Source organism: Oncorhynchus keta, chromosome 9, assembly GCF_023373465.1.
Source record: "Oncorhynchus keta strain PuntledgeMale-10-30-2019 chromosome 9, Oket_V2, whole genome shotgun sequence".
Taxonomy (NCBI): Eukaryota; Metazoa; Chordata; class Actinopteri; order Salmoniformes; family Salmonidae; genus Oncorhynchus; species Oncorhynchus keta.
This window is the reverse complement of record NC_068429.1, coordinates 43,345,965-43,490,143: the sequence shown is the minus strand read 5'-3', so window position 1 is coordinate 43,490,143 and position 144,179 is coordinate 43,345,965. Positions and strand designations below refer to the sequence as shown.

General features: G+C 43.5%; 4 protein-coding genes, 1 long non-coding RNA gene and 1 pseudogene across 17 annotated transcripts in view; 4 read left to right on the top strand and 2 right to left on the bottom strand.

Moving 5' to 3' along the window:
• Nucleotides 1–53,006, bottom strand: part of itga1 (integrin, alpha 1) — a 67,489-nt gene extending 14,483 nt beyond the window's left edge. The window contains exons 1-17 of one of the 2 annotated variants that reach the window (XM_035776715.2): nt 52,658–53,006; nt 18,049–18,169; nt 13,781–13,893; nt 12,358–12,446; nt 11,509–11,623; nt 10,150–10,277; nt 9,088–9,236; nt 8,789–8,939; nt 8,115–8,289; nt 7,704–7,777; nt 4,820–4,964; nt 3,564–3,706; nt 2,947–3,090; nt 2,405–2,665; nt 1,983–2,113; nt 684–859; nt 287–432 (exon numbers count right to left, since the gene is read on the bottom strand). In XM_035776715.2, coding sequence (XP_035632608.1) covers nt 287–432; nt 684–859; nt 1,983–2,113; nt 2,405–2,665; nt 2,947–3,090; nt 3,564–3,706; nt 4,820–4,964; nt 7,704–7,777; nt 8,115–8,289; nt 8,789–8,939; nt 9,088–9,236; nt 10,150–10,277; nt 11,509–11,623; nt 12,358–12,446; nt 13,781–13,893; nt 18,049–18,169; nt 52,658–52,700 — 2,304 coding nt within the window. In that variant the 5' untranslated portion in view covers nt 52,701–53,006. The remainder of the gene's footprint in view (nt 1–286; nt 433–683; nt 860–1,982; nt 2,114–2,404; nt 2,666–2,946; nt 3,091–3,563; nt 3,707–4,819; nt 4,965–7,703; nt 7,778–8,114; nt 8,290–8,788; nt 8,940–9,087; nt 9,237–10,149; nt 10,278–11,508; nt 11,624–12,357; nt 12,447–13,780; nt 13,894–18,048; nt 18,170–52,657) is intronic. The other variant, XM_035776716.2, reaches the window with a different exon arrangement.
• A 20,398-nt stretch (nt 53,007–73,404) lies between these two features.
• On the top strand, nt 73,405–88,310 carry golph3b (golgi phosphoprotein 3b). Its single transcript, XM_035776713.1, has 4 exons — nt 73,405–73,820; nt 74,349–74,480; nt 85,842–85,956; nt 86,237–88,310. Exons 1-4 carry the CDS (start codon nt 73,617–73,619, stop codon nt 86,659–86,661), a joined length of 876 nt encoding a protein of 291 aa, XP_035632606.1. The 5' UTR covers nt 73,405–73,616; the 3' UTR covers nt 86,662–88,310.
• Nucleotides 88,311–92,376: 4,066 nt separating this feature from the next.
• LOC118387894 (activated RNA polymerase II transcriptional coactivator p15-like) lies at nt 92,377–108,069 on the top strand. Its single transcript, XM_035776712.2, has 5 exons — nt 92,377–92,585; nt 94,047–94,128; nt 96,850–96,978; nt 107,202–107,310; nt 107,688–108,069. Exons 2-5 carry the CDS (start codon nt 94,048–94,050, stop codon nt 107,765–107,767), a joined length of 399 nt encoding a protein of 132 aa, XP_035632605.1. The 5' UTR covers nt 92,377–92,585; nt 94,047; the 3' UTR covers nt 107,768–108,069.
• A 920-nt stretch (nt 108,070–108,989) lies between these two features.
• Nucleotides 108,990–126,536, top strand: LOC118387892 (proline-serine-threonine phosphatase-interacting protein 2-like). Of its 4 annotated transcripts, none has more exons than XM_035776710.2 (15): nt 108,990–109,151; nt 110,070–110,170; nt 116,827–116,901; nt 117,698–117,732; nt 117,868–117,974; nt 118,246–118,308; nt 121,357–121,455; nt 122,688–122,733; nt 122,865–122,944; nt 123,819–123,917; nt 124,109–124,205; nt 124,458–124,542; nt 124,638–124,669; nt 124,862–124,903; nt 125,046–126,536. In XM_035776710.2, exons 1-14 carry the CDS (start codon nt 109,119–109,121, stop codon nt 124,894–124,896), a joined length of 987 nt encoding a protein of 328 aa, XP_035632603.1. In that variant the 5' UTR covers nt 108,990–109,118; the 3' UTR covers nt 124,897–124,903; nt 125,046–126,536. The 4 variants fall into 4 exon arrangements, with proteins under 4 accessions (XP_035632603.1, XP_035632602.1, XP_052381906.1 ...); XM_035776709.2 differs by having other exon boundaries at nt 124,638–124,674; XM_035776711.2 differs by having other exon boundaries at nt 109,015–109,151; nt 110,075–110,170; nt 124,638–124,674.
• LOC127931862 (uncharacterized) lies at nt 112,509–116,320 on the top strand. Of its 9 annotated transcripts, none has more exons than XR_008143364.1 (4): nt 112,509–113,577; nt 113,641–113,892; nt 114,208–114,361; nt 114,425–116,320. It is a non-coding gene; the product is annotated as an uncharacterized LOC127931862 (long non-coding RNA). The 9 variants fall into 9 exon arrangements; XR_008143359.1 differs by having other exon boundaries at nt 112,510–113,577; nt 113,641–113,920; nt 114,236–114,361; XR_008143363.1 differs by having other exon boundaries at nt 112,511–113,577; nt 113,641–113,920; nt 114,299–114,396; nt 114,460–116,320.
• A 6,006-nt stretch (nt 126,537–132,542) lies between the features above and the next one.
• On the bottom strand, nt 132,543–142,735 carry LOC118387949 (ATP-dependent RNA helicase DHX29-like; annotated as a pseudogene).
• Between the last annotated feature and the right edge of the window lie 1,444 nt (nt 142,736–144,179).

Genomic DNA, 144,179 nt, shown 5'->3' with positions numbered 1-144,179 from the left:
GTTCTGGAACCAGGCTGATTACGGTAAGGCACTTGTCGTTCACTGCGCTTTATCTGACGGCATCAGAATTACAAACTGAAGCCCATTTCCCCTCTCTAGTTCAAAATCTGCAGCCAGTAACCCATTTAGCAATGTTCTACTAAACTATGTAAGAAAAGGTGTTTTTCTATGGGGCTGTTATCTTTCTCTGTTGTCTTTCTCTCTCCATCTCCCCCCAGACTCCCTTCTGCATCTCTCTCTCTCTCTCTCCATGTGGACCAGGCTGGGTGAGGAAGGATTTACTTGCCTTCATGGCAAATAAATGCTCCACACACAGATTGTCTATGATCTTGGCGGTGGCCTGGGCCTTCCTCTCACTTTTCTCGTCTATGTTGACAAACGCAGCCCTCGACTTCGCCCTCAGAGAGTCCAGCGTCAGGCTGTACTTAATGGCTGAAACACAACAAACACCAGTCATGATTAGGGTTGCAAAACTCCAGCAACTTTCCCAAAATGCCTAGTTTTTCTATAAATCCTGGTTAGGGTTAGCTACAGCAACCTCAAAATGAAAGCTTTCTATTTGACTCCTTTTTACTGTTCTTATCGAGAGTCCGCTTTAATTCGCTGCATATGATTGAAGGAGGTTTACACTGTGAACATGTAAACATACTGTATGAAAGGAAAGGGGTTGATCAGACTCTCACCTGTGCCCGAGTTAGTGTCGTCCTTCTCAGACTTGACGCTGTAGCTAAAGCAGACCCTGGTCTTCACACACGCAGTTTCCCTCCCGCCCAACATGCAGCCTTTAGAGGGCTGCTGTAGGTTGATCTTGCTCGGGTCAAAGGTCATGTTGGCATAAAGCTCAGCAACATCCTTGGACCTGGATGACAAACACCAGATTTATGCAGCGTTCAAAAAACAACTGGGAACTCGGGAAACATAATGACGTCAGTGATCTTCAGGTCGGAAAGTCAGAGCTCTAGAAAGAGGCCCGAGTTCCTGACTTGGAATTCCGAGTTGGATGACCGGTCAAATCGATTTATCCCAGTCGGGGGCACATTTTTCTCCTAGTTCCCAGTGGTTTTAAACGCACTGAAGTTGGAGATCTCCCAGTTCCCAGTTGTTTTGAACACGGCATTAGCACATGGAACTGGCACATTCAAGTTGCAAAAGTGAATGACCTGTGAATTAAACTGAATTAATACACGTTTCCAAAAAAGGAAAACTGCTTCCATTCCTTTTAAGTAACCCCCAAATAGAAAATATGAAGCACATTATTCATGTCTTCCATGAAAAGAGGTTTGCGACCGCGCTCTAAACCACATCGCGGGCCCATGGCAGCTCTACAAAGGAATCCATTATGACGGAGGTCACTGGTTTCCGTGGCGTAACTGAGTTCTACAGCTGCAGTATCAAACTGTTAGCGCCACAGTTAGCGTCCACTGCCATGGACGCTCTGGAATTAGGGCGTGACTCTCCAACAGTCTACAGCCCCGCTCTGTTAAGCAGAGGTCCAAGAGCCCAGGAGGAAGAGCTGCCAAATCATGTTTTAAAATCTTTGCCTGCTGGGATTTGGAGTTTTTCACACAGCCCTGGTCAACCCCGGTCAGCTAGGCTCGTTCCAGCAGAAACTGAGTGGGTGTGAGGGATCCCTGGATGGGGGCCCTGTGGTGTGTAGAGAGCTCAACTCTGTTATATGAGATGGGAGGAAAGGAGTGAAGAGGGTTCAGCTCCATGAACTCTATGAGGAGAGGAGGGCCAGGGGGTTTGAACATAGAGAGGAGGGGGTTGTTGGTTCAAATCCCGAGAGGGACACAGCTGTGTAAACCAGAGTGACAGTCTTTGATAGATGAGCTAAAGATATAATAATACAGTTGTGTGAGATATGAGGCTACTGCTATTACTAATAGTTCAAGTGGAGTGCTAGAGTGAGTGTGTGTGTGTTCCTGCTTACATGCGCGGCATGAATTTTATGTATTGACTCTAAACGCAGAGGTACTCACCAAAACAGAGAAGCGCCTCCCAGACCTCCGATGGTAACGTCTATGATTCCATCTCCGTTCAGGTCCATGACTCCATGGATTGACTGGCCAAAGAACTTAGTCTTCACCCCGTCTCCAGGACCTGGGATACGCTGAAACCACACCAGCACACACACATTCAGAGGTCGAACAGGAATACTTCTACGGTATCTACTGTAACTGCATATCTACTGCAGAGTGTCTATCCACAAACCCCTATCCCACACATTGATTACAGATGAGGACCAGTGGTGGCTGGTGGAGGGAGAAATCTGAGGATATGGTTCACATGTGTTCCATTCATTCCATTCCTGCCATTAGAATGTGACCGGCCTTTGACTTCTGGTGACACCAGACTCCACAGACGGGGAACAGCCTGACCACCTGGCCTTTTCTTTCTTCACCTGGACGTATTTCTCCTTGATCGTCTTCTTGGCTCCGTGGTAGATGTAGACGGCTCCTCTGTGGTCATTCTCGAACGGTGCCCCGATGGCCACGTCCCGGTTTCCGTCCAGGTCCAGGTCGCTGACCTCGGCGATGGCGGTGCCGAAACGGGCGCCACACGGGTCATTCTTGCGAACGTTGGTGCAGCCATGGGAGTGGGCCGAGGTACAACACGTCTGGTTGTCCGGCTTCAGCGTGGCCTGGTGCTCAAACATGCCCTTCTGGTGGTGTAGGGTGATGGAGAGAGAGAGAGAGAGAGAGAAAGAAAGAAGGAAGGAAGCAAAGGGGGGGGGAGACAAATGTTTGAGCATCATCAGACCCTTGTTCTAATCCAATGCCATCTTTTTTTCTAATGAGACTTTGTATTGTATCAGACAAACATCCCCGAGGTCTGATCTCCAACTAGATAGTTACATTCACTTATTAACCTTCACGGAAATGCATTTTTCATTGAACTTAATTTACGATGACAGGTCAAAGACACACACAGTGCACCACACACCTCATTGAGTTTGAAGACGTACACCTGTCCCTGTTCCTCCCTCTCTGGGCCCATGTACATAGGAGCTCCCACCAGCAGGATGTCTGTGTATGAGTCCTGGTCAACATCCACCGTCTGGAGAACGCTGCCAAAGTAGGAGCCAATCTACAAGGAGACAGACAGGATCCATAGAACGGGCGTGGAACTTCTAATCCTGGATTATATAGTCCATGGGTCAAACTACATTATAACCACTCAACCGTAAGTCCAAATACATGCTTTAATATAAACCTTTCCTTAGCCTCTTCTCGATTCCATGCTCAAAATGAAGTAGAAATACTGCGTGATCTAATGCCTCGACATAAGTGAACTCTTGTGAATTCCAGAGTACATTATTTTCCGCTCACTTTGCAGTATCTCATTTCTATCTAATGCATACCAAAGATGTCCTAAAACTATTTCTTGTTGCATTGGTAAAAAAAAAAAGTATAGTTCTCTTCCCACACCCGCTGTGTCTAACCACATTAACCCATGCGTTTGACAAAGCAAGTACAGTAATTAACGTAAAGATGCTGCTTGTAACGCATCGTGATGACGGTGGTGGAAGATTGATGACGGATGGTTTGAGGATTGGTCACCTGCTCTCCTTTCAGCACTTGTGTGACTGTGATGTGTTGCCCATCCAGTTTGTACACGATGACTCTGCCTGTGTGGTTGTGCCGCGGTGCCCCCGTGATATATAATACACCATTAGGGGTTGATGCCGACTGCACATCATAACCTGCATGGTGGGCAGACACACACACACACACACACACACACACACACACACACACACACACACACACACACACACACACACACACACACACACACACACACACACACACACACACACACACACACACACACAAGGACACAGAGTCTCTATTAGAGGGTTATTTGAGTACATTGGTCTCCTGGCATTAGTTTAGTTTAGTCTCATTGTTAAGAGGAAGCAGTAAAACACCAGAGAACAGAGAGGAGTGTGTGTGTGTGTGTGTGCGCGCGTGTGCCTGCATGAGTGTGTGTGTGTGTGGTTCGTTTTTCTGAAGAACACTATACCACAGACAGTTGATATGTCAGACACACACAGTGTTTGTGTTCGCCCGGTCTGAGGCGAACAGCCACCCAGATTGTTCTCCGTGACACCTTTTTTAAATAACATTATTCTTTAATCCCACACAGCGTCTTCCCTACAGCCCGTAAAAGGTAGTAAGAGATGTAGGCCACTGTAAGCCCCGCGGGTCTGTTATTTCAGTTGGAGTATAAGCATATCTGCGTCCCAAATGGCACCCAATTCCCTACATAGTGCACTACTCTTAACTAGAGCCCTACGGGCCCTGGTCAAAAAAGAACTGCAGTATAGAGGGAATAGGGTACCAGTTGGGACGTAGACCATGTTTCTGTCTACTGTAGAGTAATGGGGCTGGTAGTCCACCATGCTACCCTGGGCTGTTTATACAGGAGCTGGAAGGCACTAAGGACTGTCCAGTTTCCAAAGTGTCAGTACAGGTTGTTATTGTACAGGTTGTCATTGTACCGTAATCTAAATAAGAAGCTGTTCTTCTTAACTGTTCAATTCAAATATATATATATATATATATTTCCCTTGAGGGAATGCCATGAGTGGAGTGGCTCATATAAAACAGTAGGTCTAGACTTACACATAGATAACTACAGCAACAGAGGACAGGGCAGGAATTCAACGTCATAAAACAACCATGTATGGTTAAATAAAGGTTTAAAAAGGTAAATAAATACAGTGTCATCCATGTGGGTGGTTTGTCTGGTCGGGTCTGGACTTTACCCACGTAACCCCACCAGGCTGTGTGTGTGTGTCGTTTGTACTTACCCACATACCCCGCCAGGCTCTCCTTCCTCTCGTCCAGGGGGTCATGGAAGTCTGCGTTTAGGGGAACCATGGTACCCTGGTCTGTGTGCATCACTACTGTCCCGTTCCACTCATACGCTCCCACTGCTCCCAGCATCACACCCTCCTATGAATGAATGAATGAATGAATGAATGAATGAATTTATTTAACAACTATAAAATACATTTCCCTCAGCCATGTGAGTACAACAATATGTACAGTATCTGTCTTCTCAATCATTCTGTTTTTCCAAACCTACACACCTGTGACAGACATAATTTTGTATTAAGGACTATACTAACGTGTATTTACAAAGCCCTTTTTTACATCAGCAGATGTCACAAGGAGCTCATAGAGAAACCCTGCCTAAAACCCCAAATAGCAAGAAATGCTGATGTAGAAGCACGGTGGCTAGTGGGAAACTCCCTAGAAAGGCAGGAACCTAGGAAGAAACCTCGAGAGGAACCAGGCTCTGAGGGGTGGCCAGTCCTCTTCTGGCTGTGCCAAGTAGAGATTAGAAGAGTACGTGGCCATTAAGGCCAGATGGTTCTTCAAGATGTTCAAACGTTCACTGACAAGCAGTAGGGTCAAATAATAATCACAGTGGTTGTAGAGGGTGCAACGGGTCAGCACCTCAGGAGTGAATGTCAGTTGGCTTTTCATAGCCGAGCATTCAGAGGTCTAGACAGCAGGTGCGGTAGAGAGGGAGGGAGAGAGAGGGCCGAAAAAAAGCAGGTCCGGTCAAGAGCACATTGTTCCTAATGCAACAATGCACACATAAAAAAATTAAAGAGTCAGATGAGACAACAGCTCGTAGAGATACTAGAAAGCTAATCTGCTGTCTTTGTAATGTCGTCTTCTGTGACAGCATGGGCAGTGACATTAAGGGCCTCCATCCAACTCTTTGGGACATTATGCTACAGCACAGGAAACAGGAAGAGACCCCCCCCCAGGAAGTGGAAATGCTCATTTGAGTGAAGGCTGAACAGACCAGTGACCACAGTGAGAAAGACCACTGTCACAATGCAGGCAAGTCAACTAAGAACAGATTCATATTCGCAACGACGATATCAAGTCTGAATGCAATACAGTGTCATGTAGCCATTTCCCCCACAGAACCCCGTTTCATGAATACAGGAAGACAGGACAGGGTAAAGTATTTCACAAGATGGAACTGGGTCGTTCCACGAAATAAGTGCCTTTTGGGTCCATTTGTTTTAATATGGTGAAACTATTCCTTAAAAAAAATGTTTTTCAAAAGAAACAGTGAACATCTAATAGTCAATTCAGTAAAAGCAGGTGAGCTGGTGTTTTGTGGTGGAAAACTGAGCGGGTTGAAAAGAACATGTCAACCCTGTTGTCCATAGATAAACAGGCTACGAATGTTTTAACGATCACGTTTTTTGTTGTTGTGAAGCTTGCATTCAATTGTCACCCTCTGTTGCCCACAAAACGCGTCCATGAGCACTGTCACAATGGGATTTTTGGCTGATTTAAGAACAAATTGTCAATCATTTTACAGTCAACCTTGTTACTTTATTTGGCAGTTAACATGCACTTACTATAGTCATTGTTATGTTATTTTACCTTTTGAGATGGAAAACATGCTTTTTATTAAGTTGAACATGTGTTCTTTATGACAGAATGAAAAAATGAGGTGAAACCAAAAGTTTAGGTAGAACCTTTTTGTTTCCAGGTAGAACCCTTTCCACCAAAAAGGGTTCTCCTATGGGGAGAACCGAATAACCCGTTTGGAACCCTTTTTTTGTAAGAGCGTAGTGCATGTTCACTCCAACTCATCGACAGAGGGGAAATGCCTGATGAATGCACATAAGGTTTGGGAGAAGAAAAAAAAAAGTGTTTTGTTTGTTCAAAGTGAACATCCTCTCACGGAAAAGGCATCTCTTGTTAGTTCTCCTCTCCCCCACAGGACAGATATCTCTGGGCTGAGAGGGGAGAGGAAAGAGAGGACAGAGGGTCCCCTCTTTAGTTGGATCATGGTGAAGAACCAGCACAGGGATAGACAAGACGGTGAATGAAAGATCTCACTGGCCACACACACCGGTCGAATCAATATCGTTTCCCACGTCATTTCCAAGAAATTCGTTTAAATGGAATAACGTTGGACTAACGTGGAATAGACGTCGAAGTGATGTCTGTGCCAAGTGAATAACGCAACACCCACCGTCGTTCTGTACTGTATCTGACTGGGGCCAATCAGCGGGCAGTCACACATTCACAAACGGGATATCCTAGAAACCGATCCCCGTGGCAATATGCTGCACCCTTTAGCCCAGTGGGCTAGGACAGTGGGAGTACACTATTAAAAGAGAGTATTTTGAAACATAAAACATTTGATAGATTTACGCAATTAGTTGCCCTTGGGTGTTGGGAAAGCCTAGTTGCATAATAATATAATATAATATGCCATTTAGCAGACGCTTTTATCCAAAGCGACTTACAGTCATGTGTGCATACATTCTACGTATGGGTGGTCCCGGGAATCGAACCCACTACCCTGGCGTTACAAGCGCCATGCTCTACCAACTGAGCTACAGAAGGACCACATATCGCATATTTTCCAACTGTTTCTTTTAACAGTATAGGATAGTGGAAAGCAGGGGTAGAAGGAGTTTAGTTGGAAAGGGGAAAGGGGAAATGAAAGCAGGGGTGTATTTATTACAAAAACCGTTTCAGAACCAAACAGAAGCAAGCAGAGCAAAACAAGAGTCTCTATTGGACAAATGTATGTAGGTCCCTCCTCCCTTCAGTTTGACTCCGTTTAAGAAACGTTTTGCAACAGAATCGGCGTAATGAATACGTCCCAGGAGTAGAAGGAAACAACAGTAGGCAATGTGGACTCACCTTAGAGGTGTGGGCACTAAATCCTGCCTGGGACATCTCCATCTCAAACGACGAGGTGTAGTTACCTGACGTTGCTGTGGAAAACACATTCACATTGATCCATTACTATACGATCACATTACGATACGATCACTCTCACTGATCCATTTTCATTGGAACTGTCTGCGGACTGTTTTTAATGTCGTTATATTGTTTCTAAATTGTACGACTGTGTGGCTGTTTGGATGATAACTCACTTCCCCCTTGGGCATGAATAAAACACAATCTCATCTCTCTTTATTTCACTACGTAGAGAAGAACTCGAGCACAGCTCCGGTAGAAGAACCCGCCCTTGGCCACCGTTGTCGCTGAGATCAAAGTAGCACAAAGCATGTCGTCGCGATTTAACTAGAAGAAAGTAGCTCAGCCTACCTTCCAAGGCAAAGATCCTGCTTCCCAGAGCGTCTACGATGGTGAGCAAGGCAAACTCGTCGGACACATTGAAGAAGTGATCTCCCACAGGATCGCTGGAGATGTTCTTGATCTCCTCAATGAACTTTTTCACTTCAGTGATGCTTCTGTTGTTCCTGTTGTAATCACCAAGCACCTGAAGGGAAACAAATAGTGTCGTTTTTTTTTATTTGATTTATTTAACTAACCGTTATTTATACAGGCAAGTCAACTAAGAACAGATTCGTATTCGCAACGACGATATCAAGTCTGAAAAACAGTCCTCTATATACAGAATGTGGTCCATGTAGGGAACAGGATTTGAACCCATAACTCTTGGCCTGCCTGGGCTGGAAGATTCCCAGTTGCAGACTCCTAGTTGGAGGATTCCCATACTGGTTATTCTCTCCTGATTCATAGAAGCCTCTTACCAGGATTTCTGGAAAATCTGAGAATTCTTGGAAAGTTTCCGGGATTTTGCAACCCTCATACCAAACCATCTAAACTACGTGAGAGACGGTGTGTTTATTTGAGGTCTGTTAGGGCTGTGACTGTGATCTTGTCCTGACGAAAAGGTATGTTACAGCTTTTACTGTGGTGAGGCTATTTGAGGTATTAATATTGAGGTATCATGGTTTTGATGGTCTTATACTCACTGCAATACCGAACCTCTCAATGTCGTCTTTCTCGCAGTCTGCGGTGACATTTTTGAGGTTATGAGAGTCATGTGACTCTCCGTCCGTCACGATTATCATGACCTTCTTGACCCCGGGCCGCGCCCCTCGCTCCACTGTGAAGGCCTCTTTCCTGAAAATCATAAATCATTTTTAACTCACTTCACACATTGTACAAGAAATAGACACACTTAACTGAGTGGAACAGTAAATTCAACTGAACTCAATTAAATTAAGTACATTTTATGTAAATTGAGCAGGACCAGACTCTTGTACTGCACCTTGCCGTGTCGATACCCAGGAAGGTCATGGTCCTGACACCCTGTTGCTGTTCAAGATTCATCACTTTTCCCAGCAGGGATAGAGTGTTATTAAACTGGCTGAGGTTCACATTGTGAATGACTTGCTCTCCATACGACACAATGCCCACCTGGAACAAAAAGGCGGGATTCAGACAGACCGACACTCACTCGAACGTACAAATTCGCCCTCATCTCACTCGCCCTCTTCCCTTTAACCTCCTTTACCCTCATCTCACTCTCTGCCCTTCTCTCCAGTTCCCTCTTTTCTAACTGTCCCATCCCGTGGCACATTCCAACACTCCCAACACTCCCAACACTCCCTCCCAACACTTCCAACACTTCCAACACTTCCAACACTTCCAACACTTCCAACACTCCGAGACAGCCTGGTAAAGTAGGCTAAGTGGTTTGGTCTGGTGAGTCTAGTGTGATGTCATTCTCTTTATATAGCACGCATGGGTACTTATCCAGCTATGGAATATGGGATCTATAAAGGGAGAACTTTGTAGGACAATATTTTCCAGTGCAGCACAGAGGAAAACTGTAATTTCACCATTAAGCTAAACCACTGTGAACCAGCTCCTCTCCAGAGGCAGGGGTATTCTAAAAAGGACTCCCCATTCACATAAAACCCATTTTTATTTTTTATTTTTAAGTAACCTTTATTTAACACATAATGCCCTTGGACTTTTAAACTAATAACAGTATGAGTGATGATTTAACAGTGGTTCTGAGACTGTAATGAATAGATGATCATCGTGTATGCATGTATCTCAAAGGCAAGGCAACAAAGTATTATTATTATATTGTGCTGTTACATAATTAAAAGACAGCGAATTGCAATTGATTGCTGCTGGCATCTTTCTATTCCGTGTCCCTCCTCTTTTCTCTATCCATCGCTCCCTTCTGTCCCTCTCTCAGTCGTGTCCCAGAGTTGATACTGTGTTTTTAACGGGTCCTTCTACGGGGTTCTTCGAAAGGTACCGTCATCTAAAGTGTTACCCATTTTTTCCCCTCTAGTATACAGAAAGGAGAAATCACCTGGGACAGTTTCGGTCCAATTTCGATATTTTTCAGAAACTTGACCAGGAACTCAATGATGCTGTTCCATGGCCATATACTATTGGAGCCGTCAAGCACCATGACAATGTCAAGCTCCTTGGCACACTCTGGAATACAAGAGGGATTCAAATAATGTGGCCGTTATGATCTGTGTAACACAACCAATATATCACATACTACACGCAATGTAGAATTTAGTTGGGGAAACAGACATGTGTTTTGTACGTCAATGTTTAAACTGTTAAAACCGCAGTTGCCAACAGTTTATATACAATAAATGCATTAAACAGTTGCTTTGTGCAGTGGAGAGAGGTGACGAGAGGGAGAACACTACAATACCCAGAAGCTCTCCCATCTAAAGTAGTCCCTCTTGAGTCTTGTAAAAAAAAAAGGCCTCGTTCCAATATCCACACTACCACAGTATACTACTGAGAATGAAGCAGAGGACATGCATTCTATTGGACATGCATTCTAAGTGGTACAGTATGCCAGAATGGATATCCGAACACAGCCACAGACTACACGATAATGTGCTGAGAATGCATGTCTAATACAGTGTCTGAGAGTGAGACTACACAGAGGTGGAAAGCTGTATCTCATCTATACTGAGGTTTAATAGTCCACACCAGGGTTTCCCCAACTGGTGGCCTTGCGGGGTGATTTTACTTGGCTCCCCAAAGTTTTCTGACCAAATTTTTGTTCTTCTTGTTGGACATAAAATATCATAAAAACACCAGCAAATCAGCTCCAAGTGATTGTACTTCTGGAAATCTGTTCCAAAGTACCCCCCTGCATAATAGAGAGACATACTGTAATGGGATCGTATACAAGGTTTGAAATGATTATGTTTTAGTCAAATATTATATCTGTTTGGGCTTCTTGCTGTCAATGTGCAGTGTTAAGACAGCGATGACAAGTCTCTCTCAAAATCTGTCCTAACTTGGGCATGCATGGCAGCAAGAGACTGGAGAGTAGTTTACACTCAGTGGAATGCTCTTATGTACACAAGCGATGTTTCTCTCTGGGCCACGTGGCTCGAGGGGTTTCGTTGGTTAGGGGGTGAAGAGAGGAATGGGTTGGGGGGGTGTAGAGAGAGAAAGCTCTGCTCTGGTCTGTCTGGAGTAGGATGTAAAAAGAACACCAAGGTGAGGGATCATGCAGCACTGGTCTGACTGTAGTTCTCGGTGTGTGTGTGTGTGTGTGTGTGTGTGTGTGTGTGTGTGTGTGTGTGTGTGTGTGTGTGTGTGTACCTGGTGTGTGTGTGTGTGTGTGTGTGTGTGTGTGTGTGTGTGTGTGTGTGTGTGTGTGTGTGTGTGTGTGTGTGTTGTTGTCCTGTACCTTGCACGGCCGGGGCGATGGAGTTGAGTACCTGGAAGGTTGAGCTGACGTTGGTACATACCCCAGAGATGTACGTCTGCTGACCACACATGTAGCCGTACTGGGGACCACAAGCCTGGACGAAAATAGTACACACACACACACGAGCGCGCGCGCGCGTCACGGCAGAATCTGAAATAAGGTCATTAGGACATTCCCCCTGAAACGTCTTGAAGAAGCAGCGCTAACGTTAGCTCATCATGAGACCATGAACGCTACACACACATGCTCACTGGGTTAACCTGGACTCGGAGTAACTGACTCTCTGAAGTACAGTTTCTGATAGGCTAGGACTCTCTAGTCAACAGTCCTTATATGAGCAGTGAGGTACAAGCCCAGTGAAGTGGCAGAGGGGGAAAGTTCTGGTCAGATCCGGGCTTTGTAATGTATATCTTATGTCATCATTATAAATACTCAGACCCATTCTTCTAGACAGAGACACACAGAGAGACAGAGACAGAGAGACAGAGACAGAGACAGAGACAGAGACAGAGACAGAGACAGAGACAGAGACAGAGACAGAGAGAGAGAGAGAGAGAGAGAGAGAGAGAGAGAGAGAGCCACAGGAGGTTGGTGGCACCTTAATTGGGGAGGACGGGCTTGTGGTAATGGCTGGAGTAAGTGGAATGGCGGCGAATACATCAAACCCATTCCATTCGATCGTTTCCAGCCATTATTATGAGCCGTCCTCCCCTCAGCAGCCTCCACTGGCGTGGGTGTGTGATATATATGTCAGCTCTAGTAATAGTAACAACCGTACTGCCTCTTGCAGTCCAGGGCTGACATCTAGATTTCCACATGGCCTCTTACCAGAAAGCCTCCTTGAGGGTTGGTAACCAGCGTCGTTCCCATGGTCATGTTATCCTTGACTTCGTGTAAGTTAGGAATTGTTGTGTTTTCTGGGAAAATATGAAATAAATAAATAAAGTCAGTGAAAAAAAGAATGAGTCCTTGAAGAGAAAGAACAGCTGGTCAAATTCCTCTGTCCATTTTCCCATAGGCAGAAAGTCAGACGACCCTTCCAGAACCATGGAACTCTCCGGACCTCACTTTTAACGATGTGCACTACTGAAATGTAGCTATTTTATTTACCTCAGATAATTATGCATAGGCTATGGGCTATTTCTACCGTCTTTACCGGTAAAAGCAAACACGCACCTTTAGTTTTCCAGCATAAATACTGCAGCGTAGCTAGCAGCGTGTGCTGAATTTGTCCTGTGTGGTTGTAAGATAATGGCTCTAGCTACACCGGGGTTGTGGGTTCAATTCCGACTGGGGGTCACAAATACTCAAATGTATGTGAATACACTGTTGTAAGTCTCTTTGGCTAAAAAGGGTCTGCTAAATGGCATTCCATGTTTAATTCAAACGTGCTCTCTGTCTAGAAGCATTTTTCAAAGACGTCTTGTGGGGAATCATGCAGGCTAATCTCATAATGTCCTCTCTCTGTACTCATAATTCACGTCACGTCCAGTGACCGCAGAACAACGCACGGCCCAGTCAAGCTGTAGCATAATACAGTCATTGTCAGGCTCACACTGTATATGACCAGATTGTAATGGTGGACAAATATTCTTAGAATTCTACCGGATAACATTACAAAAGATAAACTGTATATTAAAAAAAAAATACATGAACAATAGGTATAAACATCAAAATTACTTGACAAAACAACAGATAATGTCAACAAAATGTGTTGCAGAATTTGAATACATCCCCAAAAATGAATTGATTTTTGTTCCACTAAATTGATTTAGTAATCCTAATTCATCTCAACCCTGCCTTTTGGGAGTGAGTCAGTATCAGGGTTGGGGGTGAATTCCATTTCAATTCAGTCAATTCGGGTTCACTTCCTTAAATCGACTTCATTGAAATGGAATTGACCCCCAACCCTGTGCAGTATCGAGCCATCAGAAGCCCCGAGGGATGGTGAACGACGCGCATGCAGCAGAGGCGGCATGCGGGTTATCTGGTTAGCATGATATAATTATGAGTGAATGAGATGAGACATTCAAATCCTGTTTATGTGGTGTCTTCCTGTGCTGCTGCTTTGGCTCACGTCCTGTACAGCACACAAGGCAGGGAGTCCCAGACCAGCACACTGGACGATGCGAGGCTGTGTCTTTGGTTGCTAAAACCTCAACTCAGACGCAGCTAATAGAGGGAGTATCAATAGCAATCCCATGCAACGCACATATGCAAACACATACACACACTGTAAACGAGGGCTCACCAGGCAGCTCCAGTTTGATACATTTAGGGTTTGGTCCTCGATCCACAGGGCATTTGTAGACATCTCCAGTCCGTTTGGCTGGCTGGCCGGCCAATGGAGAACCGATAAGTACCCTTTAAAGACAGAAACAGGGGAAGAGGTTAGTATTCCATACCCACCCAGCATAAACATAAAAGCAACAACTAGAGTTCCTCTCAACGACCTAGCGTTGGGTTTTGTGTTTTCCCACGAAAAAGGCAATTTAAATGTATTACAAAATTGATCTAAAATGCTTGTTGTGCAGTGGAAAGTACACAATTTAGCACTTTACCCCTACTATGTTTACTCGTCATAACATTGTTTATGTATTTCTGAGCGAGTAACTCATGCTTTTACATCGGAGTACAGCTTGTTAGCTGGGCTCTGTTGTTGTGAGTGTAATCTCTGTGGTCCAGTGCTGGTTCTCTCTCACCCGAAATCTTGTGGGTATGATATAACGCTAAGCTGAGCTAGTTATCTGCTAGCACGTAAACAGTTTGCCTAATTAACATTCCACTCTCCTAATGACCGCTGATCAACTAAAGAGGGTGCCACCAGCGGGAACACAATCAGTCATCATCTCAAAGCTCACAGCTAAGTGACACACTGCACAGAGAACAGACATCTGTGCCTGATCCACACTGGGCCTGGCTCACTTTCAGCGACAGCACTCACTCTAAATGAGAGCCTTCAATCGGGGGCCGTGCCATCTGTGATTGATAACTCACCTCACATCTACAGTAACCCAGGTTAAGTGACACAGGCATCGAGACACAATCTCTCTCTCCCTTTGTCTCCAATCGAGGTTTCTGTGAACTACCAACCCAAATAAAGGCTCTGTTCCAATATCCACACATACATACTACTAGCATACTTTTCTTAGAATGAAGCTATGATATAGCCATGCATTCTAAGGTATGCTAGTATGTATAATGGAAGGATCATATTTTCATCAATCGTATACATAGGTATCTGGTTAATATAATTGAACTGGAACTATCAGGTCTTTCTTTACATTATCACTGTGTGAAATTGACAGTGTGAAAATGCCTTAAAGTGGTACGCCAGTATGGATATCGGAACATATAGCCCTCGTCACTCGTTACACAATGGTATCTGTGTATAAGTGAGAGTAATTGGGCCTATCTACACGAGAAAGCTGTGGGATCGTTCATCATCACAGTTGCTCCTGCTGATTGGGAAGGACTAAATCACCGTAACTGATCCCATATGAGCTTAACAAGCCCATTCCAGCTGAATGTATGGGGATAGTGAGCTAGTTAGTTAGGGGCCAGGGTCACACTGTAAGGGACTCCAGTAGAGAACTATACAGACCGGCTGTCTCTCTGTCTGAGGTGGACTGTTCATTTCTCTAAATGAGGCAGATGTAGTTTACTAGCATGTAACAAAAAAGGGGGATAGTGAGCTAGTTATTTAGGGGCAGGGATCACAATGTTTGAGCCTCTAGTGGCGTAGTGTAGGGACCGGCTGTCTCTCTGTCTGTGGGGGACTGTACCTTTCTCTAAAGGGAGGCAGACTGAGTTAACTAGCATGTAAAAATGTGCTCCTTCATAAAATTAAGAGAGGGCCCACAGACACGTGGTTTCACAGTGCCTTTACTGGCAGACTGGGTGCATACTCTGGTGGGTTGTTTCCACTTAACAGAGGGGGGGGGGGGCTCTGTCTTTATGAGACAGACGGTGTTAAGCTGCAGGCCTAACTGATACACTTGGAGGGATGGAGGGAGGGAGAGAGGGACTCTTTATTTGAGCCAGTGTCTTGACCACAGGACTACACTCTTAGAAAAAAAAGGTGCTAAGTAGAACCATACAGGGTTCTTCAGTTTGTCCCCATTGGGGAACCCTTTTTGGTGCTGGGTAGAACCCTTTGCAGAGGGTTCGACATAGAACCATCTATGTAGGGATCTTCAAAGAACAGCCTGTATATAGTTTTACCTAGAACCCTCTATGAAGGGTTTTGCAGAGAACCAGTTTAACATCTAAAGTTTCTTCCAAGAACCGTCTATGAAGGGTCCTACCAAGAACCCTTTTATCTTTGGAGGGTTCTTCCTAGAAACCTCTATGAATGGTTCCACCAGCCTTATTAGTCTAATTAGTATTATTATTATTATTATTATTACATTATTCTTTTCAATTATGTTCTGATTGAATCTTCAGTTTTTGTTGGAAAGGAATATATTGAACAAAAATATAAACGCAATATGCAACAATTTCAAATATTTTACAGAGTTACAGTTCATGTAAGGAAATCAGTCAATTGAAATGAATTAATTAGGCCCTAATCTATGGATTTCACATGCCTGGGCAGGGGCGTAGCTTGGGTTTTAATACATACAGGAATACTCTACAGTTTAATCAGCTATCCGGTGAAGAAGCCAGATGTGGAGGTCCTGAGCTGGCATGGTTACACATGGTCGTACTGCCAAGTTCTCTAAAACGACATTGGAGGCGGCTTATGATAGAGAAATTAACTTTCAATTCTCTGGCAACCGCTCTGGTGGACATTCCTGCAGTCAGCATGCCAATTGCACGCGCCCGCAAAACTTGTGTGACAAAACTGCACATTTTAGAGTGGCCTTTTATTGTCTGCAGCACAAGGTGCACCTGTGTAGTGATCATGCTGTTTAATCAGCTTCTTGATATGCCACACCTGTCAGGTCGATGGATTATCTTGCCAATTGAGAAATGCTCATTAACAGGAATGTAAACAAATTTGTACAAAAACATTTGAGAGAAATAAGCTTTTTGTGTGTATGGAACATTTCTGGGAAATTGTATTTCAGCTCATGAAATCATGCGACCAACACTTTACATGTTGCGTTTATATTTTTGTTTAGTATAGCTAGCTAAATCAGCCATTAACCACGCCATCAGAAGCTAGATAGAAGGCCTCCGGCATTCCACTGTATTAGGGCAGAACTTTGGAGTGGCAGTGGAATCAACCAATCACTCTGTTTATCAAGCATGGGTAGATGCAGCCCAATATGGCGACAGGAGTATGAGCGGGTTTGTCCGAAGGAGTGGGTGTATGGAAAGCAAATCAGCTAATTGAGCAGATTTGTTGCCGCTCAGGAACGTTTTGAGTGGCTGATTGGCCTGCAAGACGAGTCGATAACCCGGCGACCAGTGCGCCGGTCTGCCTGCCGAATTGAAGTGCTTTCTGCTGAGTATCACGGTAGTAGTAGTTGTACATTTCGATTGGGAAATGCTTAGACTAATGGTTGTGTTTTTGTAGGCTACCATAGGTTGTGTAAGCAATGTGGTTATGGTTGTTGGTAGCATTATCAGTGTTGGTCCCTTATTAATAGTGAGCGTGCAACTTTCAAACAACCACCCCACCCCCACTCTTCCCTACCAGCGAACCAAGGAAATTATGACGAGCGCGAGAAGGGTTTAGGATGTTTTTCAACGAAAGTAAAGAACAGTAATGTTACGAGTAATGTTGCGCTTCGCAGGTTAATAGGCGATAAGATAATGTTTCGCGAAAGGAGCGTACATACGGTATTTGGCCTGGCGAAGTGGTTTTATATGCTGATTGAATGGAAGCTGTTTAAGCTGTATGATTTACTCTGCTCGTCTCGAGGAGAAATGACGAGTACAAATTGTCCGAGACCGAGTCAAGGTCGAGTAAAAATGTATCCGAAACTCGAGACCCAAGTATTATATGGTTCTATGCAGAACCCTTCTTGACTTCCAAAGAATATTCAAAAGAACCCTTCCTTCCAAAAACGGTTCTTGTGTAAAGGGTTCTAGATAAAACCATGTGCCTTACATAACTTTTTTTTTTGTGATTTTGGTAAAGATGTTTGAAAATAGTAGAAACAGTCAACGTTACAGGGAGGGACCCACGAGTCATGTAATGCAGTCAGTATTTTAAGATATCTCAATGTTGAAGTTGTCTTGTTAACGGGAAACCAAACTACTGTCAATTCCATTTAAATTCCAGACAATTCAGAAAGTAAACTATTCCAATTTGAAATGCTACTAATTGAAGAGAATTGGAATTTGAATACCATTAAAAGTCCAAAAATGGATGTAGCAACTGATAGCCCCTTAAATACTTTGAGCATTTCATTGAGCCTGCCTGGAGTGCCAGATGGGCAGAGTTAGCTTTTTACACCTTTGGGACTATTCCATTGGTTCCATCCATGGAACCAAACTAAATCAAGGGCAGCTTAAGTATTTCAAAGAAAACTATCACTATGTGGAGCATTTCATGAGTTGACTCACCATTTCCCTTCACTGTTCTCAAACTGCTGGACTGAGTATCCAAACATGTCCTCCAGCGAACCATGGAAATTCAGCCCATTCTTGTCATCCACGTTAAAGGAGAACACACACGGTAGCAACGCTGCAAGAAAATGTAACTTGTTACTACAGAGCAATCAAACATGTTTCATTGGAGAAAAGAGCTATAAGCTTTTAACAAGTATAATGTTATTATACTTTTGTGTAAAACAAAATATTTGCAGTATCAATGAACTTCATATTTACAGAGAAATTATTGGCAAGCAGAAAAAGAAGATATGCATAAATAGTTATACAATATGTTTCAGGAAACAAACAAGAAGCAATAAAAAGCCAGTTGCACAAATACAAACTGTTTACTTTCCCAACTTTTTTTTTTTTTTACTTTTGTTTTATAAAACGTGTTCCATGGGTTTATCAAAACATTTTCTAAACTCGTTTTTTCTGGTATATTGTTGCTATGGCGATACAAATGTAATGTTTGTCATGCAAATAAAGCATTGTGCATTGAATTGTTTAGAATACAAAAGGTGCTAGGGATGGGAGTCAAATATGGAAATCATAACCCTGTCTACTGTACAGAGAGTGCCCTTCCAGTGTCAAAAGAAGCCAGAGAAATGTCATCATAAGAGAATTATGTCTGTCAGAGACCCCCTCCACCTCCATTGACATCTGACTTTCTAGGACCCTCCTTACTCAACCCTGGATGTCGAAGCCAGTTCCACTGCATTTTCCCCCCATTGGGACCGATTTAGAACAAGGACACCATGTGGGTGCAATTAACAGGTAGAACAGAAAACCAGCAGGATCTGGAGCTCGTAGGGCACGAGTTGAATACCCGTTGCTCTAGCACAATGACTTCTTCTCCAGACCTCCATCCTCAGTATGCTACTGAGCTCCTGAACTAAAATACATAGTCGCTAAATATCTAAATGCAGTCCTCGACGACATATCTCATTGCCTTTTCATTTTTTTGTGAATATCACAGTGTCACGTTGGTTCCTCTCCTTGTTCGGCGGTCGACGTCACCGGCCTTCTAGCCATCACCGATCCATTTTTCTTGTTCCATTTGTTTTGTCTTGTCTTCACTCACCTGGTTTCAACTCCCTAATTACATGTTGTATATTTTCCCTCTGTTTCCCCCCCATGTCCTTGCCGGGAATTGTTTATTGTAAGTATGTGTGCTTTCTGTGACTGGTGCGAGACGGATCTTGTGCCCATGTGTTTTGTTATTTTTGTATGCCGGTAGTGATGTACATTAAACGGCTCCGGCTATTTACCAAGTTCTGCTCTCCTGCGTTTGACTTCCCTGCCACCAGTTACGCACCCTTGACACAGAGTATTGTATTAAATTCCCGGATTCGTGAGGGAGACTTTAGGATTAGCAGCTCACTGCAACGTGGGCCAAGAAACAGGTTAGTAGGGGTGACGAAACACGAAGACCAAACACAGTAACTCACAGAGGACACTTGTCCTCTAATGAGTATGATTGAACATCCCACAGCCAAACATCCCAATAACATACTGTAGTAGCCTACAGTATATGGAGATCAGCTGTGGGAGTTCATATTCACTTTATACTACGCTTGGGGTTAGACACAGACCCATGCAGGAAGCCTTCCCAGCAAACCCGGGAACATTCCCTGGACATTAATTGAAATTCCCATTACGTTCTAGTTAGGCTTTTATCTATCATTCAAATAATGTTTTTCATAAATGTTTTTTCTTCTTCCAGAAAGCGTTTCAAATGAAATATTCTTGGAAAGTTCTCCTAGCGTTCACTAATGTTGTGCACAACGTCTGTAACAACCACCACAGAACATTTCCCTATGGTTCTTATTAGGTTTCCAGCTAATGTAATAACACAATGTCCGAGTAATGGTTTTAGAACATACTGCCACAAAAGAAAATGTGGGAGCAATAGAAATGGTTCTGAGAAAACATTACAGCAATGTTCTCCTAATGTTCCCACAACCTTGAAATATTCCGTGAATCTTTAAGGAACAGACCAAATGTGTTCTGGGAACGTTCTTGCAACATCAGGTGAACGTTTTATACAAACATTATATAATCACCAGCACAACTGGACAGTTTTTATGTTATTAGAACTTTTTGGGGCAACCTAATGAATGTTCTGGGAACATTCACAGAACCCATTTTGGTTTGCTGGGTTAGTCCATGATGTATTTGTAACAGACAAACTGAAGCAAACAGAGGGAACAGTGTACTGTACAGCACTCTACTCTAGTGTGTGTCGCAGAGCAGACATGGTTAATATGAATGGTTCATGTGCAACCAGTTAGCCACAGGCCTTCCTTACAAAGCTCACGGTATGTACTGTAAGTGTTCCCATTCCCAGGCCACTCTCCAGTTCCAGTGCTTCATCTACTTTGGTGGCGCACATTCTGTCCAACAGGCCTTTTATAGAGGCCTCTTAATTAAACATATTAAGTGGTCTGTCCACTGCAGCCACTCAGACACCATGGCCCTTCCTCCAAAACGAGTCATTCTCGTTGCACCAGCTCTTCTCTTTCCTGAGTGTGAATGCTCCCAACTCCCTGAGACCAAACGATACGTGGTTGCTCATCAGTCTCCCTTTTTCTTTGCATCATCACCACCACCACCTCTGTCCTGAGTTTGAGGGGTTATCTTAGGAAGCAACTTTGTTTGAGAACGAGCTGTACTCTGTCCTGAGTCTATCCTGTCTTTGCATCACCTCTGTGAATACAGTACATCCCTATGACACGACTGGACACGTTTGGTCTTATAATCAGGCTCCGTTTTCTTGGCATCACCTCTGTCCCAGTCTCACAAAACCAGACTTCCTCCCTTACTGTAGCTCGGAAGCAAGTCGGTTCCGTACGCAATTAGCCTGGGGACGAGGAGAACAGTTTGAATGGCCCTGCCTGTAGTCATCATGGATGTGGATGTTCATCAGTCTCTGTTTTGCTAGAGAGCTGTTCTTTGCACCACCCCTGTCTGACCTGAATGCCCCTGTGAACATCCGCACAGACATTATGGCTGGTCATCATCGGTCTCTGTTGTCTTTGGGAGCAGACGTTTTATTTGGGGGGTATGAGATGATTTGGGAGCTGGATACACATGATGAGCTTCCTCTGCAATTTCCGATGTGGCTTGTAAACAACAGACTTTGGTGGCATCCCAAATGACACCCTATTCCCTACATGGTGCCCTACTTTTGAACAGGGCCCATAGGACTCTAGTCAAAAGTATTTCACTACATAGGGAATATGGTGCCATTTGGGATGCCACTAAAGTCTGTTGTTTACAAGCTACATCGGAGACTGCAGAGGAAGCTCATCATGTGTATCTAGCTCCCAAATCGTCGGCCAAAGACGGCCAAAAGGCACAGATATACCCTGAAGTGGCTCCCAGAATAACCAATCTCATATCCATCGTCTCTGGACACTGAGCACAGGATGGAGGAGTAAGTCATTTACACATCCCATAATCAAATAAGACACGGTGTTGCAGGTTACACGGTGATAGGGCCTAACAGCCTAGTGCCACCCCCAAGCTCACAAACAGATCTTAACCAAATGAAAGACGTGTGGTGGGTAACATGGTGGATCACATTTGAGGACATTTGTGGACAACAATGCTCTTGATTGAGTAAAAGCTTTAAAAGGTAGAAGACACGCAGGCTGGGACGTAACTTCTTAAGAGGCCCCTGAAGTCCGGGCCTCGGTCATTTTTTTTTATTTTTAAATTTGTAATTTTTATTTTATTTTAATTTTTTGCATTTTCCAATTAAGAACATTCAAAACAAAAGTGAAAAGATATTAGACAACGATAGGACAAAGTGACAGTAACAGATGAACGTAACAAAAAGAAATTATAATTATAGTTATATAAACAAACATACAATAATAAAAAATAAAAAAATAAAAAAAAATAACGAGACATTGGATCACCTGCCGTAGGCTACATATTATACATTACGTGTGAAACATTATGTGAGGATTATATATACATGAGATGTGGGGGGAGATTCTCCATTATAGTCAATAAAAGGTTGCCAAATTCTGTAAAATGTCTTTAACTTATTCCTCAAGCAGTAAGTGATTTTCTCCAAAGGGATACAACTATTAACTTCCGAAAGCCACATTGCAACTGGGCCTCGGTCATTTTAAAATAAACAAATGTTGTATGTTGTACACAATAAAGAAAGTCAATTACTGGTCAACGTCTAAATAATTCTCCCAGGTTGGATCAAAGCTCAGAACGCTTATACTCTTGATCTGACCGAGTTCTAATCGCGCCTGCCTCTTTGCGAATAATTGGAATCATGAAAAGTGGTTTGTTCGTTATGTTCGCCTGCGTCCCCCAGATTTACCTTTTTACAAGCACATTCAAATGGCTAACTCCGCCCTCTCGCGACACAGGCCGAGGACCTGAGACGTGAAACGAACTACCCCAGCTCGGAGTCGGCTCAAGTAGACAACTAGAGACGCTGTTGACAGTGTGTTTGCGAGATGCCATCCCATGATCTTGACTTGTCTACCAGCATAGGTTAGTACAGTGGTTCCCAAACGTGGGGTCGGGGCCCCATGTGTCGTCCCGTAAGAAAACCTATACTAATCTTATCAAACAAGTTAGCAATGAAAAAAAAACATGTTTCAATATGAAAAGCTTTCCCCTATAGGCCTACATTAAAATGCATTCAAAATGCAAAAAAATACATTTATAAACATTGTTCGTCTTACCTCGATCGCCCACTGGAATTTATAGTTTGCCCATTACCCACCTTTTTTACCACTACATCACTGATATTAATACAGAATTGTAAGTAATACTCTAACATTTCACGTGAATGTGATAATACAATCATCTGTGTGCGGAGCTTGATTAGTAATGCCTAGGAATACAAATGTGAGCGCTGTGATTTGAGAAAAGAGCTGATGATTTTATGTAATTTTATCATTACAACTGACTGAACCGCTACAGCTAATAGGCAATGCATTTGTAGATCGACTGAGGTGAATTTTTGCTCGTTTTTGATGTTCTCCAAATATCATTTGTACGTTTTTTGATTTATTGTTTAGTAATAAAGTAAAGGAGCTTCAACTTTGTTTAATTATGAGAGGGAAATAACACCAAAGAGTGCCTTCCGATTTAAATAAAGTTATTAAACTTGTGCAAAGCTGTACACATTGATTTAACTATGTGAATGCTATATTTACAGATATCATGGCACCGCCAACAACTGCTGCTGAGTTGAAATTCTGAAACAAGTGCCAGTGGGTTAACTGCCTTGTTGGTCCAAACTTCAAACATGCTTTTAAATAATAGTGTTGGCCAACATACTGAGTTGTTAATTCTGAAACATGGTAAAAAATGTCAATCAGTACGTCCAACTCTCTAACCACTATGCTCGCTGAGTATTCAGACCCAGTTTTGCCAATCAGCAATCTACACACAATAACCCATAATGACAAAGTGAAAGTTTTTAGAAGTTTTTGCAAATGTATTAAATAAAATAAACAGAAATACCTTATTTACGTAAGTATTCAGACCCTTTGCTATGAGACTCGAAATTGAGCTCAGGTTTCCATTGATCATCCTTGAGATGTTTCTACAACTTGAATGGTGTCCACTTGTGGTAAATTCAATTGATTGGACAAGGACAGCCTGATTGTGTTGAGCAAAAACCAAGCCATGAGATCAGGATTGTGTTGAGGCACAGATCTGGGAAAGGGTACCAAAACATTTCTGCAGCATTGAAGATAATCAAGAACACAGTGGCCTCCATCATTCATAAATGGAAGAAGTTGACCAAAGAACCTGATGTTCTTTGACAGCTCTGACAGAGCTCCAGAATTGCTCTTGGACATGGGAGAACCTTCCAGAAGGACAACCATCTCTGCAGCAATCAGGCCTTTATGGTAGAGTGGCCAGCCACTCCTCCGTGAAAGGCACATGACAGCCCGCTTGGAATTTGCCAAAAGGCACCTAAAAACTCAGACCATGAGACCAAGATTCTCTGGTCTGAGGAAACCAAGATTGAGCTTTTTGGCCTGAATGCCAAGCATCACGTCTGGAGGAAACTTGGGAACATCCCTACGGTGAAGCATGGTGGTGGCAGCACCATGCTGTGGGGATGTTTTTCATAGGCAGGGACTGGGAGACTAGTCGGGATTGAGGCAAAGATGAACGAAGCAAAGTACAGAAAGATCATTAATGAAAACTCTCAGGACCTCAGACTGGGGCGAAGGTTCACCTTCCAACAGGACAACAACCCTAAGCACACAGCCAAGACAACGCAAGAGTGGCTTCGGGACAACTAAATGTCATTGAGTGGCCCAGCCAGAGCCCGGACTTGAAACCCGATCGAACATCTCTGGAGAGACCTGAAAATAGCTGCGCAGCAACCCTCCCCATTCACACTGACAGAGCTTGAGAGGATCTGCAGAGAAGAATTTGAGAAACTCCCCAAATACAGGTGTGCCAAGCTTGTAGTGTCATACCCAAGAAGACTAGATGCTGTAATCGCTGCCAAATGTGCTTCAACAAAGTACTGAGTAAAGGGTCTGAATACTTATGTAAATGTGATTTCAGTTTTTTATTTGTAATACATTTGTAAATATTTCTGTATAATGTTTTTGCTTTGTCATTATGGGGTATTGTGTGTACTGTAGATTGATGTAGAAATACATTTTAAATTAATTTTTGAGTAAGGCCGTAACGTACCAACATGTGGAAAAAGTCAAGAGGGTGGGGGGCCATGTTATAACTGATCCTATATCAGCATCAGACATTTGACCCTCCCAGGTAGCTCTCTCTGGTCACCAAATCAGTTCAGGCTAGCGATGAGGTGTGCCTTGATAATTGGATAAAACTTATTCTAAATCAGTCATCTGGCAGAGGTGCTGCTGGTCCACTCCAACATATGGAGCAGTCAAACTTTTCAATGTCTGGCATTCCACCCTCCGAAGCAGATAACGGTCACTAAACTCAGTTCAGGCTAAGAAAGACTGATGTGATAAAAACTGATACTAAATCAGTTGGCTCGTGTTTGACCCATCCGACCAGTGGGAAAGGATTCAGATACGTCAGCAGCACACTGCTCTGCTCTCTAATGAGATGGATTCCGTCTCGGCCGGACTCTGTTCCATTTGTTGGCACGGAGTGGCTTCAACCTCTGCTGCGGTCACTTCCGTACGTTGTCAGCAATTCATCTATTTGCTTAGTCACTGTTTGATGGTTATGTAATTAAGCTACAAAGTCATCTCTACTCATAGATGTGGCTATTTATCTATAGGCCCTCGTCAATCTCTAAGTAAAGTAATTGGATGTGTGTGTAGGTTGTACTATCCGTTTTAATATACAATGAAGACTGCGCTGAGTAAACATAAGCTCACTCCTGTGGGTCAAGTCAAGTGTTGGCTGGAATGTGTGTAGGCAGAGGATGCTGTACATTAAACATGGACAACAATGGAATCCATACCGTAACATAATGCCTCAAATGAATGTCAATTGAAACCTCTCCGATTGACTTCATTCATTCAATTGGGACTATTCCCATTCATTCACTGTGTGTGGATGTAAATGTATATCGAGTCCACAGAGATGCCTGCCATGTCCGATTCCATATTGGAACTGGAACGTCCAGATGTATTCCTTGGAGCGCTGATTTTTATTGGCCCGGAACAAGGAATAGGAATACAAGTCGCCGCCCACGGAATGACATAATACTCCCTGCCGGTTGTCAAGGCTTTCATCCCAGAATCCCCCCTCCAATCAGGGGGACCGGGGTCGACACCAAACTCCCCATCCATCCCCAATTATGTTCTATCACACACCCACACCCTATTCCAAACCCACATCCAAAAATTCACAACAGATGCATGCTCAAAAAGTGCTGATCAGCGGAGCTAACTTAAAGCACACAGCTGGGCCCTAGGCAGTCTAAAGGGAGCAGTGCTTGAATAGACATTTCACGGAGAGACTAAAAATACATCCCCCTCGTGATGTTACAGGGTTCACATCCTCTATCTCCCCATAGGCAACCTAAAGCAAATAGTCATGAGTGTAATTTGAGAGAGTCAGTGGGCAGCAAGGTTTGTGAGTAAACGGTCCATGGTCCACAATAAACTGTCAACGGCGAATTGATTTATAAACCAGACCCATGCTGTAGCAGATCGTCCCGTATGTGGTGCCAATGTGTAGATGATAGAACAATATACTGCATAAGCTTTGTTATCTCTGCGTGTACAATGTTGCAGTGGGCTTATCAAGGTTTTGGCGGACAACATGGGATGAGGAAAGAGAAGAACAGTTATCATGTCTGCGTGGCGATGGCAGATGAAGGGGATTACATGTAATAAACAATATCTAACTAACGTGCTTGTTCGTTATCCTTTTATTGAATGATATAGTAACGTTTTACAAGCCGTTTTTTTATTTCATACCTTGCCCATTTTTATGGAACGTTTCATAAGCCTCAGAGCAATAACAACCCACTTGGGATGCACTAAGCTGTTTCCTTTTCCTGCTAGACTGAAATACGTTGTAATGATCTGTACAACACACTGCATGATGCTCTGTTCTACACAGTAACACTGCTAAGTACAGCATATAGACAGACAATGGGATGAATTCTCTCAGACGAGAGTGTATCAGAAGGCATTGGATGTCCAGCTTCTGCCCTGATACTCGATATGGAAATGTCAGGGCTTTCTCACATGAGAGAGAGAGGAGAGAGGGAGAGAGAACCCCCAAATCCTCCTGGGCTAACAGGAATCTTTCACAGCAGCCCTGATCTCGGCTCAGGACATTATCCAGCTCACTTCCCAACGCTGAAATTGGATTGGAAACGGATGTGCCGAAGGAGAATGAGAAGATACACACACACACACACACACACAAAACGCCACTTGGGATGCACTACGTAAGACTTTCAAACAGGTCAACATTCACAAGGCCGCAGGGCCAGACGGATTACCAGGACTTGTACTCCGAGCATGCGCTGACCAACTGGGAAGTGTCTTCACTGACATTTTCAAACTGTCCCGGACTGAGTCTGTAATACCAGCCTGTTTCAAGCAGACCACCACAGTCCCTCTGCACCAAGAGCACTAAGGTAACCTCTCTGAATGACTACTGACCCGTCTGTAGCCATGAAGTGCTTTGAAAGACTGGTCAAGGCCCACATCAACACCATCATAACAGAAACCCTAGACCCACTCCATTTTGCATACCACACAAACAGATCCACAGATGATGCAATCTCCATTGCACTCCACACCGCCCTTTCCCACCTGGACAAAAGGAACACCTATGTGAGAATACTATTCATTGACTACAGCTCAGAGTTCAACACCATAGTGCCCTCAAAGCTCATCACTAAGCTAAGGACCCTGGGACTAAACACCTTCCTCCGCAACTGGATCCTGGACTTTCTGACGGTCCACCCCCAAGTGGTAAGGGGACGTAACAACACAGCCGCCATGCTGATCCTCAACACGGAGACCCCTCAGGGGTGCGTGCTCAGTCCCCTCCTGTACTCACTGTCCACTCATGACTGCATGGCCAGGCATGACTCCAAAACCATTATTAAGTTTACCGATGACACAACAGTGGTAGGCCTGATCAACTCCAACAATGAGACAGCCTATAGGGAGGAGGTCAGAGACCTGGCCTTGTGGTCCCAGAATAAGAACTTTTCCCCCAACGCGATCAAAACAAAAGGAGATGATTGTAGGCTACAGGAAAAGGAGGACCGAGCACACCACCATTCTCATTGACAGTTTACACACTGATTTGGTGAGTGAGTTTAATAGGAAGTGCATTGGAGATGGTACCCACTGTGACTATTAAAACCTACCCTAACCAGAAACAGTGGATAGATGGCGGCATTCACGTAAAACTGAAAGCGCGAACCACCGCATTTAACCTTGGAAAGATGATTGGGAATATGGCTGAATATAAACAGTGTAGCTATTCCCTCCACAAGGCAATCAAACAAGCGAAATGTCGGTATAGAGATATAGTGTAGTCGCTATTCAACGACTCAGACACGAGACCTATGTGGCAGGGTCTGCAGGCAATTACAGACTACAAAAAGAAAACCAGCCATGTCACGGCCACAGACATCTTGCTTCCAGACAAACTAAACACCTTCTTTGCCCGCTTTGAGGATACCAAGGGCCCCTCCTCTCCTTCTCCGTGGCAGACGTGAGTAAGACATTTAAACACCATATTTTGCAAATAAATTCATAAAAAATCCTACAATGTGATTTTCTGGATTTTCTTTTCTCATTTTGTCTGGCATAGTTTAAGTGTACCTATGATGAAAATTACAGGCCTCTCTCATCTTTTTAAGTGTGAGAACTTGCACAATTGGTGGCTGACTAAATACTTTTTTTGCCCCACTGTATATCCATACACGCATGCATATATATACACATATATACATACACATACTTATATAGACATACATACTTTTTAAAGAATATACCTTTATTATTATTCCCCGCAAACCTTTCCGCCGATCCCCCAATTGGAGTAAACTAATAAACACTTCTGCTTCTACCTTCAATCCATACATACTCATCTCTTCAGTGGGTCATATGATTGAGTGTAGTCTGGCCCAGGAGTGTGAAGGTGAACGGAAAGGCTCTAGAGCAACGAACCGCCCTTGCTGTCTCTGCCTGGCCGGTTCCCCTCTTTCCGCTGGGATTCTCTGCCTCTAACCCTATTACAGGGGCTGAGTCACTGGCTTACTAGGGCTCTTTCATACCGTCCCTAGGAGGGGTGTGTCACTTGAATGGGTTGAGTCACTGATGTGATCTTCCTGTCTGGCTTGGCACCCCCCCCTTGGGTTGTGCCTTGGCGGAGAACTTTGTGGGCTATACTCGGCCTTGTCTCAGGATGGTAAGTTGGTGGTTGAAGATATCCCTCTAGTGGTGTGGGGGCTGTGCTTTGGCAAAGTGGGTGGGGTTATATCCTTCCTGTTTGGCCCTGTCCGGGGGTGTCCTCGGATGGAGCCACAGTGTCTCCTGACCCCTCCTGTCTCTGCCTCCAGTATTTATGCTGCAGTAGTTTATGTGTCGGGGGGCTAGGGTCAGTTTGTTATATCTGGTGTACTTCTCCTGTCCTATCCGGTGTCCTGTGTGAATTTAAGTATGCTCTCTCTAATTCTCTCTTTCTCTCTTTCTTTCTCTCTCTCGGAGGACCTGAGCCCTAGGACCATGCCTCAGGACTACCTGACATGATGACTCCTTGCTGTCCCCAGTCCACCTGGCTGTGCTGCTGCTCCATTTTCAACTGTTCTGCCTGTGATTATTATTATTTGACCATGCTGGTCATTTATGAACATTTGAACATCTTGGCCATGTTCTGTTACAATCTCCACCCGGTACAGCCAGAAGAAGACTGGCCACCCCACATAGCCTGGTTCCTCTCTAGGTTTCTTCCTAGGTTTTGGCCTTTCTAGGGAGTTGTTCCTAGCCACTGTGCTTCTACACCTGCATTGCTTGATATCAGCTGATGTACGAAGGGCTATATAAATACATTTGATTTGATTTGATTTACCAACATATTCCATCGCTCCCTATCCCAGTCTGCTGTCCCCACATGCTACAAGATGGCCACCATTGTTCCTGTACCGAAGAAGGAAAAGATAACTGAACTAAATTACTATTGCCCCGTAGCACTAACTTCTGTCATCATGAAGTGCTTTGAGAGACGAGTCAAGGATCATATCACCTCCACCTTACCTGCCACCCTAGACCCACTTCAGTTTGCATACTGCCCCAACAGGTCCACAGACGATGCACAATGCCCTATCCCATCTGGACAAGAGGAATACCTACAGTATGTAAGAATGCCGTTCATTGTCTACAGCTCAGCATTCACCACCATAGTACCCTCCAAGCTCATCATTAAGCTTGAGGCTCTGGGTCTCAATCCCGCCCTGTGCCCTGGACTTTCTGATGGGCCGCCCCCAGGTGGCCAGGTGGTGAAGGCAGGAAACAACATCTCCACTTCGATGATCCTCAACAATGGGGCCCCACAAGGGTGCGTGCTCAGACCCCTCCTGTACTCCCTGTTCACCCATGACTGCGTGGCCTTGCACGCCTCCAACTCTATCATCAAGTTTGCAGATGACACAACAGTAGTGGGCTTGATTACCAACAACGACGAGACAGCCTACAGGGAGGAGGTGAGGACACTCGGAATGTGGTGTCAGGAAAATAACCTCTCACTCAACGTCAACAAAGGAGATGATCGTGGACTTCAGGAAACAGCAGAGGGAGCAACCCCTCTATCCACTTTGACGGGACAGCAGTGGAGAAGGTGAAACGTTTTAAGTTCCTCGGCGTACACATCACGAACAAACTGAAAAAGTGACTGTTCCACTGGATGTTATAAGGTGAATGCACCAATTTGTAAGTCGCTCTGGATAAGAGCGTCTGCTAAATGACTTAAATGTAATGTAAATGTAAAATGTAAAAAAGTCCACCCACAGAGACAGTGTGGTGAAGAAGGCGCTGTTCCAACCTCAGGAGGCTAAAGAAATTTAGCTTGTCACCTAAAGCCATCACAAACTTTTACAGATGCACAATTGAGAGCATCCTATAGGGCTTTATCACCGCCTGGTATGGCAATTACACCGCCCTCAACCGCAAGGCTCTCCAGAGGGTGGTGCGGTCTGCACAACGCATCACCGGGGGCAAACGACCTGCCCTCCAGGACACCTACAGCACCCGATGTCACAGGAAGGCCAAAAAGATAACCAAGGACAACAAACACCTGAGCGAGCCACTGCCTTTTCACCCCGCTACCATCCAGAAGGCGAGGTCAGCACAGGTGCATCAAAGCTGGGACAGAGACTGAAAAACAGCTTCAAGGCCATCAGAGTGTTAAACAGGCATCACTAACACAGAGAGGCTGCTGCCTAAATACAGACTCGAATCATTGGCCACTAAAATAAATGGATCACTAGTCACTTTAAATACTGCCACTTTAATAATGTTTACATATCTTACATTACTCATCTCATATGTATATACTGTATTTTATACCATCTATTGTATCTGGCCTATTCTGCCCGGTCATTGCTCACCCATATATTTACATGTGTATATTCTTATTCCGTCCCTATAGATTTGTGTGTATTAGGTAGTTGTTGTTGAATTGATTACTTAGATATTAGATATTACTGCACTGTCGGAGACTAGAAGCACCAGAATTTCGCAACACTCGCATTAGCATCTGCTAACCATGTGTATGTGACCAATCAAATTTGATTTGATTTGACAGGCTGTAGTGGACCAAGTTGAGAGCTTCAAGTTCCTTGGCGTCCACATCACCAACAGGAGACTGAAAAGATTTGGCACGGGTCCTCAGATCCTCAAAAGGTTCTACATCTGCACCATCGAGAGCATCCTGACTGGTTGCATCACTGCCTGGTATGGCAACTGCTTGGCCTCCAACCGCAAGACACTACAGAGGGTAGTGCATTTGGCCCAGTACATCACTGGAGTCAAGCTTCTATACCAGGCGGTGTCAGAGGAAGGCCCTAAAAAGACTCCAGCCACCCTAGTCATAGACTGCTCTCTCTGCTACCGCACGGCAAGCGGTACCGGAGCGCCAAGTCTAGATCCAAAATGCTTCTTAACAGCTTCTACCCTCAAGCCATATAAGACTCCTGAACAGCTAATCAAATGGATACCTAGACTATTTGCATTGCTACCCCCTCACCCGCCCCTTCTTTTACACTGCTGCTACCCTCTGTCTACTATCTATGCATAGTCACTTTAATAACTCTACCTACATGTACATATTACCTAAATTTTCCTGACTAACCACGCATGTTGTCCTTAAGAAAAACATCAAGCATCCATTGCTTGTTACCCTCCTGGCCTAGATCAGAAGAACATTTAGTGGGGAAATAAGCATGTCTTGGAGGAGAACAACATGGCAATACAGTGGAGAGCATTGCGTGTTGCCCTGCTATAGCTGAGGATTGTGGTTAATGTGAACGAGCTGCCCCGTGCAGCCTGCACATCATCTCAGTGTGACGCCAGGGTGATGGATGGGCCCTAACCTAGCCTGCTGGGGGGGTGAGAGGATATAGGGTCTGGTCTGATCACTGCTCTGGTGCAGTCTGATGCACAGATGATGCTAGGCTGAAGCACACACAGAAACACACGGCCGGATGCACAAAACGGATGCACAAAACATGCGTGCACCCACACACTTTGTCACCACTCAGGGGTCTTGAAAATCTGCTGACTACTGCTGATCCTGACATGTGTGTGTGTGTGTGTGTGTGTGTGTGTGTGTGTGTGTGTGTGTGTGTGTGTGTGTGTGTGTGTGTGTGTGTGTGTGTGTGTGTGTGTGTGTGTGTGTGTGTGTGTGTGTGTGTGTGTGTGTGTGTGTGTGTGTGTGTGTGTGTGTGTGTGTGCGTGTGTGCGTGCAATGGTGGGGTGTTGATATGACATGTGGAACACCAGAGAAAATACCATGGACTGTGTTCTCTGTTTTCAAAGCATTGTGTTACAAAGGATTACTTAGTTTAACACCATCAAGAGGCACACCAGAACAATTTTCCATAACCAAATAATTACATTTCCATCAGAAGATTCCATAAGAATTCCATAAATACCACATGAAAACGACAAACACATTTGTTTTGCCCAGTATCCACCAGCCTATGTGTTGCCTTTTGAAGAGCTCGACTTTCCTCTGCACTGAGCTGCTTATTTGTGAACCTAATGGCCCTCGCTGCTAACTGGTGTCTGGCCTCTCTTTAGCCTCTCTTTAGCCTCTCTTTTCCCCACTGTTGTAGTTCATGTTGTTGTGCTAAAGTGAAGATAATGTAATCTACCTCCATCCACCTACTTCCTCGTTCCTCCTTCACCTCCTCCTCCCACCATCCTCCTCCCTCTTCTCACCCCAACAACCCTAGATCTCCTGCCCACCCCTTCCCCTCTCTCTCTCGCCCCACTTCCCCTCTGCTCCTTCCTGATGCCCCACAACAACTGCACACGGCACACTGTCAGGTCACATGACGGAAAAATACTCTCCACTAAAGTTACTCATACCCATTGCAGACAGAAGATGTGGTATATTATGTGTAAAAAAAAAATGTAAGGCAATGTTTATATACAGCAAATTCTCCAGTGGTAAATCAAAACTGATGGTGTTAAATTAACTCTGTGCTTAGTGCTGATGCTGTTACACTTTGTCAGTGTTAGGGCATTAACACTTTGTGTTATGCAGTACGTCATACAGCCTTTTTAACACTAGGAAGAGTATGTAGCTTGCACCAATGATCATATAGTATTTTTAAAGTTATTTTGTTTTTTTAAACAAAATCATGTTTTTCGTGATTGGATGATATTTGAAGGAAACCTGTTGCTTCTCCATTGATAAAGTTTGATCATAAAGTTACTGGTCCCCTACCCCATGTCACACACTTGGATTCATTATTAAGGGCTTGTAAAGTAATCATTTCACTGCCTGTTGCATTCGGCGCACGTTTCAAATACAATTTGATTGGATTATTAAGGAGACAAGGCGACATCACTTTCACACTCATTTTGTGTATGAGTCCGTGTGTGAAAGGGATATCAGAAACCTCTGCAGAATAAATCATCATCCTGCAATTATTGAAGTGAACGGAACAGAACGGTCATCTCTCAGAAAACCTCAACAGGTACAGCTTTAACATCTGGGACCTTGGGGTCGCTAGATGAGCTGACCCCGAAATGTGCCGTCACACCTGCTCCAGCCCCACCAGAGAGTCCCGGCTGTTATTGAAAACATTTTAATGGGCGAAACTCGGCTTTATTCCCTATTATGTTTCATTAGATGGGGATTATTCCAACACAACACACCAGGAAGCTCAAACGCTACTGCCAGGAAGTAACATGTTTTTCTCTCCCTCAAAACAAACCAGGGCTGTACGACAGGGCCAATCAAATAGAAATCATTGTTTTCTTGGTCAAGTTGAACACAGAGGCAAACCACATGATCTGATACAAATAAAATAAAAATATGAAAATATGTAAATAATTATTTTAATATGTTGGTAACCCCGGTGGTGGGAAAAAGTACCGAATTGTCATTCTTGAATAATAAAACCGTCCTTATATTAAGCAAACCAGACGGCACAATTTTAATTTTTTAAAATTTTATTTACGGATAACACATAATTTACAAACAAAGCATTTGTGTTTACTGAGTCTACCAGATCAAAAGCAGTGGGGATGACAAGGGAAGTTCTCTTGATAAGTGCGTGCATTTAATCATTTCCTGTCCCTCTAAGCATTCAAAATGTAACAAGTAAGTACTTTTGGGTGTAAGGGAAAATGTATGGAGTAAAAAGTACATTATTTTCTTTAGGAATGTAGTGAAGTAAAAGTAGTCAAAAATATAAATAGCAAAGTAAAATACAGATACCCTAAAAAACTACTTAAGTAGTATTTTACATATTTACTTAAGTACTTTACACCACTGGGTAACCAGTTGTATAAAAGTGATAATGCTCTCGAAGCCGGCGTTTGGAGGATATATTGGCATCTGCTCGCTGTGTGTGTGTGTGTGTGTGTGTGTGTGTGTGTGTGTGTGTGTGTGTGTGTGTGTGTGTGTGTGTGTGTGTGTGTGTGTGTGTGTGTGTGTGGTTCATGTCAAACTTATGTGGATGTGGGTTTGTCAGATTGTTTGAAGTGGGTGAACCATGTGAATTGTGCCATAGTGTGTATTTATGTGAATTCCAGACAGACATTTCCTTCATTGCTGGGTTTGCGAAGCCCTTGTGACTACAGTACAGTGAAGTCAGATGATAATGTCTTCACATGGCCTTGGTCTGCACGCACTATCCATCTCTGAGGAACTTGAGTCTGCATGTCCAAGAGCCGTCTGCACTGAACAAAAATTTAAACACAACATGCAACAATTTCAAAGATTTTTACTGAGTTACAGTTCATATAAGGAAATCAAGGACTTATTCCTTGATTTCATGTGACTGGGAATACAGACATGCATCTGTTGTTCACAGATACCTTAATAAAAAAGGTAGAGTGTAGATCAGAAAACCAGTCAGTATCTGATGTGACCACAATGTGCCTCATGCAGCGCGACATCTCCTTCGCAGAGTTGATCAGGCTGTTAATTGTGGCTTGTGGAATGTTGTCCCACTCCTCTTCAATGGCTGTGAAAAGTCGCTGGATATTGCCAGGAACTGGAACATGCTGTCGTACACGCGTAGATCCAGAGCATCCCAAACATGCTCAATGGATGACATGTCTGGTAAGTATGCAGGCCATGGAAGAAATGGGACATTTTCAGCTTCCAGGAATTGTGTAGAGATCCTTGCGACATGGGGTCGTGCATTATCCTCCTGAAACATGAGGTGATGGCGGTGGATGAAAGAGACGACAATGGGCCTCGGGATCTCTTCACGGTATCTCTGTGCATTCAATTTGCCATTGATAAAATGCAATTGTGTTCGTTGTTACGATGCCAAACTGCAGTCAGGTGAAGACAACCCTGCAGGTGAAGAAGTCGGATGTGGGGGTCCTGGGCTGGTGTGGATACACATGGTCTGCGGTTGTGAGGCCGGTTGGAAATACTGCCAATTTCTCTAAAATGACATTGGTAGAAAAGTTAACATTCAATTTTCTGGCAAAAGCACTGGTGGACATTCCTGCAGTCAGCATGCCCATTGCTTGCTCCCTCAAAACTTGAGACATCTGTGGCATTGTGTTGTGTGACAAAACTGCACATTTTAGAGTGGCCTTTTATTGCCCCCAGCACAAGGTTCACTTGGGTAATGATCATGATGTTTAATCCTCTTCTTGATATGCCACATGTGTCAGGTGGATGGATTATCTTGACAAAAGATAAAATGCTCACTAACTGGGATGTAAACAAATCTGTGCACAACATTTTATGCAACATTTTTGTGCAAATGGAACATTTCTGGGATCTTTTAATTCAGCTCATGAAACATGATGTACACTTCACATGATGTGTTTATATTTTTGGTCAGTATATATCCAAAGCCGAGGGGCGATGCGTTCTATGGAAAATAATGAACGCCGAGATGTTCCACGGCACGCTAGCGGAGCTGAGATTAGGAGCACACTCTTAAAGGGAGTGCTCCTAATCACAGCTTGTTACCTGTATAAAAGACACCTGTCCACAGAAGCAATCAATCAATCAGATTCCAAACTCTGCACCATGGCCAAGACCAAAGAGCTCTCCAAGGATGTCAGGGACAAGATTGTAGACCTACACAAGGCTGGAATGCGCTACAAGACCATCACCAAGCAGCTTGGTGAGAAGGTGACAACAGTTGGTGCGATTTTTCGTAAATGGAAGAAACACAAAAGAACTGTCAATCTCCCTCGGCCTGGGGCTCCATGCAAGATCTCATCTCGTGGAGTTGCAATTATCATGAGAACGGTGAGGAATCAACCCAGAACTACACGGGAGGATCTTGTCAATGATCTCAAGGCAGCTGGGACAATAGTCATCAAGAAAACAATTGGTAACACACTACGCCGTGAAGGACTGAAATCCTGCAGAGCCTGCAAGGTCCCCCTGCTCAAGAGAGCACATATACATGCCGATCTGAAGTTTGCCAATGAACATCTGAATGATTCAGAGGACAACTGGGTGAAAGTGTTATGGTCAGATGAGACCAAAATGGAGCTCTTTGGCATCAACTCAACTCGCCGTGTTTGGAGGAGGAGGAATGCTGCCTATGACCCCAAGAACACCATCCCCACCGTCAAACATGGAGGTGGAAACATTATGCTTTGTGGGTGTTTTTCTGCAAAGGGGATAGGACAACTTCACCGCATCAAAGGGCCGATGGACGGGGCCATGTATCGTCAAATCTTGGGTGAGAACCTCCTTCCCTCAGCCAGGGCATTGAAAATGGGCCGTGGATGGGTATTCCAGCATGACAATGATCCAAAACACACGGCCAAGGCAACAAAGGAGTGGCTCAAGAAGAAGCACATTAAGGTCCTGGAGTGGCCTAGCCAGTCTTCAGACCTTAATCCCATAGAAAATCTGTGGAGGAAGCTGAAGGTTCGAGTTGCCAAACGTCAGCCTCGAAACCTTAATGATTTGGAGAAGATCTGCAAAGAGGAGTGGGACAAAATCCCTCCTGAGATGTGTGCAAACCCGGTGGCCAACTACAAGAAACGTCTGACCTCTGTGATTGCCAACAAGGGTTTTGTCACTAAGTACTAAGTCATGTTTTGCAGAGGGGTCAAATACTTATTTCCCTCATTAAAATGCAAATCAATTTATAACATTTTTGACATGCGTTTTTCTGTATTTTGTTGTTGTTATTCTGTCTCTCACTGTTCAAATAAACCTACCATTAAAATTATAGACTGATAATTTCTTTGTCAGTGGGCAAACGTACAAAATCAGCAGGGGATCAAATACTTTTTTCCCCTCACTGTAGTAGTTGCATTTGCATTTGTTTAGGCTGTTTTCTAGAGACATTTATTTCAATACATCCATAACAATGAACTAATGATGTGTTCGATTTCACCTGACAAAGGTCACCTTTGTTGAGGAGGAGCTAGCCAACAACACAGCTAGCACAATCACTTACCGGGGGCAAACTACCTGCCCTCCAGGACACCTACAACACCCGATGTCACAGGAAGGCCATAAAGATCATCAAGAACAACAACCACCCGAGCCACTGCCTGTTCACCCCGTTATCATCCAGAAGGCGAGGTCAGTACAGGTGCATCAAAGCTGGGACCGAGAGACTGAAAAACAGCTTCTATCTCAAGGCCATCAGACTGTTAAACAGCCACCACTAACATTGAGTGGCTGCTGCCAACACACTGACTCAACTCCAGCCACTTTAATAATGGGAATTGATGGGAATTGATATAAAATATATCACTAGCCACTTTAAACAATGCTACTTAATATAATGTTTACATACCCTACATTATTTATCTCATATGTATACGTATATACTGTACTCTATATCATATACTGCATCTTTATGTAATACATGTATCACTAGCCACTTTAACCTCTTGCTCCTACCTGACACGCAGGCGTCCCATCTAGACATCTGGAAATGCAAATGCGCTACGCTAAATGCTGGTAGTACTAGTTAAAACTCAAACGTTCATTAAAATAGACATGCAGGGTATTGAATTAAAGCTACACTCGTTGTGAATCCAGGCAACAAGTCAGATTTTTAAAATGCTTTTTGGCGAAAGCATGAGAAGCTATTATCTGATAGCATGTAACACCCCAAAAGACCCGCAGGGGACGTAAACAAAATAATTAGCATAGTCGTCGCTACACAAACCGCACAAATAAAATATAAAACATTCATTACCTTTGACCATCTTCTTTGTTGGCACTCCTAGATGTCCCATAATCACTATTGGGTCTTTTTTCGATTAAATCGGTCCATATATAGCCTAGATATCGATCTATGAAGACTGTGTGATAAACAAAAAAAAATAGCGTCTTATAACGTAACGTCATTTTTTTAAATTAAAAAAGTTGACGATAAACTTTCACAAAACACTTCGAAATGCTTTTGTAATGCAACTTTAGGTATTAGTACACGTTAATAAGCGATCAAATTGATCACGAGGTGATGTATATTCTATATGGGGTACGTCTGAAAATAATGTCCGGGTAAATCTCAACCAAAATATCTGGTCGGAGACCTGAACAAATGGCTTGTCTCTTCTTCGTTTGACCAAGAAACAAAGCCTAGGCAAATGACAAGACTGTTGACATCGTGTGGAAGCTGTAGGTATTGCAACCTCAGCCCCATTTAATGTGGTTCGCCTTTATCAATGGGTTGAAGTGGCGGATGGATATATATTTCCATTTTCAGTGATCAGATTTTCCTGCGCTTTTCAATGAAACGCACGTTCTGTTATAGTCACAGCCGTGATTTAACCAGTTTTATAAACGTCTGAGTGTTTTCTATCCACACATAGTAATCATATGCATATACTATATTCCTGGCATGAGCAGCAGGGCGCTGAAATGTTGTGCGATTTTTAACAGAATGTTCGAAAAAGTAGGGGGTAGGAGTAACAGGTTAAACTATGCCACTTTGTTTACATACTCATCTCATATGTATATACTGTACTCGATACCAGCTACTTCATCTTGCCTATGCCGCTCTGTACCATCACTCATTCATATATCTTTATGTACATATTCTTTATCCCTTTACACTTGTGTGTATAAGGTAGTAGTTTTGGAATTGTTAGCTAGATTACTCGTTGGTTATTACTGCATTGTCGGAACTAGAAGCACAAGCTTTTCGCTACACTCACATTAACATCTGCTAACCATGTGTATGTGACAAATAAAATGTGATTTGATTTAAAACTGAAGCTGGAAAGGCTGTAAACAACCTGCACTTCAATTCATTTGACCTGTTTTCTATTGAAATTTCATTGCATATATCATTATACAATTTTAACCTTTATTTAACTAGTCAAGTCAGTTAAGAACAAATTCTTATTTTCAATTACGGCCTAGGAACAGTGGGTTAACTGCCTGTTCTGGGGCAGATGACAGATTTGTACCTTGTCAGCTCGGGATTTGAACTTGCAACCTTCCGGTTACTAGTCCAACGCTCTAACCGTTAGGCTACCCTGCCGCCCCATGATGCTGATTCATGATTTCGACTGGCTGAGTGAAGCTGCCTGCCTGCCTGCCTGCCTGCCTGCCTGCCTGCCTGCCTGCCTGTCTGTTCATTACTATGGGACAGCAGGAGATCGAATCTGAATATTGAAACAATTTTGCAAATGTCAGAGAGACAGCAAGGTTTATACAAATGTGTGCTATTGAAAACAAATTGCTAGTCTAAAAGAAATGGGAGATAATGTCTACATGCTTTTTAGAGTGGAGATCAAGTTTATAAATTGTTTGGCTGGGCTGTTGAGACAGTGGATTGTGCAGTGAGATGGAACAGAGTAAATAGGCATTTTAACATTATAGCATTAGCTGGTGGTAACTTGTGGAATAGACACCGGCTGGAATGCGATTTTAACCAATCAGCGTCCAGGATTTGACCCACCAGTTGTATAAAGGGAAATAATGTACACTAGAATGACCTTCAAGACAATCAAAAACAAGTATTCAACAATGCCATGATATATCCAGTCATAGTCTCTCACACTCAATGAGCTTCTAAGAATGATCCAGCATGGACACCTGGAGAATTCTTAGAACAGAGTGTGAGAGAGATTGGAACTACATAGCGGAGTTTACATGTCCAAGAGCATTGTGTGTCCATGCTGCTATGGCATACTTCATAGAACATCAGCGTGTGTAAGAGGAAATACATTTGACTGCAAAGTCGATAACTAGCGTCGACCACAGACTCCGAGGTGTGATTGTCGAGACATGGCTTGACCTCGTGCATATGAGCACAGATTCGCAAGAAACATGATGACACACGATGTCAGCGCCAGCCTCCCCTGCAGCTTCAATACGTTTTCAAACCGTTTCTCAGACAGAGCATCCTGCAGCTTTCTCACACATTCATGCATCCTGCTCAACACTTCCTCTCCTGGCTGCAACTCAGCATCAAAGGAACAAACAAGAAACCAAAAACTGAAGTAGACAACATAGTTGAATGCTAAGAATCTTAAACGTTTAATTTCGTGGTGCACCGAGGAGAGGCACTAACAAACACTAACAAACTGATAAACAAACGTAGGAAAGGCTCTCGGTTAGCCTTAAACAAGCGTTGGATGAGATTTATCCAGTCTGTGGATAGGCAATTATTTTTTATGGTGCGAGCCAGCGACGTTCCTGCTTGTGTCTACTGCCAAACTGCAGTGTGTATTTGTTAACTTGATGGAAACTTGTGCCCCTGCCATATCTGATATGCCTACGAGCCACAATCTGCCAGCAAAACAACAAAACGATTACAACTGTGTACATAAACATGCTGCCTGCACTCAGAATTCTTCCTTTGCTTGATAGCCTTACAGCCACCTCAGCAATAGGAAGTGGCAGTAGCACTTTTCTTGATCTTCTATCTACTAAACCATCACTGTCAATGAACATAAAGTAACAGTATATCAACACCGTGATACACAAAAACAGATGTTCACCTAACAACTCACTTGAGGTTTAGGTTTCCTCACAGCACGATTGTTATATTTTGCATTCAACACAAACGTTTTGATAGTTCTGAATCAATTATGTGTACAGACATTAAATTCCTTCAAGTATTATAGTTAGCTGCTTTCCAAGCCAGTACTTGTGTATGTTGGCATGTACCAACAGTGACGTTTGATCATTAGCTCATTTGGTGTTTGATATTCCAAAGCTAAACACTTCCACAAGGTCAGTTTTCTTAATGGGAAACATCACTATTCCGGGCTCTTAAAGGCTTTGCAAACACCAGCTGTGTATGAGATCTGTGAATACATAGGATCTGCTTCCAGGAGTCAAACTCCATGCTTGTTACAGTAGATACTATCCCCTGGATGCACATTCTCTTGGATATTTTACCCGATGTCTTGTTTCACTATTTACACGTTATTTGTTTACTGGTTATAGATCACATCAAGTCATAGGTATTCTGATATTTCAGTTCTCATATTTCGTTTCTGTGACCACTACGCCACATTGATGTAACCTCACAAATAAAACCTTCCTGATATCTAGTTTTTGGTTCTCACAACAACAAAAAATACTTGTTGTAAGAAACAATAAGCTTCTTGCTTCCAGTGGTTCATTTAGGCCGATAAAAGAGAAGACAGAAGACAGTGGTTCGGCCCGTCAAACGGACAGTAAAGGAATGTATTTTTTTAAGCTCCAAGTACGGAGAGAGTCGGTTCAGAGTGAGGTCTTCTGGGAGATCTGGAGCATCCGTCAGGGGGATGCTCTGGATTTACGACCGACCACGCAGAGGGGAGAGAGGGGAGACTGCCAATGTCCTGGTAAGGGTAAGGGAAGGGAGTGGACGTCTGTCTGTTGGACAAAGCTTGACCATTTCTCTCATCAGACCTGAGTTCAAATACTATTTGCTTTCTTTCAAGTAGCTACGGTTGAAGTCAGAAGTTTATATACACTTCGGTTGGAGTCATTAAAACTCATTTTTCAACCACTCCACACATTTCTTGTTAACAAACTATAGTTTTGGCAAGTCAGTTAGGACATCTACTTTGTGCATGACACAAGTCATTTTTCCAACAATTGTTTACAGACATATTATTTCACTTATCACAATTCCAGTGGGTCAGAAGTTTCCATACACTAAGTTGACTGTGCCTTTAAACAGCTTGGAAAATTCCAGGAAATTATGTCATGGATTTAGAAGCTTCTGATAGGCTAATTGACATCATTTGAGTCAGTAGAAGGTGTACCTGTGGATGTATTTCAAGGCCTACCTTCAAACTCAGTGCCTCTTTGCTTGACATCATGGGAAAATCAAAAGAAATCAGCAAAGATCTCAGAAAAAAATGGTAGACCTCCACAAGTCTGGTTCATCCTTGGGAGCAATTTCCAAATGCCTGAAGATACCACGTTCATCTGTACAAACAATAGTATTCAAGTATATACACCATGGGACCACACAGCCATCATACTGCTCAGGAACAACAGCAAAGGACCTTGTGAAGATGCTGGAGGAAACAGGTACAAAAGTATTTATATCCACAGTAAAACAAGTCCCATATTGATATAACCTGAAAGGCCGCTCAGCAAGGAAGAAGCCACTGTGCCAAAACCGCCATAAAAAAAGCCAGACTGCACATGGGGACAAAGATCGTACTTTTTGGAGAAATGTCACCTAGTCTGATGAAACAAAAATAGAACTGTTTGGCCAAAATGACCATCGTTATGTTTGGAGGAAAAAGGGGGAGGCTTGCATGCTGAAGAACACCATCCCAACCGTGAAGCACGGGGGTGGCAGCATCATGTCGTGGGGGTGCTTTGCTGCAGGAGAGACTGGTGCACTTCACAAAATAGATGGCATCATGAGGAAGGGAAATTATGTGGATATATTGAAGCCACATCTCAAGACATCAGTCTGGAAGTTAAAGCAAATGGGTCTTCCAAATGGACAATGACCCCAAGCATACTTCCAAAGTTGTGTCAAAATGGCTTAAGGACAACAATGTCTAGGTATTGGAGTGGCCATCACAAAGCCCTGACATCAATCCTTTGGAAAATTTGTGGGCAGAACTGAAAAAGCGTGTGCGAGCAAGGAGGCCTACAAACCTGACTCAGTTACACCAGCTCTGTCAGAAGGAATGGGCCAAAATTCACCCAACTTATTGTGAGAAGCTTGTGCAATGCTACCAAATACTAATTGAGTGTATGTAAACTTCTGACCCACTGGGAATGTGATGAAAAAAAAAAGTTGGAATAAATCATTATCTCTATTATTCTGACATTTCACATTCTTAAAATAAACTGGTGATCCTAACTGACCTAAGACAGGGAATTTTACAAGGATTAAATGTCAGGAGTTTTGAAAATCTGAGTTTAAATGTATTTGGCTAAGGTGTATGTAAACTTCAGACTTCAACTGTATATAGTTTGATTTGGCCTGCCTAGAGTGCTGGTTGAGGGCAGAGGAGGGACTCCCAATACCAGGACCTTGGTTAGGGTGAGGGATTGGCCATTTTTCTGTTGGACAAAGCTTGACTATCGTTCCCTCTCCCCCTCTTCTGTTATACCCTGACCTGGGTTGAAATTCTTTCTAATACCTTTGTTGAACCTGCCTAGAGTGCCAGATGGGCGATTTTAACTTTTGGGACTACTTCCTTGGTTCCATTGCATGAGGCAATGGAGTGGAGTTCACCAGATTAAAATAAATTATATTATCCTATTTTTGGCATATACAGTGCATATCAAATTAGCAACGGTTAGAATCATTTGCTGTGGGTCTGTGGATTCAGCCAGTCTCCTTTTCTCCAGACTCGTAAATTCAGCCAGAGCACTAATGTCTAAAGACAAACCGACCAGCTTCCACCCCACTTATCTTCTAACAGCCAGTGAATTAGTAATTTAATCAAATCAGCTGCAGCAGCGTTCCATACATAAATCAGCCTTCAGACAGTGAAATAAATGTAGACTGTCCATTTTATCTAGGGGAGTAGAGATAGATACACTGCAGTGCCTATACACACAGGCTGAAATATGGCGAAGGGAAAATGTCACTCCTCTAAAGAATGCTGAGGATTCTCTTTGCATAGACTTCAGTTGACAGACATATGGTTTGTTGTCTGCTCTGCTACGTGCAGATCCACCCGATTGCGACGATAGAGGGAGCCACCAACATCCACCCGGTAAGAATGTGGTGCAACTCTCTATAAGCACTTGCCCAGCCTCCAAAGTTCTGTATGTCTCTCAGCAGCGGATTCATCCTTATCGTTTCGCCCACCTCCAGCTCTGGTAGGCCTCGAGCCGTCAGGTCATAGAATCACTTATAGAGCTGCTTTCTGTGGTGCAGTTTGTCCGTGACCATGTCGCAGGGCTCAAATAGCTTGTTAGCTACGGGGATGGTAGTCCTCAGAAGGCGTTGCGCTGGGCTGCTGTCCATGTTTTCGGTGGGTGTTCCTCAACTGTAAGATGGCTTTCCAGGGGTCGTTGCTGTCATGCAAGCCCCTGTGTAATAGGTTTTTTGCAATCTTGACAGCTGACTCTGCTTTGCATTTGCCTTTGGGTGTCTTGGAGAGGTGGTCCTGTGGTCAAACGCCCATTCTGAGGCGAAACGCTTGAACTTTGTAGTGAATTGTGGGCCATTGTCCGTGCTGACCTTGTCAGGTTGGCTCTGCCTTGCAAACTGCGACCTTCTTCATCTCTGTAGAAAGGTCAGGGAGCAGTTCAATTTCTCAAAAGTCAGAGTTGTGATCAACAATGACAAGATAGTCCTTTTGTCCGTGGCTGAATAAGTCCATGCTGACGATTTGCCAGGCCCTTGTGGGAAGTTTGTGTGACATCATGGTTTCTTTTGGCTGTTCATGAGGGTACTCGTTGCATGTGGTACAGCTGCTGGCAAAGTCTTTCATTTCTGCTTGTTTCACATGTCTGGCGGTAGCATGCGTGACCTAAAACTGGAGTGTATGCGGATAAGCATCTCTGGACGTAGTGATTTGGGGATAATGATCTTCTGACCTCCGAACAAGATGCCATTTTGCACGCTGATCTCATCTCGAAAGGCCCAGTAATCTCTCACTGTGAAAGGTGTCTCCTATTTCAGGTACGGCCATGGACCATGGACTTCAGTGACTGTAGGTGTTCGTCCTTGTCAGTGTGTTGCCTGATCTGGGCTAGGCAGTGATCTGTCACATTTAAGTAGTCTGCCTGATTGATTTGTTTAACATCTTGTTGTTCCTGCTGTGGCGAACAGATGGCATGCCGCTGATAGGCAGTGTCTCTGCCTGTACATTGTGCTGTTGCACTGCTCAGTGTCTCACTGATGTACATATCTGGTCCTGGCTTGTAGATGACCTTCAGGCTGTAGGTTTGCAGAGTCGGGAGCATGCTTTGAAGCCTTTTGGGCGCATTGAGAAGAGATTTACTGAATATGTCAATGAGTGGTTTGTGGTCAGTTTCAGCAGTGACTAGCTCACAACCATATAAGTAGTGATGGAAGCGCTGGCAGGAGAAGACAATGCTGAGGCACTCTTTCTCAATTTGTGCATAGTTTTGTTCGGTGGAGGTGAGTGCTCTCGCTTCAAACACAACGGGCTGGCCTTCCTGGATAAGGCAGCATACAAGTCCAATTTGGCTGGAGTTGCTCTGGATTTTGACAGGCTTCGTGACGTCGCATTAGCGCAACACTGGCATGGATGAAGTCAGAGATTTCATCTCCGGCACTGCGGCCTCATGTTTCAAATCAAAATCTAATCAAATTTTATTTGTCACATGCGCCGAGTACAACAGTGAAATGCTTACTTACAAGCCCTTAACAACAATGCAGTTTTAAGAAAATACCTAAAAAAGTCAGAGAAAGAATAACAAATAATTAGTGAAAGAGCAGCAGTAAATAACAATAGTGGGGCTATATACAGGGGGTACCGGTACAGAGTCAATGTGCGGGGGCACCGGCGTCATGGTAACTGAGGTAATATGTACATGTAGGTAGAGTTATTAAAGTGACTATCCATTGATAATAGCAGAGAATAGCAGCAGCGTAGAAGAGGAGGGAGAATGCAAATAGTCTGGGTTTGGGTAGCCAGTGCCATGGTGTGTCTTTGTCCAGCAATCCGCGCAGAAGCTCATAGACTGCTGATAGGTGTGGCATGAACTTTGCAAGATAGTTTGCAAAGCCGATGAGAAGCTGCTCTCCTTTTTGCATCAGACGGGTTTGGCATGGCAAGGATTTCTCTGACTTTGTCTGGGTCTGGCTTCAGGCCTTTGGCCGAGAGAATGTGGCCATGGAAGTGGATGTCTTTCACCTTGAACTGCAGCTTCTTCAGGCCAAGGTGCAGCTTAACTGATCGGCAGCGCTCCATCAGTGCCAGGAGCTTCACGTCGTGGTCGCGTTCTGCTTTTTCGTCTATGTCACCACAGCCTACAGTTAGGACATCATCAGCGATGGGTTCAATGCCCTTGAGCCCAGCCAGTAACTCGTGCTGCTTGAGAGCTTGAGCCAGCGTTTCAGACCCCAGGAGGTCCAGAAGGTAGTCATGAAGCTGCTTTCTTCTTCCAGCTTGCATTGAAGGAATGCATCTCGGGCATCCACCAAGGTGAAAATCCTGGCCATAGGAAGCTTGTAGAGGACATCCTCCAGTGTTGGCATGATGTCGTGGGAGTGTTTCAGTGCTTGGTTCAGATGCTTGGTTCAGATGCTTGGTTCATTTCTTGGTTCATCTTCTCATCTTCTCTGGCTTTTTAACTTTGACCATATTGCTGATCCAGTCAGTTGGTTCAGTCATAGATGTCATGTGGCCATCGGCCTCATACTTGTCCAGCTGGGCCTTCAAGGCCACTTTCATTGCAATGGGCACATTGCGAGGAGCACACTAGACTGGAGTGATGCTCTCATCCACTTCAAAGTGCACCTCCACAGGTACTGATTCAACGGGCCCGTTGAATACATTGTCATATCTGCTGAGTAGCTGTTCTTTGGACAGGGGTCCATGCTGGACATGCTCCACGATGTGCAGGTCATTTGACACGGTGAACTGCATCAGTCCCAGGTATTCGCATGTAGAGTCTGAGAGGAGAGGATGTTGACTGGTTTTCACAATCTCAAACTCCAGCTTGTGTTTGTGTCCCCAAATAACACATTCGGTCTCAAAGATACCCATAGAGCTCATTAGTTCTCCTGAGTACAGCTTTAGTCTAGTGTCTCTGGGCAAAAGATTTGTCTTTGTAGCTCATTACATTGCACGTAGCACCAGAATCCAGTTGACATTGTTGCATCTTGTGTAATCGTCGTGTCACAAACCATTTCTTCCCTCGAGTGTACAGCCCCAATGGATTCGTGCATGTAAATGTCACTTTCACTGAGTGACATCATCAACACAGTGAATCTTGCCTTCACTCCCTCTTATTTTGCTTTTGAGGCACACTTTTGCAAAGTGATTATTGGTTCCACAAGCTCTGCATGGTTTTTCCATAGGCAGGGCAGTGCTCTTTGCCTCGTGCGTGTGCATTTCCAAAGTATTTGCATGATATGGGGTGGTCTGTGTCCACCGTTTGATTGGTTTGTCTGAATGTCTGCCTGGCAACAGCGTGAACAGTATCAACGTTGGTGTCTGGGGTTTCGATTTCCATTGCTCTCATTCTCATGTCAGTGACTTCAGCAGTGCGGCACACTTCAATGGCAGTTACTAATGTTAAGTCTCTCACTCTTAGTAGATGCCAGCGCGCGTCCTCATTTGACATTCCCAGGAATATTTGTCACGAATCAGTTCATCTTTCAATCCCTCATATTCACAAGTAGCGTATCTTTCTCTCAAACGGGTTACACAGTTGTGTACTGACTCACCCTCTTCCTGTTTGCAGCGTCCAGAAACAAACTGCTCGTAAATGACGTCCTGGCGGGTTTGAAGTAATTCTCCAATGCATCCGGTGTGGCCTTTGCATCACCCTGTTGTTGTGCTGTGAGGGTGAGATCGTGCCGGTAGATAGGCCTGCATTCGCTGCCCATTAAGCTCCTCAGAGTTGCCGCTTGGACCTCGTTGGGTTTCTCATGTAGACCGGTCGCCAGTGCATAGTCCTCGAATTCATCCCTGAAGTTGTCCCAATTAGTATTCCAGTCCCCTGTGAGAACCATGGGATTGGGTGGCGGAATGTTCGCTGCCACAGCGATGTTTCGAGACACAGCGAGGGTTTCGAGACCCTTCCTTCTGATACCATGTTCCAGTACGATATATTGGAGAAAAGAATAAAGACAGACACAAATGTCAAGTTCAATAGCCTTCTTCAAGCATTGTATAAGTGTCTCATACGGGGTCCGGGGGAACAGCCCAGCTAGTCGATTACAGCCCAGCTAGTCGATTAACAATTGTAGCCTAGTCTAGTAAGTTGACCATGTGTGTCAACTTACATCCCGTTTTTTCCCGGGACCCATTTCAGGTGTCCAAACTTTTCAGGCTACAACAAAAAGGTACATTTGTCAGCAAGACACATCAATTAATGCAGGCCTAATCAATGGCAATCACTGTCAGCAGGCATACTTTTTGGTGTTTTGTAACAGATGTCTATTTCCATTCATCAAATGGCGCAGGAACATGGACAGGGATTTGTTTGACAATCAAATAAAAATACCATGACTGGTGTTCACGCCACATTAAAAGGTAATAATTGTTCACAGTTTAAATTACGTCTTTATTATTAGGCCCATAAAAAAAGTATGTGCAAAGCGCTTGCTTTCAACATAGAGTCCACCCTCCCCCATGAATGTCATGGTGTAATGCGTGTGTGCGTGTGTGTGCGTGTGTGTGTGTTTTCAAGTGTCCAGAGTAAGTTGACTTGTTCCAGTCCCACACACCTCTGATTGAAGCCAGATGAGCTCTCCTCCAGGTCCTAAACCAAACACCTGCACTCCCATCTCTGTTAGCGTTAGGTTTAAATGCTGCCACCACAGTAACCAGATGTGGGCCCCTGAGCCATGCTGGAACAGCTCTCCTAGTACAACATGAGATTTGTCAGTATGGTCCCAACCAGTATGCTCCTGCCCAGCCCCTCTCATTCATAAACAATCAGGCAGCTCACAGAGGGGTACAAGGCTATAGGCGAGACCAATACTCAGGAAGAGTAGCTAGGACAGTAACCATTAAACAAAGCTCCTCACACGGTTATTATTCCAAGAAGGGGAGTTGTCAAATAAAAAATACAAATAAACGTTATTTGTCACACGCTTTGTAAACAACAGGCGTAGACTAAGAGTGAAATGCTTTCTTACAGAGAGAAAGAAAATAGAGAAATAATAGAAAAGTAAAACCTGTAGAAATAAATGTAATAATAAATGCAGAACGAGTGACGATAACTTGGCTATGGACATGGGGTACCAGTACCGAGTCGATGTGAGGGCATGTATGGAAGACGTTTTCCCACTGCTATAGCTGTGGATATGGCTGTGTTCCATCTGGACTATAGCAGTCTAGGGTCAGTTTCATTAGAGCATGGAATGGAAAAAGTTTTGCAGCAGAATGAGCATTTCTAGCTCTCCCCAGGCTGTAATGCAATGACTGAGGCTGCCTGGGTGTGTAGTAAGTGGTCAGTGGGGATGGGACCCAGAGGTTACAGGGAAACTCTTAGTCCGTGTCCCTGTCACAAATGGCACTCTATTCTCTATATAGTGTACTACTTTTGACCAGGGCCCATGGGGAATAGGGTGCCATTTGGGACTCAGCCTTGGTGTGATGTGATAGCTGCTAATGTGAGCCTCTATCTCCAGGTGCATATCTAACTCAATTCTCTAATGATGGTCACGGGCCTGCATCACATGTGAGCGTAGGAATCTGAGAGTCAGAGTTGGCTTTACAGAAACAGAGGAGTGTTTCAGGGTTTCAGACCCAGTTCCAGTTTGTGTCCCAAATGGCACCGTCTTCCCTATATAGTGCACTACATTTGACCAAGGCCCATAGGGCTCTGGTCAAAAGTAGGGCACAATATAAGGAACATATACAGTAGGTGCCAGGGAGGCAGGCCCAGTCTTCAATATGTTGTTGGTACTTTCCTCCCTTTTTGCACTACAAGAACATGACCTGAGAAGTTAATTCAGTACTGCTGGATTTTTAACTGAGTGCTCAGTCACTGAGGGACTTCCCAATACCAGTAACAGGCATATCCATTTCCAAAAACGTTCAATAATTGGTCTTCACTGGCAGTGTCAGAAACCCCACACCTGGTTGCATGACATGAGGTCTGGCTGTGGACTAACACCACACAGGAACTGAATTTAATTCACTTCAGATTATTTATTGGAGGTGTGTTCCCAATTTCCCACAGTTATCATACACAGTAAACGGTTTGTACTCGAAATTACAATAAAGTGTATTATATCAATATTCTTCCCTAAGACATAATAATAGTTCATAAGAACCAGGACAGTTCTAGAGGCTACACTCGTGCAGGTTCACTGTTTCACCACTGACTCAACTGCTCAATTAGGCACCACACTATCTACAATGAGAGTTTTCATCTATATTCTTTGTAGCTGTCTATTTACCACCACAAACCGATGCTGGCACTAAGACCACACTCAATGAGCAAACAGGAAAACGCTCATACAGAGGCGGTGCTACTAGTGGCCGGGGACTTTAATGCAGGGAAACCTAAATCCGTTTTACCTCATTTCTACCAGCATGTTAAATGTGCAACCAGATGGGAAAAAAACTCTAGTCCACCTTTAGTCCACACACAAAGACACGTACAAAGCCCTCCCTCACCCTCCATTTGGCAAATCTGACCATAATTCTATCCTCCTGATTCCTGCTTACAAGCAAAAACTAATGCAGGAAGCACCAGTGACTGGGTCAATAAAAAAGTGGTTAAATGAAATATGTTCCGGGATTCTTCCGATAGCATTGAGGGGTACACCACATCAGTCACTAGCTTCATCAATAATTACATCAATGACGTCGTCCTCATAGTGACTGTATGTATATGCCCAAACCAGAAGCCATGGATTACAAGCAACATCCGCACTGAGCTAAAGGGTACAGCTGTCGCTTTCAAGGAGTGGCAGCTGTACCGGCACGTGAACTGTGGCAGGTCTTGCAAACTATTACAGACTACAAAGGGAAACACAGCTGCGAGCTGCCCATTGACACGAGCCTACCAGATTAACTAAATTACTTCTATGCTTGCTTCGAGGCAAGTAACACTGAAACATGCATAAGAGCATCAGCTGTTCCGGACGACTGTGTGATCACACTCTACGTAGCCGATGTGAGTAAGACTTTCAAGCAGGTCAACATTCACAAGACCTCAGGGCCAGACGGATTACCAGGATGTGTCCTCCGAGCATGCTCTGACCAACTGGCAAGTGTCTTCAGTGACATTTTCAACCTCGCCCTGTCCGAGTCTGTAATACCAACATGTGTAATTCTGTGTGATTAGTTAGCTATTTAGTAAATAAATAATTAAACCCAATTTTGTATTGCTGATTCAACCTGTTCGCCAGGGTTCGTGCAAGAATTTACAACTTTCAGATGAGACTGAATTAAGGTGACGATTAATATTGACTGCTATTGATGTCAAATATTACTAGGTCTTTAAGAGTTTATTCGGAAGATGACAGCTCTATAAATATTATTTCGTGGTGCCCCGACTCTCTAGTTAATTACATTTACATGATTAGCTCAATCAGGTAATATTAATTACGGAGAAATGATTTTACAGCATAGCATGTCATATCACTTAATCCGGCATAGCCAAAGACACGACAACATATTACCTCAATTACCAAGACTAACCAGGTGCCCCTTCACTTTACTGCTGCTCTTGAATTTTTTATTACTTTTATTTCAGATTTTTTGTAGCTATTTGTTCTTAAAACTGCATTGTTGGTTAATGGCTTGTATGGAAGCATTTCGCTGTAAGGTCTACACCAGATGTATTCGGCGCATGTGACAAATACAATTTGATTTGACTTGATCTGATCATCACTCATGATGACTTAACTTCTGTGTCCAGATTTACAGGTGGCGTTGTTCTCTCTTAAAATGTCCGAAACAGAGCTGAAAGAATTAGGGTCTAATTGCAGTGGATTTCCATAGTTAGACATGGGAAGGAATAGCATATGGGTACATAACTGTACGTGTCCCGCTATCATATTCACCAGAGAAACATTTATACCCGCAGAAAAGGACCATTTCAAAACCGTTAGATTCTGAGGTCTATTCTAATAAACCATGGCAGTGCACGTGATGAACTTGCTTAACCTTCAGGTTAAAAAGGGATCAATCCAATCCAAAAGTCACTTACAACTAATGGATGCTTTAATGGGTCACGATTACTCATAAATAATATAGAACACCCTTAATGATTTGTGCCCGTCGGATGCGCACAATAGAACCTAGACCCAGTTAGGTAAACCATGCGCGCACGGCACGATGGACTGTTCGCTTGTAATAACATGCATATTTGAGTAAAGCTCACTTACCGAGTGCTGTCGTTAATTTAATATACTGCATTCGCCCTAGCATCTTGGTATCATCGGTCTCCAGGGCGGCAGGAGCGGTATTCTTCGACCCTTCCCGTCTGACGCGCAATATTCAACTAAAGACAGATCTCTCTAGAGGCGCGAGGGGTGACTGAACTACTCTGAGAATTCGCCTGACATTTCCTGTATTCTAGCATATGCGTTTGAAGTCCAAGAGGAATCTTGTAAGTGCCACTAAACCTAAACTTATTCCGTTTAAAAAAATAAGTGTTATTCTTCAGTTCAGTGGCACGTCACCGCTCCATATCCTCTGCTGCTGCGTAGGCTACTGCGTGGAGTGAACCGGGCAGGGAGAACAAGTCTGTGGGAGTTGGCTTGCCAAGCCAACCCATGGGAAAATCTTATCCTGCAAAAAACCAATGACAGCGAGGTCTGACTCTGTATATAAGAGTAGTTACTTTGGAATGGGGAATCACCAGCAATCCAAATCACCACCATTAGTGTTATCCATAGCCAATATATAATTCAAAAGACATTCCCTTGCCAGGTCTTGTAAAGTGATGAAAAAAACAGCAGGTGATTCCAAACTTTCTATAAACTTTCCCTGAAATGTCATGTTTAAATATACAGCATTAGTAAAATGATAATGTCAAAGAAAATGAATTGACAGTAAGAAAAGCAATGGAGCTCACATGATGGAACCATGTCACTCAAAATATTTTGCCAGCTATAATCACCCTTCAGTCATGCTTTGCTTTGGTTTTGAGGAAATAGCTCTATATCATTGTTGTCTAAAGAACATCACATTTACCACCACCTCATCGATAAACACAATCTGGACGAATAACCATTTCTGTACTTTCTGAGTTGTAATTACAGGATAACATTCGTTTTAGATTCAGGTGTTGGGGCGTGCTTCTGGCTTATGGAGTTATGACTAGCATGTACACAGTATGGTTGACTTTCACAACCCTACTGACAGTTAATTCACTACACCTGTTCTGGAGAAGAGAGTTAAAAAAATATATATATAATAATATATGCCATTTAGCAGACGTTTTTGTCCAAAGCAATTTACAGTCATGCGTGCACATATTTTACATGGTAGACAGGGAACAACAATCATAAAGTAGTTGTATGAGGGGTTTGGGATTAGCCTGGAACCCAAACTAATATGTTCTGTTTTGGAGTATATCAGTTTGGATTCCAGGCGAGATTGTGATGACCTTCTGCTGTTAAAATCTCATAAGTAAGAGAACATGCAGCCGCAGAAACAGTAGAAGTGGCAACCTTCAACTCACCACTGACCCCCATCGCCATTGTTGACATTCTTCTCGTTAGCCCTCTTTTTCCTGAACGTTTCCATTTCAAATTGAGACAGATTGAGACTGTGTTTGGACACTGGTTACATGAGATGTGTTCCTATTTACCTTGACCCGTCATTTTCCATTTGGGAGCTAATGCCTTAGCAGACAGCTCCCTGTCTCTGTTTCTACAATCACTCAGTGGCATGAACACTATGTGTCCATTTCAGTACCGTGTAATAAATATGTCCTAGATGTTTCGTACACACAGGATGTCATTCGCTGGGGGGTTCACTGCATCTGTTAGTTAACACGTTACAGATGACTGTCTGTTATTTACTGTTCGTGGATTCTGTGACTCAAACACATGCACACACACACACACACACACACACACACACACACACACACACACACACACGCACGCACGCACGCACGCACGCACGCACGCACGCACGCACGCACGCACGCACGCACGCACACACACACACACACACACACACACACACACACACACACACACACACACACACACACAAAACACACACATGCATACACGTACAAGCACATGTGCTTGCACAACACACACGCACGCACACACACACACACACACACACACAGACAAAAGTATTTCCTGTGTCTTCAGCCCGCCAGATATCTTCCATGACTACATTTTAAGAAAGACACTGATTAGTGTTCATGTTGTCCCCTTCCCTTCCCATTGTCACTGCCTGTTGATGGCAGAATGGAGAATGTGGATCGTGGTATTGGAGGTGTACATGCTACAGGCGGCTTATCGACGATGCATATCCTGAGCAAATCCTTTGAAATGAATTGAATTATTTTGGATTGTGTGACATAACAATATTGGTCATCGAATTAGCCAAATGCCACAGAAACAATATGCTTAATATCTCTGAACAACTAGGACTCGGTTACATACAAGGAATCTGTCAAATACATAAGAATCTGGAATTAGTATATCCTGTACATTATATACACTACATGACCAAAAGTATGTGGACACCTGCTCGTCAAACATCTCATTCCAAAAGTCACAGGTGTTAATATAGAGTTGGTCCCGCCTTTGCTGCTATGACAACCTCCACTCTTCGGGTTTTCCTCAAATAATTTTGTACCACTATTGCGGGGAATTGCTTCCATTTCAGCCGCAAGAGCGTTAGTGAGGTCAGGCATTGGTGTTGGGCGATTAGGCCTGGCTCGCAGTCGGCGTTCCAATTCACCCCAAAGGTGCACAGAGCAGGCCAGTCAAGTTGTTGCACACCGATCTCGATAAACCATTTCTGTAAGGACCTCGCTTTATGCACAGGGGCATTGTCATACTAAAACAGGAAAGGGTCTTCCCCAAACTGTTGCCATAAAGTTGGTAGCACAGAATTGTCTAGAATGTCATTGTTTGCTGTAGCGTTAAGATTTCCCTTCACTGAAACTAAGGGGCCTAGCCCGAACCATGAAAAACAGGGGGTACCAGTACCGAGTCAATGTGCGGGGGTACTGGTTAGTTGAGGTTACGCCATCCAGCTGACACTTGGCATTGCACATGGTGATCTTAGGTAGTGTGCGCCTGCTTGGCCATGGAAACCCATTTCATGAAGCTTCCGACAAACAGTGTAGTTATTCCACTGCCAGTTTGGAACTCGGCAATTTTTTTACGTTCTACGTGCTTCAGCTCTCGGCGGTCCCATTCTGTGAGCTTGTGTGGCTTACCACTTTGCGGCTGAGCCGTTGTTGCTCACCATTTAACTCACCACTTAACACTAAACTCGGTGGTGTTTTCATATTCTCAAAATATTCATTTTGGAACCCAGAACCAAATCTCATGGATATTTGGATAGAATACCAAATACACACACCGTATCTGTATTATCTAAGTAATATATAATATATAAGTGACACAATTTGAATGTAAACTATATGAAATAATTTTCTTCATAATTGATAGTGGTGTCTTTTTCTAAACTACTTTGACTTACAGACTTGCTCCAATGTTCCTCTTTGATTATTGTTTTGGAGCTATTTATGGTCATATGTTTACAACGTTCTCTTGACATATTCACCCCCAAATTACAAATGTTCCCATCCATTCCCATGTTAGACTGTTAGAAACCAATGATCTGATTTTCAAAGAAAAGCTTTTCAGCTGTCATTTGGTGGCGAGTTAATAGCTGATTATACTAGCCTGTTACGGAAGAAGTCAATCAGAAACTCACTCATAAAACAATAAACTCATAGTTAATGTGAATAACTAACGACGGAAGAGAGATATAGATATAGAGATCGATAGAGCAGAGGAAGCTCCCTTCTCTGAATCAAATAATCTAATTAGTCATGACAAGGAAGAAGAAGAGAGAGTAAGAAGTCTGCTTTCTCAGAGTCTATTCATTCATTTAAAAAAAATGATTTACTGCTTTCATGTCTCTCTCTCTGACCGTTGTTGAAAACCCTCCATCCACTCCCTTTTACAGGCGAATAGTACAGCTAGCGAAACCCTGTTCAGCTCAAGGTGGATGTTGAGTCACTGACCGTTTTACTACACAGGGGACATGGATGGTAAAGACTTCAAACTACGTTCTGACAACTCAGTATGAAATAAAGCAGAGAGATTCCTACTGAATGTCCTTTGAGACTATTTCCAGATCAGATTTGTTTTCACCTTTGTACTTCTCCCTATTTAGACAGTTTGTTTGAAACACACTTTTCAAACAAAAATAAACAGGAAACATCGTTTAGGGAATGAATCGCCAACATCACTCTACGAGACAAGCAATACCTACAGTATGGGAGAATACTGATAATCGACTACAGCTCAGTGTTCAAGACCAGAGTGCCCTCCAAGCTCGTCACCAAGCTCGGGACCCTGGGACTGAACATCTCCCTCTGCAACTGGATCTTGAAGGGCTGACCCCAGGTGGTGAGAGTAGGCAACCACACCTCCGCCACGCTGACCCTCAACAAGGGACCCCTCCTGGGTTGTGTGCTTAGCCCCCTCCTGTACTCCCTGTTTACACATGACTGTGTTGCCATGCACTACTCCAACTACATCATCAAGTTTGCTGGTGACACTACGGTGGTAGGCCTGATCACAAACGGCGACAAGACAGCCCACAGGGAGGAGGTCAGAGACCTGGCAGTGTGGTGCTAGGACAACAACCTCTCCCTCACCATCAGCAAGCCCAAGGAGCTGATCTTGGACTACAGGAAACGGGGGGGCACACCTCCATCCACATCAACGGGGCCGTAGTGGAGAGGGTCAATAGCTTCAGGTTCCTCAGTATCCACATCACTTAACATGGTCCTCTCACACCAGCACATTCCTGAAGAAGACACGGCAGAGACTCTTCTCCCTCAGGAGGCTGAAAAGATTTGACATGTACCCTCAGATCCTCACGAACTGCTGCACCATCGAGAGCATCCTGACTAGTTGTATCACCATCTGGTATGAGAACTCCACCGCCCTTGACCGGAAGGCCGGCCCTACAGAGGGAGGTGCGGACTGCCCAGCACATCCCGGGGGGCAACATCCAAGCCATCCAGGACATACATGTCAGGCGGTGTCAGAGAAGGCCCCAAAACATTGCCAAAGGCTCCACCCTACATGCTTATGTATAAACCTACACAAGGTGCTATCTAGAACCTAAAAGGGTTATTTGGCTGTCCCCGTAGAAGGACCCTTTTAAATAACCCTTTCTGGTTCAAGGTAGAAACATTTTGGTTTCAGGTAGAACCCTTTTTTTACCTGGAACAAAAAAGGGTTCTCCTATGAGGACAGCCGAATAACCCTTTAGGAACCCTTTTTTCTAACCACTCCAGTACCACTGCACATTGAATAAGGTACTGGCACTGACCTGTATATACTAAAAAGAAATATATCTATATATCTACAGCTATATCGTACTTCCAGAGTTTTTTTTCTATTATTATTGTTATTTTTTAAAATTATATTTTCTATTATTATTATTGTCACTGCATTGTTGGGAAAGAGCACACAAGGTAATAATTTGAATGTGCTGTTTTACACCTGTTGTATCCTGTGCACGTGGCGAATAAACTTTGAAACTTGAATCTTTCTGGGTTTGATGAGACACAACCTTATCCTGGCCACTTAGGACCATGTAACTCTGGTTCCCCCATGTACCTTCCTGAGGCCCCTGGATGCCCTATCTTCCCCTCTGTCCTAATGGCCATGCCTAGGCCATCAGGGTGCCCTGGCCTTTTGGCTCTGTCAACAATGGCTCAAAGCTGGAGGTTACAGCAAGGTCATAACCTCTCTCCCATGGTCCAGTTACTTTTGGTGTTGTGAAACATATTTTCTCTGCGATCCGTTTACCGTTGACATATTCGATGGGGCTAAACTGCATTGTTGTAAAGGGAGAGTTCAAAAGTTAGAAGCCATTATGTAATACAATGCACTACATGGTGAACTCTATGTTTTTATGAAAGATACTTCTACCGGGGCCTGCAAATATATATATATTTTTTAAAACAGGTCCTGCAATAATTTGTTGTTCCCTCAGTAAGTGGCGTGAACCATTACAATTGTAATAAATGCCAAGCTACAGTGCTTTCCCAAGGTTACAGCATGCCAGCAGTGATCCTGTGAGAATATCGTCTGAGGAACTCAGAGACTGTTTCTCTTTTCTTTTTACGACTCCCAGTCTACCACATGTGACATCCCATTCCGCACATTTCCGTCGCTCAGTGTGATTGGAGGATATCGGATTCTGCCCCTCTGCAGTTCTGAACAGGAGAAGTCCCAAGTGTGACATATGGCATACCAGAGTGCTGTAGCGAACTGGTCCGGGGATCAGACTTGCAAGGTCAATTCCAACAAATGTCAGGCTTCTAGGATCTACACCCCCTTCGGCGAGGCATTTCAATTATTAATGTGGACATGGGGCGGCCCTTTGTTAAGCACAGCAATAACAACAAAGCCGACAGCATCAACAACAACTAAAGGACCAGTGATGCTGCTTGCTTTCATTTTGTGACACGTTTGATTGTGCAACAACATCTCTCATGCGGGACCAGTATGGCAGTCTGAACTGTACCTTCATCGTTGAGTGACTTCTAGTTGGACAGATTTCCTTTGACCATGGTGAGTTCAATCTACCCAGGGCTATGTGACATTACAATTGAGACACTTCAGGGGAGTCAAATATCCTCACGTGTCTGCAATATTGCTCTCCGGTGATGGGGAGTTGAACCATGTTGTAGAGGCTGAGTTGACCCATGCTAAATTGCCTGTAATCGGCCTGCTATGCTCTCTTGTGGTGCTCACACTGAGATGACTTCACAATCCCTCAAACACTTTCATTTCAGATTGAAGCACAAGTTAGCCTTTGACGCTTGACAGACAGCCTATAGGCTGGAGGGCAGGTTCGCCGTGGATAAAAGGTTTTCACTGTTTTTTTTCTCTCTCCACTGGTTTTCATTCACTGTTTTTTTGGTTTAGCAAGCAGGTCTAGGTTGAGTGTAAGTTAGGTTCTTTATCTTCATCTCCTGTGGGATTGGGTTGGCGGATGGCATCCAACTCAAAGGTGTATACAGCGCCAGCTACTGTACTAACGTGTGAGGCCAGTCACAGCTAACCTACAGTAAATCCTCTTCATTATTCCTGTTCCTGAAAGGGAAAAATTGCACCACCAACTAACCCTATACCTATATACCACTATTTCATAAAAAAATTAAAATAAATGACCACCCCATTACTCTTCCTCATTAAAATCCACTACCGCATTCCACTACTTGGACCCTATCTGCTCCTGCACCATGCCAACGGCCTGGGAGGATGAGACACCACACCTCAACACACCCTGTAACTCTTCTGACGTCAAATCTCTTATACCCAAATACTTGTCTGCAGCTGCCACCACAACATCTATTTACGGTCCATTTCTGATGTACAGTTGATCACCATTGCCATGAATGCTAAGAAGCCGACCTTACTGAAGCATAACTCACTCGTTGCCCTATCGCTCTGTGCTGACACAAATCTACTACTCACTTGGATCCTCTCAGGAACCCTCACCCTTGACCCATCCTCCTCCACATTCTTCACTGGACTCAGCATACGGCACCTTCTGCACTACTCTGACTCTGGCCACATCAACCTGCCTCTCTCGCACACGATACTTCCGTTCCCCAACAACATGAGCATCCCTACTGTTGATACACATCCCCCCGAAACGACACAATCCTCTGTCCCATGTCCTCCTGCACACTTCCCACAACATGGAATCTCCCTCCTACACACTGCTGCAACATGACTATAAACATTGCACCTAAAACAGCACAGTGGATTCTGCGCAAAAGCTTAAACAGGATAACTGATATATCCTAACGACTTTGTCTGGGAGAGACTCAAAACTCAAAAGGACTGACAGTGACTCCTCTGTTTTGTGAATTAGGGTGTGTTCCAGATTTTCTAGCCTTCTCCTGAAGTGTGCTCCCTCTCATGGTTTCCCAGTGGTGGAAGCTCCAGCCAATAATTACACCAATCCAATGTGTTTACTGTAAATTCATGACAGAGGGAATCAGTCATATACTTCGGCAGAACTCAATACTTCAGGAGAAGCGCAGAGAATGAGGACGCAAACTTGCTGAAAGAAACAGCATAGATGCATAAATGTCAAGCCAGTCTATAATGGTCTACGATGTTCCATGCTTGTCAATGCTGGTTGGATGCTGGTCAAGCTGATCTGACCAGCATGGTCTAGCTGGTCAAGTTAGTCTGACCAGAATGGTGTGGCTGGTTCTGCTGGCCAACTAGCATGGTCTATAGCTGGTTATGCTAGCAGAACAGCCTCCATTGTGTTTTTGCTAGTGACCAGCATTCACTGTATTTTTAACACCGGTAACCAGCATTCACTGTATTTTTAACACCGGTGACCAGCATGCACTGTATTTTTAACACTGGTGACCAGCATTCACTGTATTTTTAACACCGGTAACCAGCATGCACTGTATTTTTAACACCGGTGACCAGCATGCACTGTATTTTTAACACCGGTGACCAGCATTCACTGTATTTTTAACACCGGTGACCAGCATGCACTGTATTTTTAACACCGGTGACCAGCATGCACTGTATTTTTAACCCCGGTGACTAGCATTCACTGTATTTTTAACACCGGTGACCAGCATTCACTGTATTTTTAACACCGGTGACCAGCATGCACTGTATTTTTAACACCGGTGACCAGCATTCACTGTATTTTTAACACCGGTGACCAGCATTCACTGTATTTTTAACACCGGTGACCAGCATTCACTGTATTTTTAACACCGGTGACCAGCATGCACTGTATTTTTAAAACTGGTGACCAGCATTCACTGTATTTTTAACACCGGTGACCAGCATTCACTGTATTTTTAACACCGGTGACCAGCATGCACTGTATTTTTAAAACCGGTGACCAGCATTCACTGTATTTTTAACACCGGTGACCAGCATTCACTGTATTTTTAACACTGGTGACCAGCATGCACTGTATTTTTAAAACTGGTGACCAGCATGCACTGTATTTTTAACACCGGTAACCAGCATTCACTGTATTTTTAACACCGGTGACCAGCATTCACTGTATTTTTAACACCGGTGACCAGCATTCACTGTATTTTTAACACCGGTGACCAGCATGCACTGTATTTTTAAAACTGGTGACCAGCATTCACTGTATTTTTAACACTGGTGACCAGCATTCACTGTATTTTTAACACCGGTGACCAGCATTCACTGTATTTTTAACACCGGTGACCAGCATTCACTGTATTTTTAACACCGGTGACCAGCATTCACTGTATTTTTAACACCGGTGACCAGCATTCACTGTATTTTTAACACCGGTGACCAGCATGCACTGTATTTTTAAAACTGGTGACCAGCATTCACTGTATTTTTAACACCGGTGACCAGCATTCACTGTATTTTTAACACCGGTGACCAGCATGCACTGTATTTTTAAAACTGGTGACCAGCATTCACTGTATTTTTAACACCGGTGACCAGCATTCACTGTATTTTTAACACTGGTGACCAGCATGCACTGTATTTTTAAAACTGGTGACCAGCATGCACTGTATTTTTAACACCGGTGACCAGCATGCACTGTATTTTTAAAACCGGTGACCAGCATTCACTGTATTTTTAACACTGGTGACCAGCATTCACTGTATTTTTAACACCGGTGACCAGCATGCACTGTATTTTTAAAACTGGTGACCAGCATGCACTGTATTTTTAACACCGGTGACCAGCATGCACTGTATTTTTAAAACCGGTGACCAGCATAAGCAAACCAGCACCATGTCACATTATGCTGGCTTGAAAAGTGACATGTAAATCCTAATGGAATCCAGCCCGAGTGGAGTAACACAATCTGCATTCAAAATGACTGCCAGGGTTTGAAAGGTGGATGAACAAGACTATCTAAACCTTCTAAACTGGAACAACTATTTCAGTAATGGGTGCAATAAACCCAACTAACAGGTTGGATTAGTGTAGAAAATGTTACGTAATTTATATTTGTATAGATAAATGAACTGATGAATTCATCAATCAAAGAACATGCAAACTCACAGCTATTGAACCAAACCATTCTAAAGCTCTAACTGCAATAGAGCATGCTGGGAAAAAACACTTCCTGATACACATGCTGTATTGCCTTCGCTCCTGACAACGAACCCCTCAATACCTTTTTTGTCAATACTGGTCCAGCATGACCTAGCTAGCCGGTCAAACTGATCTGCAAAATCACGCTCATCCTTATCATATTCCCAGCATGCTCTATTGCAGTTTATAAAGGGACCGAGTGCTAGCCTTCGCTCCCTCTGTGTTTGAGACACATTTGCACACTCACTGTCATGGATGTAGCATTGATGGAAACTCCCACCTCCCTCCAGCCGATGCTTACACTAAAATCTGGGAGAAGGATAGAAAGTCGGGAAGCAACCTAGGTAATAGAGAATAGAACACGTGACTTCCTATGAAGTGACTGGATGCTGGCCAGTCAGGGCCCTGTAATGTAGGTTTCTCTCCCTCACTGTGTTTCTTCAAAGCGGAGTGGGAGGGGCTTCAGAAGGGTTTGGAGGCAGTGGGGGTTCTATTGTCAAGTGTTTCCTGAGCAGATCCCCCTAGGGGGTGGAGGAAAGGGAGGATCATGTAGTTCACTGTTCAGTGTTTGGCAGCAAGCTGCAAGCCGCACAGTAGCCTACCTACGCGGAACAAAAAGACCTCCCCAAGTGAGAATTAAACCCGAACAAACAGTCGATATTCTGGAGATATTCCAAGTTGTAGCCTTGAGAATTTGTTCCAGTCTTGAGCATTTTTAAGAACTACATACCATTAAAGGCTTGAACGCTATGGAGAAAACATGTTTGGGGTCAATTCCATTTAAAATTCCAGTCAATTCAGGAAGTACACTGAAATTCCAATTCCAATTCTCTTCAATGATTTTCAATGTGAAAAATGTGGAAATGAGATAAAGGAATTTGCTTTTGAAATGGAATTGACCACAACCCTGGAGAAAATCATGCTCTAGCTAAGCACGGGAGAAGACGAAAATTATATTTTTGGGCAATCAGTATCGCCTTAACGAATGTAACACTTAACACCGATATGAAAAGTCACAATGACATAACATTCCAACAAACGACTAAGTGACTTCCTCTCACTGAATGGCCATGAGTAGGGATTGCATCAGTGTTATTGTTGTCTCCCCCTCCCAATTCCCCATAATGTCATTGTTATGGTACAGTCCACTCTACCGATGGGAAGTTACAGAACACCATTTCCTACCATTGTCAAGGCAAAGAGCAGATGTTGAAACGTGCCATCGCTTTCTTTCGTTCCTCGTTCTTCTCCTCTCTCTCTCTCTCTCTCTCTCTCTCTCTCTCTCTCTTTACATCTTTCTCATTCTCTCAATTCAAGTCAATCTACTCTCTCCCACCTCCCTCTCTCTCTCATTCTCCTAGTTTTCTCCTTTGTCTAGCGTTTTTAGTGCCACGGTAGTGAAGCGATGGCAGGGCCTTATTACAGTAAGTCCATCCGGAACGTGGACTCAGAAAAAGAACAATAATGCGTCCTCGGCTCTTACCATAATAGGACCACGACTGAGCCACAGCAGCAGAAAGCCATCAGGCTTCTGTTTCACTGTGCACATCGAGTTCAGTAACTAACTCCTGCATATGGATAGATTGGGCACTAAATTCTCTCATCTCCGATCTCAGATGTTTCCTCGCCCCTTTACTAGAGAATAGCCCACATTTCTATTACTGTAACAGGGAGCAAGAAACGTATTTGAGAAGTCATTGGAGAGTTCCACAGACCATAAGACCACCGCCTCACTGGGCTTTTAAAATTGTAAAATTGAGCAATGTATTTACCTTTTAAAGATGATGGCATTTTTCTAACACCTATTAATTATATGTAAGACATATCCTGTGACCTCAGTGATCTGTGTGAACTATTCAGATATTTCCTTTCTGCAGTTGGGTTCTGCTCTTCTGTTCTGGAAAATGACTCCCCTGTTTCTCAGTGTGGGGGTGTTGACTTAAAAGAGGGGTGCACTGCGTGCCCTGAGCCCTGGGCTCGGGGTGTTGGGTCTGGGGGTCCAGGTCACCCCCTCTTGCCTACTCAAGAGACAGGAAATGGCTCAAATATGAGTGTGGCTCTCTTAAAACCCCAGGGAGTGATTTAAGGCTCTTGTCAGGCTATGGAACTCTGGTTCAGCAAGCAAAAATGTGCAGTGAAAAATTGTGCTTCGCTTTTATTGAGTCATACGTACAAGCCAAACAATCGTTTCGGAGAAGAACACCTATGACCTTGCTATTATCTCATTCAAAAATAGATTGTAAACGATCATATGTATTTTCGGAGATAGTTTGTTTTGGGGAAGAGATCTCAAACTGAAAATAGTGTAAACATTTGAAGGGAAGTCATTCATTAGGATTAGTTTAAGGGGAAATGTTGTGTCACAAACTATCCAATGTCATTTCCATGTATCCGTTTACGCTGCTGTCCTCCTATTAAGTTAAGGTAATAGGAGGACAGGTTCATTGTATAGGCGGACAGGTTCATTGTATAGAAGGGCAGGTTCATTGTATATGAGGACAGGTTCATTGTATATGAGGACAGGTTCATTGTATAGGAGGACAGGTTCATTGTATAGGAGGACAGGATCATTTTATATGAGGACAGGTTCATTGTATAGGAGGACAGGTTCATTGTGTAGGAGGACAGATTCATTGTGTAGGAGGACAGGTTCATTGTATAGGAGGACAGGTTAATTGTATAGGAGGACAGGTTCATTGTATAGGAGGGCATTGTATAGAAGGGCAGGTTCATTGTATACGAGGACAGGTTCATTGTATAGGAGAGCAGGTTCATTGTATAGAAGGACAGGTTCATTGTATAGGAGAGCAGGTTCATTGTATAGAAGGACAGGTTCATTGTATAGGAGGACAGGTTCATTGTATAGGAGGGCAGGTCCATTGTATAGGAGGACAGGTTCATTGTATAGGAGGACAGGTTCATTGTATAGCAGGACAGGTTCATTGTATAGGAGAGCAGGTTCATTGTATAGGAGGACAGGTTCATTGTATAGGAGGACAGGTTCATTGTATAGGAGGACAGGTTCATTGTATAGGAGGACAGGTTCATTGTATAGGAGGACAGGTTCATTGTATAGGAGGACAGGTTCATTGTATAGGAGGACAGGTTCATTGTATATGTGTTTGAAACAGTTCCATTAATTCCATTCCAGCCATTACAATGAGCCTGTCCTCCTACAGCTGCTCCCATCAGCCTCCTCTGATTAATACCACCTGCAAATATAGAAAACTGTTAACAATTTCAGTTTACAACAGTTGGCTTTTTTTGTGTGTGAAGATAAAGCTAGGAGTCAGATTCGGTGTCTGTCTCAAATGTCACCCTATTCCCTATATAGTGCACTTCTTTTGAAAATAACCCTATGGGCCTTGGTCAAAATATAGAGAATATAGGCTGCCCTTTGGGACATAGACAGTTACTCTTACATATGACAGATTCTCTCCAGAGAGCATTGCTTGTGTATCTTGTCATCTTGGATAGTGTGCAAATATGTTACTTACATGGTCAGAGAGACGAGCTGCATTTCCTTGGCTGAGACTGTCTACAGGAGGAGTTTTGTCTAAACTGGACATAGTTCAATACCTTTTGGGGATAATTTCCTAGAGAGCTTCTGAGGCTTCTCTCAGCCATTGGGCCTCCCCGCTGTACAACAGACGTGGGTGAAAGAGTCTAGGAACTAAACTAAGGCGTGATGATAGGATTGTAGAAGTGGTTCCTAATGAGATTTTTAAATTAACAGAGAGCTACATCTCTGCTCCCGAGTGGCACAGCAGTCTAAGGCACTGCATCTCAGTGCAAGAGGTGTCACTACAGCCCCTGGTTCAAATCCAGGCTGCATCACATCTGGCTGTGATTGGGAGTCCCATAGGGCGGTGCACAATTGGCCCAGTGTTGTCTGGGTTTGGCTGGTGTAGGCGGTTATTGTAAATAAGAATTTGTTCTTAACTGACTTGCCGAGTTAAAATAAACATCTGAATGTTTTAGCCAACTCTTTCTCACACAGCAAATTCCTCACGTTTAAATGAACACTGAAAATGTGGACCCGTATATACACTGAAGTGTTGAATTAAGACTCTGCTTAGTGTAAAGCTTTATTTGCATATTTCCCAGAGTGTGTTATCTTTCAAGTGAAATGTAAAGTTACCATCCATGACTGAATTTGTTAGTGACAGAGACATGGCTGTTGCATTCATCCATTTTCAGTTCTTCTTTTACACTAAACAATACTGGGTTGTTTGGATGACCCAAGGTCCCGGCGGCCACGGCCTGACAGCGCTGTGGCGCCTAGGGCGATGCACCTTAGGGGAGGGACCTCCTCTAGCCCCTGAAGGACAGGACGGTTATTGATTCGGAAGAGCGGGAGGAGGCGAGTTTGATAAGGATTCACCTCATTCCTGTACAAAGGACTGAAGACAGCTTATTAACAAAGTCACTTGTTTTATATGTTTTCATGTCATCATCATTTAAAAAAAAAAACTTTTGTTAAGTCATTCGTACACATTTTAAATAGCATTTACAGATTGGATGTTTTACAAGAAAAAGTTTAATTAAACTTTAATTCATGGTTGTTTCTATTGTTTTTAACAACATGCACTTTTTAACAAATGTAAATGTAATATTCAAATGCCGCTTTTATGTGTATAAAATGTACAAAAATATATATGAGCTGTTTTTAAAGGAAATGCAATAAAAAAAAAAACTTTTCCAAAAGAAAAAAGAACTGCCACCACAGGTGCCGCTACAACACGGTGAGGCTGGCACTAATCCCCAATGAGGAGGCTGCTGAGGACGGAGACGCTAATCTCCGGGGAGCAGCAACAACAACCGTCAGACCTGAAACCATGACCCGCCTGGAGTTCAGCAGGGCAGTCCTCCAGAGAGATATGGGCTTTGTGCCATCTGACCTGAACTGTCTGGTGGTCATACAACCAGAAGACCCCCTGACCACACAACTCTACTTCGTAGATGACAATGATGACCCAAATTGGACAAAATTGACAAACAGAAAAGACCAACAAGTGACCAGACCAGAAGACTACCCCAGAACCCAAACTGAGATGCCCTCTGATTTCTCCTCCCTATCCCTTACTGTCCTGAAGCCTCACTCCCACCACCAATGGCCCCTGACCCTCCTACCATACCCCCTACTGCCCCTGACTCTTGCACCCTGCTCCTTAGCAAACCAGATCCACACTCCTTATCCCTCCCGGCCCCTGAGCCTGCACAGCATCAAACCAGGCTGCCTCAGTCCAGACCTCTCGAACCCTCCAAACCACCTTCACCACTCCCAGCATCCCCCATGCCATCACCAAGAAAGTACAGGGTTTCACCAGGCAGTCAGTGGGAAGGCATGCCAAGACCAAGGAACAGCCAAGAACCACCTAACACAAACAACCCACAAGATGCCCTCATCCAAATATGTAATGACATGGCCAACACCAACCTCGCCCCAATAATCCATCATCATGACCATGACAATACACTCCAAACAGAAGAAATTTCCCTAGACGGCTCTTCATGGTTGCCTCCCCTCAAGGGAATCCATCTATAGATGGCTCATTGTACGTATAGAGAGCTACCCCTACAGAGGCACTCCCACAGAACACACATACCAACTATTTGTGAGTGCTCCTTGGCCAGGTGAGTCTGTTTGCTCCCACTGTCTTTCAGCTTCCAACCACCAACCAGCCTGGGCCAATGGAAATACCCACCCCATCCCCCTTCTCTCTCTCCATCCCTTCCCCCCTTCCTCCCTCTGCACTTCTGCCTCTCACAGAACCACACCAGGACCAGGAACCATTCATCACCACACCAAAAGAGGTGCGGAGGAAGGACTAAAGCTCTAGACCGATGCCTGGAGCGAGCATACCACAGGGGAGTACCACCACTGACCTCCGGGTCTTGTGCTTCCAGGTGTGTCTGCTTGCTCCTCAGGTTGTCCTTCCTCCCCTGTACAGACCCAGATCTCGACCAAGCACCTGCAGCAGCCCCAGTTTCCGGTTCCTGTTTTTTGTCCCTAGCACCAGACTCAGCAACAACCCTTGGACTCCAGTCCCGGTCCCAGCACAACTTCCAGTCCCGGCCCCAATGCCAGCACCAACCCTGGACACAGCACCGCACTACCACAACTGCCAATTTCATTTGGCAACTGCCAAAGTTCTTGCTCTTCCGAATCAATTCCAGTGCCGTCCTTTGGGGCCCAGAGGAGATCCCTCCCCTAGGTGCATCGCCCTAGGCGCCGCAGTGCTGTCAGGCCGTGGCCGCCGGGACCTTGGGTGTTCTGGGGGACCCTTCGCTTGTACCACCCCAGGGCTTCCGTGGCTACCATGGCCACTGCCTGGGGGTGGTCTCTACCGTTTCGCTACCGGCAGGTTGCGGGAGGACCACAGTGCTTCCTTCAGACACGTGAGGCCTTTGGTGGGATAGGCCTTCGGGCCAACCCCATACAGCACAAGCTGGGGCGGGGAGATCAGGGGGCCTGCTTCCTTCCACAGTTCCCTGGCGGCTCTGCACTCCCAGAGAAAGTGCCTCACTGACTCCTCTTAGCCACAGCCTGGTCGGGGGCACGCGGATATCCTCGTCATGCCCCGGGAGTGCATAACGGCCCTGACCGGGAGGATCTCGTGCGCGACCATCCAGGATGGTCCCGGTGCCGATTCAGGAGAGCAGAATGGGCCACCGTTACGCCAAACCGTTATGGGCTCACACTGGTTCCCACTCCTGCACAAGAGAGAGAAGAGAGCGGTGTTTAGTTAAAACCGTGACTGCTTCTTTTTCCAGTTTAAAATGTCTTAAAAATTTCTGGAGCTGGGCGTAGTGTTGTTATAAGGAGCAGGAAAGAGACTGGGGCACGCAGGTCGATTGGGATCAGCCTCAGTGTTCTGAGGTAAGATCCCAGCCAGAACCGTGCGAGGACCTGGGTCTTGTTGTTGACCGGGGAGATGGCAAGAGTGAGATGTAGTAACGCTGTATAGGTCAGGCAAGCCTCCCCCTTGGACCTGGGCCTCTTGACCACCTCCCTCCTTTAAATCCAGCGCCTTAGACCACTTGGCCACACTACCCTGCTCTTTTTAATGATGATATATTAGCTCGGGATTTCACTTGGTGAAGTCCCTAGGACTGCAAATAGATGAGTGCAATAACCATCTCTGTCACTAACAAATACAGTCATGGGTGGTAACTCTACAATTCACTCGAAAGGCATGGCACTCTGGGAAATAGGGCTTTACACCAAGCAGTGTGTTAATTCAACACTGTTCCAACGTCTATATGGGTCATCATAGTCATCATCCTCATGTCATCCTCATGTCCCTAAAACACAGCTTTCATTTACAGAAATTCTTTCTGAATATGAATGCTGGGAATAGAGAGTGTATTTTAATATTGGGCCGAAAATTCTCCACTGTTTTCTCACAGGAGTGCTAAAGCTATCTCATTTCACTGTGAGCACGAGAGGGCAGCTTTTCTGCTCACAATGGGAATCAAGGGCCAATTATAAATGTTTTTACCTGTATTTAACTAGGTAAGTCAGTTAAGAACAAATTCGTATTTACATCGGCGGCCCTACACCGGCCAAACCCGGACGACGCTGGGCCAATTGTGCACCGCCCTATGGGACTCCCAATCACAGCCGGTTGTGATACAGCCTGAATTTGAACCAGGGTGTTTGTAGTGATGCCTCAAGATGCAGTGCCTTAGACCACTGTGCCACTCAAGCCCATGTGTCATATATGTTGCTACTTGTTGATTCCCTGAAGTTCCCAAACAGATGTGATTAAGACTAAGACTAGCACATCTCTATTTGCAGGGGAAATAAATGGGATTTATAAGGGAGAAATTTCCAGGGTTGTTTTTTTGTTGTAATGAAAATCAAATACATGTCCTTTTTAGATTGGTATGTCAAAAGTTTAATTTCACATGTTCGTTTTTCTGGCTAGAAGAGAAACCGGTGAAAAGATAAATGCTGTGACTACAACTCTAACAGCTTCTACAACAACAGTGCTACCAGTATCAGTACAGTACAGCAAGTCATTGAAAAGGTATCATCTTTTTACTTGCTTTTAGTCTGCCATCTTGTGGTATTAATTGTGTATTACACACAGATGACTCACAGCGGGCAGACTGCGTGTGTATTTCGTCCTGTTATTTCCCAAAGAAGAAAAACATGAAGGCTCGTGTTCCCCAACAGGGAGCAATAAAGATCAATGCTGTTCCAGATTTGCAGGTCACACACACACATTGGTTGATGTCATTGGTTGATTGAGCCTGTTGTCTGATCAAAAAAGTTATGGAGTCATATTTTGGAGCAATTATTGTGGCCTTTGTGTTTTGCCGAATGCGCAATCACGCTTCCTAGCAGCAAGTAGCTATAGTTGTCCTTGTTCAATAGAGCCATTGCAGGACATTTAGGTTGACACATTTAACCTGGATTTGTAAAGACTATAGCCTGACGGAGGACAGAAATGTTTTGGATGTTTTTTTCTTCCATAGGGACATACAACCCTATTCATTTGAGCCGGGATACACTTAAGAGGAGTTGAAACAACAAGAATAAGAATTGCAAGACCAGCAAGCAGCGATGGGGAGTGTCATGACGTTGGCCTGGGGGGGTAGGTTTATGACAGTCATAAATACCTCTTCCCCCCTTTTTCCTCTCTCTACCCTATGGAGGTTACATTTGCAAAACCCTTGGTTAACATAGAGATTCTAGGAACATCAGTAGGTGGGGGAAAATTAACTATATTCTGGTAATCCGAACAATTGAACATAAGCAGTGGTACTTAATGAATATGATGTCAGTTTGTTGTCATCTGAGACATTCTCATCAATGATAAGATGACAAACTCTACAGTGGAAAGTCTACACATCAGAGTTATTGGATTCACATGGAATTGTTGTTCAATTTAAATGTTTGAATATACAATTATTTGTGATGGGATGAAATGTGATTTTAGCTTCTAAAATGTGAGATTTGGGTCTTCATAAGATAGAGATTGAGCAGCCGCTCAATCAGTGGCCCGCCCCTGTGAAGGGACATGGGCTATAAAACGTTTCAAACACGCCCTCCACTCCCTTCCTATATAAGCCCTTGACGACAATATAACCCCCTGTTCCGAGGATGTAGGACGACGGTCCGATGTCAGAATGGTTCAGATAATAACTATAGAATGAAGCCAACATCAGCGTGAGCTTTGGTGGGAATGGTATGAACTTTGAACTCTTATTCACTACAGAAGTGATACCTCCTAGCCGTTGAGTTAGCAACAGCAGATGCAAACGAGGGTTAGGAAGGAACAGACAGAGTATCCCGTCTATCACCCAACGACATTATTACAACGTATCCAATTGACAACCAGAGACATTCTTCAAAGGACTCGGTTGGTCAACACGGCCTTCCATCTACCACCAACCTACCGAAGCGCAGCTCAGAGTAAATATTTATTGCATTTTCCTTTTCCAAATGGGTGGTAATTTAGAATGCATAAGATACTGTATTTACGATAGCACAGCTTCTCCCTGTGTCCCTCAGTCTTCCCACTCTTTCACTCAAACCCAGCCCTTTTCCTATGTGTAACAAGCTGTCATATCTGTTCCGCCCGCTAGGGACGTTTTCCTTTATGACGTAATTTGTAATCAAGTTATGATTTAATTATGTGTATGTGTAATTCTGTGTGATTAGTTAGGTATTTAGTAAATAAATGATTAAACCCAATTTTGTATTGCTGATTCAAATTGTTAGCCAGGGTTCGTGCAGATAACCAAGAATTTACAACTTTCAGATGAGACTGAATTAAGAGGACGATTAATATTGACTGCTATTGATGTAAAATATTACTAGGTCTTTAAGAGTTTATTCGGAAGATAACAGCTCTATAAATATTATTTTGTGGTGCCCGACTCTCTAGTTAATTACATTTACATGATTAGCTCAAGCAGGTGATATTAATTACGGAGAAATTATTTTACAGAATAGCATGTCATATCACTTAATCCGGCATAGCCAAAGACACGACAGGAGCCACGGTCAGACTCAGACAATAAAGGACTGTTATCATCAAAGCTATCTGGCTTGAACTCTTCTCTCTGCTGTTCATATGGTAAACAGACACATGAACAAAGACACTGATCTTGGTCTTTGAGTAGAGTGGTTTATCACAGAAGAAGTGGTTTGGGAAGAAGAAGAAGACCATAGTCGCCCCCATCAGTTAAAACCTTGTAAGTGAACCCATCTAAAAGGTTTAGGTCATCTAATCTACATGCTTGGGTCAATTTAATCTTACTTTAAGTTGCCAATGTAGGCCAGAGGTGAAAGCATCATAAGAGCTGCCACGCATGGAGAAATAGCAAGGGTGTATATTCGTTACGGAAACCCGTTTACCGTTTCAGAACCAAATGGAAGTCAAATTCAGGCAGGTCCCTCCCCATTTCGTTCTGTTTAAGAAACGTTTTGCAGCAGAATCGGCTGAATTAATCTTGTTTACTGTGGAGGGATTATGACAAGTCTTCTCTCATCAGACGGTGCTTCTCAATTAGACTGCATGAATGGAACTAAAACGAGAAAAAGACATGAGTGAATGCATCAGTTACATGTTTTGCAGAATGTTGACAGCTCAGAAGACAATGGAGTTTGCATCACAACATGAAAAACAAGGACCTACTGCCTGTACAAGCAACATAATGTATTACAACCTACAATAATCTATGGATTTAAGTATGCCTACTCAACCATGTTTATGCCTTGTGTGTGTGTGAGAGAGAGAGAGAGAGAGAGAGAGAGAGACGCACATCCTCTTCTGACGTCATCACGTGTATCCATTCATCACGTGTCGCCATATTGGGTCAGGAAGTGGAAAGTATTGAAGTGGAAATCTGTTGCAGGTTTGCTGTTGTAGTTATTCGAATATTAATTCAATTTTCACCCAATTTTACGATCAACTGGGTTTTATTTATGCACCGGAAACACTAAAACCTTCAGGAGATATCAAATCATTTGTATTTACCTGTTGTTGGGACGTGCATCCAGAGTATGACTTCCCTAACACAGCGAAGTTCGGGCCTGGTGCAGAGGAGGACCGAGGCCTCTCGCAATGCAGCTGCGGATAAGGAGAGGGGGTCAGATGATGAGGACTACGAGCCACGTCAAGAGGAAGAGGATGAGAAAGGAGACTCCAAAGAAACTCGACTGACGTTGATGGAAGAAGTGTTGCTATTGGGATTGAAAGATCGAGAGGTATGGTGTTAGTTATCGTCGTTAGCATGTTGCTATAACGTTAGCTAGCTACAGTAACTCTAGCTGTTTGTTTACGTTCCAACCAGTTTACGTTATGTGCTAACATAGCTAGCTAAGCTAATGTGCTTTTCCTACGTTAGCTAGTTAGCTTTGCCGTCATGTCTATTCAACGGTGCAAACAAATAGTGCTTTCAATACTGGGAACTTGGGAGCGGGAACGAGAAAATCATAACGTCTGTGATCTTCAGGTCGGGAAGTCAGATCTCTAGAAAAATGCCCGAATTTCCGAGTTGGAAGACCGTTAAACTATTTTTTTTCCCATTCTAAGCTCGTTTTCCCGAGTTCCCAGTTGTCTTGAACTCTCCGAAGTTCGAGATTTCCGTGTTCCCATTTGTTCTGAAAGGTTTTCAAACGTGTCACTTTGTGCGTGTCACTTCTGTCACCAGTAGGATGTTTGCTTAATTTAACCAGGACGTGTCATCATGTGAAGCATTCACCAAATGCTTGACTTTTTTTTTTTTCCAACAGGGCTACACTTCATTCTGGAATGACTGCATTTCTTCTGGTCTCCGAGGTTGTATGCTCATCGAACTGGCTTTGAGAGGGAGACTGCAGCTAGAGGCTTGTGGCATGAGGAGGAAAAGCCTGCTGGCCAGAAAGGTGAGGAAAACACACTGATTAACTTGGTTACCACACTTGTGTCAAATATACATTTTAACTAACCCAAGATAGATCACAGCCTGTCATCTTCCTCCATGGTATTATGGTGATTCGCAAACAAGTATTAGATGTACATGCCGCCACCTACTGGATAGGTTGAAAACTGAGGAACTTTAAAACAGAAATAATAGGTGAAAATAAAACATGCTCCGAGTAGTCTACAAGGAAACTAAATGTGTACTCAGATCCCTACACAGGCTCAGGAGCCTGAGAGGGGGGGAACATCTTCATTCAATATTCCCTGCACCGTTTCAGTCCTGAGGTCCTGGAGATCCCGAAATATTTTTGCCACCTTAACAATGATACCTAGTTTCATATATTTTTTTATATATTAGTTTGTCCAGTGCAATTTATCAATTGTGCAAAAATGCAACAGTCCACTTTCTTCACTATTAGTATTTCAGGATCTGATGAACACCATCTCACTACAGGCTGTTGGGCATCCACTACCATTTAATCTCCACTCGCTCCTTCAGCTATTTGTACTGCCTCCACAAAGGAGACCTGCTGGAGCAAGCCCTGATCCTAGATACTGCGACCTCCTTCACCCTTACTGGGCACTCCAGGAACTTGGAAATGTGGTTCCCACCACAATTGCAGCACCATGCTTTCTCAGACTCTTCACCAATGACATGCATTCCTTCTGCAAACCTTTTTACAGTTGTAACGCTGCAGTGGTTTTTGTACACACGGTTTAACCACATATCTCACATACCTAAGTTTTACTTTGAGTCAAACGACAGTAAAGCCGATAGACTTTCCACCTTCTTCCGGTGTATCATTCGGGTCAAGCGTTCGTGCTTCTACCACCCCTGGCATGTTCTCCCTAAACCATGAAGCCTCTGTCCAACGAGACACCAGAGATCACAGACCTTTTAATCGGTGCCCTACTCAGAAAATCCTAGCTTTCCACATCATAGGTCGATAGAGCTTTTGCTCTTTTGACACACACAAAATCACCATCATACCGCTCCTGGTCACTCTGACCAATTCCACTTTTCCCAATTTGTCCTTCGCAATCTTTGAGACTGCAAAACGGATCACCCCCCCCCCCAAAAAAAACATGCTGGTGAATCGCACTCCAACAAACTTCTGCTCCTGTCCAACTTGAGGCCTTTTTTTATTCCACTCTTCACCGTCGTCCACACTCATTCTCACCGATTTTACTCGCGCCCACAGAATCACACAATGCTTCCGCCATTGCTCCCCACCACAGCCTGTTGTTTCCAATGGGAGCATGAATCATAAAAAGCAGAACATGCAAGGAAGTGGGCATAGCAAAGCATGAGCTAGCAAGATCCTATTGGCCCGTTCTACCCTGTATTTGCATATTTCTGTTAGGCAATGCCTACTCTAAAGTGCGCGAGGGCAATAACTCAATTCGCCCTTGCTCTCCTTCTAAACAACACCATTTATTTAAAAAACTTTGGCGAAGGCAATAGTCTACAAAACTTAGTACATTCTTTTGGTAATAGTTTCTAGTTTTGTGAACAGAGAACTGTGTTGAGATCAGATGTTTCGTCGATCAGAACATTTCCAGAATATCGGCCAAAATCCATCTCGCTCCATCTTTTGCCACTGGGTTTTCTCTCGTCACCATATTTGGTGAAGAGCGGTAATGCCAACCGGATGCTACACATCCAGTGAAAGATCTGGCTCATTGTTCTAACTGTGCTTGCGTCTTTTTCGTATTATTTGCGGTGGGCCATTTCTTCAAACAAAACCCATCCAACTCCTTCAGTCACATTCCAATCCAAAACACACTAACCCTACACAGGCTCAGGGTCTTGTGAGGGTGGAACAGTTGTCAGCAGGATTCCTTCGAAGGCCTCGGCTCTGAAATCACAATGTCCAAAAACATTCAGCCGCACTCACAATGATGCACATTTTCTCAGATTCCTTCTCCACATTTTCTCAGATTCCTTCTCCACTTGTGCTGTACATTTTATGACCATTGCAATAAATTATACAAAGTCCACCTTTTTAACATGTAATACACTATATATATACAAAAGTATGTGGACATCCCTTCAAATGATTGGATTCTGCTATTTCAGCCAAACCCGTTGCTGACAGGTGTATAAAATCGAGCACACGGCCATGCAATCTCCATAGACAAATATTGGCAGTAGAATGGCCTGTACTGAAGAGCTCAGTGACTTTTCAACTTGGCACTGTCATAGGATGCCACCTTTCCATCAAGTCAGTTCGTTAAATGGCTGCCCTGGTCAACTGTAAATGCTGTTATTGTGAAGTGGAAACGTCTAGGAGCAGCAATGGCTCGGCCGTGAAGCGATAGGCCACACAAGCTCCCAGAACGGGACCGCCGAATGCTGTTTTGCACAGCGCGTAAAAATCGTCTGTCTTCAGTTGCAACACTTATTACCAAGTTCCAAACTGCTTCTGGAAGTAACGTCAGCACAATAACTGTTCATCGCTTCAAGAAATAGGTTTCCATGGCCGAGCAGCTGCACACAAGCTTAAGATCACCATGCGCAATGCCAAACGTTGGCTGGAGTGGTTGGCTCCATTGGACTCTGGAGCATTGGAAACGTGTTCTCTGGGGTGAGAACGCTACCTGCCCGAATGCATAGTGCCAACTGTCAAGTTTGGTGGAGGAGGAATAACGGTCTGGGGCTGTTTTTCATGGTTCGGCGAGGCCCCTTAGTTCCAGTGAAGGGAAATCTACTACAGCATACAATGACATTCTAGAATCTAGACAATTCTGTGCTTCCAACTTTGTGGAAACAGTTTGGGGAAGGCCCCTTCAATGGAGGCATGTTCATCACCACATTTCACCTCTGGCATACAATACTCTTCCCATCTGCATACACTTGCCACATGACCAAATATTTTTTATTTATCATACTTGATGGGATTTGGCACGAAAGCTCTTACAGAATATCTCATAAAGCCAAACTTTATATGTGAAGGGAGAGACTGTTCATCAAAGAACAATAGTATGGATGGAGTAAACTTCTTCACTCCATCCACTATACTGGTCAGTCGACATATGCATTCACTTCCAGCACCACCCCTTGAGATAATCCCCATTGATAGGCGCCTTGCATTGAAGAGCCACACACGGCACATTACATTCCGATATCTTTTTGAGGAACAAAGCCTATTTCTTCGGCTCCATGTACACACAAACCCCCAAAATAAAACAAAAACAATGTTTTCACAACTATTCCCGCACAGTGACGTAATCGTAATTCATCCTACAGGATTTATTTTTATTACCCACCCACTTATACCCTCGCCCAATTTTCCATCTACCCTCTCCCCCACAACCCCACCAACCCATCTCTTACCTATGGCTGGGAAAATAGACAAAATCATAGTTTTAAAAACTAATAATTATAAAAGCAACTGTAAAAAATGAGGTACAAACATTGGTATTAAATAGGTTGTTGAAGTACACTGATTGGTCTACATTGATAATGGCTGCAGTTTTACGGGTTCCTACCCAACTGTGATATTTATTTTAAAAAATTAAAAAAGATCCCCAGCGTTGTTTAACATATTTTGTACATAAAGTTGCGTCAGGACAGAGCAGCTATGTCTGGTAAGACGTGGTAGAGTTGTGTGTTTATTTGTCAATAACAGCAGATGTGCAATGTCTAATATTAAAGAAGTCTCCACGTATTGCTCGTCTGAGGTAGAGTAGTTCATGATAAGCTGTAGACCACACTATTGATAAGAGAATTATGTTCTCCAGGTACATAACCCAATTTAATTATATTACTCAGTCTGCAAAGCAGAATTTGTAAGATCCTGGTCGAATGAAACCGACGGAGGCCCAGTTATTCGCCCAGCACATTCACACAACCATACGCGCGCACATTCACACAACCATACGCGCGCACATTCACACAACCATACGCGCGCACATTCACACAACCATACGCGCGCACATTCACACAACCATACGCGCACACATTCACACAACCATACGCGCACACATTCACACAACCATACACGCGCACAACCATACACGCACACATTCACACAACCATACGCGCACACATTCACACAACCATACGCGCACACATTCACACAACCATACGCGCACACATTCACACAACCATACGCGCACACATTCACACAACCATACGCGCACACAACCATACGCGCACACATTCACACAACCATACGCGCACACATTCACACAACCATACGCGCACACATTCACACAACCATACGCGCACACATACACACAACCATACGCGCACACATTCACACAACCATACGCGCACACAACAACCATACGCGCACATTCACACAACCATACGCGCACATTCACACAACCATACGCGCACATTCACACAACCATACGCACACATTCACACAACCATACGCACACATTCACACAACCATACGCGCGCACAACCATACGCGCGCACAACCATACGCGCACACAACCACCATACGCGCGCACAACCATACGCGCACATTCACGCAACCATACGCGCGCACATTCACACAACCATACGCGCGCACATTCACACAACCATACGCGCGCACATTCACACAACCATACGCGCGCACATTCACACAACCATACGCGCACACATTCACACAACCATACGCGCGCACATTCACACAACCATACGCGCGCACATTCACACAACCATACGCGCGCACATTCACACAACCATACGCGCGCACATTCACACAACCATACGCGCGCACATTCACACAACCATACGCGCACACATTCACACAACCATACGCGCGCACATTCACACAACCATACGCGCGCACATTCACACAACCATACGCGCACATTCACACAACCATACGCGCGCACATTCACACAACCATACGCGCGCACATTCACACAACCATACGCGCGCACATTCACACAACCATACGCGCACACATTCACACAACCATACGCGCACACATTCACACAACCATACGCGCGCACATTCGCACAACCATACGCGCGCACATTCGCACAACCATACACAACCATACGCGCGCACATTCACACAACCATACGCGCGCACATTCGCACAACCATACGCGCGCACATTCGCACAACCATACGCACAACCGCACAACCATACGCGCACACATTCACACAACCATACGCGCACACATTCACACAACCATACGCGCGCACATTCACACAACCATACGCGCGCACATTCACACAACCATACGCGCGCACATTCACACATTACGCGCGCACATTCACACAACCATACGCGCGCACATTCACACAACCGTACGCGCGCACATTCGCGCAACCGTACGCGCGCACACATTCACGCAACCATACGCGCACACATTCACAACCATACGCGCACACATTCACACAACCAACCACACATTCACGAGCACACATTCGCATACGCGCACACAACCATACGCACACACATTCATGCAACCAAACGTGCACATTCACACAACAATACGCGCGCACATTCACGCAACCAATACGCGCGCACATTCACGCAACCATACGCGCACACATTCACGCAACAATACGCATACGCACATTCACGCAACCATACGCGCACACATTCACACAACCATACGCGCACACATTCACACAACCATACGCGCACACATTCACACAACCATACGCGCACACATTCACACAACCATACGCGCACACATTCACGCAACCATACGCCGCACACATTCACACAACCATAGGCGCACACATTCACACACCCATACGCACACATTCACACACCCATACGCGCACACATTCACACACCCATACGTGCACACATTCACACAACCATACGCGCACACATTCACACAACCATACGCGCACACATTCACACAACCATACGCGCACACATTCACACAACCATACGCGCACACATTCACACAACCATACGCGCACACATTCACACAACCATACGCGCACACATTCACACAACCATACGCGCACACATTCACACAACCATACGCGCACACATTCACACAACCATACGCGCACACATTCACACATTCACACAACCATACGCGCACACATTCGCACCATACGCGCGCACATTCACGCAACCATACGCGCACACATTCACGCAACCATACGCGCACACATTCACACAACCATACGCGCACACATTCACACAACCATAGGCGCACACATTCACACACCCATAGGCGCACACATTCACGCAACCATACGCCGCACACATTCACACAACCATAGGCGCACACATTCACACACCCATACGCACACATTCACACAACCATAGGCGCACACATTCACACACCCATACGTGCACACATTCACACAACCATACGCGCACACATTCACACAACCATACGCGCACACATTCACACAACCATACGCGCACACATTCACACAACCATACGCGCACACATTCACACAACCATACGCGCACACATTCACACACCCATACGCACACACATTCACACACCCATACGCACACAACCATACGCGCGCACATTCACACAACCATACGCGCACACATTCACACAACCATACGCGCACACATACACACAACCATACGCGCACACATTCACACAACCATACGCGCACACATTCACACAACCATACGCGCGCACATTCACACAACCGTACGCGCGCACAACCATACGCGCACACATTCGCACAACCATACGCGCACACATTCGCACAACCATACGCGCACACATTCGCACAACCATACGAGCACACATTCGCACAACCATACGAGCACACATTCGCACAACCATACGCGCACACATTCGCACAACCATACGAGCACACATTCGCACAACCATACGAGCACACATTCACACAACCATACGCGCACACATTCACACAACCATACGCGCACACATTCACACAACCATACGCGCACACATTCACACAACCATACGCGCACACATTCACACAACCATACGCGCACACATTCATACGCGCACACATTCACACAACCATATGCACACAACCATACGCGCGCACATTCACACACCCATACGCGCACACATTCACACAACCATACGCGCACACATACACACAACCATACGCGCACACATTCACACAACCATACGCGCGCACATTCACGCAACCATACGCGCGCACATTCACGCAACCATACGCGCGCACATTCACACAACCATACGCGCACATTCACAACCATACGCGCACATTCACACAACCATACGCGCGCACATTCACACAACCATACGCGCACACATTCACACAACCATACGCGCACACATTCACACAACCATACGCGCACACATTCACACAACCATACGCGCACACATTCACACAACCATACGCGCACACATTCACGCAACCATACGTGCGCACATTCACGCAACAATACGCGCGCACATTCACACAACCATACGCGCACATTCACACAACCATACGCGCGCACATTCACGCAACAATACGCGCGCACATTCACACAACCATACGCGCACATTCACACAACCATACGCGCACACATTCACACAACCATACGCACACACAGCCATTCGCACACACATACACACACAATGTTCTGCTACGCACACACTGTCTCACTACCCAGCCGACAGAGATTAGTGACCTTGTCCTTGAGACGTACTCCCCGTTCCCAAATCTCTAGTCAGGTCGGCACCAAGCTCAGACTGTCTGTGTTTAAAATACCATAAAGACATATTGTTTTATTCGGACTAGGACTACACATTTACTGATTATGATTTTATACATTATAATCAATTCCATACAATTATATGATTCAGGGCCGAATATTCTAATCATTCAATTAACAGATAATTCTCAACTATCTACCAAGAGTTTTCATCTATATCATTCATAGCCGTCTATTTACCACCACAAACCCGATGTTGGCACAAAGACCGCACTCAACGAGCTGTATAAGGCCATAAAGCATATACAACAAAATGCTTATCCAGACGCGGCGCTCCTAGTGGCTGGGGACTTTAATGCATGGAAACTTAAACCCGGTTTACCTCATTTCTACCAGCATGTCACATGTGCAAACCGCAGGGGGGGGGGGGAATGTAGACCACCTTTACTCCACACACAGGGATGTGTACAAAGATCTCCCTCGCCCCCCATTTGGCAAATTTGACCATAATTCTATCCTCCAGATTCCTGCATACAAGCAAAAAGAAAAGCATGAATTACCAGTGACTCGCTCTATATGGATGTGGATGCTACGCTACAGAACTGTTTTGCTAGCACAGACTGGAATATGTTCTGGGATTCATCCAATGGCATTGAGGAGTATACCATCTCAGTCACCGGCTTCATCAATAAGTGCATTGACGACATCGTCCTCACTGTGACCTTACGTACATATCCAAACTAGAAGCCATGGATTACAGGCCACATCCGCACCGAGGTAAAGGCTAGAGCTGCCGCTTTCAAGGTGCGGGACACTAATCCGGACTCTTATAAGAAATCCCGCTATGCCCTCAGACGAACCATCGAACAGGCAAAGCATCAATACAGGACAAAGATTGAATCCTACTACACTGGCTCTGATGCTCGTAGGATGTGGCAGTGCTTGCAAACTATTACGGACTGTAATGAGAAACCCAGCTGTGAGCTGCCCAGTGGCGCGAGCCTACCAGACGAGCTAAATGCCTTTTTTATGCTCGCGTCGAGGCAAGCAACACTGAAGCATGCATGAGATCGCAAGCTGTTCCGGATAACTGTGTGACCACGAGCTCCGTAGCTGATGTGAGCAAGACTTTTTTTAAACAGGTCAACATTCACAAGGCCGTGGGGCCAGATGTATTACCAGTGCGTGTACTCTGAGCATGCACGGACCAACTGGCGTGTCTTCACTGACATTTTCAATCTGTCCCAGACCGAGTCTGTAATACCCATGTTTCAAGTAGACCACTATGGTCCCTGTGCCCAAGAAAGCGACGGTAACCTGCCTCAATGGGCTACGCCCCGTAGCACTCGCGTTGGTAGCCATGAAGTGCTTTTGAAAGGTTGGTCATGGCTCACATTAACACCATCATCCCGGAAACCCTAGACCCACTCTAATTCGCATACTGCCTCCACATATGACACGATCTCAATCGCACTCCACCCTGCCCTTTCCCACCTGGACAAAAGGAACACCTATGTGAGAATGCTGTTCATAGACTACAGCTTAGCGCTGAACACCATAGTGCCCACAAAGCTCTTCACTACGCTAAGGACCCTGGGACTAAACAACTCCCTCTGCAAGTCGATGCTGGACTTCCTGACGGGCCTCCGCCAGGTGGTAAGGGTAGGCAACAACACATCTGCCACGCTGATCCTCAACACCGGGGGCCCTCGGGTGTGTGCTACAGAGGGTATGACTCCAGTCACACAAGTCATAAACTGCTCTCTCTGCTACCGCACGGCAAGCGGTACCGGAGCGCCAAGTCTAGATCCAAAATGCTCCTTAACAGCTTCTACCCCCAATCTAGAAGACTGCTGAACAATTAGTAAAAGGGCCACCCAGACTATTTACATTGACCCACCCCACCCCTTGGTTTTTACACTGCAGCTACTCGCTGTTTGTTATCTATGCAAAGTCACTTTACCCCAACCTACATGTACAAACTACCTTGACTAACCTGTGCACCCGCACATTGACTCAGTACTGGTACCCTCTGTACATAGCCTCATTATTGTTATGTGTTTTTATTGTTACTTAAAAAAATGTACTTTTAGTTTATTTAGTAAATATTTCCTTAACTCTATTTCTTGAACTGCATTGTTGGTTAAGGGCTTGTAAGTAAGCTTTTCACGAGAAGGTATAAAATTAGATTTGATTTAGTCGTACTTTTCAGTTCATTTAAAAAATAATAATTTCCTAAGTAGTTTCATCTGACATAATTGTCTTTATTCAATCAAATGCAGAGTTATTTAATAGTCTGTGACGGTGCCTCGCAGACCGGCCACTCCCCATACCTATCCACTCCTACACCAGCACACCAGAAAGAGCAGGTCAAGGGTTTGTTAGTTAAGCAGCTACATTACATTCAGAAAGTATTCATATCCCTTGGCCCTTGACTTATTCCACATTTTTGTTGTGTTACAGCCTGAACAACTTTACAGATCTTGAATAATTTTAACAATAATGGGCAAATATTGTACAATCCAGGTGTGCAAAGCTCTTAGAGAGACTCACAGCTGTAATCGCTACCCAAAAGTGCTTAATTATTATTATTCATTTTTTCAGTAAATCTACAAACAAAATTCTGAATGAAAATGTATGGGGTATTGTGTGTAGGTAGGTAAGTGACACAATTAGTTAAACATCCATTTTAAATTCAGGCTGTAACACGACAACATGTGGAAAAAGTCAATGGGGCGTGAATACTTTTGATCTACTTGTTACTCTAACTGATGTCACATTACCCAATGCATCCATGATTTGTATTGATCAGATCTCCCGGGAAACTCCCATCAGTCCAAAACCCTCACTCGGACTAAAAAAACGAGGCAGAACTATACTTGGTTTTACAAGATTCCACCGGAACCCTACTTCTCTTATTTCCTTTTTTTTCGCCAATCTTAACACACTCGTATCTTCTTCCAACGTGCCGTCACCACAGCTGTCGGGTTTCACACAGAACGTCCTCTTCCACCTCTCTCAAGTGTCAACAGCCTACAAACCCACTTGCTTATACACTGAGTGTACGAAACATTAAGAACACCTGCTCTTTCCAAGACTGACCAGGTGAATCCAGGTGAACGCTATGATCCATTATTGAAATCAAATGTTAAATCCACTTCAGTAGAAGTGTAGATAAAGGGGGAAGGAGACGGGTTAAAGAAGGATTTTTAAGCCTTGAGAAAATTGAGACATGGATTTTGTATGTGTGCCATTCAGAGGGTGAGTGGGCAGGACAAATTATTTAAGTGCCTTTTGTACGGGGTATATGGGAGAAGGTACCAGGTTTGTGTCAACAACTGCAATGCGGCTGGGTTTTTCATGCTCAACCATTTCCCGTGTGTATCAAGAATGGTCCACTACCCAAAGACATCCTGACTGTGGGAAGCATTGGAGTCAACAGGCCCGCATCCCAGTGGAACGCGTTCATCATCCATGGCGTTAACCGCTAGGCAACCTGCCGTGTGTGTGTGGTATTGCAACGTGGTAGACCAGCAGAGTCTGCCAACTCTAGAAGTTGATGCTTATGTGTGTATATCCCAATGTTACAGTAAGGTTTTTGTGTGTTTTGTGTGTGTGTGTGTGTGTGTGTGTGTGTGTGTGTGTGTGTGTGTGTGTGTGTGTGTGTGTGTGTGTGTGTGTGTGTGTGTGTGTGTGAGAAATCAACCTTAAAAAAAAAAACTGGTATCTATTTTGTCAGGTTATCTGTAAGTCAGCCGCCCCTACAGGAGACATGTTGCTGGACGAGGCTCTGAAGCATGTCAAAGAAACCCAGCCCCCAGAGACAGTCCAGAGCTGGATAGAGCTGCTGAGCGGTGAGAAGCCATATTGAATACGCCCACCCTCCATTACTCCCCCTATTTTTAAACAACTGTATTTTTTTGTGCTATATCTGTCTGTCTTCCGTTCTTAGTGTTTTGTTCTTTATTATCATCATGATTATTTGATATTACCACACTGTGCCACCTCCCCTTCCCAGTCCTGTTTGAAATAAAATGTGTTTGTCTTGATGTTTTGTTTTTAAACAATAGCTAGCCTATTAGGTTTCCAAGTAAAATTGTACAGAAATGACCCGTAATTTGTTTTGTTGTCCAGGTGAGACGTGGAACCCATTGAAGCTGCACTACCAGCTGAGGAATGTCCGTGAACGTCTGGCCAAGAACCTGGTCGAGAAAGGCGTTCTGACCACAGAGAAACAGAACTTCCTCCTCTTCGACATGACCACACACCCGCTGACCAACGACACCATCAAACAGCGGCTGGTCAAGAAGGTCCAGGAGTCCGTCCTGGACAAGTGGGTGAACGATCCGGGGCGCTTCGACAAGCGCGTGCTGGCCCTGATCTTCCTGGCCCACTCATCAGACGTGCTGGAGAACGCCTTCGCCCCGTTGCTGGACGAACAGTATGACCTGGCCATGAAGAGGGTACGTCTGCTGCTGGACCTGGAGCCAGAGGCGGAGAGCACCAAGGCCAACGCTAACGAGTTGCTGTGGGCCGTGGTGGCCGCCTTCACCAAATGAAGCCCTACCGGAAACCAACGTGAGACGGAACTTTAAAAAAACACTACAGACCTCTGGGGCTCAGAGCTCTCAGATCTCCCCTGTTCTGATATGACGACGACAAGGATGATGATGGTGTTGGCAGTGAGGAAGACGACGATGAAGATCACAAAGCACGGCTCTCCCTCTGTATTGACAGTGCTGTGACCCCTGACCTCTCGGAGTCACTGTCCTGTTATCTCCTGGCCAGTTGGTTGACATCAAGTACCCTGTGGGTTCGTCCCAAATGGCACCCTGTTTCCTAATATAAGGCACTTTTTGAGCAGGGCCCTAATGGCTCTGATCAAAAGAAGGCACAACATAGGAAATGGGGTGCCATTTGGGTTGTGGCCTTTCTGTTCACTGTGAGACCTAGTGTAACTTTAAGCACTTGCGTCAGTAGCTGGCACCCACCCAGGTCTGTGTCCTTTCTTTTAGGAGGGACTTTTAAAACCGCCAGGTTTTGCGTGACCATCATGGCCCAGACCTACCATGATGACCTGACATGATCATACAGAACATAAGTCATTGTTTTTGTCTTTTGCGTTTAGTCACTTTGAGGAGTTTTTTTTAATTTTTTTTTAGACATGACCTATAGATCTCACGTCTGTTTGTTGTTAATAAATGTTAACCATCTCCAAACCATTTTGCACATTCAACACGGGATATAGAAGAGTTTACTATTTGTGAAAACAAGCAGAAAAAATTATGAAGTTGAATTCCCGAAGCACCATTTATTTTGTTCAGGGTACCAACCAAGTGCATGCTTTATTCCTGTTCAATTTGACTTTGTGTCCCCCTCTCCATGTACTAAAGAATCGTAGCTTGTGCTTTCCATCCGTTTCAGATGGGAGACTATATTCTCTGCAACTCTATCATCCTATTCCAGACACTGCGCGTCTCCTCTTTGCAGGCAAACTGGTTTCGGGTGTACATGTGTGCAGTCATGTTTTGAAGAGGTATAGTTTCCAAGAAAGAAACTCTCTCAAATTGTCCAAATATCTATGTCATTTAGTTAGTGTATTGAGAGAAGAAGAGAAAAATATCGTGGCATATGACTAGGTAGGCGAAACATCTCCTAAAACGGGCTAATTGTATATTATACGTGTCCCGCTCTGGCAGTATAATCTTAACGCTTTTGATTTTATCCTTAAAATGTATATTTTATTTTCTACTTGAGCCAATTTCTATTGCTTTAATATAATTCACATAATTACGTTCATATTTACTTGGTCTTCATTCATGGTTTGGGCTTTTTTTTTTCTCTCTCTCTTTTATGCCTGCTAGTTGGTTGTACTATTCGTCACTAGGAGTTGGCCCTAACTACTGATACAGGGTCAGATACTATTTGATCTGCCTAAAAGGTTAGGACAGGGGGAAGGGTTATCTGATCCCAAATCTGTGGTTGGGGGTTAACTTCTACCTTGAGCATTTGACTCATCTGGAGGGTGTACAGACAAAGTATGGTGGAGGGATTGGATGGGGATGATTTATATAGTATGGATTTCCTGAGAGGAACTGATTATATCAAATTTGATCAATTAATGTACAGCGTAATGAAAGGGATCTTCTGTATGCTTTTTTTTTTTACCACACAATAAAGGATGGATCTTTTTAAGTGCCTGAATTTAGCACTGTGTAGCGCTCCTGTCTTTATCGGCTGCTTTCTGTATGATAATTCCTTGAATGAAATACCAGTACTCAAAACAAACGCCTCCAGATTGATTGCACTACAACAGAGTGTAAAAAAGGACTCGCCGGTCTGACTGAAACATACGTTGTCTAACTTTTTTTTCTGTCTTTTTAACAGAATCAAAAACACTGACGATGGATAACTGCACAAGATGCAGTTTTTTTGAACACAGCTTTTCGTGGCACATGTAGTAATTAATGGAAGCAAAAATAACTCCAAAGGCCTCTGGCCTCCACGTAACACAGTATGGCGCTTTGAAGGCCACTTTGTGTCTATGATCTCTATGTAGTTGAACGTGATAGGACACTTGTCCCCAACGACAGATGATCATTTGTTTCATCACACTTTGTATGATAGTTGTTGTTTTTTGCTCTGGACCCCCTTTTTGAGTCGGATGGTCCATATGACTGGCCACAGGTCTGCCAAATGCAGTGGTGTAAAAATAATGGTCTTTTTTGGGGGTATCTGTGCTTTACTAATATTTTTGACAACTTTTTTACCTTACTACATTCCTAAAGAAGATGATGTTCTTTTTACTCCATATTCCCAGAAGTACATTTTGCATGCTTAGCAGGACAGGAAAATGGTTCAATTCACACACTTATCAAGAGAACATCCCTGGTCATCCCTCGTGCCTCTGATCTGGCGGAATCAATAAACACAAATGTTTAGTTTGTAAATTATGTCTGAGTATTAGTGTACCACTGGCTATCTGTAAATGTAAAAAAAAAACTACATCGGTTTGCTTAATATAATGAATTTGAAATTATTTACACTTTTGATACTATTTTACATTTGAGCAATTCCATTGACTTTTGATACTTAACTTTATTTTAAAACCAAATACTTTTTGACGTTTTACTCAAGTAGTATTTTACTTGGTGACTTACTCGAGTCATTTTCTTTTACGGTATCTTTACTTTTACTCAAGTATGAAAATTGGGTACTTTTTCCACCCCTTGCCAAATGTCAAACGGCGCATGGTGATGTACTGGTTTTGCCATTACAATGTCACAGGTTCACTGTTCACTCTCTCCATGACTACGTGGGGAGCACCAGCCACCTTGGCATTGATTGTGGGCCAGGTCCAGGCAAAGTATCCTCTTGACTTCACCTCACCCCCCTGAATCACTGGGGGTGAACTGGAACCCTCCATCCCGCCCACTGCATGGTTAACAAAACCGTTGCCCTCGGGCACTGAGGTAGTATTCCGTCTTCTTGTTTCAGTGATCTTCAGAGAGTGGGTTGAAGTTCCTCACTTCACTTTGATTATATTCTGGTAATGTGTTGTCAATATCTCCAACCATTTGGATCTCCAGTCCAGGACGTCACAAGCGAGGCCGTCTCCAACTTTACACAGCTGATGCGCACAGTCCAGAACGGCAGTTAGATCTGGAGAGAAGAGAAAGTAACCGTTTAGTCGGCCAGTTAAACATAGGATAATGACTCATTTGTGGTAAAATCGTAAGCACAAAACTAAATGGCAGAAATATGAATGACCTTTTCCGGTCATATTGATTGGGCTTGCGTTGTGTTTCTTTGTTGAGCTCTTCCAGAGCTATGTTGTGCTTGTGGTACAGAGTAGATTGAGTATCTGAATGTATGCAGCTCTGCAATTCTTATCAGTCAGAAGTGAGGTCTCCGCTAAAGTCGGAAGTTAGCTTCGTTATATCGCCTTGGTGACGTAGATTGTGGTTCCCCTGGGCAAGTCTCGCCTCCTAATCAGCTGCTGTTTTGGGTTATGCCCAGTCCTCTTTGTTATTACAATGTTGTGTGTTGTGTTTCCTCAAAGATGACTTTGCAATCAAATAGGTAGCTGATTATCATTGTAGGCTAATTCACTTGGAAGTTTGTGGTGTGGGCCTAGAAAAAAATCACATTACACTATCCATAAACTAATTCTGGATATTCCTTTGGCCCTCACTGACCATGGGTGCCCAATTTCCCAAGTAAAGATGAATTAAGGACGACAGATAGTTACACTATTTTATATTATTTTGTGGAACAAAAAGACACTCGTAAATATCTGAAATATTGATTCATAAAATACTAGACAGTTACCAAATTAAATGGAATATTGGAAAATGTAAATTAGGGATATTCTCTTGGTCTCCACTTGAAAGTTGATGGGCACAGTACACTTTCCACTGCAGCAAGCGACAGTCCATATAACCTGTCAGAAATAACGTGTCGAAAGTGATGCTGTGTATGTTAGGAACACCACACCTGCAATCAATAGCATGCTGGGTTAGGACACAACATGTCATTTGATTGATATCACCGGGAGAATGCTTGCTCACTTACGTAAAACAGTTGTCAAAATGAATTGGCTTGCTCAATGTACTCACTGGTAGACAGAATAACAATGCAGGACAGGAGCATCTGTCCATGCCTTATAAAACAGTTAAACTGTGATTGGAACATACCTCTATTGATAAAATGAGAAACAACGATTGATAAGGCTAGATTGTGCAATATTGATTGGTGGGTTGTTTCTAATAGATGGTAAGGAATGTGTGTCCTTAATGAACATTACAGAGCACATTTGACCTTAGGCTAGTTCCCCAAATATGTCTTTTTTTTTAAAGGTTTATTTCAGGCCAGGGCACTTACTGCAAATGTTTATGGGTTTTCAAACAATACTGCATATGTTTCAAAGGCCTGCACCAGGTTCAGAACTGATGTGGACATAATTTCCCTCCTATCATGAGTGTTCTCGTATCCCTGGTCACAACAGTAATAGCAGTGATTAACATGTTATGGCTTGTCCTGTATTGTGGGCGTGCCTGTCAGATGTGGGGAAGTACTGTACAGTTCTACAGTGTCTGCAATGAGTGGACCTGTTGTCAGCTGACTCCTGTGTCATATTCATTTGATGCACACTGTAGCAAAACGTTTTGCAACAGAAAAGGTTCTTATTAGACAAGTTCAGGTAGTCCCTCCCTGTTTCAGTCTGTTTTGTTTCCATTTGGTGCCTAAAGAATATGACCCTTGGTTTAACCCAGAGGCCCAATAAACCATTGTTCCAAGGCACTTAGCAGAATCATCTTATCTTTCCTTAAGGTCAACTACGTGTGCTTTATGACACATCCTAAACAGTGTATCAAGGAAGATTATAGAAGATGTTTTCACATTAGAAGTGGAGCAAACATGCTTCTGTTTATTAATTATTTTTTTAAATGCTATCATTTTTTACCTTTAGTTCTATAATGAACTGATGCAAAGGAAATGTGTTTTTAGTGAATATAAGGCTATCACACAGTATACTGTATCATATTATATACTGTACTTCACAGAACATGACAGGTAGCCTAGCCGTTAGAACTTTGGGTCACTAACCGAAAGGTCGCAGGTTCAAACCCCAGCGCTGATAAGGTGAAAAATCTGTTGATGTGCCCTTGAGCAAGGCACTTAACCCTAATTACTCCAGGGTCGCCATTGACAATGGCTGACCCTGGCTGTGACCTCACTCTCTGAATGTGTCTTAGGAGTGAGTTGGAATATGCAAAAAAAAAAACATGTCCAATTCACACATGTATATTATACACGTGTGTGAAATTTGACAAATATAAGCACCCACCAAATAATGATTTATTATGTGCTGCTACTACAACTCTATTACAAGGTTATTGATAGAATAATTAAAGGCCCTATTACTTTCAGTGATTGCCGAAATGTATGCATTTTTATTGTTTTGAACTGTTACCAAATGTAGAGCTGGGCTAGTAACCGAAAGGTTGATAGATAGAATCCCTGAGTTGACAAGGTAAAACATCTGTCGTTCTGCCCCTGAACAAGGCAGTTGACCCACTGTTCCTAGGCCGTCATTGTAAGTAAGAATTTGTTCTTAACTGACTTGCCTAGTTAAATCAAGGTCAAATAAAAACATAGAATTGACCATGCAGAGCCTTTAACTGTAAGCAGGAGCACAATCAGAGAACACCATTTCCCACAACTCCCATTTCCCACAAATATACAGTTTACCTCCGGATGCATCGAAGCTGCAGCAAAACTTGCGCCGCTGATTTCTAGATCACATGAACGGGATGAAAGCCTTGTGCTGTTTTTACTTCGTCCAGTTCATTTGAAAGGAAGATTTGGTAAACCGCGCAGGTTCTGACAAGACAAGAAATTATTATTTGCAGGCCTTTATCTCGCGCCTTCACAGTATCCGCGTACACGACCCCGAGCCTGATACAGTGAAATATTGCACGTAAGTACTGTATTGTTGTTACTATGTAGATGTTAGACCTGGAGCAAACAATGGTGCAAACCCAAATGCAACATTGTAGCCGTGCTGCAAGAGCTTTACAAACTCGATTGATCGTGATACATTGTTGGATTCTTGGTTAATTCAGGCCTACCTATCCAGAGTATGCGCGTGCTATTTTGTACAGTAAGTCGACGAGCTGTGCAATAATTCGAGCGAATCAGTCCTAGATTGCAAATGGAAATAATAACCATAACATTTACTTGAATGTACACATTCGGTGGTCACGTGGACTACATCTGGGTCAGCGTGAGGGAACCCGTGTAGCATTTATTTTATTATTTTTTAGGTTGGTAAATGTCCAGTGGAAATGTGGTTGATTTCTGTATATATCGACATCAGTTGTTTTACATCATAGTAAACGGTTTTACTTGTAGTAAACGGTTCTTTGCGGAGGGATATGGTTCTACCAATAACAATTGTTGATCAGAACCCCTTTTGGAAGACCAGGATCCTTTGTTAGGCAAAGTGTTCCATGTGAAACATTTAACATCATAAGAACCGTTTTTGGAAGAAAGGGTTCTTGGACGTGTTTTGGAAGGCATGGAGGATGCTGCATATAACCATCTATAATGTTTCCCAGCATGTAGGGAGATTTTCAGAATAGTTTGTTTTACTGTAAAATATGTTTTTTGCATGTACATTGATTGGCTAATACATTTTATGCTACACAAAGATAAAGAACATACTGTTTTCTAAACTGATCCAATCTGTTGGTTTTATGGCACCCGTTACTGAGATGGTTGTTCCAGTTTAGATGACTGAGGAAGTCTCAGTATTCAGACTTCCCTAACCTGGCAGTCATTCTGAATGCAGGTTGGGGCTGATTAATAATTCCACCTGTTGGCTATCCTAACTCTGGCTGGATTCCAATAGGAATTACACATCAGTTAAAACACATCTTTGACTAGTTCCTCAATTAAAGGTCTGATGATAAATGTAATGTTTTCTCCTAAATAATACAATTGTAAAGGCTGGTAAAGCTGGACCCGTTCATAGAGGGTTCTAGGAAGAACCTTTTAAATGACAAAATGGTTATTGTTTTAGGTAGAACCATATACAGATGGCTCTTTGAGGAACCGCACATAGAGGGTTCTACCCAGAACTAAAAGGGTTCCCTTATGGGGACAAACTGAAGAACCCTGTATGGTTCGACTTAGCACCGTTTTTCTAAGAGTGCATTATAGACTAGGTCACTGATTATCAATAATCTGCTAACTACTGTATAGTGTTACTGCACACAGTAACAAACAGACATAATAAAGTGGATTATCAGAGTTTACGCTGCAATAGAACAAAATCATGCACTTTGGAATGTGGGTTTATTTTTTGATAACATTGTGCATTGACGTCTTACGACAGGATGGTATTTATTCAGTCATTGCATCATCTTTTTTCCCCCAGGATGCCCAAGTCAAAGGAAGTTCTGTCATCTACTTCTGGCAGTGCCAGTGCCAGTGACTCAGACAGTGAGGCTGAGACCAAGGTAAAATTGAATCAAATTTTATTTGTCACATACACATGGTTAGCAGATGTTAATGCGAGTGTAGCGAAATGCTTGTGCTTCTAGTTCCGACAATGCAGTAATAACCAACAAGTAATCGAGCTAACAATAGACACAAGTGTAAGGGGATAAAGAATATGTACATGAAGATATACGAATGAGTGATGGTACAGAGCGGCATAGAGTAATCTAATCTAATAACAATTACCTTATACACACAAGTGTAAAGGAATGAATAAGAATATGTACATACAAATATATGAGTGATGGTATAGAACGGCATAGGCAAGATGCAGTAGATGGTATAGAGTACAGTATATACATATGAGATGAGTAATGTAGGGTATGTAAACATTATATGAAGTGGCATTGTTTAAACAGACAACCCCTGCTCCTGTGTTGTATCCAAAGCCGCAAAGTAAAGACATCGTGTTTCCATCAAAAGAACTGAAAAGGACACAAATATTTAAAAATGCTCAGATCTACACTACCGTTCAAAAGTTTAGGGTCACTTAGAAATGCCTTTTTTTTTAAGAAATTCAAAAAAAGTCAATTAAAATAGCATGAAATTGATCAGAAATACAGTGTAGACATTGTTAATGTTGTAAATGACTATTGTAGCTGGAAACAGCTGTTTTTTAATGGAATATCTACATAGGCTTACAAAGCCCATTATCAGCAACCATCACTCCTGTGTGCCAATAGCACATTGTGTTAGCTAATCCAAGTTTATAATTTTGAAAAGGCTCATTGATCATTAGAAAACCCTTTTGCAATTATGTTAGCACAGCTGAAAACTGTTGACTCATTAAAGAAGCAATTACAACTAGCATTCTTTAGACTAGTTGAGTATCAGCATTTGTGGGTTCGATTACAGGCTCAAAATGGCCAGAAACAAAGACCTTTCTTCTGAAACTCGTAAGTCTATTATTTTTCTGAGAAATGAAGGCTATTCCACGTGAGAAATTGCCAAGAAACTGAAGCTCTGGTACAACGCTGTGTACTACTCTCTTCACAGAACAGCGCAAACTGGCTCTAACCAGAATAGAAAGAGGTGTGGGAGGCCCCCCGGTGCACAACTGAGCAAGAGGACAAGTACATTAGTGTCTAGTTTGAGAAACGGACACCTCACAGGTCCTCAACTGGCAGCTTCATTAAATAGTACCCGCAAAACACTAGTCTCAATGTAAACAGTGAAGAGGCGACTCCAGGATGCTGGTCTTCTAGGCAGAGTTGCAAAGTAAAATCCATATCTCAGACTGGCTAATAAAAAGAAAAGATTAAGATGGGCAAAAGAAAACAGACTCTGGACAGAGGATATCTGCCTAGAAGGCCAGCATCCTGGAGTCGCCTCTTCACTGTTGATGTTGACTAGTGTTTTGTGGGTACTATTTAATGAAGCTGTTAGTTGAGGACTCGTGAGGCATCTGTTTCTCAAACTAGACAATCTAATATACTTGTCCTCTTGCTCAGTTGTGCACCGGTGTCTCTTGTAATCCTCTTTCTCTTCTGGTTAGGCCAGTTTGTGCTGTTTAGTGAAGGGAGTAGTACACAGCATTGTACGGGATCTTCAGTTTTGTGTCAATTTCTCACATGGAATAGCCTTCATTTATCAGAACAAGAATAGACTGAAGAGTTTCAGAAGAAAGGTCTTTGCTTCTGGCCATTTTGAGTCTGTAATCGAACCCGCAAATGTCGATACTCAACTAGTCTAAAGAATGCCCGTTTTATTGCTTCTTTAATGAGAACAACAGTTTTCAGCTTTGCTAACATAATAGCAAAAGGGTTTTCTAATGATCAATTAGGTTCTTAAAATGATAAACTTGGATTTGCTAACACAATGTGCCATTGGAACACAGGAGTGATGGTTGTTGATAATGGGCCTCTGTACGCTTATGTAGATATTCCATAAAAAATCTGCTGTTTCCAGCTACAATAGTAATTTAGAACATTAACAAAGTCTACACTGTATTTCTGATCAATTTGATGTTATTTTAATAGCAGAAAATGTGCTTTTCTTTTAAGAACAGGGACATTTCTAAGTCACCCCAAACTTTCAAACGGTAGTGTACCTAGATTCAAAGCCGGGTTTTTAATATGGCTGCATATATTAGATTTTTAAAATTTAACTAGGCAAGTCAGTTAAGAACATTCTTATTTACAATGCCAGCCAAACACGGACGACGCTGGGCCAATTGTGCGCCACCCTATGCGACTCCCAATCACAGCCTGGATTTGAACTAGGGTATCTGTAATGACGCCTCTCACACTGAGATGCAGTGCCTTAGCCTGCTGCGCCACTCGGGAGTCCAAAGCAGGTTGACGTTTATTGGGATGAGTCATGTCCTTGAGGCAGAACTGAGCGATTTCTGCTCGATGGACCTTCTGCAAAGTGAAATAGGGGCTATATTGTAAAGGTTCATGAAAACAAAAATTGTAAGGTTATGGTTAGGTGTTAGGGTTAGCAGTGTGGTTAGGGTTAAGGCTAGGGTCAAGTTTAAATTATGATTTTTTTTATGACTTTTGTGGCCTTGCCAGCTAGTGACCACTGCAGAGCTGCCTCCAGAACAAGATTCATGACGAAAAACGCTAACCTGCTACAGTTCATATTAAATCAGAGGTTATAAATCAGAGGTTCGCCTTTTGTACTTTCAGAAGAGAAAGTCCATTTTTATATGTGTGGAAATGAACCCCTGTTCGTAGGCCAAGAAGAGAAAGCAAGCAGCGCCAGAGAAACTAGCAGCTAAGAAACCGAAAGGAGGGGAGAGTTCCAAACCCGGTGGAACCTCCAAGGAAAGCGGCAACAAGGACAAGGATGACAACAAGTTCCAGGTAGGGAGATCCGAGCTCTGTGTTGCTGCTCGACCAGACTCCAGCACAGAGGAACACGGTGTCAGTCCATCCCCAGTACAAAAGATGCGACGTTCGTTGCATGTCGATATCCGACCTTTCGCATGCCATGGATGACGTTTGAGGTCAAAGCATGCTGGTATGAAAAACTACCCTCAAAATACGCAAAAATAGGCTTCTAGTTTTGCACGTTGTAGTTTTTGACTCAACTGTCTGCAGTTGGAGCTGAGACATTTGGAGGACGGGCAAGGAGAGAAATCTCTCGCTCTCCGCTCCGTCCGCCCCGTAGTCGCAGTACTATTTGTTAAGTTCATGTTTGAAGTATCCCTATATTTCTGTTATTATGGGGCTGTCACTCTGTCAAGAGTGCGCCTGCGCGGGAAGGCTTGCTGTTGATGGACCTAGCCTGGTTGTGCGATGGCTACCTTGTAGTGCGTTCATACGCCATCGTAAACTTTGTTGAACTAGAACCTTGTCGTTGTGTCATTTCGAGTTAACATTGGTAGCAGAGGATGGTTAATAACTAAAATGTGCCACCTCTCTTCGATAAGAAGAGGTTGTACGACAGTTGGAAAAATGAACTTGGAATCTGGACACGGGTTACTAATCGGGACATGAAAAAGCAAGCACTTGCGGTGCTATTATCGCTCGATGGAAGAGTGAGAGACACAGCACTGGAAATATCCGTTGAGGATTTGAACAAGGGTGATGGTATGGGAACTTTGATCAGAGCACTGGATTCTGTATTTCTTAAAGAAGAGAAAGACCGTGCCTACGAGGCATATTCAAACTTTGACAGTGTTACGAGAGATATTTCGGTTGCAATGACAGACTACATCATTGATTTCGAACAGAGGTACAATAGGATGCGCAAGTACGACATGGTTCAGTTGGCTTCGACTGCTTGTACTGTGCTGACTTTTGCATCAATGAGGTCGGCACTAAATAATAATGTTACTGACGTCTGTCGCGCCAATAACACATGGAATGCAAGTGAGTGACGCAGCATATTACACTGAGCAGCAGAGAAAAGGCGCAAACAAGTCATGTTCTCAAGACAACCAGAAGGGGGCGCCATTGCCCGGCACAAATCGACTGGGCAAATATGGAAGGAGATCCAAATGTGCTATTTGTCGAAGCACTTACCACTGGGTTACAGACAGTCCTCATATAAATGAACAAGTTAATCTAACAGGAAAATGTGAAAACATAGAGCAGTGTAACATTACACTGTTTTCAAACTAATCTGCTTCTGATACTGATATTTTTATAGTTGAATCCTTAGGCTCTGCTGTGATTGATACTGCATGTACACGGACAAATGGCTTGATAGCTATGTACGTGAACAAAATATGATTGAGACACCAAGCAACAGAGCTTTCAAATTTGGAGATGGGAGAATCATCCATTCTACCAAGAGAGTTAAGATACCAGCAAAAATTGGTCAGTCTAAGTGTCACACTGAAACAGAGGTGGTCCCTACAGATACCACCTTACAATTAAGCAAAGCTTCCCTCAAGAAGGGACGAGACATAAAAAAAAGTGACACGGCAGTGACGTTTAAACAACCAGTGACTCTTGAACTTACTACCTCAGGCCACTATTGTGTCAACATTTTTAACAAAGACATTACACAGAGTCCGTGCAAAAATGAGATTCTAATGGACACAGAGCACATGGAGATTCTGACAGTCACAGACAACATGAACACAAAGGAAAGTATTGTTAAAGCTTCACCAACAGTTTGGATATGCTACAGTTGACAGCCTTCAGAAAGTACTCAGCAGGTCAGGGAATAATGATGATGAGAGTATTTCCGTTCTACAGCAGATATTTAACAGCTGTGAGACATGTCAAAAAGCCCAGACCAGCTGTTGGTTTGCCACTGGCTTCCAAGTACAATGAAACAGTGGCTGTATATCTACATGAGCCTGGACCAAGTGTGTGGTACCTTCACATAATCCACCACTTCGCACACTTCAGTGCTGGAAGCATTGTGAATAAAAGAAACACTGTGAAATGGTCAAGCACTTCATTCATTCCTGGATAAGTGTGCTTGCTTGGCCCGCCCCTGAAATTATACAGTGACAATGGAGGAGAATTCAATAATAATGAAATAAGAGAAATGGCAGAGAACGTCAACATGGAAGTAAAGACAACTGCTGCATACAGTCCATGGAGCAATGGACTTCTGGAGAGACACAATCAAACACTCACCGAGATCATGCTATAAGTGAAGCAAGGCAATGGATGTGACTGTAAAACAGCCCTAGATTGGGCTTTGAATGCAAGAAAACTCACTGCACAGTGTTCATGGTTACAGCCCATAGCAACTAGTGTTCGGGCAGAACCCTATCTTCCTTCTGTACTGGTTGACAAGCCACCAGCACTAGAAGGGACCAGTGTGGGTGCATGGGGGTGGGACAGCACCTTTCAGCACTACATGCAGCGAGAAAAGCGTCCACCGAAGCAGAGTGCTCAGAGAGAATTCGCAGGGCTCTGCGGAAACCGCTTACGACCCACCGATGAGAAGTACGAGACTGGAAACAAAGTGTACTACAAACGAGTTGACTGTCAAGAGTGAAGTGGACCGGGAGTAGTCATTGGCCAAGATGGTGTGGTGATATTTGTGAGGCACGGAGGCACCATAGTCAGGGTGCACCCTAGTCAGGGTGCATCACTCAAGATTGCGGAAAGTAAATTATCTAGATTGATTCTCAGCAACAGCCCCTCTGTCTCCCAATGAAAAATGACAAAAAGGACACAGTAACAAACACAAACCTACCAGATGTCGCATCCAATGATATGGGCACTGAAACTGACACAGGAAATGGAGCAGAGACCTTCAACTATGCCACAGATAATACTGTTGAGCGTTCAAATGAGGAAAACATTCAACAACAGCCACACGTGTTAAGAGAACATGGTTGTTCCAATCTGAAAGCTGGACAGAGAAAGTGGTATTCCACATACAGCAACCGTCATTGGACGAGCAGGAAAAGCAAAAGGAAAACACCAGAACTGGTACAACTTGCAGTACCAGCTACACTTTCTGTACTTGAAACAAAGGATGTGTCATTTGACTCAGCTAAGCTAGATGAGCTCAGTAATTGGATGAAAAATTGAGTATTTGAGGAAGTCAAAGACATTAGCCAAAAGTGTCTCAACAAGGTGGGTGTGTACCCTTTAAAGAATCCTTAACTGGAATAGTGCCTAAAGCACATCTAGAGGTTTTGAGGAGCTGGCTGCTAAAGAACTCCCAAAAGACTCACTGACATGTACCTCAGAGTCACTCAGATTGCTGATGATGGTGATCTGCCAGAAGAAATGGAAACTGAATTCCATAGACATCAAATCTGCATTTTTGCAGGGAACAAAGCTGTCAAGGGACATTCACATCTGACCTCCGCCTGAAGCTCAGGGTGAAGGAACACTGTGGGAACTAAAACAGTGTGTGTCTGGACTGGCAGATACATCACTCTACTGGTACAACACAGTCAAGGAAACAATGCTGAATACAAGTGGATCCTGCAGTCTTCTATTGGCTTGATCAAGACTGCAATGTGACTGAGGTAATGTTTATGTTGGCATAGAGTTAATGACAGTTGATGGAACAATACTGATGCAACAGGAGAGCTATATCAAGAATCTTCAACCCTTTCATATGGATTCTTCAAGAGCCGTACAAAGGAATTCCCCTCTGTGGAATTGAAGCGGATCAATTGAGGTCAAAGATAGGACAAATTCTATGGGTTGCTGGACAGAGTAGACCTGATGTAATGTTTGATGGTTGCAACTTGGCATCTAACCACAAAACACGCCACTGTACAAACCATTCATGACGCGAACAAAGTTGTTCGTCAACTGAAATCACAACAAGTGACTTTAAAAGTTTCAGCATGTTGGAAAAGATGACTTTTTGAAACTAGTTGTCTTCAGGGACGCTTCCCTAGCGAACCTTACAGATGGAGACACACAAGGTGGACGTCTCATAGTGTTAATGGGTGAAGGAGGAAGATTCTCACCTATCTGTTGGCAGTCAAAGAGGAAGGGTTGTCCGAAGCACACTTGCTGGAGAAACACTTGCCCTCGTGGATGGAATTGACAACAGCTTGCTGACTGTCTGACGTTAAAAAAGGAGCATCTGGTTTTGTGCTCCTATAGGCACTCAGTAAATGGAAAGTGGTAGCGTGAGTAATACACAACTTTTTCACACAATCCATTTGTAACGGGGAACTTGAATAATACTTGGACATTTAATGATGTTGTTGATGTTTTATTTGTCTTTAAAGAAAAGTTGGGAGACTGTTAAGTTCATGTTTTAAGTATCCCCGTATTTCTGTTATTACGGGGCTATCACTCTGTCTAGAGTGCGCCTGCGCGGGAAGGCTTGCTGTTGATGGACCTAGCCTGGTGTGCGATGGTTACCTTGTAGTGTGTTCATACGGTATAGTAAACTTTGTTCAACTGGAACCTTGTCATTTCGAGTTAACACTATTTTCCTCCCTCGAGCTGGATGGCAGCTCTCCACTTTGTCCGTTTGATACCAGTGACGTGTGAGGAGAAAAGGGTAGGCTAAATGGAGAACTGTTTTTCAAATACATTTTCCTACATTTTTATGTGCTAGTTAAGCACATAACCACGATTGTTTAGTCTTTAGCTCCTTAGCTAAGGCGTCATTACAACAAAGGTAGTTAGCTACAGCGTTTAGTCAACTAAGCGAGCACACTTACTTGCCTGCACATGCTTTGATCTCCGCAACGGTAGTAGGCGCGAGTGCATTGACGAGCATGGAAATGTGCAGTGTTGCGGTAGTTCAGTCTGCCGCAGACGTGGCAGAGAGCGCTGTTCTGCTAATACCGTCCATCACAGAAAGTTACAGTTGAAGGCGGAAGTTTACATACACTTAGGTTGGAGTCATTAAAACTCGATTTTCAACCACTCCACAAATGTCTTGTTAACAAACTATAGTTTTGGCAAGTCAGTTAGGACATCTACTTTGTGCATGACACAAGTCATTTTTACAACAATTGTTTACAGACAGATTATTTCACTTACAATTCACTGTATCACAATTCCAGTGGGTCAGAAGTTTACATACACTATGTTGACTGGGCCTTTAACCGTTCTAGCGCAGGTGTTCCACTAGCGGAACCCCTCGACAACATTCCACTGAAATGGCAGTGAGCGAAATCCCAAAATATTTTTTTGAAATATGTAACTTTCACACATTAACAAGTCCAATACAGCAAATGAAAGATAAACATCTTGTTAATCTAACCATTGTGTCTGATTTAAAAAATGCTTTACAGCGAAAGCACAACACATGTTAGATCATAGCCAAGTCAAAAAAACACAGCCATTTTTCCAGCCAAAGATAGGAGTCACAAAAAGCAGAAATATAGATCAAATTCATCACTAACCTTTGATGATCTTCATCAGATGACACTCATAGGACATCATGTTACACAATACATGTATGCGATAATGCATATTTATATCCAAAAATCTCAGTTTACAGTGCAGTAATGTTTTGATTTCAAAACATCCAATGATTTTGCAGAAATACTCATAATAAACATTGATAAAAGATACAACTGTTATTCACAGATTCACAGATTCACATAATCTGCAAACGGCGCTCAGAGCCCAATCCCAGCCAGAGAAATATCTGACATTTTGGAGTCAACAGAAGTTAGAAATAACACTATAAATATTCACTTACCTCTGACGATCTTCATCAGAAGGCACTCCCTGGAATCCCAGTTCGACAATAAATGACTGATTTGTTCCATAAAGTCCATCATTTATGTCCAAATAGCCACTTGTTGTTGGCTTCAGCCCAGTAATCCATCTTCATGAGGAGCGAGCAATCCAGACAAAAACTTCAAAAAGTTCCTTACAGGGTTGTAGAAACAAGTCAAATGATGTATGAAATCAATCTTTAGGATGTTTTTAACATAAAACATCAATAAGCTTCCAAAGTCTATGTCTGAAGAAAAGCACTGGAAAAGAGCTAACTCTGTCGGGAGCACACGTCATGAGCCTGAGACACTCTGCCAGACCACTGACTCAAACAGGTCTCATGAGGTCTTTACAGTAAAATCCTCAAACCAGTTTCTAAAAACAGTTGACATCTAGTGGAAACCGTAGGAAGTGCAACTTGACTCCATAGACAAACTTTGAAAAACTACAAGCCTCAGATATCCCACTTCCTGGTTGGTTTTCTCAGGTCTTTCAACTGCCATATGAGTTCTGTTATATTCACAGACATCATTCAAACAGTTTTAGAAACTGCAGAGTGTTGCATATATTAGCATCTGGGACCTTCAGGGCAAACAATCCAAAAGTGAAAATGTTGCCCCCTATCCCAAAAAGGTTAAACAGCTTGGAAAATTCCAGAAACTAATGTCATTGCTTTAGAAGCTTCTGATAGGCTAATTGATGTCATTTGAGTCAATTGGAGGTGTACCTGTGGATGTATTTCAAGGCCTACCTTCAAACTCAGTGCCTCTTTGCTTGACATCATGGAAATTAGCCAAGACCTCAGAAAAAAATTATAAACCTCCACAAGTCTGGTTCATCCTTGAGAGCAATTTCCAAACTCCTGATGGTACCACGTTCAAGTATAAACACCATGGGACCACGCAGCTGCCATAACGCTCAGGAAGGAGACTCGTTCTGTCTCCTCGAGGTGAACGTATTTGGTACAAAAGTGCAAATCAATCCCAGAACAACCGCAAAGGACCTTGTGAAGATGCTGGAGGAAACCAGTACAAAAGTATCGATATCCACAGTAAAATGAGACCTATATCGACATAACCTGAACGGCTGCTCAGCAAGGAAGAAGCCACTGCTCCAAAACCGCCATCAAAAAGCCAGACTACGGTTTGCAACTGCAGATGGGGACAAAGATCATACCTTTTGGAGAAATATCCTCTGGTCTGATGAAACAAAAATAGAACTGTTTGGCCATAATGACCATCGTTATGTTTGGATGAAAAGGGGGAGGCTTGCAAGCCGAAGAACACCATCCCAGCCGTGAAGCACGGGTGTGGCAGCATCACATTGTGGGGGTGCTTTGCTGCAGGAGGTACTGGTGCACTTCACAAAATAGGTGGCATCATGAGGCAGGAAAATGATGTGGATATATTAAAGCAACATCTCAAGACATCAGTCAGGAAGTTACAGCTTGGTCGAAAATGGGTTTTCCAAATGGACAATTACCCCAAGCATACTTCCGAAGTTGTGGCAAAATGGCTTAACGACAACAAAGTCAAGGTATTGGAGTGGCCATCACAAAGCCCTGACCTCAATCCTATATAACATTTGTGGGCAGAACTGAAATAGCGTGTGTGTGCAAGGAGGCCAACAAACCTGACTCGGTTACAACAGCTCTGTCAGGAGGAATGGGCCAAAATTCACCCAACTTATGGTGGGAAGCTTGTGGAAGGCTACCCAAACCGCTTGACCCAAGTTAAACCATTTAAAGGCAATGCTACCAAATACTAATTGAGTGTATGTAATCTTCTGACCCACTGGGAATGTGATGAAAGAAATAAAATATGAAATAAATCATTAAATTTATTATTATCTGGACATTTCACATTCTTAAAATGAAGTGGTGATCCTTACTGACGTAATGACAAGGCATTTTGACTAGGATTAAATGTCAGGAATTGTGATAAACCGAGTGTAAAAGTGTATGTAAACTTCCGACTTCGACTGTATGTTGCTGTGAAGGGTTAGTAGGCCTATGTTATTTCATCAGTTCTTGATCTGGTGTCGTCGTTATACACTGTAGCTGTATGTCAACAGTAGGCTTCTAATGATGACAATAAGGCATGTTGAATGAATGGTAACCTAGAAGTCAAACCTAACTTGATGGATTAGGTCCGGGATGGAGATCCAGAAACAATACAGTAGGTCTAGTTCAGTTGTTTCATATTCCAAATAGCCTACAGTAAGTTAGACTACTGCATTGTATCCAGTAATTGAATTATTCAGATTTTCTCCCCAAACTAAATTAAGATGACAGTTTCCGTTGTCACTTCACTATCCACATAAAGGCATCTATTCATTTGAAATTATTACGCCAAGATATGACATAGAAAAGTGTCATTAAGACCAACTCAATTTATTTTAGGATCATACACAAGACTCAAGTGCTGTCTGCATTGTTGTTCTAGGTTTCAGGAAGTGTCAGTTAATGGTTTTTCAAAAATGCTAAATGCGCCAACTACCTGAGGGGGAAGTTGACGGACAACCTCCGGACCTCCCCCCTAACTAACTGTAGTCCTAAATCAGAGGGAGAACCCTGATTTGTGCATTTTAAACATGTTTCTAGTTATACATTCTTAGAAAAAAAGGTTCTTCAGCTGTCCCCATTGGAGAAAGCTTTTTTTCTTCCAGGTAGAACCCTTCTGGTTCCAGGTACATGGAACCAAAAAGGCTTCTACCTGGAACCAAAAAGCTTTCTCCTTATGGGGACAGCTGAAGAACCCTTTTGGAACCTTTTTTTCTAAGAGTGTAGCGCAGGTCTGTGGCGGTCATGAAATTTTGTCAACCAGTGATTGTCTTTCAAATAACTGCCGGTCTCACGGTAATTGACCGTTAACTAACATAAACATATTTAGCTTCCACGCATAGCCTACGAGCCACTGGTGCAGACCTCTGGAACATCAAGCCTACGTCAATTTAAAATACAAGTTGTCTTCCATTTAATATAGCCGACACCATCACAGTAAATCCAATATTTATTTTAGGCAGGGATAAAGAAACTTGTAGCCTATTTCAGAAGAACTGAATAGCATATTCTGAGTTGTCATTATGTTAAGAACTGTCATTGTGTCATTGTTAGGCACTGGCTATGCCATATGGCTGTGGGCTACACTAGTTCATTTAGCAGACACGATTTGCTTAGAAATCCTGTGGCATTACTTTATATTTTTTAATAAGAAAAATACAATGAACATAGCTGAATAAAATAGAGAGGATATCCCCCCCCCCCAAATGATTTCTGAGGGAGTGTGCGCGCATGTGGCTATTTTGTGTTGAGCGGTTAACAAACAGGTCCTCCTATAGGCTTAATTTTTTTTTTTAAGCAACCGTTAGGCAAAATGTTTTGATTTCTAATACATTCTAAGGCTGCATGATGCGACAAATGATGACAAAAAAATATATATTTAAAAAAAAGTTTAACGAAAGGGAACTGCTCTGCTCTGTTTCTTGTGCAGGCTGCACACACTTCATCATTCCCATTCACAATTTGACAAGCACTTGATCATATTCACATGCAATATTCTCAGTTGAATCTGGTCTTTGTGTAATAATCTGGTCTTTACGAGTTGCTCCTGAGTTGCGCAGAGTTGCACTGCATCTCAGTGCTTGGGATGTCACTACAGACACCCTGGTTCAAATCCAGGCTGTAAAACAACTGGCTGTGATTGGGAGTCCCATAGGTCGGTGCACAATTGGGCCAGCTTTGTCCGGGTTTGGCCGGTGTAGGCCGTCATTGTAAATAAGAATTTGTTCTTAACTGACTTGCCAAGTTAAATAAAGGTTAAATAAAAAATGTACAAAAATAATAATATATGGAACAAATGTGTGCCGCTCTATGGGATTCCCAATCACGGCCAGATGTGATGCAGCCTGGATTTGAACCAGGTACGGCAGTGACACCTCTTGTACTGAGATGCAGTGTCTCGGGAGCCCGATACACAGCATGTGTGGAATTCTTTTTGAGTTAGAATTGCCCACACACACAAAAACATGTCCATAGCCTGCACTCGCATAGCGAAATATAGGTTACATGCAGTATTTTTTTTCTTTTTTATATGCCTAATAGGCTACACTGTTTGTAAAGCAGATGAATGTGCTTAATTTATAAGAGTTTCGCAATAGAGAAAGCTGAGATATGATTTTATTAAATAGTGGCCTGTCAGAACTGTTTTGAAACGGGATTGCTCAATGACGGGGCTTTTAAGAACACTAGGCTCTGTGGGCCCTGTGTTCTCCAACCATGCTTCAGGGGTCCTAGGCCTGTAGGATACGCATGGAGTTATTTGGCCACTTCAGTTGTGATACAAAACATTTAGGCCTATGGGCTAGGCTACATAATGAATGAGACTATGATTTTAGCATACTCATAAAAATGATTCAAAGTTGGAAGGTTGTCTTCACGTGCATCTTTTTATTTATTTCAGATTGGGAAGATGAGGTATGTGAGTGTTCGTGAGTTCAAAGGCAAGTGTCTGATTGACATCCGTGAGTACTGGATGGACCAGGAGGGAGAGATGAAGCCGGGCAGGAAAGGTAAGATTTGTCACAGCAGAACCCTGGCCCCTGAGCCCACTGTCATGCCGTCACTCTACAAACACACATGGATTTGGAATGATGAATCATTGGTTGAAATAGTTTTATTGTCGTTTCGGTGCTTCAAACAATGAGTTAAACGGTTTATTGATGATTTATCAAATCCATATGCCCGTAACAAACATTTTAAAAAGGATAACAAATGTTAAGTGTTATCACAATTTCTATGTGTATTTTTCCACCTCTGTTCTGAGATACAGTGGTACCCAGATGTCATATTTGACATCAAGCCCAGTGATGCTACTTTTCTGGATTCATTAACTGAACCTAGATCAGTTTACTTTCCTCTGTCTAACTTTCCTCTGTTCCGTGCCCAGGTATCTCACTAAACCCAGAGCAGTGGAACCAGCTGAAGGATCAAATCTCTGAGATCGACGACGCTGTGAAGGCGATATAAGAGGGAGGCCTCTGGCTGCCTGGGATTTACCATCCACAACCATACATTCTGTTTGTGTTCTTAACTTTGCCACCATTTTTTATATTGTTATTGAAACATTTTTAAAGGAAGAGACCCACATTTTTTAAGTGACCGACCAAGACAACATTGTGTATATTTTAAGGTTTAAGTTTCTGTTTACTTCTTGTGCTGTGTTTGAAAACCCAATGTATGTTATGCTTGTTGAGTGCTTCAGATGTATGTGTGTTTGTGTCTTATTGGGTTTGCTATAATAAGTAATCAATAAAAGCCATTTAAAGGGACTACATTTTGTTGAAATGTTTTTATTTATTTTATTTAACTAGGTAGGCTAGTTGAGAACAAGTTCTCATTTGCAACTGCGACCTGGCCCTGATAAAGCATTGCAATTCGACACATACAACAACACAGAGTTACACATGGAATAAACAAAACATACAGTCAATAATACAGTAGAAAAAGAAAACAAAAAAGTCTATATACAGTGAGTGCAAATGAGGTAAGGTAAGGGTGTTAAGGCAATAAATAGGCCATGGTGGTGAAGTAATTACAATATAGCAATTAAAACTAGAATGGGAGATGTGGAGAAGATGAATGTGCATGTAGAGATACTGGGGTACAAAGGAGCAATATAAATAAATACAGTATGGGGATGAGGTAGATAGATGGGCTGTTTACAGATGGGCTATGTACAGGTGCAGTGATCTGTGAGTTGCTCTGACAGCTGGTGCTTAAAGCTAGTGAGGGAGATATGAGTCTCAAGCTTCAGTTATTATTTTTTTTGCAGTTCGTTCCAGTCATTGGCAGCAGAGGAAGGAAAGGCGACCAAAGGAGGAACTGGCTTTGGGGGTGGCCAGTGAGCTAAACCCACTGGAGTGCGTGCTATGAGTGGGTTCTGCTATGGTGCTATTATTACAGTAGTTTGTATCACTTCTGTATGTCAGCTTGTAAATGAGGATGTTTAACTATTCTCCAGATATATCCCAATTTCATCATATCTATTAAAAGCATATTTACAAGAGAATGGTATAAATACAGATACAAGAGGAACCAAGAGGCAATATAATATATGAATTGGCAGACTCGGAGGTCCTTTCTTCTCCTGCTCATCTGCTTGTGACCACCAAGTGGCACCAAATCCAACAGAATCTATCTTGCTCGTAGGTCGGTGGGAGTCTCTCGGTCGTTAGGACCCAGAGAAGGAGTTTAGTGCTCCGTTGCGGTATGTGTGGAGTCGTGAACGCACCCTCCATTGAGAAGTTCGTCAGTCACTCATACGGTGGTAGCAAGCTGCGGAATTTGAAGAGTTCTACTGCCGTTATTCTTGTCTACAATGAGAGAACTTCACTTTAAGGATTGCTTTTGGGTGAGTACAAATGTGATTGCAGAGCTATTTGTTTTTAGAGATATAAATGTGATTTTCAAGTTATGCAAATGTGTTCTTTCATTTATAAGGGTGTAAACACAACATAAGCCTACGCAATAATAGAACAGGTCTATCTATGTCTATTTGTTAAGTAATTTAAACTTTTTTAGAATATTACATACCGCATGGATTTGGTTCTGGTCCTTTTGAAAACCTTGTAATGTCTCGATGCAAATCAGAATGGCAGGTTTCAGGAGTGTACCCCATACAGTGTAGGCTATATCAATGCAGGAAATGTAAAACTTGTAAAGTATTTGAGGTTTAAAAAGTCTTCTGTAGTTGGTCATTTCATCTCATTTGATTTTACCATAAGTAAACTGTAAACTGACAAAAACGTCCATTAATTGCAATCCACATAATAATTCACATATGCTGTTGCTGCAGGATTATTTTCCTGCTGTAGCGAACTGGCTCAAATTGAATCATTCTACATCTGTAGGCCTACTGTACCTTTCAAATCACATGTGGTTAAAATGATTATGCCATTCTCTCATGCAGACATACATTACAGGTAACTTCAACTGCAGTTTAGCACACAAAAAAAACACCAATTTATACATGCTCACAAAATACCTCTATTGCTTCATTACTGTTTTCTGTATTGTTTCTATTGTTTGATGTATCGTGTGCTGTATGTAGCCCATTGGGAGTCTTTTACATTATGGATCATTTTGGTTGGAGCACTTTGGGGGTGTTCTCACTGAATTTTTGGAATGGAGTTGTTTCCTAGATAGACTGTTAAATGGCAATGCAGTGAGGTGTATAGGGGTTCAAATGACCACTACTGGGAGGGTGTGAGAGGCACTCCATGGTGTGCCGTGATTACGTATTGCTTTTCCACATTCCCAAAATTGCCAGAACAGGGATTTCACCGGCACTGGGGGCTATGACAGTATCATCCAGCACCTCAATGATGGCAAGAAGACATGCAAGGAGATAGAAGACTTCATGAAAGCCAGGTGAGAAGCCATGTAAGATATCATCCAATAGAAACCATGCATTGAATCCTCAGATTACACTGTTAAAAATGAAGTGCTTTGCAACACTAACTAGTGCCCAACTGAACTGGCACCACCTTAAAGAAAATCTTTGCTGCTATTGAAACATAGGGTAGTGAAACATTCATCCTGAGGGGTTATGGAATATGGCGTGTTGTAGCACCACATAATCAAGAGTTGTGCCACACCTTGCCATAGCCTGGGAGCACTAACCCGGAAAAGTTTGAAATGATTGCATTTCGAGTCCTATGTGGTGAAGAATTAGATTACTTCTCTTTTGGTGTCGTTTCCTCTCTCTAAATCTTCTAAAACACTATTGTGGTGTTTCAAATCCTGTCTAGTAGGGTTGTGCGGTATCCAGATATTCATAACGTTATACAGTCCTTTGATTTAGAGTATTACTGGCTTAGTAAGTGGAGTCAAAAATGCAAAAAAGCTCATTGAGCGTCTAGTACCAGAATGCTAACCAAATTAGCACAAGTAATTGCGATTTTCCTTGAAGGCTGATAGCTAAATATGCTAACAAGCACAAACGAAAATAAATAAATTGCAAAGATAGTCAATCCAACTCATAAAGTTATCAATATATAGGTAAGGTATTTTTTGGTGAGTTTGGACATTTACAAGCGAATGTGAACGAGAGACATTGTGCAAATGAACAAAATTTTGACTCATGCTTGTCTGAAGGAAGAACAGTACTGACTCTGAAGCAGCATGTGTTCACACTGTACTATGCTCGGAGCAGACAGGCCAAGAACGAAGAGGAGAAAAAACACAAGGAAATCGAGCAGTGGCAGCTGTACAGATAACTCACCCAAAGGGCTCTGACTTCTCAAACAAGGAAGAAAGCGAACACTATAAATTAGGGGTCGAGTTAATGCAGGATTCTGCATATTTCACGCAGGATTTCTTTTGTTACTCATAAGAAATATCTTGCTGCGTTTTATAAACGAAGATCTAGAATGCTTCTTGTCATTTCTGCTCGGCATCAGACTAATTTTGTGCTTCAGTTGCACTTTCCACTCGGATGAGAATTCACAAACGGGCTTTCTGTCAGCAGACAGCGCTCTGACTAGGGTGACCACAATTAAAATACCCTAATGCGGGATAACGGGATAATTTAGTGGGACATTTGCAGTATAGTGTAGCCTGCACCTGAATATGTTTTTCACACACACAAAAATCTCCCTCCCTCTGCAACGAGCAAGCCTCCCACAAAATGTTGTGATCCAGAAATGAGAGACTGGTTGTTTTATGACAATCTGGGAATATGTGGCCAAGGAAACATTTCTGGTTGGTCTTAGTTAGGGAGACTTTTAAAACGGGCTTGAGTAAAGTAGCAGCAAATATGTTGAATGAGCATTGAGAGTTTGACAAAATTATCTTATTCTTCAGTCTAATACGGCTATTTACTTACTTTTGTAGCTTTTCGTTAGACGCACACTTTTTGTAAGTACCGGTAGTTAACTGTCTTCTCCAAGTTCAACTGGAATTTAGCCTAAAAGGATTTGACACATGTGATTTGTTGACGATAAGACACTGGCCTATGTAAATATCGGATCTCATCAATGATTGGAGAAGTATTTGTCACCAGCACCACATCCTCATGATGTAATATCATGTCATAAGCGCAAAGTGACCACAAAAGAGAGGTTGGAATGTAAATTCTCATCGAATTAGTAGGAAGTCTGAATGAAATACGGAACAAATCTATCTCATTTAGATTAGTGGTATTTTCATTTGTTGATCAAATGTGGCACATAATTGTTTGGTTGCGGGACAAAGGAACGACATGCAGGACTGTCCCGCACAATCCGGGACATGTGGTCACCCTAGCTCTGACTGATGTGTAGCTACTTTTCTCCAATAGTTTTCTCGGTGTAGCTAGCCTACTTTTCTCCGGTAAAAACTTGAAAATATACAAATGTATTGAAAAACTTCAAATAAATAGTTTCAATGGTATTGAAAAACAATCCAATGGCTATTTCCAAATACCTCAGTATACGGTATATACGATATACCGCCTAAGCCTACTGTCTCGTGCAGAAATAGTTTCCAAATGCTGTAAATGGGTATCCCTTTTCTTAGTGTATATTCACTGCTCTTATATGGCATGTTGACAAACTCTACAGCAATCCCAAAAGTTCAAATGCACATTACGCTTTAACATAGGACACAAGATTGTCTTGTGAAAGAACAAATTAATACGTTTGTCCAGAACGGTAATTCATTTGTACAAAATTGCTTTTTCAACACATGATTCTGAAGCTTCAAATGCGTTCTTTTTCTTTGCAAATGATCAAATGACAACTTGAACAGGTCTTTCATATTTTTATATTCATAAAGAAAGTTCAAAGATCTCTAAGCTATTTTTCATATTAATATTCTTCAAAAGTAACAGAAATGTAGAATTATATTGTATATCAATGGGGGGAAAAGGCATGCAAGGACTACTTATGTGACCATTAGCACTTAAACAAAACTTCAGACCAGGGCTCATGTCATCCATTACGTTAATGTCTCAGACCTGAGTCTTTATGTTCAGTGGATTGAATGACAGTAGAGTTAAGATGATGATATGATTGACAGCTGACAATTCAGTTGGCACGAGTTTGTGAGTCTTGTCTTCGCTGGCTTTGGTAAGGATCGTCAGTAGGCGCTACAGCAGTTAGCATCCATGAATGGGGTAGGCCAATGCTAGAGCAGGCTACATTTGCAGTGGCTATTTACTGTAGCGTATATCATGTGGGTCATACATCAAATAATAGATACAGCTCATAAAGTTACCAGGCAAACAAGCCAGCAGTATTAACTGAAAAGCCTGCCGTAATTTAAAACAAGTGCACGAAAGGTGCAAAACTGCAAACAATGACATGTGGCATCATGAAAACTCATCAAAATTGCTATTAAGCTTTAGTGGCTGATATTCTACACAAAACCCATGTTCTCATTGAGTGAATTCCTTTTATGTTTCCTTCCTTAACGTGAAAACATTTTGTACTCACATTTTCATTGACACATACTTCCTTGGATTGTTTTGGAGAGTTTAATCTGAGCGTCTGGTGTGAAGGACCAACAAACGTGGCAGTTTTTTTACTCGTCCATAGAGTTTGCTGTTCGGGCACACCTTCCACGAATGCCCCCTCTCCACCTCCATGCCTCAGACTTGGGGGATTTCTGAACAGTACGGCAGCACAATGTTTGTATCAGGACTCAGGATAAGACCCAGATGCAGAGAGTTTGAATCACAGATGTTTAATAACAAAACAGGGGGCAGGCAAACTACAGGCTCAGGGCAGGCTGAGGTCAGTAAACCAGGGCAGAGTCAGTAAGGTACAGAACAGCAGGCAGGCTCAGGGCAGGCTGAGGTCAGTAATCCAGGGCAGAGTCGGTAAGGTACAGAACAGCAGGCAGGCTCAGGGCAGGCTGAGGTCAGTAATCCAGGGCAGAGTCAGTAAGGTACAGAACAGCAGGCAGGCTCAGGGCAGGCAGAGGTCAGTAAACCAGGGCAGAGTCAGTAAGGTACAGAACAGCAGGCAGGCTCAGGGCAGGCTGAGGTCAGTAATCCAGGGCAGAGTCAGTAAGGTACAGAACAGCAGGCAGGCTCAGGGCAGGCTGAGGTCAGTAATCCAGGGCAGAGTCAGTAAGGTACAGAACAGCAGGCAGGCTCAGGGCAGGCTGAGGTCAGTAATCCAGGGCAGAGTCAGTAAGGTACAGAACAGCAGGCAGGCTCAGGGCAGGCAGAGGTCAGTAAACCAGGGCAGAGTCAGTAAGGTACAGAACAGCAGGCAGGCTCAGGGCAGGCTGAGGTCAGTAAACCAGGGCAGAGTCAGTAAGGTACAGAACAGCAGGCAGGCTCAGGGCAGGCTGAGGTCAGTAAACCAGGGCAGAGTCAGTAAGGTACAGAACAGCAGGCAGGCTCAGGGTAGGCAGAGGTCAGTAAACCAGGGCAGAGTCAGTAAGGTACAGAACAGCAGGCAGGCTCAGGGTAGGCAGAGGTCAGTAAACCAGGGCAGAGTCAGTAAGGTACAGAACAGCAGGCAGGCTCAGGGTAGGCAGAGGTCAGTAAACCAGGGCAGAGTCAGTAAGGTACAGAACAGCAGGCAGGCTCAGGGCAGGCTGAGGTCAGTAATCCAGGGCAGAGTCAGTAAGGTACAGAACAGCAGGCAGGCTCAGGGCAGGCAGAGGTCAGTAAACCAGGGCAGAGTCAGTAAGGTACAGAACAGCAGGCAGGCTCAGGGCAGGCTGAGGTCAGTAATCCAGGGCAGAGTCAGTAAGGTACAGAACAGCAGGCAGGCTCAGGGCAGGCTGAGGTCAGTAATCCAGGGCAGAGTCAGTAAGGTACAGAACAGCAGGCAGGCTCAGGGCAGGCTGAGGTCAGTAAACCAGGGCAGAGTCAGTAAGGTACAGAACGGCAGGCAGGGTCAGGGCTGGCAGAATGATCAAAACCGGAAGAACTAGAAAACAGGGACGAGAGAGAACAGGAGTACGTGACAAAACACGCTGGTAGGCTGGACGAGACAAGACGAACGAACTGGCAACAGACAAACAGAAAGCACAGGGGAAAATGGGCGACACCCGGTGGAGGGGTGAAGACAAGCACACGACAGGTGAAACAGATCACGGTTGTGACAGTTTGAAGTTTTCATTTTGCCTTTAATCTAAACCTTTGCCTTTAAATAGGGGGTCCAAATTCATCATACGGTACGTGACTGTGTGGTTGAATGGGTAAAATTCCAAAGAAATTGGAGGTTCGGGGGTTCAATTGCTTCTTCTGCCTTTCCAACTTTCACTCCATAATAACGATGGAATTTCGCCTCCTCCAAAATCTCCCTAGGCCCTATTCAGACTTGAGATAAGTTGATTTAACATGACTTGAATCCATGTTTTATTGAGTCCATGCTAGGTCTACTTATCTCAAGTCTGAATCGGGCCACATGTGCTCAGTATAACAAGGGCGGTTGAGCACAACCGTTTAGTCGGTTGTTACTGACATTACTCTCAGTTGGCTGAGGTCATTAAGGCAGTGTTTTGACAAGCAGGACCCGGGTTCACATCCACCTCACATGAATCCCAGTGATGAAGGACCATTTTACACATTACCTCATGGTACCTCTGCTATAACTTAGATTGCCCTAAACATTTTGATTGTAACAATATTTATCATCATCTTACAATGGGTCCTGGCAAACGTAGCCCATAATTAGTGCCACGGTCTATCCTAGAATAGGTATTCAATTCCCAGTGTCTTCTTTAAAATGTTGATTAAAATATTGACTGAAAATCATCATTTATCAATATTTATGCCATAAACCATTTGCAATTTAAAACCATCAGATTGGATGCGAGACAATCTGCCAAAACATACTTTTTATGTGTTGATGCTGACTTTTTTAGTCTCTCTATTTTGTTAACAGTGTACTACAGAGAATATGCTCTGGAAAAGAGACTATGAATGCCACGGTTCTGTTATAGGTGACAGCGCCCACAGGCTCTGCTGCCATGTCGTTCTCGTTGTTGTCTGTTTGTTTTCACCGAATATCAGCAATGTGTTGTTGTCGGCTGACCTTTTCAAAGGGCATTGAGGATTCGTTCCACGACACAGAAGTAAGATAAGGAAGTCATTTAAGGGATGATGCCCGAGAAGCTGGCGTTTGGAGGATATAATGGCACGGGTGTTGTTAGGCCCGAGACAAAGTGGTTCCAAGTAGAACTATTTGGGGTTCCAGGTGGAACCCTCCGTAGAGAAGGGTTCTACCTGCAACCACAAAGGGTTCTTCAAGGGGTTATCCTATGGGGATAGCCAAAGAACCCTTTAAGGTTCCAGATAGCACCAAGTTACTGTGTAGTACACCACACGATTTGAAGGGGGAGAATTTCCCCCTAATCTAAATAGACACCTTTCCTGACCAACTGATACAGCATAGCTCACCAAAGTTCATATTATGAATAATTTCAATGTTTGATTTTGTTGTCTCTGTAACGAGTGCGCTGAGAGTCGGGAAGCAAGTACAGGGAGTGTTTTAATAAGTAAACAAACAAAACAATTAACACGAAACACAAACAACACATGAAACAGAGTCAATAACACCCGAGGAAAGAACCAAAGGGTTGTGATGGAGTCGAGGTGAGTGTCACGCTGGTGCGCTTGACGATGTTGACAGGTGTGCGGGATAATCAGCAGCCTGACGACCTAGAGGCCGGAGAGGGAGTACAGTTGAGCCGGCTGGGGCGCAGGAACCTGCCAGACCGGCTGAGGCAGGGGAGCCTGGCGATCCGGCTGAGGCATGAAAGCCCGAGGAGCCGGCTGAGGCAGGGGAGCCGGTAGCGGCTCCCGGACCGGCCGTCATTTACACTGACACAAAAATAGATATATATATATATCATATTGAAAGATAGAAAGTGTGGTTTTGCAAATATATTGCAGTCATATGTATAATTTATTTTAGAAAAAAGCAGTTGAATTTTCTTTATCTCATGGACACTAGGACCCTTCGGTGGTGCAAATCTTCACACTATAGCCACATTTTCTCTCATGCACATGTTGTAGATAACATTTGTGAACTGTTTACCTTGTTGAATGCACCTCTGAAGAGATGTGTTTGGTCATCTTTCAGAGCATCCATAGAGGAGAAGTATGCCAAAGAGCTACTGGGTCTCTCCAAGAAGGTGTGTGGGTGCAATGAGATGAAGTAAGTCCGTCTGTTATCCATGCTCTAGTCGATATTGCTTGCCATCAGTCAGACACTGTGAAAATGTATACAGAAATCATTTGAAAGGCCTGCTATTGAAGGTAGAGATGCCCTTGTAATGGGCTTTGTTGAAAGCCCTTAAAAGCCATCACATAACATGTTTAATATCCTTCTTATTACCCTGGTGCCAATCTGTCTCAAACAAGACAAGTAAATGCAAACTTTGCAGTGAATTCAGAAAGGTTTTCAAGACGCCTTTTTCCACATTAAAGCCTTATTCTAAAAATGGATGAAATAGTGTTTTTTCCTCCTTAGTCTATAGACCCGATAATGACGACGCAAAAACGTTTATTGTTCTGTTGTTGTTATATTTGGGTTGTTGATATTGCCTGGCATGCAGCCTTCAGATGGCACACTCGAAGGCTGTGGATCTGCCCACTGATAGCACTGTCTGAAGTTTCTTTGCGCTTTGTACGATGGTTTGCACGCTTCAACGGCTCATTGACCACGCAGCACTACACGCATTAGTGCATTTGTGTTACACGCTTGAATTACTGTTGGGGCCTTTTTCTGTCGACAAGGATTCTGTCAGTGGTTTCAGCTTGGTCACATGCTTCAAATGGTTTTGTGGTTAAGGCCTTTTCCGGTAAGGTGGGTGGGTGGGTGGGTGGGGGGGGGGTTAATTAATCAAACAGCTCATTCTCTTCATTCTTAGCTATTCTTTGTTATGTGAGGTCAGGTTGTTTTTCATAAATTCCATTTCATCATTTCACATCATTTGTGTGTGTTTTTTTAGCACACTGAAGAGATCGCTGGATGTGTTCAAACTGCGTAAGTGTTGCAGTCACAACGATGGGCCTGATGATATATGATGATGACTGTGCTATGAGTTGGTCTTTCCATGGGATGTGTGTTGTGTCATCCACATAATTTACTCATTCACTCAAACCCTCTTTTACAACATAGAGACTGAACATGTGAGTTTGTCACACCTACAACTGGCACACACAATGAGGGATGAGGCAAAAAAACTTGAGGACTTCAGGGAGAGACAGAAAGAGGCAAGGAAAAAGGTACCATTGCATTCTATCGACTACTTAAACCCCTGAAATAAATGTAGGACATTTAAAACATCTTTAGTTACTTATAGACCTAATAACGCATTGCTAATACAGTGCACTCTGCTTAATAGTGAATGCGTTTATAGTGATCAACCACTTATAACTGCTTACATCGAATCGTCCTGCATGGATGTGACAATGCGCACTGTAATTGCAAATCAGGGATTTATCATCTCTATCGTCTTAGGTACAGTATAATATCTTTGACACTTCTTCTTCGCAGGTTGAACAACAGATGGATGCCCTACACAAACAGAGGGCCACTCAGTTCAAGAAAACCATGGAGGTAAGCTGGAGAACTTTCCTATATTATTAGTCAAACCACCAGTTATCATCCATTCTGTCATCTAAAGTCATGTCTAGTTTCAGTCATCATGTTACCAAAATGTGAAACAGACTATTGTAATATAAGTCATCCTTCCTCAACAGCCATGAGAAGTGAATAAGGGGGGAACCTCTCAAATAAATAGGAAGTTACATTATATGTACTGAGGCACCTCGAATGAAGGGGAAGTTATTATAAGTTAGTACATTTTGGCCTCCAGGGTGGCGCAGTGGTTAAGGGCGCTGTACTGCAGCGCCAGCTGTGCCACCAGAGACTCTGGGTTCGCGCCCAGGCTCTGTCGTAACCGTCCGCGACCGGGAGGTCCGTGGGGCGACGCACAATTGGTCTAGAGTCGTCCGGGTTAGGGAGGGTTTGGCCGGTAGGGAAATCCTTGTCTCATCGCGCACCAGTGACTCCTGTGGCGGGCTGGGCACAGTGCGCGCTAACCAAGGTCGCCAGGTGCACAGTGTTTCCTCCGACACATTGGTGCGGCTGGCTTCCGGGTTGGATGGCGCTGTGTTAAGAAGCAGTGCGGCTTGGTTGGGTTGTGTATCGGAGGACGCATGACTTTCAACCTTCGACCTTCGTCTCTCCCGAGCCCGTACGGGAGTTGTAGCGATGAGACAAGATAGTAGCTACTAAAACAATTGGATACCACGAAATTGGGGAGAAAAAAGGGGTAAAATAAAAAAAGTGAGTACATTTTATTATTACATACAGTGCCTTCAGAAATTATTCACACCCCTCGACTAGTTCCACATGTTGTTGTGTTACAGCCTGAATTTAAAATGGATTAAACAGAGATTTTTTTGTCACTGGCCTACAGACGATACCCCATAGTGCCTTGCGATGGAGGATACCACGCTCATCCAAGTTGAGCTTGTCTCACTCTGGAAGAAGACATCTGCTTTTCGTGTTGAATGTTTCCGGTTCTTGCCCTTTTTGGTTTTGAACTTGACAGTTTGTGTTCCATCACTGGGCCGATGCTCTCACCTTCTCTTTGTGCCTGTCACCACCTCTGCTTTTGAGAAAGGCATGATGGATCTGGTTTCTGTAGGCTGTGAAGGTCGGTGCACAGTACAAGTAATCGCGGAACTTTACTGTGATTGACCAGTACAGGGCTAGAAACTCACATTTTCCTGAGTGGAAATGGTAGTTTTTCTCAGGTGCAGTCAAGGTCGGAGATGCATAGGCTATCATACGCAGTTTTTTGTGTGTCTTGTTTCTGATACAACACAGCTCCTAAACCTTTGTCTGACGCGTCTGTGTGAATGATAAACGGCTTTGAGAAGTCTGGGAAACAGAGCACAGGAGGCTGTACTAAGCGGTCTATCAGCCGCTCCATTATCCGTTGAAGCGTATCAGTCCACGTCATTGATTTGTGTCTGCCCTTTGTCTGCCGTTTCTTTGCTTTGTTGTGTGTACCTGTAACTTCTTCAGGAGACATTGTGAGCAGGTTGTAGAGGGGGCTAGCAATGCGTGAGAAGTCTTTGATGCATTGCCTATAGTAGCTCAGCAACCCCGTGGTTCCTCTGAGCTCTTCTCGTGTACTTGGTGTTTTGTCCTTCAGAGCTCTGACTGCTGCAGTATCAGTTGGATCGATTTTGCTTCCCTCGGGCAGACACTATTCTCCCTAAAGAGAGATCCCTCCGCTGTGAATATCTCACACTTTCTGGGCTTCAGCTTTATCCCATAAACTCTTAGTCTCTGTCGTACTTTTCTAAGGATGTCGATATGGTTCTCAAAGGTCTCGCTGAAGACGAGGTTGTCGTCCAGATACAGGATACAGATCTCATCTGTCAAGCCATCCAAACATTCCTCCATACAGCGCTGGAAGGCTGCGGGTGCATTCATGAGTCCAAACGGAATCCGAACCCACTCATACAGCCCCCAGGGGCTCACAAAGGCTGTCATGGGCTTGCTTTCCTTTGCAATGAACCCTTGGTTATATGCTTTTCCCTGATCCAAGAGTGAAAATCAGGAATGTCCTCCAAGGCTGTCTATGATATCCTGTACTCTGGGTATTGGCTGGCGGTCAGGGTGAGTCTTCCTGTTCAGCTCCCTGTAGTCTGTGCACAGTTGTAAGCTACCGTCCTTTTTCCTTACACATACAACTGGGGAAGAGTAAGGAGAGTTGGACTTCTCCACCCAACCCTGTGCTATCAGGTCATGCACGTAGTCTTTTACCATTCGTCTCTGTGTGCAGTATTTCCGGTGTTCAGCCCAGAGTTCATTTTGCCGTTCTCTAGAACAGTAGAGTGTTTTCTTACAGGATGGGCACTGTTGCAGTGCATGGCCCTTTTCTCTCATTCCACAGGTTGTACAGTGTTGGGACGTGTCTGTGTGACTGATTACTCCCTGTTCCACAGGGGCAACCTGTCTTCGTTTTAAAGGAACCTCTTTGGTTGGCCTTGTTTCTTCTAAACCGACAGCCTGCCAGGATGTGGTCGCTGCTCCCACATCTGCAGCAGTGCTGGCAGTACTTCTCTGATCTGCTCTGATGGCAGTGGAAGCCCCCTTCTCATATGGGCACGTTTTGGGGTTGCATAGTATCGCTGTGGTGCATATCTCTGCTAGAACTGTGCTGTTTCTCTCACCCTTGGTCTGTGTTGGAACCGGGATACTTTACCTGTGGTTCATATCGCTGTTGATGTAACTGGACAGTTTCTCCCATCCGTCCCAGACCACGAGCTGGCCAGTGCTGCTGCGGGTGGTGGGGGATATTGCTGCAGTATGAACACAGGTTGTTAAATGGGTTCTATGGTTTGTGAGACTTCAGCACTCAAGGTCTTTAACACCCATCATATCAGACCTCAGTTTTCTTTTCCTATGGTAGCAGCAATTGACAGAACCAACACTGTGGTAGTTGACTTCAAAAACAAGTGACAATGTTTTAGAGACTTTCCTGTTGTCAGTCATTCAGTGAAGAATAGCAAAGTCAGTGAAGTGTTTTCACACATTCAGACGTGTAACCCCACTTCCCCTGTTATTCCATGTCGTTGACCAAAGTCAAAGAAGACATATGAGCAAAAGTGTCGAGACAAAGAGGAAGCAGAACAGAACATGAACCGAAATGCAAGCACCAGTAACGCCAAGCAGCAGGAAAAGGTAAGCTTCAGAGGAACGGACCACACATTGTCCCGGAGGCAAAGTTTCAAACCCTGACTGCACCACTTTCCATTCTATGTCCTTCTCCTCTATCTCCCCCATCTCCATAACTTATTCACTGTATAAAAAATATATTTAAAAAAACATGAACGTGGCAGTGCAGTCAAAATTGTGGTTTTCCTGTTTTAAAACAATATTTGAACACAATGGGGTCGAAACACTCTGAATTTGTGAAAATCATGATAATGCTCTTTTAGTGCTTTTTGAAAGAAAAAAAACACTTGAAATTTCAGCCTGTTCAAGTGGGATGGTATTTTTGTCCCACAGCATGTCATCCCAATCTGATCTGATTATTCTGAGCAATGAGCAGTCATCTTTCATTTGCATTTACACCAATGCATTGTTGAATACTCGTTTGTGATTGGCTTGAAGGGCATTCTAGACCGTGCATTATTTCCCTTCTAATGCTGCCAAGCAACACGGTAGAATTCAATGGCTATATTTCATTCTTTACATGTTCTATGTTTGGACTGCTTTTGAAAGCAAAAGTCAAATAAAATAAAAAAAACTAATTGGCATTGTTTAATGGGATTCGTCATTCATTATTTTCCATAGAACGAATAGCCCCACATGAATTATCTCTTACATGTATCCTGCTACTTTGAAGGGATAAGTGGGGTAGGCTCTAGTCTAGAGTCCTCCAAACAGGGCTGTGTATGTCAATATACTGTGTTCGCTTTTGTATCAACATGCCCACACAATCAGACTGAGCATTTCAACGGCAAAAGGAGGCTCAGGGAAATAAATGATAAAAAGAAAAGCATATTTTGTGTTTTATTTTTGTGAACTAAACACACAGTGATTTATTAGACATACAGTGATGATTTAAACATGTCATTAAAAAGACTGCTTGGGGGCTTTAAAAAGAAACAAAAATGCTGGCGACACTAAAGGAGCTGAGTGAGCCATGAGAATCTGTTGAGCTAAGGAAACAGCAGGCCTATTTTGACCACGGGAATTAGACCGCAAGAATTAGGCCTACACTGACCACAGGAAGAACACGGCTATCGAGCTTGTACACCGTTTATGAAGTGGACATGTTCCAATATGACGACATACTTTTACTGTATACTTAAAACAACACAAAATAAGTAAAGTAACGACCTGAACGCAAGGAAGGGTTACATAAAGTACCGAATATGTCCTCAGTGTTTTTCTTTGTCCTCTTTCAGCTATTTGCGAGAGCAAATCAAGCAAAAATGAATGCAGAGGTATCTGGTAAGAATGACAACCTTATTATCCCTTTTGACTCTTGTCCATCATAAACAGGGGAAACCACAAATCATCATCTAGGTTATGTGCTGATAGTATGGTCTCCAAAGATGTATGTTCTCTGATTGGAATCCCAGACAGGCTATACATGCAGAATGTGACTGCGCTGGGAAGAATCAGGGAGGACTGGCAGAAGGAGCATGTCAAAGCATGCGAGGTAAGGGCCAGAAAGCATCAGAGTATTTTTGTTGGTTTGTTAGTTGAATACTGTATTACTTGTACATTATTTGTAATATTTGTACTATGCCGGACAAGAAGGAAACCGCTCAGGGATTTCGCCATGAGGCCAATGGCAACCGTTACAGAGTTTATTGACTGTGATAGGAAAAAAGCAGAGGATGGATCAACAACATTGTAGTTACTCCACAATACTAACCTAATTGACTGAGGGAAAAGAAGGAAGCCTGTACAGCAGTGTATCCTAACCTCGGTCCTCGGGAACCCAAGGGGTGCACATTTAGTTTTTTTGCCCTAACTCTACACAGCTGATTCAAATGATCAACGCTTAATGATTAGTTGATTATTTGAATCAGCTGTATAGTGCTAGTGCAAAAATCAAAACGCAACCCCTTGGAGTCCCGAGGACGAGGACCGAGTTTAGGAAACCCTGTTGTACAGAATAAAACGTTTCCAAAACATGTATCCTCTTTATAACAGGGCACTAAATTAATACTGGGAAAAACATGTGGCAATGCAATTCACTTTTTGGGCAAATGTCGAACAATCCAGGTGTGGAAAGCTCTTAGAGACTCACACTGCTGTAATCGCTGCCAAAGGTGCTTCTACCAAGTATTGTCTCAGGATTGTAAATACTGATGTAAGCGCGTTTTTGATGTATTTTATTTTCACTAAATTTGCTGACATTTGTAAAAACATGTTTACACTTTGTCGTTAGGGGTATTGCGTGTAGATTGGTGAGAATAAAAAAAAAAATATTGAATCCATCTTGAATTCAAGCTGTAACAACAAAACAACAAAAATGAATACTTTTTGAAGGCACCGTATACCATTTAGTGCTCTGTTACATCCAGGTATTTGAGGAGCAGGAAGTTGAGAGGATTAACACTCTAAGGAACATGGTGTGGACTCATCTCAACCAGCTCTCCCAGCAGTGTGTCACCAGCGATGAGGTAAAGTCACACTTCAAATGCTTTATTTCCTAGGGACTCATCAAGGTGCAATCTGCAGTAGTTACTTACTGGTAGTCAATGTTCATTTTTTTGTTGTTGTAAATGATACGCAAAGAATAGCGTGAAGGATTGTGGCTGTAAGGGACCTTCCATATAGCTTGTTTCTAACTTTGTTTTGTCTGTGTGTTCAGCTATATGAGGAAGTGAGGAAGTCTCTTGAACATTGCGACATACAGGAGGACATTGAACACTTTGTAAACCTCAGACGGACTGGGGATAAACCACCAGGTACAGTTTCTCACCCTTCACGGGTCCGCTTTGTCATCCAAAGAAAACAACAGACACATTACAGTACATTATAGGTCATCTTAAGGGCTACAATGAAAATCAGACTCTTTTTTTTTGTGTGTCATCCTTGATTCTTTTATGTAGGCATTAGCCTTGTTATTCGTGTCCGGGCCCCACTCCTTGACAGTCTAGTTGTTTATTGGAGTTGTACTCACTACTCACCCCCTGACCTGCTCGGTCCTCACTTCTCAGCTCCTATTCTGTATGATAACTTCTACGGCAGTCAGAGGGTCCCCGTAGCACCATCAGTCACCCAAATGGCTCCATCTATTACCAGGTGAGTGTGATTTTATCAATAAATGTTTGTTTGTTTTTAATCGTAATTCTCATCATGTCATGTCGATTTCTATTTTGTCTGTTTGTGAACATCAGGAGACCATTGCCTAATCCAACCAACACCGGAGGTGAGGTATATGTTAAAAAATGACTGAGATATTTCGATATTATGACAAAGTTGTCAGATGTAATCCATCCTTGAAAATATGAACAAACTGTTCTTTGTTTTCCATTGAATGACCTGCCACTGTCTGTTTGTTTATTTATTTGTGTTTTGACTTCCTCTGCTGTCGGTGATTTGATCAACTCAACTGCATTAGATCCCGATCGAGCCTACAGTGTTATACAATACTAGCACACGGGTAAGTCGTGTATTCTTCAGTATTACAGCTTCAGTCAAATGACCATTGTCATCACAATAAGTTTGAGCCCAGCTAAAACCATGGTTTTTTATTTTAATTTTTAATTTTTATTTATTTATTTTTTTACACTATTCGTTTCCAGTTATCTATGGGTATTGATATCGACTGCCTGGTGGAATGCTGAGTGTGGATCCCTTCAGTGATGGCTGTAAAGAGTGGACTTTGTGCTTTGTGCATTCAACAGTGACACCTTGACAAACTAATTCAGAAACACCACCAACGCTGACGTTAGTACAGCATGTTTTGATTATGTCATCATCATTGTGGTTTTATAGCTGTGTTATAAACAGTAAGGTTAAGTGTCATAGCTCATATACAATATATGTCAATTGGTAATATATTTAGGTTTTGTACAGTCTAAACCAGGAAATATTGTTAAAGCAAAAATAAAAGTAATCACTACAACTATTTGTTATTATTATTATTATTTATATTTTATTGGCCCATCCACCACCTCCCCTCTTCGGAGGACCAATATAATTGGACCAGAATACAACTTAAATGTACATCTACTGCACACACATCTTTCATACATGGCACTTCTCTCTTTCTTTTCTTTACAGTAATTACATAGCTGACATACATCACATTCAGATAGAAGGTACCCAAATGCATACGCTATACATTATGTATTGTGATTTTAGTCAGCTATTATAGAGCATGAGCTTTTAAACCCACCCCTCAGCTACTCTCAGTCCATCTCACCTATTTCCTTAAATTGCCCTCTTATGATTTCCATGTGCCGTATATTTTTCAACTGTGCTGTGATGTTTCACATAAATTCTGAACCTTTCTAATCGCATAGTATCTACAGATTGTAAAGTTAAAGATGAATATTTTTACAAAAAGTATTATGTTGTTGATAGATTTACTATTGCTTTCCAAATCTCCCAACAGTGCTATTTGTAGGGTTAATTTTAGGTAAATGTTGAGATTTTTTCTGCCATTTCTGAACCGGTGACCAGAAACAAGCTACACAGGGGCAATACTAGAATAAGTGATCTAATGAGTCTGTCTCTTCGCAGCAAACTCTGCAGAGCTGAGATGGTTGTATGCCCCATAGACATAGCATTCTGTTGGTGGCAAGAATTTTGTACAATAATTTCAATTGGAAAAACGTTGAACCAAGCGTTGTTTTTTGTATCCGTTTATAAACAATGTGCCATGGAATTGGCACATTGAAAATCTCTTCTCATCTATTTTGTAACCTGTATGGGGCTGCAGTCAACATTTTGGCCCTCAAATGAAACAGGAATATTTTTTATATTTATGACGATTCTTTTGGCCAATTTCGGTCTTTAATAAAGGGCAGACAAAACAAATTCTCAAATGTATGTGTAGGAATCTTGAATGATGATCATACTCTTGTTTGAATAACCTGCTACTACTATTATACTGACAGTATTGACATGTTTGATTGACATGATGAGCGGGACACTCCCCTACGAGGGCATACAGAGTAGGTGCCTCCCACACATTTCCTGCTCAAGGCTCTGAAAAAGGCGATTCATGACGAAATGTAAGCCTATTGTTTGTTTGTTTCATCAATAAATCGATATGATTTACGCAAAAACAGAGCGTTCCTTTCTCTTTATCCTCCCGGATGGTCACCAGTTGAAGTATACTGGGGTAAGAAATGCTTTTTGGAGGTTCCCTATCCACTCCTTAATTTTTTTGCGGTAATGCTGCAATCAGTTGGTTGTAATTGTGGATAGCGCAAAAAAAATGGTTAGCTGCATATGTGAAACAAAGATCATTCCTTTTTTTCTATAAATCATTTAAATTTGTATCAATTAGTATATTTGAGTTGAACCGTAATATTTGTTGTAACATTTGTCCTGTGTTTTCTGGAGGATGAAACTGGAATTGCAACCAGCTTTGTATGGCTTGTTTTAGAAAGGGAGGTTAGGTAAGTGAGTATTGAGGGTGTGGGAATGTCCATAGGGGGAGTAGCAGGGGGAGGGGGAGCAGGCAGCTGTCTAGTGGCTATTCAGCAGCCTGATGGTCTGAGGGTAGAAACTATTGGCCAGTCTTTCAGTTATTGCCATGGTGCTCCTGTCCTAGCTGTGTCTGTGATTGAAGCGGGGAGAACAGGGCATCGCTTGTGGTGGTTGGGGGGGGACAGGCCAAATTTCTTCAGCATCCTGAGGTTGAAGAATCGCTGTCATGCTTTCTACGCTAGACCACTTCAGCTTCTGAGATGGGTACGCCTAGGAATTTGAAGTTATTGACCGTCTCTTCGGCGGCCCCATTGAGGAGGATGAGGGACTGTTCAGCCTGGTTTGTCCTGAAGTCCACAATCAGCTTTTTTTATTTGCTCATGTTGAGGGAGATGTTGTTTACCTGGCACCGTGCCGTCAGAGTGCCTACCTCCCTGTAGGCTGTCTCATCATTGTTGGTGTTGTCAGCGAACTTGATGATGGAGTTGGAACTGTGTGAGGGCACGCAGTCATGGGTATACAGAGAATACGCACCCTTGTGGGGCCCACGTGTTGAGGATCAGTGTCGAGGAGGTAATGTTGCCTACCTCCACCACTTGGGAGCGGCCCGTCAGGAAGCCAGTACCCAATTGCATAGGGAGGAGTTCAGACCCAGGGCCGTGAGCTTTGTAATGAGCTAATAGGACACTATGGTATTGAAGGATGAGCTGTAGTTAATGAACAGAATCCTCACAAAGGCATTCCTTTTGTCCAAGTGGGTGACTGCAGTGTGCAGTGCAATGGCGATTGCGTCGTCCGTGGATCTGTCAGGGCGGTAGGTGAGTTGGAGAGGAGGTGGGAGGGAGGAGGTGATATGGTCTTTGACCAGCCTGTCGAAGCACTTCATGATGATGAAAATGAGTGCTACAGGTCGGTAGTCATTCAGCTCAGTTACTTTCCCTTTTTTGAGCATAGGGATGATAGCAGGTGGGTGATAGAGGCCTCAGCTAGGGAGAGATTGAACATGTCAGTGAATACAACAGCTAGCTGGTCTGCACATTATCTGAGGGCCCTGCCAGACATGCTATCTGGGCCAGCAGCCTTGCGAGTGTTGAATGTCTTACAGATGTCCTCAGTAGAGACTGAATGTGTAGCCCACGTTGTCATCTGGGGCTCTCCACGGCAGCTCAAGGTCAATGTGCTCCATTTTCAATTAACTGAAAGTGAGAGGCTGTAATCTTGTACACAGGGAAAATGTCAATTTTTGAGGAAGGGGTGAGATATTCTTATTAATCTACTGGAGAACCAGTTTGGGTATAACTTTTGTATGACTGATGATTTTAGTCAATTTTTTCCCCCCAAACTCATATTCATTATATAAATAAGCAAGTAAAATGTTGTCTGGCTTGCCGTTCCAAACGAAGTGAAATATGTTTTGCTCATATCATTTAAAAAACAAATTGTTTGGTGTAGGCAGGGCCAGAAGTAAATAGGTAAACTGGAATATGACTAAAGAATTAATCAGGGTGATTTTTCCACAAATAGTCAGGCATTTAACTTTCCATGGTAGCAAGATCTTATCTATTTTTGCTAACTTTCTTTTTAAAGTTCACATGCAGCAGCTACTCTTCTTGTTGTTGAAAGCCTTCCACAGGGATTCTGGCCCACGTTGACTGCAATGCTTTCCACAGTTTTGTCAAGTTGGCTGGATGTCCTTTGGGCGGTGGACCATTCTTGATACACATGTGAAACTATTGAGCGTGAAAAACCCAGCACCAACTACCATACCCTGTTCAAAGGAACTCAAATCTTTTGTCTTACCGATTCACTCCCTGGATGCACATATACACAATCCATGTCTCAATTGTCTCAAGGCTTACACATCCTTCTTTAACCTGTCTCCTCCCCTTCATCTACAATGATTGAAGTGAATGTATCAAGTGACATAGGGATTTTGTTGGGATGGGGGAAGAGGGGGGTGGGGAGGGGTTGGTGCTGTGGGATTATTTAAGAAACGCTTTTTGAAGACTTAGGGTTTCAGATGTTTTCAGTAGATGGGCTGGGACACTGCTCTCCTAGCTTCAGGGGGAAGCTGGTTCCAACATCGGGGTGGACAAAGAAGAGCTTTGACACCAGACATGACACCAGACATGACACCAGACATGACACCAGACATGACACCAGACTGTCCAAAGCATATTGCAACTTTTCAATACAAGAGGGCTAATTCTGTTTGTTGATTCATACATGAATATAGAACAATACAGGTGCATGATCTAAAAGTCTTAGAGTTGCTTGATAAAGTCAGAATGACTTATGTATAAGTTCATCTAAATATTTGCTGTGGATCAATAAATATTTTTTTTGTGACAGTCACTCATTTATTTAACAAACGTCTGTGTACCATGTAGTTGTTTCCTGTTTGTGGTCTATGGTAATCTCACGGCCTGTACTGGTACACAGTACCTTGTGTGACGCAGGCTAGTTTCTGGTTGGTGATTGCTAACAGATCTTGTGGAGACAAACGAACACATGTCAGATTAAGGTTGCATAGACAAGTGAATCGTCTGGAGGTAACATTGCTCTCTAGTGGTATTAATGCACATCGTGGAGGACACATATCGACAGGGCTGTAGTGGAGCGGGTCGAGATCTTCAAGTTCCTTGGATCTATCATGGTCCAAACACACCAACGTGAAGAGAGCACAACAATGCCTATTCCCCTCAGGAGGCTGAAAATATTTGGCATGGGAACTCAGATCCTCCAAAAGATCTAAAGCTGCACCATTGGCATCGCCACCTGGTATTTTATTTTACCTTTCCTTAACTAGGCAAGTCAGTTAATATTCTTTTTTTTCAATGGCGGCCTAGGAACAGTGGGTTTACTGCCTTTTTCAGGGGCAGGACGACAGATTTTTTACCTTGTCGGCTCGGGGATTCGATCAGTTACAGGTCCAACGCTATAACCATGACGGTCGTCATCGTCATCCATAACCGTAGGTCATAACCGCTGCTTGGCAAAGCACTACAGAGGGTAGTCCGTATGGCCCAGTACATCACTGGGGCCGAGCTTCTTGCCATCCATGACCTCTATACCAGGGGGTGTCAGAGGAAGGCCTTAAAAATTGTCAAAGACTCCAGCCACCCAAGTCATAGGCTGTTCTCTCTGCTACTGCATGGCAAGTGGTACCGGAGCGCCAAGTCTGGGATCAGAAGGCTCCTTAACAGCTTCTACCCCCAAGCCATGACTGCTGAACAGTTAATCAAATGACTCCCTGACTATTTGCATTGTCCCCCTCACACCACACCTGGTGTCACAGAAAGGCCAAAATGGTCATCAAGGACCTCAGCCACCTGAGCCACAGCCTGTTCACCCCGCTATCATCCTGAAGGAGAGGTCAGTACAGGTGCACCAAAACTGCTCCAGATCACTCAGGACCTCAGACTGGGGCAATAGTTCACCTTCCAACAGGACAACAACCCTAAGCACACAGACAAAACAATGCAGGAGTGGCTTCGGGACAAGTCTCTGAATGTCCTTGAGTGGCCCCGCCTGAGCCCGGACTTGAACCCGATCGAAAATCTCTGGAGAGACCTGAAAATAGCTGTGCAACGACGCTCCCCATCCAACTAGACAAAGCTCGAGAGGATCTTGAGAGGATCTGCAGAGAAACTCCCTGAATACAGGTGTGCCAAGCGTGTAGCTTCATACCCAAGAAGACTCGAGGCTGTAATCGTTGCCAAAGGTGCATCAACAAAGTATGGAGTAAAGGTGTTACTTAGACTCTGGGAGTCAGGAAGCAAGTACAGCGGGTGAATTTAATAATACAAAAAACAGGTAACAATACCGAATGGGTAGTGTCTGGACATGAGAAACATAACTAATAATGCCTGAGGAAAGAATGAAATGGAGTGACAGATATAGGGGAGGTAATCATAGAAGTTATGTCCAGGTGAGTGTCATGAGGTGCAGGTGCGCGTAACGATGGTGGCAGGTGTGCATAATAATAAGTAAACTGGTGACAATGAGCGCCAGAGAGGGGGAGCGGGGGTAGACGTGACAGTAACCCCTCCCTAACGTGCGGGACCAGGAGATGGCCGGTTGCCTCTGATGAGGGACGGGAGCGTGACGAGCCGGGTGAGGTTCGGGAGCCTGACGAGCTGGCAGAGGCATGGGATCCTGACGAGCCAACCGAGGCTTGAGGACCTGACGAGCCAGCTGAGGCATCCTCGGTAGCTACAGGTGTGCATAACAATGGTGGCAGGTGTGCGTAATAATAAGTAAACTGGTGACAATGAGCACCAGAGAGGCAGAGCTGGAGTAGACGTGACAAAAGGGTCTGAATACTTATGTAAATGTGATGTTTCAGTAGTTAAAAAAACAAACATTTGCATCAATTTCTAAAAAACAGTTTTTGCTTTGTCATTATGGGGTATTGTGCGTAGATTGATGAGGGGGAAAACAATTTGAATCCATTTTAGAATAAGGCTGTAACGTTTCAAAATGTGGAAAATGTCAAGGTTCTAAATACTTTCTGCACTGTATATATACAGTATATTTATACTCCGGACTCCGACATTGCTCCTCCTAATATTTCTATATTTCTTAATTCCATTCTTTTACTTTTTTTCGTGTGCATTGTTGTGTATTGTTAGATATTACTGCACTGTTGGAGCTAGGAACACTTCTCTACACCCGTAATAACATCTGCTTAATACATGTATACGACCAATAAAATTTGATTTGATTCTTATGTATCCTTATGTTTTGCACTGACTCTCTTGCACAGGCTCGATGGACACTCACTGGACTCTAACCACACACACAAACATGAACACTCACACAAAACACACACATGCATATTGATGCCACACACACACACAGCTGTGTTTTCGTGAAATGTGGTTGGAGTGTTAAAATGTTTCACCATTAAAAATCCTATTTTCCCTAAGCCTAAGCCTAACCATAAACTTTAACCTAACCCTAACCCCCAAACCTCTAAACCTATACCTAACCCCCAAACCTAACCCTTAAGCTTAAAATAGCATTAGAACAAATTCAGGACCTGAAAAAAGGCCTGACTTTTCAAAAAAAGGTATTGGTTTCGTACCTTTTCAGGAAATGTGCACGTGCACACACACACACACACACACACACACACACACACACACACACACACACACACACACACACACACACACACACACACACACACACACACACACACACACACACACACACACACACAGGCTACACATCGGCACCCCTTGTGTATAGCCTCCTTATTGTTATTTTATTCATAAATTATGTTTTGAAACCCTGACAGACTTGCTTGTTATGAGGGGTGGGTACTTCCAAGTACTCTTGGTTTTTCACCTGTCGTGTCTTTGCTATGGATTAAGTGATATATGACATGCTCTTTTATAAAATAATTTCTCTATAATTAAAATTACCTGATTAAACTAATCATGTAAATGTAATTAACTAGGAAGTCAGGGCACCACGGAATAATGTTTATATAGCTGTTGTCTTCCGAATAAACTCTTAAAGACCTGGTAATCTTAAAAAATCAATAGCAGTCAATTCTGAACGTTGTAAAATTCTTGGTTATCTTCACGAACCCTGGCTAGCAAGTTGAATCAGCAATACAACATTTGGTTTAATTATTTATTTACTAAATACGTATATAATCACACATAATTACATATACACATGATGGATCATACATTGATTACTAATTATGTCATACAAGAAAACATCCTTAGCAGACGGAACCGATATGACAGCTGGTTACACAAAGAAAGGGGGTTAGGTTTGAATGAAAGCGCGGGAAGACTGAGGAACAAAAGGATTGGGTCTCTATCGAACCTTATGAAGCTATGCTATCGTAAATACAGAATCTTATGCATTCTAAACAACCGCCCATTTGGAAAAGGAAAATGCAATAAATATTTACTCTGAACTGCGCTTATATAGATTGGTCGAAGATGGAAGTCTGGGTTGCCCAGCAGAGATCCCCCTTGTCCTTTGAAGAATATGTCTTGTGGAAGAACGGTTACGTTGTAGTACCGTCATTGAGTGGTAGAATTGATATGTTGTAGTATCCTGTCTTTCTGAAGAGATTGTCTGTCCTTTCCTAGCCCACGTTTACAGCTGCTAACTCGACGTCTAGGATGTATCACTTCTTTAGTGAATAAGAGTTCAAAGTTCATACCAATTTGCTATGCTACAAGCTCATTCTATGTTCTGACTGGTATAGCTTGTCGATCGTCACCTCCACGTTGAAATTTGCCCCTTTTTAACGTATGGACAGCAGTCCTCACATCATTGGGAACCCAAGGTTGAATTTCATCAATGGGCTTTGTAGAGGTGGAGAGAATGGCGTGTTTCATAGTTCACAACCAATGTCTGTTCATTTGGGCGGGGCCACTGAGTGAGCATAGTTCACTTTTGAAAACAATTCTCTCATTTAGAAGCTAAAATGACATTTAATCTTTTCACAAATAGTTTCATATTTAAACATTTAAATTGCACAACAATTCCATTTGAATCTGATAACTAGAATGTGTAGACTTTCCAAGATACAGTTTATGTCATCCTATCATCAGTAATAATCTCTCAGACGACAACTGATCTGACATCATATTCTTTAAGTACCAACATATATGTTCAACTGGTTGGATTACTGAAATATGGTTCCATTCCCCAACCTTTTGATGTTACCAGACTCTCTCAATGTTGACAAAGGGCTTTCAAAGAGTCCAATCTGTAGAGTAGAGTGAGAAAAGTGGATAAGGTATTTATGGGGGTCATAAACCTCGCCAACAGGGCGACGTCATGACACCCCATACTGTACAATCAAACTGAGGAACAAATGAGTGGGTACGCAGGAACCTGACACGCCTGACGTCTAGGGATCTATTTTTGGCTGTGTCAAACGCATTTTATTTTGCAATGTTCTCAAGGAAAAACTGGCGCACTGGCATTTATTTTCCAGTCCTAATGTCAGGTTCGGCACTGTACCTATATAACACCTTAAATTAAATTTGTTTTTATGTATTTTCACAATATAGCCAATTTTGACTTTGCAGCTTGCTCATCTCGTGGAAATAGCTCAGTTTGCCTCCAGGGTAAGATTCATGACAATTAACGTCAACCTGCGAAGTTTTAAGACTTTTAAGGTTTTAACAGAAACACAGTTGATAATGGCACAGATTTTTAGAGCTGAAGCTCAGCTTATTCAGCCATGACGCACCGTGCTCATGGAAGGAGAAATGTGCCAGTGAATCTGGTATTTAGAAACATTAATAACACTATTCCATTCATTACATTCCAGCCATTACAATGAGCCCATCCTCCTATACCTCCTTCCACCAGCCTCCTCTGATCCACCCACATTTTCAAAGAGCACCCCTCGTCCGATTACCAAAGACATGCTCCTCTAAACTATTGTCCTCATATAATGCCATATTAACGGACAATTGTTTTGAGAATCAACGTTACAATTAACAATAAACAGGAGCCTATGCATAAAGACATTTAGGCATAAGTGTGTACACAGTACCATGGAATGAGAGAAGCGATTTATGATATCATACTTCTGACCCGATCCTATTTAGAAATATTGCTGTTAATTTAAAAAGCTAATTGATTGTTTTTCATTTTAATTTGATTAAAAACCTAATTTATTGGAAAGATTCTCGAATGTAATGCAACTTCGTCTGCTATTTCTGGAGAAGTGCAAATATGATCTGTCAGATGGTTCCATTATGTTTATAAAACATTACATTCATGAGCAGTATAACGGTGAATGGACAAGCCCCCTTCCTCTTTATATTGAATCCGTATCATGCTCCTGTGAAAAGTTTGCATGTGCGTAAAACCCTCTATAGTCTAAGTTGCCTTGTGTGTATTAGAGCAATTAAGATGCCTGGAACTGCATTTAGACATAGCCTATTTAAAACAAGTTGTTTCATATTTATAAGAATCTGTTCAACGTATTTAGCAAATATGGTGCGGGCTATTTAACAAACTAGGTTATAACGGACTAACAGACCTTAAATACACAACTTAAAGCAACCACATATTTAGCCATAGAGCACATTTCGATGGCCAATGAGGGGCCATGGCTCGACACATCAACAACTTGTTTATTCCTGCATCCGTAATGGGTCAGCGGTCAAACGACCTCCACTCATCACTGTCAAACGCTCCCTGAAACACTTCAGCGAGCAGGCCTTTCTAATCGACCTGGCCGGGATATCCTGGAAGGATATTGATCTCAACCCGTCTGTAGAGGATGCCTGTTTTTTTTGTTTTTTTAAAATGCCTCACCATCTTAAATAAGCATGCCCCATTCAAGAAATTTAGAACCAGGAACAGATATAGCCCTTGGTTCTCTCCAGACCTGACTGCCCTTAACCAACACAAAAACATCCTAAGGCGTTCTGCATTAGCATCGAACAGCCCCCGTGATATGCAACTTTCCAGGGAAGCTAGAAACCAATATACACAGGCAGTTAGAAAAGCCAAGGCTAGCTTTTTTAAGCAGAAATGTGCTTTCTGCAACACAAACTCAAACACTGTAAAGTCCATGGAGAATAAGAACACCTCCTCTCAACTGCCCACTGCACTGAGGATAGGAAACACTGTCACCACCGATAATTCCACGATAATTGAGAATTTCAAGAAGCATTTTTCTACAGCTGGCCATGCTTTCCACCTGGCTATCCGTACCCCGGTCAACAGCACAGCAACTCACCCAAGCTTTCCCCATTTCTCCTTCTCCCAAATTCAGTCAGCTGATGTTCTGAAAGAGCTGCAAAATCTGGACCCCTACAAATCAGCCGAAATTGTTGCAACCCCTATTATGAGCCTGTTCAACCTCTCTTTCGTGTCGTCTGAGATTCCCAAAGATTGAAAAGCAGCTGCAGTCATCCCCCTCTTCAAAGGGGGGAACACTCTTGACCCAAACTGCTACAGACCTATATCTATCCTACCCTGCCTTTCTAAGGTCTTCGAAAGCCAATTCAACAAACAGATTATCGACCATTTCGTATCCCACCATACCTTCTCTGCTATGCAATCTGGTTTCAGAGCTGGTCATGGGTGCACCTCAGCCACGCTCAAGGTCCTAAACGATATCTTAACCGCCATTGATAAGAAACATTACTGTGCAGCCATATTCATTGACCTGGCCAAGGCTTTCGACTCTGTCAATCACCACATCCTCATCGGCAGACTCGATAGCCTTGGAATCTCAAATGATTGCCTCGCCTGTTTCACCAACTACTTCTCTGATAGAGTGCAGTGTGTCAAATCGGAGGGCCTGTTGTCCGGGCCTCTGGCAGTCTCTATGGGGGTGCCACATGGTTCAATTCTTGGACCGACTCTCTTCTCTGTATACATCAATAATGTCGCTCTTGCTGCTGGTGAGTCTCTGATCCACCTCTATGCAGACGACACTATTCTGTATACTTCTTGGCCTTCTATGGACACTGTGTTAACAACCCTCCAGACGAGCTTCAATGCCATACAACTCTCCTCCAATTGCTCTTAAATACAAGTAAAATTAAATGCATGCTCTTCAACCGATCGCTGGCTACACCTGCCCGCCTGTCCAACATCACTACTCTGGACAGTTCTGACTTAGAATATGTGGACAACTACAAATACCTAGGTGTCTGGTTAGACTGTAAACTCTCCTTCCAGAATCACATCAAACATCTCCAATCCAAAGTTAACTCTAGAATTGGCTTCCTATTTCACAACAAAGCATCCTTCACTCATGCTGCCAAACATACCCTTGTAAAACTGACCATCCTACCGATCCTCGACTTTGGCGATGTCATTTACAAAATAGCCTCCAATACCCTACTCAATAAATTGGATGCAGTCTATCACAGTTCCATCCGTTTTCTCACCAAAGCCCCATATACTACCCACCACTGCGGCCTGTACGTTCTCATTGGCTGGCCCTCACTTCATACTTGTCGCCAAACCCACTGGCTCCAGGTCATCTACAAGACCCTGCTAGGTAAAGTCCCCCCTTATCTCAGCTCGCTGGTCACCATAGCAGCACCCACCTGTAGCATGCACTCCAGCAGGTATATCTCTCTGGTCACCCCCAAAACCAATTCTTCCTTTGGCTGCCTCTCCTTCCAGTTCTCTGCTGCCAATGACTGGAACGAACTACAAAAATCTCTGAAACTGGAAACACTTATCTCCCTCACTAGCTTTAAGCACCAGCTGTCAGATCAGCTCACAGATTACTGCACCTGTACATAGCCCATCTATAATTTAGCCCAAACAACTACCTCTCCCCCTACTGTATTTATTTATTTTGCTCCTTTGCACCCCATTATTTCTATCTCTACTTTGCACATTCTTCCACTGCAAATCTACCATTCCATTGTTTTACTTGCTATATTGTATTTACTTTGCCTCCATGGCCTTTTTTTGCCTTTGCCTCCCTTATCTTACCTCATTTGCTCACATCGTATATAGACTTATTTTTCTACTGTATTATTGACTGTATGTTTGTTTTACTCCATGTGTAACTCTGTGTTGTTGTATGTGTCGAACTGCTTCGCTTTATCTTGGCCAGGTCGCAATTGTAAATGAGAACTTGGTCTCAACTTGCCCACCTGGTTAAATAAAGGTGAAATAAATACAAATTAATCAAAACCCAGCCCTTTTGCACCATCACCAGGTAATGCGCTCATAATTCCGGTTGTGAAAATAGCAAAAATATTTCTGACACACTCCTGAACCTATAACACTACTGCCAGTGCTAAGATTTGACATTGCGTTAGGTTTGTTAAAATAGAGCCCCTAATATGGATGCAAAGTGTTCAGCTGTCTGGTAAACTCTTTGAGATGGGTATTTAGCTGTTTTCAACTGAAGATCTCTTCCTGTTTTCTGCTCAGTGTGGCATGGCATGTAGCTGTGGAGATTCATAGTCTGTCATTCACAAATAAACCATGTGTTGTTTTTTAAATGCATAGAAAGTGAGACAGATCTCCGACAGATAACATCCAAATCATTCAATTCAATTAGTCCCCTTAAGAGCTAATATTGCAGTAAACCAAGTATACACATCATATCCTTGAAAGACAGTAATGTCCATATTTGGGCCTTTTTGTTTTGAGCGAGCCTCAGCCACACAAATACAGAAGTGGGTAAGGCCTGAGAAAACACAGTGATAGATTCGACAGAAATTGGAAATTACACAAAATAACGTTTCAACACACTACTGTCCAAAACGCCAACTGGTGGTTAAAACGGCAATACAATTGTTTCTTAACTGTGATGTGTGGGAGAGTTTTGTCACACAGGGGAGGAGAAGATCATGACGGAGTTTTTCAAAATGTGTCCTTTTGATTAACATGGTGATCTTATTGAGATGAAATATTATTTTCAAGGGACCAGTCACTGTGTGATGTCAGTCGGTGTTCATAAATATTGGTATGTTTTGTCACGCAAGTGGTCACGGAGGGGTCAAGAGGGACTGCACTTTATTAAAGCAGAGGCATCTAACCTGGGTTGTGTTCATTAGCGCACACAAGGGAACATTTTTCAAAATGTTTGAACTGAGCGTTTTATATTGTAGAAGTAAAGGTAATCCATCCCTGTTTCAGTCCGTTTTCTTCCATTTGGTGCCTAATGAACATGGACCTGGACCTAAAGAGCTTTATTATGTATTCGGGAAATCAAAGTGTAACCACACTGCCAGAACTCGCATTTGTACACAGTACACTTAGTACCGTCGAACGTAAAAGGGTTATTCAGCTGTCCCCATAGGAGAACCCTTTTGGGTTCAATGCAGAACCTTTTTCACAGAGGGCTCAGCGTGAAACCCAAAAGGGTTATACCTGGAAGCAAAAAGGGTTCTCCTATGGGGAAAGCTGAAGAACCCTTTTCAGGAAACACTTTCTTCTTAAGAGTGTACAGAGTCAAATCTAAATAGATTTGTATACCCTCTGTGTGCATGGCCACTTATTTTCTGTGGTTTCTAAATGTCAAGTCAATTACATCATAACACATGAAGCTAGCTAGGGTGGGTAGATCCCTCGATAGTCGTTAAAGCAATGTTGTTTGTTTGTGTCGCAGACAGAGAACGTTTTGGGTTACAGCACTGGGCACAGCTGTTCTCGTTCGTTATTGTTTGGAGATGTTCTATTCTTAAAGAAATAATGTTCGGGCAGCACCAGTGACATAATTGCAGGAATATTTCAAGGATGTTTTACCAGAAGCAAACACAAAGCTATTACACTTCTGTTTCTGTCTTTTGGAAAAACAAAAAACATTAAACACTCCCCAAAGGATGTCTGTTACATCCCGAGCGAGGGAGCCATGAAGTAAAGATTTTTTTCCTAAAACGTATATTCAACATGAACACCAAAGGTAGTTTTATTTGATGTTTGGCTATTTTGTTTCACGATTTACATTTCGTTATACACTCGCCACCACCCTCTTATCCTAAGGTTATCCATCTGGCCCATCTACCCACCCATCCTGTCTCAGGGACATCTCCATAGCTGAGGTCTCCAATGACAAGTCACAGGGGTCAGGAGACGTTCAACATCTTGATCAGCTCTTTAATCAACTGGATGGTCTTCTCATCTACAGTTGAGAGACAAAAGAGAGTAAATAATACCATGAGCCACTACACAGTGCTAAACCGTGCTAAACACAGAGGAACATTTTTTATTTCATGAACACACACACACACACACACACACACACACAAAATACAGCATTTGAAATTAGAAAATGAGAAAAGGATACAAGATTATTATTTTTTTAAAGGAAGGGGAAAGACAGGGAAAGGGTAGAATATTACTTTTTAGATTCGTCCTTGGGTTCTCTGGCATCTTCTCCAGTCGTGAGTCTAAGAGCTTCCTCAGGTGTTTAAAGATCACTCCAATCCTCACTGCGGCCTGGGGGAGGGGACGGGGAGGAGCCGAGATCAAACAGAGCCCTGCTTGCTACAGTATGCTCAACAACGACACAGGTCCGTTTCTTGGACCCAGATTCAGCCTAGTATTGGACATGAGAGCACTTACAGTACAATGGAGATTCTCTATTGAACTCTTTTTCTCAGTTCAGAAGTAGGCTTAATCTGGGTCTGGGAAATTGGCTGCAATAGTTTGATTTTCTTTATCTTTGTCTATCCTCTATGTCTCTGCTGTATCAGTAACACAGCCCTCTAGTCATGCATGACACATACAGTATAATAATACAAATGTAATACAGCTGGCCCAGAAATGAACTCTATTCGATCCATTCGACCAGAGATATGAGTCGTTCACAGTGCTGCACGTCAATGTCCCCTCTGAACAGTAGCATGGCGAATGGAGATATCAGGGTTGTGTCCCGCAGGTGGATCAGAGGAAGAGTCCAAATGGCATTAAAAACATCAAGTCTTTTACATCCGATTAGGAAACACATTTAGCACTTCCATTTATTGGGGCCTCCCTAGGAGTAGTTAGAGGTTGCCCCTAACCACTGATACAGGATCAGATTTTTCACTTCCTAAATTATTATGGATAGGATTGAGGGAGTTGGGTAATCTGATCCTAAATCATAAGGGCATCTTCTACCTTAGTGCCTCCCTGAGTAAGATGGAGACAGATACAAAAGGTGTATTGATGGTCTATTAATAGATATACAGACAGATAAGGAAACAGCGAGAGTGAGAGCGATAGTGTTATCTCTATCCAACTGACCTTCTCCTGGAAGAGCAGGCAGCGGTTGAAGGAGGAGGGGTGGACGTGGGCCTTCCCCTGGGAGGTTTCCACAGAACAGGCCACCCGGGTCCAGCGTATCCACAGAGGGCGTGTAGAGGATCCGCCCCACACTGTCGCACAGCCCTCCCGTCACCACCCGTCACCACCGCATTCAGTACACAGATCTGAGCCTTACCCAAAGGGGTGAGGGGAGCCTCGGGCCAGACCGGTCCCGGGAAGCTGGTCCTCGACCGGACTTGGAGGAAGAAGAGAATGCGACCTGGTCCATCATCCTTATCAGCTCCTGTTTGATGTACTGACGGGGAGCAGATCCAGGTAAATGTCAGAGATGGAGTCAAGACTGGAGCCACCAAGATCCGAACCAAGACTAGACGCCATCTCTGGTAAATGTTCTCACTAGCCACTCTAAAGGTCAGATCACTACTTACACTGTATACCGTATCAGTTACAAAACATGCTCAGTGTTACAAGACACATGATGATGTAAGACACAAGATGAGAAAAACATGCACAAGTTTGTGTGAGAGAGAATAGAGTAGAGTAAACATGCTGTTCGACCCCCCCTCCCTACCGGCTACTGCACGGAGAGACACTTTGAATGCCTGCCTATATAAAAGCCAATTGACATTAACTCCTGAGGTGTTGAACTGTCCTCTATAGCCACCACGGCTATTATTTGACCCTGCTGGTAATCTATGAACGTTTTAACGTGCCTTAGCCAGGTTGGCCTGATCCTTCTGGTTCATGGGTGTGGCAAAGGGAGACTTCTCCGAGATGGCTGCCTCTATATTCACCTGGAATATACAATTACATTCAGTATGGAGAATATACTGGAGACTACCCTATTCAAAGAGCACCTTTTAAACCCAGAGCTATACAGTTTTTACCGATATGAGTTCCAACACTATTTCATATTTTTTTTAAATACATATCACAATATTGCAGAGAAAGTAACAACATATAAATGCTCATTTTGCAATTCAGACATAATTTATGCCACTGTTGATGGACATAACTTACAATTGGTTCCAGGCAGCCCAAGATGGTGCCGAAGATAAGAATCTTACCATTTATGGGCAGAGTGGCAACCCAGAGGGCTGAGGGCATGACCCTCCGGCATGCACGCCCCAATCCCCTGGAACAGGCACACAGCGTTACTCACTGTCTGGGGCTGGGGCACATCCAGGGCTCTGCACAGGAACTCTTATGGGGAACCGTACTCACACTGCTGTAGAGGGGACAGAATCGGAAACAGAGGTCGTTTGGGGTGAGATCATGTGTTTAAGTGGTAAGACAGTCATTATTCTATACCCATGTGTAAGTAGTTATTTTGGAGTATGGGTCTGTGGTTACTTTGTGTGTTTTTTTAAAAATTGCTCGCCTCTGATTAAAAATAATTGTTACTGTACCACGATATGAAGTCACAGATCCTACTGTGAAACCTCAGTATCTCTGGTATGGAGAAATCCATGAAGGCCAGAAACCTGTTAGAAGGAACATTCACAATTAGGTTGTTACTTGTGGAGGTGCTGACTTCAATAAGGCTGTAGAGGGTAACTTGTTCTGTGGTTCACAGAGAGAACCTGACCTGGACTTGGGTTAGAGGCGGAAGCAGAACCCGTTCCGTACTTGTCCTGCCCTGTCTTGCCTCTGGAGGGCGCTGGCCTTGCTGACAAACGTCTCCACCAGGGAACTCATCTGACTGCTCTCATGGTACTTGTTTTCACACAACATCAGGTATGGTGACTCCAGTTTCCGCTATGTTTGTGGACAGCACAATCTAAAATAGAGACAGGGTAATGTGGGCAATTGTTGTTTCACTTTTTTCATTCATAGCAGTATCTCAGTTCATCACTGCACTAGAGAAATAAACCCCAGTACCTTCCAAACTCCAGCAGGGGGCACTGTAAACACAGCTCCTTGGACGAGTGTCGAGCTACCAGTCTGAACCTGAGTAGGGAGACATAAACCAATCTGAGGTCAACATCAACGTCACTCTGAAAGGAGGGAAGAAGATGCAGCACCAGGTGAGATGGGGTACTATGACAGACAGGGGTGAGATTTCTGGGTATGAGGGGCCTTGTTACAGTACCTGCCGCATTGGGTCTCAGGGTCAGATAGCCAAACTGATTTGTCTCTGAAAACACTATGGAAATGAGAGGCAGGTAGCCTAGCTGTTAAGAGTGTTGGGCTAGTAACCAAAAGGTTGCTGGTTTGAATCCCTGAGTGAACTAGGTGACGAATCTGTCAATGTGCCCTTGAGCAAGTTACTTAACCCTAATTCCTTATGTAATGTTGCTCTGGATAAAGAGCATCTGGTAAATGTAGAAATTCCTTGTTATTTCCTATACTCAATCATTGTGCTATCCTATTCTACACTGCTGTAAATCATTCAGAACTGATCCATGACCTAGATCAGTAACCAATACGTAACTCGTGGTGTTGTGTGGGCTCTTCAGGAGATCATAGTGAAAGTCTCAAGCTCTGGTGGGGTCTGGGTCCTGACCAAGACCACTTTAGCTATTATGGGGGATTTTCTGGTGCATGTGTTGTTTTGTCTCGGAGTGTTGAGTACAATCAATGTGGGCTTGGGAGGAGGCCATTGTGTGTGTGTGTGTGTGTGTGTGTCTGGGCCATTGTGGGCTTGATGGAGGCCGTTGTCTAGTCCTGTGGGTATCCTTGGACATGCACCTGCATTATAAATGAAGACGTGTTGGATGGCAAGGGTTGTTACACTTGGGAGGAGATACTGGCTGGAAGAGATCGCCTCCCATGGGAACAGGTGGAGGCACTTAGAAGAGCAGAGGCAGCCGGAGAGAGGAGCCGACGATACGAGGGAACACGGTTGGCAAGGAAACCAGAAAGTCAGCCCCTGTTAATCGTGAGGAGCAGCGATCAAAGGACTTCTGGACTTGGGAGGAGATATTGGACGGAAAGGGACCCTGGGCACAGCCTGGTGAATATCGACGCCCCAAAGAAGAACTGGAGGCGGCGAAAGCGGAGAGGCGCTGGTATGAACAGGCATCACGACGACGCGGATGGAAGCCTCAGAGTCAGCCCCAAAAATGTATTGGGGGACTCACAGGGAGTATGGCTATGCCAGGTAGGAGACCTGCGCAAACTCCCTGTGCTTACCGGGGGCTAGAGAGACCGGGCAGGCACCGTGTTATGCTATGGAGCGCACGGTGTCTCCAGTGCGGGTGCATAGCCCAGTGCGGTACATACCAGCTCTTCGTATTGGCCGGGCTAGAGTGGGCATCGAGCCAGGTAAGGTTGGGCAGGCTTGGTGCTCAAGAGCTCCAGTGTGCCTGCACGGTCCGGTCTATCCAGAGCCACCTCCACACACCAGTCCTCCGGTGGCAGCTCCCGCACCAGGCTTCCTGTGCGTGTCCTCGATCCAGTACCACCAGTTCCAGCACCACGCACCAGGCCTTCAGTGCGCCTCGCCTGTTCAGCACAGCCAGAGCCTTCCTTCCCTCTAGCGCTGTCGGAGTCTCCCGCCTGTTTAGCGCAGCCAGAGCTTTCCTCCTCTCCTGCGCTGCCGG

Coding starts and splice junctions, on each gene's coding strand:
- golph3b (XM_035776713.1), top strand. CDS start 73,617: ATGACTTCCCTAACACAGCGAAGTTCGGGCCTGGTGCAGAGGAGGACC. Junction 73,821..74,348: donor TGGGATTGAAAGATCGAGAG/GTATGGTGTTAG, acceptor TTTTTCCAACAG/GGCTACACTTCATTCTGGAA. Junction 85,957..86,236: donor CTGGATAGAGCTGCTGAGCG/GTGAGAAGCCAT, acceptor TTTGTTGTCCAG/GTGAGACGTGGAACCCATTG.
- LOC118387894 (XM_035776712.2), top strand. CDS start 94,048: ATGCCCAAGTCAAAGGAAGTTCTGTCATCTACTTCTGGCAGTGCCAGT. Junction 94,129..96,849: donor ACAGTGAGGCTGAGACCAAG/GTAAAATTGAAT, acceptor CCCTGTTCGTAG/GCCAAGAAGAGAAAGCAAGC. Junction 107,311..107,687: donor GATGAAGCCGGGCAGGAAAG/GTAAGATTTGTC, acceptor TTCCGTGCCCAG/GTATCTCACTAAACCCAGAG.
- LOC118387892 (XM_035776709.2), top strand. CDS start 109,119: ATGAGAGAACTTCACTTTAAGGATTGCTTTTGG. Junction 122,734..122,864: donor AATGAATGCAGAGGTATCTG/GTAAGAATGACA, acceptor TTGGAATCCCAG/ACAGGCTATACATGCAGAAT. Junction 123,918..124,108: donor AGTGTGTCACCAGCGATGAG/GTAAAGTCACAC, acceptor CTGTGTGTTCAG/CTATATGAGGAAGTGAGGAA.